The 143,308-nt window shown below is 39.8% G+C and overlaps 6 protein-coding genes across 8 annotated transcripts; 3 read left to right on the top strand and 3 right to left on the bottom strand.

Moving 5' to 3' along the window:
• The first annotated feature begins 6,718 nt into the window (after positions 1-6,718).
• On the top strand, positions 6,719-19,238 carry slc39a13 (solute carrier family 39 member 13). Its single transcript, XM_029498813.1, is given in 12 exon segments — positions 6,719-6,916; positions 8,085-8,220; positions 8,223-8,246; positions 8,249-8,476; positions 9,802-9,909; positions 10,333-10,475; positions 11,991-12,110; positions 13,027-13,116; positions 15,912-15,962; positions 16,102-16,234; positions 16,330-16,429; positions 17,112-19,238. Coding segments are annotated over 11 exon segments (1,122 nt in total). The 5' UTR covers positions 6,719-6,916; positions 8,085-8,171; the 3' UTR covers positions 17,188-19,238.
• An 843-nt stretch (positions 19,239-20,081) lies between these two features.
• Positions 20,082-25,683, top strand: tmem276b (transmembrane protein 276b). The gene is made up of 4 exons (XM_029497945.1): positions 20,082-20,481; positions 22,940-23,053; positions 24,384-24,521; positions 24,761-25,683. Exons 1-4 carry the CDS (start codon positions 20,082-20,084, stop codon positions 25,006-25,008), a joined length of 900 nt encoding a protein of 299 aa, XP_029353805.1. The 3' UTR covers positions 25,009-25,683.
• An 803-nt stretch (positions 25,684-26,486) lies between these two features.
• gas2b (growth arrest-specific 2b) lies at positions 26,487-43,760 on the bottom strand. Of its 2 annotated transcripts, none has more exons than XM_029497943.1 (8): positions 43,626-43,760; positions 38,739-38,985; positions 37,752-37,861; positions 36,963-37,104; positions 35,864-35,927; positions 34,803-35,316; positions 34,595-34,702; positions 26,487-29,880 (listed from the first exon to the last, which is right to left on the bottom strand). In XM_029497943.1, the coding sequence occupies exons 2-8, from the start codon at positions 38,959-38,961 to the stop codon at positions 29,674-29,676; spliced, it is 1,368 nt and encodes a 455-aa protein (XP_029353803.1). In that variant the 5' UTR covers positions 38,962-38,985; positions 43,626-43,760; the 3' UTR covers positions 26,487-29,673. The 2 variants fall into 2 exon arrangements, with proteins under 2 accessions (XP_029353803.1, XP_029353804.1); XM_029497944.1 differs by having other exon boundaries at positions 38,739-38,981.
• Positions 43,761-59,597: 15,837 nt separating this feature from the next.
• Positions 59,598-71,308, bottom strand: slc17a6b (solute carrier family 17 member 6b). The gene is made up of 12 exons (XM_029498401.1): positions 71,235-71,308; positions 69,454-69,709; positions 68,401-68,519; positions 66,597-66,711; positions 65,239-65,326; positions 65,033-65,119; positions 64,410-64,552; positions 64,109-64,258; positions 63,257-63,389; positions 62,804-62,914; positions 60,612-60,739; positions 59,598-59,939 (listed from the first exon to the last, which is right to left on the bottom strand). The coding sequence occupies exons 1-12, from the start codon at positions 71,306-71,308 to the stop codon at positions 59,598-59,600; spliced, it is 1,746 nt and encodes a 581-aa protein (XP_029354261.1).
• Positions 71,309-73,248: 1,940 nt separating this feature from the next.
• ano5b (anoctamin 5b) lies at positions 73,249-94,909 on the bottom strand. Of its 2 annotated transcripts, XM_029498316.1 has the most exons (21): positions 94,601-94,909; positions 88,275-88,319; positions 84,965-85,029; positions 83,097-83,204; positions 81,867-81,935; positions 81,250-81,534; positions 81,000-81,119; positions 80,411-80,526; positions 80,149-80,283; positions 79,432-79,537; positions 79,032-79,092; positions 78,411-78,562; positions 78,228-78,302; positions 77,882-78,107; positions 77,575-77,753; positions 77,359-77,456; positions 76,709-76,839; positions 76,348-76,553; positions 75,912-76,096; positions 75,609-75,714; positions 73,249-75,503 (listed from the first exon to the last, which is right to left on the bottom strand). In XM_029498316.1, the coding sequence occupies exons 1-21, from the start codon at positions 94,674-94,676 to the stop codon at positions 75,279-75,281; spliced, it is 2,769 nt and encodes a 922-aa protein (XP_029354176.1). In that variant the 5' UTR covers positions 94,677-94,909; the 3' UTR covers positions 73,249-75,278. The 2 variants fall into 2 exon arrangements, with proteins under 2 accessions (XP_029354176.1, XP_029354177.1); XM_029498317.1 differs by lacking the exon at positions 88,275-88,319.
• A 3,591-nt stretch (positions 94,910-98,500) lies between these two features.
• Positions 98,501-142,653, top strand: igdcc3 (immunoglobulin superfamily, DCC subclass, member 3). The gene is made up of 14 exons (XM_029498812.1): positions 98,501-98,567; positions 103,284-103,589; positions 124,356-124,500; positions 124,615-124,745; positions 125,031-125,168; positions 127,561-127,719; positions 131,337-131,502; positions 139,033-139,280; positions 140,212-140,376; positions 140,646-140,834; positions 141,319-141,423; positions 141,653-141,788; positions 141,931-142,141; positions 142,528-142,653. The coding sequence occupies exons 1-14, from the start codon at positions 98,501-98,503 to the stop codon at positions 142,651-142,653; spliced, it is 2,292 nt and encodes a 763-aa protein (XP_029354672.1).
• The last annotated feature ends 655 nt before the right edge of the window (positions 142,654-143,308 follow it).

Raw genomic sequence — 143,308 nt, 5'->3', positions numbered from 1 at the left:
AAAGGTGCTTTAAAAATGCAGGCTTTCTATATATCTGTGAATTAACAGGGGAACTAAAAACTTCCTTAAATCTACCAATTTAGGTTGGAACCATAAGGCTTCTTCTTCTTCTTCTTCTTCTTCTTCTTCTTCTTCTTCTTCTTTATTAAAATAAGAAGGTGACAAACTCTTCCTAGTAAACAAGTTTCAGGCTGTCAATCCATTGTGAACTCTCACTGCTAAGGAGTTAAACTCATTCAGTCTCATCTTAGCTCTTGAGTCTTTGGCCTCCACTAAACTTAACTTAACTTAACCTTTTCCTTTTCTATATATATATATATATATATATATATAAACATATATATTCTTTTATTACAGTATGTTAATCATTAAGACAGAATGCCAGACTCAGTAATTAACCACTTTGTATCAACATTGCATATCCATGTAGACACAATTTTTGTGTTTTATCTTTATTTTTGCAAACACATCATGAGAAGTAATAGAGGTTGCATATGAATATACAAGAGATTTTGAAATGTTGTGGCACTTTCCTGTGGCAGCATTGCAAAATTAAAAATTACAGTAATAAAAATACAATTGATAAATAGATGGTTTTTATCTCACAAATTTGTTCACATTTAGTTGGCGGAGTGTAACTTGAGAGTGCAGTTACACTGTTTTTGAAAAGCGAAGCATGGGTTTGAGTGCCACTAACTGATATTTTTGTCAACTTTTGTCAAGATACAAATTTAGTATCATAGTCACACGACTGTTACAGAGTTACAGTGGCACCTCTCATTCACAGTGTCCCCCTGGACATTTTGGGCCTGCTGTGTGGAGGTGTCAGTGTTCTCATCACTTTGTCTGCATGTGCTTATTTTGAGAGGCTACTGATAATCTGTGTGCTGGCTATAAAATTGCACTATTTTGGTGCAGCCACAGTTTGCTTAACAATTCAAAATATGTATACTAGAGTGAAATATATCTATTATTAACTGTAGTCTGTCCCTTCAACTTTTAGCAAGGACGGTGAGAGTCATTCACATGACTTTGTGCAATCAGCAATTCTCTCTAGGATCGTATTAACCTAAGAAACAGGTGTCACCATTTGGATCAGTTTTTCGGATAAGCCCCCCAAAAAATTCATCATGTCCAACTTGCATCATGCGCAAAGTCTGCATAAAAGCAAGAGAATACAACAGAATATTTCAGTTCTGTGGGTGGACAGTCCACAAAGAAAGGCTATGTTTCCTAACTGATAGTTACCAGTGGTTTCAGTAGCCATAATGCGTTTCACAATGACATGGAACGACTGCTTGACATGCGTGCAAGGGAACATCCAGCCCTCTCACTTCTTATTCCCGATTCCTCATTTTCTCTGGACTTTACAAGATTCAACTATCAGACTGGGCTGTGGGTATTACTAGACATAGGTGAATCACAAGGCACATAGACAAAAATCACACACAGACAAACGTCGACAGACGAGAGACAATAGCAGTGGAAAAGGTTTCACCAAGCTGTTACAGTGCAGTGGGATGCCTAATCTGTTGTTTTAATCTGATTTTTAGAATTTGGAAGGTCTTAATTTTAGCTACAAGAAAAAATTTGTAAATTCACCAATTTACACCCATATAAGGCTTTGGGCCTCTATCCCACTAAACATCTAAGTTCCTCTTTCTTAAAGTATTGCTCAAGTCAGACAAGGATGACTCAGTGCGGATATTAATCATGTTTCTTTTTTTTTTTTTTCATTATCTTCACATCTCACCGTGCTAAGCCTGCTGGTCAGCGGGTCTATTTTTAAAAACCTGAGAACTTAAACACTGACCCTTCTGTTAGATTCTATGTCTGTGACTTCTTTCATTACAAACAATGTCCCATACTGCACATAGTCAGGTTGACAATAATCTGCTTTTGATAGTTCATCATCAACGTTTTGTAAACTGAAGAGACTGAAGACATAGATTGTTCATTACCATGGTGGCCACAATTCTCCAAGTATGTACGGCTCCCCCCTATTCTGGTGTGTGTCAGGGAATGAATGTATGGGTAAATCCAGCAATCAAGATGGACATTATAACAGGCATTTTAACCATTTACACCCTATAGCTATGTCTTTTGAAAAATATTTTAGCCCTGTATACGCAGAAAAAAATCACAGACATGAAATGTCACAGCAGGAGATTAAATGCTGTTATAGTATTAGTTTTTTTTATGTTTGTTTTGTTTTGTTTTGTTTTGTTTCTTGGCTGTTGCCAGGGCAAGTATAAAGCTATCATTTATGGAATAAAGTCCTGTCACGTACACCACCTGGTGGTCAGGCAGTTTATCAAGGCAATTTGCTGCACCATTGGACCATACAACTTTTCTAGAGATGGTTTAATAACTTTAATAGATATATTACTGTGTACTATTCACTGTTTAAGATTAAATTTAGTTTGAAAGGTTGTTTTAGAGCTGAGAAAGAGTATTCAGATCTAATTTAATAAAATTAGTCATATCTGCAAAATATACTCATTCCACTTACTCTAATATATGGCATTACTGGATTGTTGATAATGATGCCATGCCATGCCAAATAATTAGGTTGGTATGGCATGGCATCAGTATAATTGGTTGTAAAGGTATGAAACAAAAGTATAGGAATGAACAGAAATACAGAACACCACAGTAACTAAAATAATCCCTCCGCTGTCACTGTCAGTGTGTTCAACAAAATAATAGCTAATTGCTATACCAAGGGCCTGCGCTTGGAATGGGTGAAGGTTTTACAGGGTCTGGAATGCATTTAATAAAGGACCCCACATCTTCTGAAATTTCCCACTTGATTGTTGAAGTGAGCATGTGATTCTCTCTAGTTTTAAGCAGGACCTAATGTCTTCTACCCATGCATGGGTGGGGGGAGTAAGACTGAGCAAGACTGCTCGTCGAGCTGGTGTTAACACTTCCTCCCCTTTCATAACCCTAAGTAAAGATATCAAGGGATCTGGTTCTGGTCTGATATTTAAGACCTGAGAAAGCGTGTGAAAGACTTCCCTCCAATATTTTTCAGGCTTGAGCATGAGCAGTACATATTAATTAGCGAGACTTCAGCAACTTTGCATTTGACACAGTTTGGGCTGATTTCAGAGTTCCGGGAGGCTAGTTTCGCTTTTGAAATATGAGACCTGTGAACCACCTTGAACTAGATTAAGCAGTGACGTGCCCACAGGGAAGTTGAATTAACCAGTTTAAATATGGAAGGCCAAGTGTCTTCTGACAAGTCCTCCTCCCAAGCTGGTCTGAGCTTATCCATAGGGGCACGCCTGAGATAGCAACATGGCATATAAAGCACAGATTCACTTTTTTTAAAATGAATTCTGAGAAAGGACTGTATCTACAATGGACAAGTCTGTTGGTATTGGAGAGCTGGATAGCTGTGATAGAACAAAATGCCTTGTCTGAAGATACCGGTAGAAGTGTGAATTGTAGAGACCAAATTTTTCTTTTAACTGATCAAATGCAGCCTAACTGTTGTCCATGAACAGATCTTTAAGCCTTTGATGCACAACATGACTGAGTTTTTTGTGATATATCTTCGCAATAAATTATTTTCATTATTCAGCATTCCAGGTATTCCTCAATTAACTTGTTTTTTAATCATAATATAATCTTCTTTTATTTTTTCCTATCTTACCTTTTTGATATAAACCGTTTTTGTAACACTACTCTTCTAATGCACAACATAAGTACATTACTTGCCAGAAAGGGAAACTTCATGAATACAATTACCTTGCTAGCTCGTTTTTTTATATTATTTCTGTATAAGGAAAATCTAATATAATAAATGCAATGTAATGCAACAGATTATGGTGTTAGAGCATAATTGTTAATTCCGTGATTTGTAAATTTACAATCGTTTTTCCCTTCCATAGATTGAATCATCACAATGGACAACTTCTTCACCAGTGTCCCTCTGGCTGAGAAGCTTGAGAAGAACCTAACCATTGTGGGGGCTCTTTGCCAGAAGAAGGAGAACATACCACCTATCGTGAAGCCATCCAAATCACGGGAGGTTCATAGCTCCAAATTCAGATTCAATGGCAATATGACCATGGTGAGCTATGTGCAGAAGAAGGGAAAGCCTGTTGTCCTCATGAGTACCATGCATGGTGACAAAGCAGTGGATGACAGCAGACACAAGAAGAAACCAGAAGTAATCTGGACACATTGGATCACACTGGTTGGATCTGGTTAGCACCTACTCATGTACGCGGGGAACACGGAGGTGGCCAGTGATGCTCTGGCACAGTATACTAGATGTTGCCACCCTCAATGCCTCCACCAACCTCACTGCACAACACCCTGATTACATGAATGGTCTGAACAATGCACACTATTCATCAAGGAGTTGTGAGGGAATGGAGGGCACACCCAAACTCCAAAAGGGGGACGAGCAAGAGGTGTATAATTTGCTTCCAAAGACAGGTCTGGTCCACTGGGAACACCAGCTGATTACTTTTCTGTGTGCAAGGAGCACAAACATGTGGTGGTCATTTGTGAGGCATGTAAGAATTGACATGACAGTTTGTGGTCTAGTAATGTGATCAGTTGTGTTTTCTCTTATTTGGTCACATTCACCAGTTTATAATAGTTACACTACTCATACAGTTGGGTTCAATCGTCATGTTATCTGTTATCAGAGGTATGTGTATGTGCGATAAAATGAGAAATAAAGATGTTTCAAACAGAAAAGGAATGATTGTTTGGCCCGAACCACAACTAAAGTGATTATGATTTTTTTTTTATTGAATTACATTATTTTTCATTTTCAAATTGCCAATATGGGGGTGAATTTTACTACTCCAAGGCCTCTGCAGCCTTTTAGAAGTGCAGAGCTACAAACTCTCAATCTACAAACAATCTCTCAAAGCAATCAATATACTAAATGATGCAAAAGGCTCCGACAGGTAAACTCTGGTGTCCCATTGAGTCAAACGTTACACAGATGAGGCATTGCATTTTGTACATTTCACTAAGCACTGTAACTTTGTTCTTATTGGCTTGCATGAGTGTAAGTATAAAGCAGCATGAAATGGAAATATTGTTGCTCTCTGTTACACCACTGCCTGATTTTTATCAAATCCAAATATCTCCTCTGGGTTGATGAATTTATTCTCCATCTAAACTGATCCAAGGTTTCTGTTTATACAGGAGAGAAAAAATTCATGGTGTAAAATGTCCCAACAATATTTAAGGTGCAATCCCTGTCAATATCTTTGTTTTAAACTATACTATTTTTAGCTAATGTTCGGCGGTAAATGATGGGAATCTGTCACTGAAAAAAATGTGACAATACTTTAATTTTACAACTCTCTTCCTCTTTATGAGGATTTTTTGGCTCAGCCTTCTTCATGACAGGCTTATAAATATCCCACTAAAGCATAATTCCAAGAAGATAATAGTAACATTGCACCTTTGATGAGAAGCTTATTTAAAAATGGACATGGATGGTTCCCAGAACTGAGACTGAAATGACAGCACAACTTTAAGTGTTTACCTCCTGCAAGTTATGGCAAATTAGCAATGTGCCTAAGAATGAGTATCATGCTTGTAGATTTCAGCATCTTCTGGTATCCTAACACAGCCTACAATCACATATACATTACCGGTCAAATGTTTGGACACACTTTCCTATTTATTTGAATGAGAAATTGTGCCCAAACTTTTGACTGGTAGTGTACATCATGATATTTTGTTGAAACTTATTGATGACAACAACGTAGTGTAATCGCACTCTTGTGGACAATATTGATGGCATTCGTCTCTATTTTTTTTTTTTTTTTATTTTTTTTTTATACTGATTATTTGAAATACATCTGGCACGTTGCTATTCTACATTTGATGTCAAATGTACTTTTATGTTTGTGGTTTCATGTGAGAGCGAGAGAGAAGGATAGATAGAGAAAATATCTTATGACTGATTAGATACGTTTTGCAAGGTGTAGAAACATTTCAAAGATGAACAAAAGAATTGGTAGGGACCTGAGCAACTGTGTAACATAAAATGGTCTTAATACTAAGGTGATATTTAAATGGTTCCTTTTTAATAAGTTTACCCTTTTGTTATTTTGTTTTGGTCAAAGGCATCCAACAGTCAAGTGAAACAGTGATACGGATCTGAAAAAAAGTCTAAATTGCAAATATTATTTAATCGATTATAATCAGAACCAGTTAATCTTCTGATATTTTGTGCTTGAATAGTCGTTTATTTGATCAGCTTTCTAATTGGATACCCGCAAATGCCATTTCCGTTCATTGCTAATGAATCCACAAGTAGTTGTAGCTGCAAAGAAAAAGGTGCTATTCACGAAACATGCAAGCACTAAATGAAACAAAATAACATAATACTTGCTCCACTAAACTACATGAAAGTACTTCCATATTGAACTACTTCACTAAATTACTCAAAACTATCTTAAACTACTTCCCAAATCCACACTAAACTGCATTAAACTATTCTAAACTACACGAAACTACACTGACCTGCATCCACTGTTACCTGATAATGGAACCAGTGCGTTTGGTGTTGTAAAGTAACTCTGTTATGCTTTTAAAAAACGATTTCATTTGATAACTCATGTTTGACTGAAATGAGAACCACGTCCCAGACCGGTGTTTGTGCTGTGTGGATCCCACTTTGGGACGGCGGCTGCAGGAACTTCCTGAAATCTCAGCCGGGGCGGGATCCGGACCCTCCTCTGCGGGTCTGGGTTTCCCTTCCCAGGATCCTGATACGTGGCTGTTTAGGGGGGGAAGCCCCGGTGACCAACCGTCGGTCAGCCCAGTCTGCCCTCGGCTGCTCGGAGCGAGGAGAAAACCCAAGCCTGCCTTCACGAAGTCGGCCTGGATGGCAGGGACACACTGGTGCAAAGACAGTGGAATCCACCAGGTATTTACGATAAAACCATCCACACGGACAGTCGGCATCCATGTTGTTTCTGTCAACCGTCTGCGCAACCGTGTGGTTAGCACGAGCTCCCGGTAGCTACTGTAACGGCTGACCGTTAGATTGAGATCGAACGGGTCGCCTGCTCAAGCTAATCAGCCTGCGTACGTTAGCCTGCTAACTTTTACTGTTTGACTGAGAGTTAGCGACTGCTGCAGCTCCTGGACCATACCCGGAAAACAAACAAACAAACAAACAAACAAACAAAAGCAACAACTCTGTTTTCAGCGTGCAGTGGCATCACGCCTCGGTGTTCTCACTTTTCTCTCTCTCCCCCTGTGTGCTTCGTATCGCAACGCAAATGCTGCGAGTTAAACTGGTGATCTGCTAACTTCCAGTTAGGAAACCGAGCTGTAGGTCCAGTTCAGTGTGTCATATAATACATGTTTCAACCTTTTTTTCCTGCCAAAGGCTGAACCAGTTTCAGATACTTGGACGCCACGTTAACTTTTAACTGTGCCAAGAAGAAGCAGCTGCTGTTTAGACTGCAGAGGTCGGACCTAAGAATCCAAAAATTTAGACTACAAATAAATCAGTTCAGAAAACAAAATACATCCTCAATAGTTGTGCCAGAGTTTTTCTTCTGGTAATTGGAGTTAGACTAGTTAGTGTTTAGTTAAAGGTAGACACCAGTGTCTAATCTGAATCCCTTTTATGTATTCAGTGCGATATCTTACATGTTGAGAGATTTCTCCTGTAAACTTCACACTGCTGCCGTTAACTGTTTGATCGTGTGGTCATCCAATATTTCACAAAATAAGCACAAAAGCACAAAATTGAGCATTTTGCAATTCCTCAGATTAATGTATAACAGAAGCAGTGAATTAGTGTAGCCAACTGTGTGCAAAGGAGCTAAAACTATATCCACCTTGAGCAGCTACAACAGTAAAATTCAGCTTATGAAATTATGTATAATTATGAATCAAGGGGTCAGTTTACTACCTCCACTTGACACAATCCTACTATAACACAGCACAGATGAACGACAACCATTTGGATCTGGTTTCTGTTTTTAAAGTATCAGAGTACTTAGGTTGGTTGGTTGTAGAATAATAAATATGAGCTGCAGTCCTAATCTCATGTTCATTTAATTTTTTTGTTCATCATTGAGATCATTGAGAGGAGAGGCCTGTCTGTCTGAAAGTGTGCTCCTCTCACATCATCACTGGTTTCAAGTTCTCTTTGGACCCTGGAACAGATGAAAGGTGGAAACTGTAGGATGCCCAGCTGGGCTGTCGCTGCTCTGTTCAAGTTACCCTGCTGATGGTAACCTCCAGAAGATGACACAAACAGCTATGGCTCAAGCAACAGCTACAGCAACAGGACCAGGACCTAGCTTGACCAGTGACTTCCCAGGCCTCCAGGCAGTATTAGACCTCTTAGCCAATGAGCATGCTCATGTGTGGCTCCTGTCCCTGGTGGGTTCTGTTGCTGTAGGGCTCAGCGGGATCTTCCCCCTGCTTGTCATTCCCATTAAGGCTGGAGCAGCCCTCAAAACAGAAGGTATGAGACGGTAATGCAGAACCTGAACGTCATTTTCAACAGTTGTTTCCCTTACAGATAAGAAAGATGTCACCCACTGAACACTGCTCTTTCTTGAGTACAAACTAGACACTACAGAAGCACGAATCAAAAATTAGACCCTCCAACTGCACCAGGGCTAGCTGTTTAGCATTCTGTCTTCAGGAGTAGAAAAGGACAGAGAGAAATTGAAGCAAGACGCTAAAAGAATTTCAGATCTATTTTGCATTCCACTCCTGGAGATAGCTCATTTCAAGCAAAGAAAGTTGCTTGTTTGATGTGGAACTCAAATATTTCCTTTTCACTGGTCTGTAAATAGCCAAATATGTTACCATTAGATATCTATCAATAGCAAAACCAGCAAATAGTGCCTGATTTAAATTTTTCAATAATAAACAACTCATTGTAATAAGTCAAACAGTCCAAGTGATATTAGTGATGGTGTCCAGTACTTGGAATGCATACATGCAACCAAAGCATAATTGATGGAGTCTATAAAGGTAAATTAAAAGCCGAACAAAAATGTTGAACGCAGAGTAGGTTAGAGTGCAGCTCTCCACACCTGCTTAACAAGAGACACAGACTCTAGTGGGCTCACCAAATAGTACTCCCATTTCTTTGTCAGCAGAACCTTAAATATGCTTTTGACCTTCCTGGAAACAAACTTTAATGGTGACTCCATACACTTCATTGCATTCGTCCCTGTAGAACTGGATAGATATGCCCCAAAGTATAAATTAGAAAAACCTTTCTTAAATTTCTCACTTGAGCTGTAACTAAAGAAACTATGTGAATAATTTGAATACTCTGGAGTACCTTGAGCCACAAAATTGAGAATTGCATTGCTTACTTGTAACATTTAAATAATTATTATGAAGGTACATTGTTCCTCTAGCACAACTTCTGAGCTTTAGCTATCAGGGCTAAGTGACTGTAGGTCAGCCTGAGGCCTGAAGCCTCTGAAGTGGCCCCACCCACAGGAACGTGGCATTCTAGATGTATTTTTGGATTTCATGTGCAGTTCTCACCAGAGGTTAGCCATTACAAAGGAATATCCACAAAAATCCCCCAATAAATCGGTGGTATACGTGAGTATTCACTGTGTTTGCCTATTTTTACCTTAAAGTACTTAAGCACATTTATGTTGATCAAGTACTATTTTTTGATAAAATAATTGAGTGATCAGTAGAAAAGGCCCCACAAAAAAAATGGAATGAATGCATCATGACATTAATAAATACTTACTCATTCATCAGACTGTGTAGTCATAGCTGTCTTGTCTCGTCACTCTTTCTGTGTTTTCTCAGCTGGATGCCAGAAGTTGAAGCAGCTCTTGAGCTTTGCTATTGGTGGTCTGCTTGGTGATGTATTTCTTCACCTCCTTCCTGAAGCTTGGGCACTGTCTGACACTTCAGGTAAGTTTCCTTTGCACCAATGCCATCACCACTTTTCCATCTGAAGATTATCATTTCCTTGAACTATTCATCCAGTCTAAGATTGAAAATAATGGCAATGAACAATAAGAGTGACTAATGATATGTCTGGTATTGTAATATACTATTACAGACCAATGTAATGTCAATTTCTGAAGTAACACCTTTTGACAGTATTTGTTTTGGTAAAATGGCCATTAATCAATCAACAAGTCAGCCTGTAATATAGTGTAAAGCAAATTAAACATTAGTTTTGTTAAAACAATGTTTCATATGATTCTTGTCTTTAAACAATATTGTTTTTAGAAGTGCTACTCACATTTGTTTGTACTTGAATAATGCTATTGCTGAATTGTCTTTCACTGTATGCCTCATTCTTATGTACAATCTCTCTTCTCCCCATAGCTGGTAAACAAAACCACTATAAGACCCAAGGTTTGTGGGTAATAGTTGGCCTGTTGGCCTTCCTTCTCTTAGAGAAGATCTTTCCAGATCAAGATAGCCATGAGGATCCAACTTCAAAATCAGACCTGAATTGTAACTCTGCTGTAAGTGGACAATATCCTCACTGCTCACAGGCATGTCAGTACAAGCCATCACATATATTTTAAAAATCCTTTAGACAGAGCCATTTGATGCTTGGTCTGCATATTTCTGTAAATGCTATTGCTGCTTTGGTCGCCTACCATAGCATCAGATGACTGACTGCATGACTGGATTATCTGTGATTGCCTCTAACAGGGAGGATGTTAAGCTTAGTTTCACATTTTGGGGAATGTGCTTATTGGCTTTCTTGTAAATATAAAGGTTGATACTATTCTTATGTGTTGCTCTCAAGAACCAGTCTTGCACATAAGCCCTTGTAAAATCACAATCTTTGTTTTAATACATAGAGATTTGTATGATTTTCATGTAAAGAGGATATTTATCAATGAGCAGCGTAAACCCTGTACGAGATTGTGCCTAATGTGCACTCTGAAATACTGCTGTTGTTCATTATTTGATTTGTGTGTTCACAAAAATCAAAAGAGGTGCCTGATTTAAAAAAAAAAAAAAAAAAAAAAAAAAGAATGCATATGACATTCCTTTGTAAACTGTGGATGTCTGTTTGTAAAGGCAGGTTCACCCCGCATCCGTCTTTTGTAATGCTACTGAAGGAGAATATTAGAATGCATGGCCCAACTCCTCTACTCATGTCTATTTATAGTGATTGGGTGAAGCAGCTGCTTTAGCCATTTCACTGTCCACAGGAGAGCACTTATAGCGCTTATAAACAGGGACAGTGTGACAGTGTCTTTGAGAGATGGAGAAGTATTTTGTAAGAATTTTCTTTTAAGATACTGAGTGTTTAGAGTAATCTAAAGATGCAGGGACTTTAACCAATGATTTTTATTTATTTATTATTCTGCTCACTGTTTCCGATGCATGCATCATATGCGCCAAAGGTTCAAATGCATCATTTAAAAAGAATACAATTTCTCATTACATACAGGTGATAGGATGTTCTGTGCTGCCAATTTAGGCCCAATCTTTTCTACAGCAGGATTGATAAACTTCTCACTCTTCAATCACAGACATGGAGCAAATGCTTTTTATGGCCAGAGGCCAGCAAGCTATTTTCCTCTCACTTAATTTAACTGTTGTTTTAAATTGCAACATTGGTGCTTTCTGACTAAGCAAAGAAGGAAGTTGGCTGTTCTCGGAAAAAAGAGGCTGTAGCCTGAGATCAATCTTTGTTATTTTTGAAAGATACACGTTGAACATTAAAAAGGCATTAATTGTCATCTGCCTTTCTTATCACTGTATATTAAGGAAGTTATTAAAATAATCAGGCTTTTTCCTACTGTTCTGCTGCTCATGGGTGAGCCCATTGGCATTCATGAAATGACAGTGAAGTGCTTGTTTGCTGCATGCAACATAAAAGTTCTTACAAGTTGTTGGTAGATAATTGACAGTAGACACTAGTATTTTTTTTTTATTAAGGAACAGTTAAAAATGTATGAAACAGTGTACACATGGGGACTGCTCATTTTGGCCTAATATTCCTTCCTTTTTCTTCACAGACACAGTCTATTTCATTTTTTAGTGAAAAGGCAGTGGCATCACTCAGAAATGGCCACCATGCTGAGTCATGGAAATCCTCCAAGCAACAGAGTCTGCAGAAAAGATCAGAGAAAATCAAGGTAAAGCTGACAAGAACATTTCCCACTTAACAAAAAAGGCAGGAAATTAGAAACTCAACTTGGGTTAAATTGTTGATATTAGTTCCTTATGTAAGAGGGGAATTTTTTTTCATTTAAAATTTTCTGTCCTCAAAACTGTCATGTTATTTTTCATTGTCACTGTGAAAAAATGTTAAATTAACATAACTACTCACTTTGAATAGTGAACCCAAGCACAACAGTCTCTTTATTTCTTAAGTAGTTTACAATTGATTTATGAAATTGGTTGTGTGATGTGGGACATCACAAATTATTAGGATGTGTAATTCAACAATATCTGACATAATTCACTGTGAGCCAGGATAGTTTTGCATTGGTTAACACTGTCGTCTCACAGCAAGAAGGCCTTTTGGTTTCAATTCCTGGCCTTGACTTCCTTCTGCAGTTCAAACACACACACGTTAGGTTAAGTTGTGATCCTAAATTTATTTGTGGGTGTGAGTGTGTCAGGTTGTTTGTCTCTGTATATCATTCCTGGGCTAGAATGCCTCCAGCTGGCAGGCTTGCTGGCTGGATGGATAGCATATCACAGGGAAAGGAAAAACATAACTACCCAGAAATTCATGGTACATCACCAAAAGCTACTTTGTGTTAAGTGATCATGTGTTTCCTTTTTTTTTCTTAAACTGGACTGAGATTTGGAGTTTCCTGAGGGAACATACTATATTACTATATACTATTTATTTTTATAAACTTGGTACAGAATTAAAGTAACTTTAGGTGAAACAATATTTATTCTGTATTTAACTTTATAACCTATATATGTTTACCTTCTCTGTATTAGAAGTACAACTATTTCATGCTGACCACAGTTCTCGTAGATCTGACTTGAGATGGTTCATGTGAAAAAGTTGCATTATGTTTTGTGTTGTCACAGATAAGTGGGTATTTAAACCTATTGGCCAACTGCATTGACAATTTCACTCATGGACTGGCAGTAGCAGGGAGTTTCCTGATCAGTAAAAAGGTAAGAGGCTGTGATACCTTTTAAAAACAAAAATAATAAAGATCAGTTCCATTGGAATGCCTACTGAAAAACTGGGAAATGCAAAAAATACTTTTTTCTTTTTTTTTCCACAAATGAATAAGAATGCTCTGAATCTTTTATCTTGTGCCTACTTTTGAAATGCATTGGATGTAGTTTATTGACTGTGTTTACATTACAAAGTGTACATGAGAAATCACCAGTTTAACAAACTGTGTGACAATGTGATTACATTCACAATTAGTTCTCACCATGCATATTAATATAAATGTTCTAGGATTTCATAAACTATAATAACAGGTGAAATATCCCTCATGGTTAGGGTTAGACTACTCCACATGCAGTAATGAACTGGTAATAACAGCTAAAAAATGTTGCGCACAGACTGACTTTAGCCTTGGCAAAATCACCATGGCTATATATGATTATATGAATTATAAATAAGGTAACTGAATGGAAATCCTGCATGTGCAAATGCAGATTTACTTTGTGGAAATTTAAAAAGAGGAGTCATCTGAATATTTTGAAGTATTACATTTCTTATTGTTAATTTTAACTGCTGTTGCCTTTTCAGTCTTGTCAGGAGCAAGAAATTATAAAGTTACATAAAGAACATTGGCATTACTTTCTGCCACTCGAAATAGCTCTTGGCAAGTAAGTTGCTGAAGGTTGTTGCTGAGCTATCAATGCTTTACTAGACTGGTAACTAGGTGTTACTGATACTGTGGGCTATGTAGCAGTAGCGAAACTTAAAAATAACTGTTAGAAACGGTAGATCTGCAACATGGTCAAAGAATAGTGTAATGACACTACTGGTGTTAAAATTTGTTCCATGTGTCCTTTGCCTTCATGATTGTTTGTTTATTTATTTATTTAGCTGCTAGCACAAATTTTATTGGAAAGGGAAGATTTTATTTGGGGGGAAAAGGAAAAGTATCTTCCACTGCCACCACCAAAAGAGGTCATATTGCTTTACTTTCTTTGGCGGGTATCGATGGCCCTCCCCAGGTAACGTGGAAGGTGAAACAAAAGCAGGTAATGGAAAACTCTAGCCATCTGAAGACTAAGAATGTTATTATCAGAGGAGGCAAATAAGGGGAGAAACCAGGTTAAAGCATGAGTGAACCTCAGATGGGGCATTGAGCGTCACAATTATGGGGATAGAAATAAGGCTCAGCTGTGGCTGAATTTATGGATTGTTTACTGTCTGTTTCCACATCTATGTGGATACCCACTAGTTTCTCTAGGTTTCCTCCACAGCTAATCTGACTACGGAGAGAGCTCTATGGTTCATTTCTGCTACACATGTAATGTGTATTTTTTTACTGCCACTTTCATGAAAGCAAAGGACAAAAATATATCTGGGGAGTTTGGACATATAACTCCCTTGTGAGTGCAGTGTTTGGCAGTGTATAATGCATGCCTCCCTGGCAGAGTGGTAAACCTGTTTTATCAGCATTGCCACTCTGTGGGCATTCATTACAGGATACAACAGCTTCCAGTATGAAACATGTTCTTATTATATTATGTTTCAGCTTGTTCAACAAGAATAGACTTCAGAATGCAGTTACATGGGTTTTGTGTCACCTCAGTAGTTAAGGTACATTTGTAGCTGTGGGAATGAGAGTCCAGCTGGAGAGACATAAGGCTAGCAGCATGAACTATGGATCAATGTGCCAGAGAGGAAGTTAACTAGATGTCTCAAACATACACATACAACACATCTCACCAGTCTTTTCTGTTCATGCTCATGGACATTTATCGCAATGCGATTTTTGCCACAGTGAAATGCTGTATGAAAATGATCTGTGCCCACACAGTGTTGTTTAAACATGAATAAATCCTAGTTCAAGGTTTTTAATTGTGAATGGCTGATGTACATAATTTTAATTTGTTAGTATATAGCACTGAAGGATTCCAGGGTCATGTTTAATATTAAATTTCCTCTCAAGGGTAAATGAATATGGTCATTAACCCCTATTGCCTCAATCAAAAACAAATTTATTTTGAAGAATATTTATTTAAATACTGATTTGAACATTTAATTTTTTTTGTCTGAATTGGATTTGGTTTTTTACTTTTATTTTTTTTTTCTCCCATATCCCCTTGCTTCTTGCACTCATTTGTTGTTTCACTAGACATCAGAATGCATTTAGTTTTTACTCCATCTGAATTTAACAGACTTTAAAATTCTTAAAACTGTATACAAATATAAATTCTAATGAAGCGTGGTTATTACTCATCAGTCTTTAGTGAGAGAAGGTTAAGAAAATTAAGTGAAAAGAGGTCATGGAACTCCAATTGCTGGTTAACACAGCACAAACCTCTGCGCATGCTAAAATCATTTTTTAATTTTCCTGTTTTTATTGATGATGTAAAAACTAAGAAATAAGAACTGCTGCAGGTGTTGTATTAATGCATTTCCACTTAATAATCAGCACACTACATAATTTACCCATGATTGCCTAAACGTTTACATACAGCTGCACATTATGAAACAAGGTTGTCTAACTAAATCCTGTTTAAGCCTTATGTTGAGTGACCAATGACTGAAATCCAATAGCCTTGCACCTACATGTGATGTACACATATCTATGCCCCTTCCTTTTATCTTTTATATTTTCCATGTTTGTGCTGTAAATTGCAAGCTAAGCAGATTCAGCTTAGCGCTCAGCTTGACTGCTCCCCAGCTCCAAGTCACATTTTCCCTTTGATACTACATGTCACATTTCTTTACCAAACAAGAAAAAGCAGCATTAATGAGATTTTTCTTGCAGGTTGGATTCCTCACCACATTTGCTATCTTGCTCCATGAAATCCCCCATGAGGTGAGATGACAGAATGAAATATTGGTTAAAATCAACAACATAATTTCTAAACACAGAGGTTCACGGTTTACTTGAAGAATTTGTATAAACATGTTGTGTTGAGCCATTCCTTTGACAAGAGAAATGTCTTCATCTGCAGGTGGGAGACTTTGCCATTCTGCTGAGAGCCGGGTTTGACCGATGGAGTGCGGCTCGCATGCAGCTTTCTACAGCGCTGGTTGGCATCTTGGGAGCTTGCTTTGCTCTGTGCACTCAGTCTCCAAAAGGCACAGGTAAGACATAAGAACCAGTGTATAGATACATGTAAAATTAAACATATTGTTGAGACCAGCCAGAGTGAGTCCTAAGTCTTTTGTACCATTTATAGAAAATGCAACTGCCTGGATATTGCCTTTTACTTCTGGGGGCTTTCTCTACATAGCCCTGGTGAATGTGGTCCCTGACCTGCTACATGAGGCCAGTTTAAGGTATGTGAGATATTTTCAAATAATAAATAATTGAAAGGTTCCATGTGTATTTGCTCTTTAAGTTATGCTTGCACAGCAGGTCAACATTTAGAGCAGAGGTTTATATTTTTACTTCAAGTCTAGCCTCAAACAATTGGTTGCGGGCTGGGCTATTCAAGAGGTCTGAACAACAACAAAGATGGACACTTACAATCTGGATGGGCCAATGAGCAATAGAGTGTAATTCATTTTGCCACTTCAACATCTGGCTAACCAGGTTAGCACATCTGCAAGTGTGATAGGTCAGTGTTGGGAGATGTCTGGCAGACTAAATTTACATGTAGGTTAACGAACGCTTCTCACTAGCTTTCTTCTTGAAGAAGTAAATCAAAAGGTAACATTTGGGTGTTTTATCAGTTCAAAAAAAGGTTTTTTACAAGAGAAACATAGAAGGTTAAAAAGACAGAGACTTATTTTCTTTTAAAAAGCTTGCATTTGTCTGACTGACAATAGAAAAATTTAAACCAGTAGCAGAATGTGTCTAATATATATGGTAACTGTGTGAAAAGACACAGTTGCCATAAACTTGATACATATCATCTGATATACACAAGTTCTGAACAGGCTCATGGAACATTTCTTTAATGTCCTTGAATATGTGACCTTTATTTTATTGTGTGGCTTTTTCTGTTTCGTTTTCCAGGCAGTCTGTGTTGCAGATCCTGCTCATCTTCTGTGGTGTTGCTGTCATGGCTGTCCTTTCTGCCATTGTTGACTGAGCATGGAGCCCTTACCTAACACTAAAACACTCAGCACCTGCTCTACAGGAACTTTTACATCTGAAAACCCCCATTCTTAGAAGCTCCACAAAGAGATCACATTTCTACCATCATGACCATCCTCTTCCACTAAAACGTGTCTGACAAAGGAATGGCACTTTATGGACTGGTAGGAATACCTTGTTGATTTGCTGACTTGTAATGTAATGACTGGTTTGGAAGGACACTTCAAAATGTGCCAGACTTAAATACCAAGGGAATTCAGAGGATTTGTATGGATATCTGTTACCAAATATTTTTTTATTGTTGATCAGACAATCATGTTGTTTTGCACAAATATTTACAGAGGTACACCTGACATACCTGCTTAAAAGAACAGATTTTATTGGACCTTTTATAAGGACCTCTCCCTTTAAGATGTATTTAACCCTAAATTGTTTAAACGTGTATTTGTTAATGTTTTGCATATTCAATTCTTGATGTAGATGCTGCATATTTATTGAAAAGATAAACAAAAAGAGATGCACCACAACCACCACTCCATAATCATTTCTTGCTATGAAGTGCTACACTATTGTCTCTCCTACACCTCTGCTGCTGGTTGTATCTCCCTCACGCATCACAATCTACACCATTTCTGCACATGTTGGTGTTCAAATAAATATTTGGGATAAAGTCAAAATTAATTGAAGAAAAAGATGAGCGCAGTTTACACTTGTTTCTAAGACTTCATGGGGCAGATAACTCTTAAGCATGCAAGATTGTTCATATCTTTATGTTTACTTAGCTTTATGTTGACTCACCTCTTAGTAAACGTTTCCACTCCCAAAGAAATAAACTTTAAATTTATATATAATCTGTATTTTGATAGTTTATGTTTCTTTGTTAATCTGTTTGTTTTCACTTTAGGGCAAAAATATCACACATGCGATCAGACAAATAGTATACATTTATAAGCATTACATAGATTTCAGGGAGATCCGAATATTCTGGTATTGGCGGTAGCGCTAAGTTAAGGTCCTGAGGCAGCCCGGTGTGGTTATTTCACCTTGCTGCAAAGAACTGACCATCATGAGTGCAGTTCTACTGCAAAGATGCTATGCCTGAAATGTCATATGGGAAAGGAGGGAGGGGGTATTGACTGGGTGTTTTCACACTTGTCCAATTTCAACACAGTCTGTTTGGCCAGCGTTTGTTGCCATAATGACTCAGTCGTAGGTTGCCTTCCTTCGCCATCAGCCTGTGAGGAGCCCATTGTTTGTCCGAGCTTTCCTCAGTCACAGCACATAAGGACAACAAACAACCACTAAGTGCACTGTAGTGGAAAATGTTCAGCAGTAAATACTGCCAACACAACTGACAAATCCTTTACTGGTGTTTGAATATGATTCCATAACGTCAGAGTTTAAGTATTTAATTCCTGGAGTCTGGATTTAATACAATTTATGTTCTGCTTGACAACTATAACATTGCTGAAAGTGAAGACCTCAGTAGTTTTGTGTTTATAAATTCAGCTATACCAACCTTCAGTTAATATGCAGTAAGGAGTTTAAGTCTGGCTGCTGACAAAATCCTGAGCTACTTTTTGAATGAATTGATCTCCTATGCTGAAGCCAACATCAGGACAAAATTACGTCATTCCCAAACTGAATGTTCCCAGCATGATCCAAGCTTTGTAAGTCCAACATTGATGAAAAGACTCACTGTAACATAAGAAATCAGCATCCATACGCCTGCCAACAGAATTGGTATCATTCAGTCTCATCTGAATATGGAGCTATTAACAAGAACAAAAAAAAAAAAAAAAAAAACTTCTTCCATTATTCAATGTAGCATTCAATTCCGTTTGCATGTATTGACATAAATATAATGAAGTACAAAGCAGGTTTTACAAAGTTTAGAATATAAAACTGTCTATGGTATCTTGCACCTTAAATTCACCACCTACGGTGTATTATCTTGATTTTGTTTGTTTGTTTGTTTGCTTCCTTGTTTTGCTGCATTTTGAGCTGCTGTCAGCTCAGTTATTAAATATTTTTACCTTGAGTCCACTATTGGTCACACACATTTTTATTGTTGTCATTCTCACCTTTCAGCTGTCATTTTGTATGTTTGTCTTTGATCTTCTTTTTTTTTTCTATTCTGTAGCACTCTAGAGAAAGAAGAAGAGAAGAACTTTTTATTTTAATGAATAGTTAGCACGAGTAAATTACATTTTATATTCAAGCACATTGAGATATTAAAACATTGAGTTTTAGAATACAAATTAGTCCAAGTTTACTTTCATCTCACGGTCACCAGGTTAAATGGCTGAGTCATAAAATCCACAACTCCCCTACACTAAGACTGACAATTTCCAGCCACCAAAACCCCCACACTGACAGCTGCTGCTTCACTTCATTCATTACCTCTCGCTTGTGTTTTACGTTTACCAAATCCAAAAGTTGGCCATTCATGCGTGAACCGCCCCCCCGAACACAAAGATACAGACACACACACACACACACACACACCACAACACGCTCCTGTCTGCTCCCCATCCCGCAACATCAACAACCTGGAGGAGAGAGCGCGCAACTACATCCTTCTTCCTCCCCTCCTCCTCCTCCTCCTCCTCCTCCTCCTCTCGGCGTTGGTCGCCATCCATCCTCTCTCCTCCGGTACCATAACAGATGGTGGGAACAACATTGCATCCACCGGGTATGAAACAACAATAGACCGCCACATCCAGTTGACACGGCCCTGGCCTTGCACCATCATGCTCCGAGGGCAGGACTGCGTGAGGCTGTGAACGCCGTCGTGATTTATTTCACGCGGTTCCAGCACCAGCACCGCGGCAGCCACGGGGGAGGAACCTTCCTGCGACTGTCTGGGCTCTCCATCGAGTGGGGAAGATGGCCGCTATGAAAATATTAACCAGCACGGGGCTCTTCTTGGCTTTCTGTGCGCTGGGGCTGCTCGCCATGGCCATTTGCACCGACTATTGGTACGAGACCGACGCGAGGAGACATCGGGAGAGGTGTAAAAACTATGCCAACAAGCGAAACGATCCGGGCTACATCTACATTTCCAACCACAACCTCCCCCTCCAGATGCCTCCCAAGACCCCGGAGAGGAAAGCTAGCGGCCCGGAGGCTGCTCCGGTGCTCGTCAGGGAGAAGCGGCACTTTCTGGCCGCGGCGTCGTCCATAGAGTCTCACTGCAGCCGGCAGTTTAACTCCACCATCTCCGGACTGTGGAGGAAGTGTCACCGGGAGGGCTTCGACCTGGAGACCGAGGACCTTATTTACAAAGGTAAACACGGGCGGTCCGGAGGCTGCGCTAGGCCGTGATGCTCGGCGATGAGCTCACGCCCAGCCTGACACAAACAGGGGATCATCTGGAGGCCCTGTGTTTGTGTCTGACGTTATAAAGCCACGCTTTGAGTCCCTGTGTGCTTTTCTACCCAGGCTGAATGTCGTTGTCCATGGTGCTGAATGAATCTCCCCTTCTGAGATAATGGCCTGTCTAGTTTTGCTCCTTGTGTTTTCTGAACGCTTGCATCTGTAGGTGATTTCAACACCACGTTGAAAAGGTTAATGTCACACAACAGGAGCTCATGATGCAGGAGAAAGCTGAATTTGTCAAACAGAAAATACCACACAGTGGCCATAAGAAGCTCAGGCCTTGGGCCTTACTCATTGATGCTATATTTAGTCTACAACAAGGTCCTAAAGCTGAGCAGATTCCCAGTGAGGAGGCTCTCACTCCATGGGAAACACCCGTGTCACAAATTGTTGTTTGGATCACAGCTTTTATAGTTAACACATATTTTCATTCATCCATACACTGTACGGCACATTGCTAATATTGTCCTCTTCTGAGCATCATCTGTCAGCTACACCAACGATTCATCTCCACCTTAAAATAATCATCAATTCCTGTCAAGATTATCAATTGAAATCAGCAAATCTGCAAAGAAAATGACACCATGTTCAAGCCTTTATCGCACCTTACAGTCTGCTTCATGAAAATCCGTCTCATCTCATATGTATATTGTTCTCGTTCAGCTGACTGTATCTGTCAGCCTGATTGGAGTGGACTACGACAGCAGCACTTCACTCCACTGTAAACTACCAGCATGAAGCTTATTGGCATTGTCTCCAAAATGTGGTTTTCCAGTCCTGTGGTGCTGAAGATAAACTTCCCTGTCTCTTCCTTGTGTCAGACATTATGTCTACACCTTGTACTGCTCAGATTAGATTTGAACTTTTGTTAGAAGAGTTTGTTACCAGCAGCTTTGCGTTATTTAAAATATTTGTTCCTCCAGAACTGAAGACTATATGTAACTTACTAAGCTAATACTTAAGAGCATATTCTTAAGTTAACCACTAATATTACTGTTGATATCTTAGCGACATGATATCAGATTATTTATGAAGGTTATTGGGTTGCCAGCCAACTATGTAAAAAAACAACAAGAACTAAAATATAAAATACCATTTTCAATCTGACACTGTCACTTTCACAATAATGGCGAATATATATTATAGAGTGACTGTGCATAAGTAATATCAGATGGAATGTTACACGTTAAAGTGATCGTGCCATTTAAATCACACAAATAATTTCACATCATAATAGCTCTTGTTCTCAGAGCTGTGACAGAGAGTATGTAAATGTCAGTAAGCTCACCAGTTTGAAACACAGTGTAGAAACAGTGAGATCAGATGTTAAAAAGTCTCACTGCACTTGTAGGCAAACAAATACACACCTCTCAAGTGATACAATTTACAAAACTACGTTCAGACTCAGACAGAATGGAAAATAAAAGCAAACGTAAAATGCTGCAAAGTGTTTAAGAAGTGAAAGTGTCTCATTAGGGGAACGCAATCTGTTGAAAGTTATTTTCTCATATGCTTCAAATTGTGAACTTTGATGGTACGCGGGCTTCGAGGTGTCTGATGTTTGTCTAATCATGATTACAGTCTGTGATCACAGCATTGTGACAAAATCGTTCTCTGTTCAGGTAATTCTGCCAATGAGGGACATATCCATGAGTGTTTATTTTTGTTTGTCCATGGCTAACCCATTTAGAAGTATATATTGAGCTGAAGTGACTGACTTGTCAACTGAAAGAAAAATGAAATTGCAACCATTTTGGTAATTAATACATTTATTCGAGCTTCCATCACACTTGAATGCCAAACCTTTAATTCAGTCTTGGTGTTAGCATTTTGCCAGTTCGCTCCATTTTTCTTGAAACTAAAATTTCCCAAACACAAGCAGTAAAACTGTAGCATTTAAAGATCTGTGTGTGTGAAGCTCGTGCTCTGATATAATCATTGCTCATAGAATTAGACCAAACCATTTATCCTGGTTCATATATATCTCAGTTTTCCTTAAATTATCTTATCATTGCAGTTGTGGTAGGACAATGGTCTAAAATTATGAAATCTAAATACAGCAAAGCTCTGAGCAGAGTTTACTGCACTGTAAGTAAATATGAAAAGACTCAATTTGGATAAGAACAATTAAGTTCCTATATGGAGCTTTAGGTAGAATAATCTATATTCCTTTCCTAATCCTTCCTTAATAACCTTGTAGGAGTGGTTTAGAACATGAATTTAATCAGGCAAAACAAGTTTATTTTTAAAATAAATATGAATCTTTTCCATCCCATAAATATATAAAGATATAAAGAGAAAATCTCAGTTTTTTGAAGAATATGTGAGTTTAAGTTATAATTGTCTCCTTCATTGTTCTTTGCCAGGAATCATTCAAAGATGTACTCCAGTCAAGTATCACTACTCTTCGTCCATCCTCCCACGAAATTTACCTATCAACATCACAAAGACCATACGACAGGATGAGTGGCATGCACTCCGTAAGTCTGAAAGTTTCTGTCTTTTTGGTGTTCTTTGGACTTTTTGGTTTAGTTATGGAGGTTTAATTCTTAGCCGCTTTTGTTTATTCACATTTACTTTTCCGCAGTCTTCCCTCTCGGCCTAATGTATTCAATGAACTGACTGAAAAAAGGGGAAGAATGGAAACAGGAAAGAAATACAAGATAGAGGTCCCTAAGGCTGTAGTATTTCAAGTCTCCACTGCTAAAACTCTATCCTCCATATGAGCTTGTTTGCATTTAGCAGTTCAGTTGAGTATATGTATAAGTTTGTATGTGTCAAGGCAGAATTAGGGCCCTATTTTGTTTTATTTGTATGCTTTATATAGGTCATATTGTGCACATAATCTCTTCTATAAACCCGCCCTTTTTTTCTTTTTTTTTTAGATATTTTCCCTGTGTCATAATCATTCACTTTCAGTCCAGTGTCCATTCAGTTTGTCTGTTACCATAACAACATCTTTCTGCTCGTTATCTGTCAACTTCTGATTTATTACTATAGGAAGATTGTTCTACTTTTTAGATGCAGCTTCCCTTCATTCCTGAATATATCACTGATGTTTAAGAGCCTCTCCTCCCTATCTGGAGCCATGAACAGAGGTTATCAGGCCATCATACTCTTAGGGAGCAATTGGCTTTCAAATGGATTCATCCATCAAATTTCTTCTTAAATAATTCAGATAGGCTTATATTATTTATTTGATATCCTTGTTCAAAGAGAAAGACCAAGAGTGCTGGTCAACTTTGCAGTGAATATTTCCACCAGTGACTGGATAATGCCTGATTATTTATTTGGGTGCAACTAGAGCTTTTCTTTCAAGCACATATTCATATTTTTGTTCTAATTTACATTAGCTTCTACAGTTCTCTTTGTAAAACTTAGTGAACCACGAGAAAATACCAGATGCATGAAATTAATTGTTAAGCTCATTGGCTCTCAGGCAAATTTTTCACTTAAGCTTTTGCATAACAGTATAACGAGAACACGCATACTGCAGCTATCTCTTAAAGATAACATCAGGCTGTTGGTTGGTTGTGATATCAAATTTTTCATATTATTATGGATAATAATTCTCATTTTTAAGATGTATGCCTCGACAAATCTAATTTTGTGTAGTAGAATGAATGATGAGTGAGACTCTAGCTGGTGAAAAATTGGCAGTAGTTTGCGGTCAATGGATTACAGCTTTATTAAATGTAGTTTTCCCCTCAGTTTTTTTTATTTTTTTATTTTTATGAGTAATCACCAGTTTCATTTTTCAGCAGCTGTAGCTTACAGTCCTCTTGGTGACGTTTTCTCTTCTCCCTGCAGATCTAAGACGAATGACGGCTGGATTTGTGGGCATGGCTGTGTCCATCATTCTCTTTGGCTGGATCATTGGAGTGCTGGGATGCTGCCAGCAGCATGACCTCATGCAATATGTAGCTGGACTACTCTTTCTCATGGGAGGTACTGTGAGAGCACATATGCTCGCATCCATACACAAGCACAGGCAAATGCCAAATTTATTCCATTCCTGTATTTATTTGTTGACAGCTGAGCGCGTCTTCAGGTTATCATGCGATAGTAGATCAATGCTGTGCTGTAACATGATTCCTGTCCTGCATTAAGATGCTCAGAGCCTGTCAGAACTCAGTAATCAGATTAGAGACATTTTAAATCGCTGCTTGTCTTTTCTGCTCACACAGGAACATGCTGCATCATCTCCTTGTGCACATGTGTGGCAGGAATCAACTTTGAGCTATCCCGCTATCCTCGCTACATGTACGGCCTCCCTGAGGACATTAGCCATGGCTATGGCTGGTCCATGTTTTGTGCCTGGGGGGGTCTTGGTCTCACGTTGCTGGCTGGCTTCCTCTGCACCTTGGCCCCATCCCTGAGCACGCCCACTCGCACAGCGACCCACAAGCCGAGGCAAGAGAACGGAACCGTGTGACAGGACTGAGGTGCCGAGCAGCGATTGACCCACCGAAAGCACAAACCACACCCTTCCAGTCTTGATGTGCAACTCTGAAACAGTTTTTGTCTGATCACCATCACTCACCACCTATGACATCGTCATCTCCCCTCAGTGTTTTAAGTGTGCCTAAATTGAGTTGAGTGACAGAGGGAGCAAAGGAACGACAAACTTCACACCACACATAATCTCGGAAATCGCAGAGGGACCTCCGGGAACAGCAAGAGTAACACCTACGTAACATATGACTGAGGCACGGCCCTCATGGCTAAAATATTTTTTGGTCAACATTTCTGAAAGGCTGACTTCATGGTGATTTGAAGACGACTATTTTCTCTGAGGAAAATTTGTCTTAAAATGGTGCTCTCTTAAGTACATAAAGCCACAAACAACAGCAGCAGACGCACAGATGCAAACACACACAAACACGCAAATACACACACACACACACACACACGCACACACGCCAGCTTTTCTACACATGCTCAATTACCCCGGATGAATCAAGAGAGATCCTCCAAAAGGAACAAACATACAAATATCAGGCATCTTGTCAGCATTCCTCTTCCAGTCAAGTGATCTGTGCTGTGTTATTGTTTGTAATGTAAAAAAAAAAAAAAAAACACACAAAAAAAAAAAAAAACATTCAAATGTCAGATGACAGCCCATTGCTTATCTTTAGTGTAGCACACTTACAGATATAAAACATGAGTCCCGGGGGTAGAACGTCTGCAGCCTCTGCAGAGCAGTAGATGGATATACATTTGTGGTCAGTGCGATAAAAACACAGAAGTAAATTTACATTGAAAAGCAAAACATTTGATGCTTCTTTAAAGATTCTATGTGTAAACATGCATTTCTATGTAGATCCAGAACATTTGTTTGTGTGAAGTAGATTTTGAATAAGAGTGACTGTTTTCTGTTTGATTAAAGGTGATGCTGACTGAAAGTGTGAAGAAGATGGATAGTGACAGAATTGCGCAGGGAGAGTGAATCCATTATGTATTTGGCAACATGAAAGTATTTTTTGGGATAAAATGAAATGAAATGATAAGCAGAAGAAATTGTGAAGTCACAGTAACTGCTGAGCTGTGACTTAAAGCTGCTGTGCTGTTACAGCTCTGGCAGACCCAGTTGTTTGCCGACAGCTGAATCATAACCTGACGAGCAAAACAAGAAGCCAAGCTGTGGAGGAAATATCCGATAACTCCATTGTTTACCCTTAATATTGGTTAGTTGTGTTGTGCAATGCTGAATACAGGCATGTTAAGCAATTTTACAAGAAAAAAAAGCAACTTCAGTGATCAAACTAAAACTGAAAGCACAAGCTGCATTCTTGGTCCTTATCAACAATGATAGTCTAAAGGCTAAGGTGTAAACACTGGCTAAAATAAAACATTTGTTCCTTTTTTACTTACATATAGTTTAGATAGTACAATCAGTGACGCCTATCGAGGCACATTTCATGACATTTATTTGCGGCCAGCACATAATACAGTTTACACACTTTTATATTATTACAGCACAACAAATTAGACTTGCAAATCTTAGCCCATGACAATGTGTGACTAATGACTGAATTATCACCTGCCACTAAAAATATGATATTCCAGTTGCCTGTACTTTTATTGTTGAATAGTTGGACTGAGAAAATCGAAAAGTGTTTCAGAAAACTCACTGTCCCACAACAATATGTATATACTCTGAAAGCAAACCAAAAGGTCAAAATTAAGTAATAAATCCATTCTTGTTGACCAGTGGACCATATTTCATATCATCTCAGTTTATTTTCTTGTGTACTTATGTACAAAATGATACACTATATATTGTGTAGTGTGTGATAGGAAGATGGGAATTTTTCATTTCTTTTCTTACTTTTGCAATCTCATTGTTGCATTAAAAGTTCATCCAAATCTCATATTGAAAAAAGCACAAATAGTGATTTAGAGACATATGTTAAAAGCTGGATTCCAAATACGCTGTATGTTCATTTTGTGTTTCAGTTGTGGTACATTCACGAGAGAAATATTAACAAAATTGAATTTTCTCGAAGTGTCAAGTACTCCTACTAAAACGGCTTCATTCTACTGTCAGCAAACATTTTTCTTTTAGAGTGGATCAACAGCTAGAGTTTCAAAAAATCACAAAGTAGGCTAATTTGTAAAAAATAAAGTAATACATTTTGAAAAGAAAATAAATAAATAAATTGGAAATGCCACTTCACATTAGCAGACTAATGTGTGGTAGACACCTTTAACTGTGTGTCAGTATCAATAAATGAGTTTTGTGTATTAAGGAGAACAAATGAGGTGGGACCTCAAATTTTAGGTCATACTCACATTATGATGCTAACAACTTACAGAATACAGTTTTTTCTCCCTCCTCCCTTAATGCTAAATGCGGGACATGAGTCATCGGATATTCAATCAGCTATGCCAATGTCAAAGGAAAAAAAAGGGTGTTATAATGTGTTGGCAACACTGTGCGTGATGTTCAGTCCTTTCATATCACCATTAACCTCCTCTTGAGGTCACAACTTTCCTGAATTAAAAAAATTTAACTGAGGCATGATTGAAAAATGTATCTTCAGTGTCCTGTTGAATCTTTGCACTTTGCTGGGTCTCATGAAAGTCTGTGAGCCTGAAGCTTGAGCCGGTGGGGTTGTACAGTCAGTGTTTGCAAGGACACATACAGCAGCAATTTGACGATCAGAGCATGTAATACGCACTCTGTTGTATGAGTCTGGGTTTATAACATGTTCTGAGTTTAGGGTCAGTTGGACCAGGCTCTTATTGTGAAAATATTTATGCCAGAAACAAGGACGTGCCATAAATATAAAAATAATTATATCTATGGACATTCCTGGGCCAATGTATTTTCTGACATGTTGTGACTCACAGAATGCGATGCTGTTTGGTGTTTTGGTTTTATAAGGCCTGAAGTTCACACCCAGACTGATGCACAGTAATTTAAGTATTACTGTAAGCAGTAAAGTGTAACTTATGTGTTGCCAGTTTAATGTGTTGTTAGGACTTGAAGCACAACTGCACACCAAACTTTTTTTCTCTCTCTCTCTGGACTTTTCCATTTCTGATGTGCCACTGTTGCAAATGTGCGGGATTTGTGTTAAAAGCCAAAAAAAGAAGAAGAAGAAGAAGAAAAAAATGTAAGCACATTTTCCCGCCCTCTTATCTCAACTTGTAAACTTTAAAGTACACAAACAATATCTGTAATTCCAAACTAAGATTTTGTCATCCATAGGACTGTGCTTCAATACAGAAGAACTTTAGAGAACGGATGAGGTCAGCACAGTGTAACTGCATTTGAAATTGATGTAAAATCCCTCTCATGTGGCAACTTCCTGTGTTTCATGAGAAAAGTACTCTGTGCAATGAAAGACACCCTGTGAATATGCCGCCGTTAAGCGTGGCACTTGTTTCAGTAGCACAGCTATTATTTTCTAAAAGTCATTTATACTGTCTCAATCCACTGCAGATGTTTTGTGGGGACTAAAAAGACATTACAGTCTTGCATGAGCTCATTACAGCTAGTTTCTTTCAATATATTGATAACTTGTGTTCATTTTTAATTAATTTATTTTAATGAAATAAAATATGTGATTACTAAGTTGCTGTGACTTTCAGAGTTTGCATTTGTTAGCATATTCTGCTGCCAAAGCTGCACACTTTTTGAAGAAATCTCATGATCCTTGTTTTTTTTTTTTTGAATGAAAATGTCGTACCTGATTCTTCTTCTGGCTAATTGTGTCTGTGGGGTTGCGATGCATTGAAGTTTAAACTGAAAAAAGAAAGAGATGTTTGCCATCGAGAGGGGAGACATGATCTTAACCATATTGTCCAAGAGACAAGCACAGAGGCGAGGACTGGCCCTTTGTCACTGAGGACATGGTGCCATCTAGAGGGAGGACTTGATGCTTGGTGCCTTCACCTGTTTAAATTCCCTGACAAAGCCTGGAATTTGCCAGTATAGACAATCATGAATTATTACATACAAACTATGAACACAAAATGCTACATGCTGTAAATTACAGTTTATTTAAAAAGGTTTGCATGCAGTGAATTCCAGAAAAATAAATGGATACATTAAAAGTCATTAAACATAGACCTTGACTGCTCTTCAGACTGTTCCTGGAACCAGTCCATCCAAAATATAACACTTCAAGATGCAAGATCTAACTTCAGTACCAGTAAAAGCTGTATGTTTACGCACCACACTACAACAACAAAAGTCACAGCCTAATCTCTCGCAAACGAAGATGAGGCATACAGATTATTCAGTCACATTCGACCAACAGTCAAAACCCAAAGAATATTCTGTCTGTGATGTTTATGTCAAAGTAAAGCAGCTGACCTCATATAGAAGAAGCAGATTTGACATTATCTTAAAAAACAACAAACATATCTCTCTATTATTTCATTTCTCTATTCCACAAATCTCTGCACAGCAATGTAGCTTCAATGGCGAGTTGTTAATCTGTAGCGATAATAATCAGGTAAGGGCGGCTTATTTACAACTCTGAAATACAAAAAGAAAAGAAAAAAAAAACTAAACAAAAGAGAACTATATATTAAAAATCATTGACCTGGTACAGTTTGGCCTGGTGAAAAAAGAAAAAGTGTGAGTCTACTTCTTGCCACGATAATGGGTGCCAACCACCATGTAGCTGTCAGGTGAGATGTTCAGACTGGGTGGCTTTGCTTTGTACCTACAGAGCCTGACCTCAGATCTGCCGGCTGGTCCTCCTCTGCAGGGGTCGTGTTTGAGCAGGTAACTTAAAAAGGTCTCCCAGCCTCCACCCACCCGCACCATCACGTGACGCTCATTCAGCATCTGCAAAAGTAACACCAGACATCCCATCAAGGCATTCATAGGAAATAAAGTGTGCATATATTAACAGGTTGTATTATTGAAAGCATGTTTGTGAATTCTGTATTACATGACAGCGAGCCACACAAACACACACACACCTAATATACTAATATTATAATGCTTTAGCCATGAAATGCAAATGCTATTCCATTTGCATTGCTTTGCATTTCTTTGTCACAATCTAATTAAGCCCAATGAAACAACGCGTCATGGCACACGTCAGCTGAGCTCACGCGCAAGACTAATCCACCTATAGCCATGCAAACACACGCACACAGTGACGCACAAAAGGCATACCCACATTTATCTGCAACACAAACCACCCAATAAGCAGTATTTAATATAAAATATACAGCCAGTCTGTATTTTATTAATAGTATTTGCACACAGGTCAGCTGAATCTGAATCAACATGGTTAACAGACAGACGTCCCTAAAGCTGAAAACCAACTGCTGCCATGGCAACTACTGCCACATTATAAAGCCTGTGAAAAAATGAAAGGAAAAATTGAGATGAGTTGAGCGCAGAGCCTCAACTCCCAGGAGACATTAACATTCCCGGGAGGTCTTGCAAAGCCACCCATTGTCCTGTCAGCAGCAGCCCACCCCCACTTGCCTTATCACCAATAAACCCTTCATTACAGAGCCATTAAGAAAGTGATAATACAATCAGATCTCCACTTCTTATGTAGGGTGGTGTGTGTCACGTGTACATAGGGAGAAAAATCGATGTTACAAGCACAGGCACACGCAGGCGACACAGGCGGCTTGAAAGGAAACTCCAGACATGGTGCGTCTCAGCTGTCATCCTGCAGATTAAATTGTTGAGGTTGACAGGGGTCAAGTCTGACATGCTGAATAAACCACTCTGCTGTCAAACGTCACTCTTCCAACTGCGATTCACTCTCAGAAATTCAGCCATCGTCTCAAGTTTTTTTCCCCCAAGTCTTTACATTTGATATGGTTTTCAGTTAATATTCTCTCTCTTTTTTTTAAGCGTTTTTAAGCTTTCATTCGACATTCATGTAACCTGCCTATGGAACTGTTTTTATTCATTTTATGTGCCGATGTGTTATGGCTCTTTCTCTAAGTCAGGTTTATTTTACATAATCAAGTAAAATCACAATGCAAACATGCTTGACTTTTAATGGATGATTATTATATTTCTACAGCTGAAATCTACTGCATCAATACACTGTTAAAGGAGCAATGTATCTTTAACAACTAATACACTAAACTGATGATTTAGCACAATGGGCACACAGTCTGTAATATTCTACACAAGCCCTCTTTGTCAGGCAGACGCCTTTATTCCTGCCTGCCCCTGCCCCCCGCCCCCCGCAGGTCTGAATACAAAGGGTGCCACATCTGCAGCCCATAAGCTCTTGTCTAGATTCCCCTGTGTCCGCCCTGGCAGCGCCATTGATTCTCTCTCTCCATGCTGCTGAAAGATGCATGAGTTTAGTCAGGAAAGACGAGATGTTGAAAGACAGGCCGGTAGGAGGCAGGCTTTAGCCACATCCGTTTCTTTACAGTGCTGCTGTTTGTTTTTTTATGTGGTCAGTCCTTTGTAAATTTGCAGACAATAAAAAAACTGATTGAAACGTTGATCTTACAATTTCTATTTTTCTTTCCATTTCTTCGTCATTTCTAAATGGTTTCTCTCGATTTTCTTTTTCTCGCCTCAAATCATAGTTCAACGCGCTACAGTGCTACCGATGTTGCAGATTTTAAGGCCCTTTCAGGACCCTTTTTTTAAATACATTCGGATAAATGCAAATGATGGGCTGGGTGATGTTCCTGTAGGTTTTGCACAAGTACATGGCACCAAGAGGATTGACCTTTACAATCTGATGACATTTCCTTTCATGCCACTGCAAGGTTCACTTTTTTTTTCAAGTACGAGTGTCATTGTTGTGGAAAATAACCCATAACCCTAACCCGACTCATCCACAGGAGCAAGAAAATGAAGAATATTGAGCTCTGCTTTACCATCGGAAAAGATGCTTGAGTTTCCCATCAGCTGAACTGTAATATTGTTGGTGAAGATTCCAGTTTCACAGCTAAATAACAGCAAAACTAAAACAACCTATTTAGCGTCAGTGGTTCAGCGATATTTTAGGTGAAAATGTTTTAAGAAAAAAAAGGCACCTCTATCTGTATCATAGAACTGTATCAAAGAGCAATTTTCTTGCTTTTGTTTATTCGCAATTACTTCACAGAGGTCTTTCCAGACCTTTTTTTCTTGTGATTATGCATGAATGTATAAATGATTGCTGTGCCAGAATATTTGCAATATTACACAACACTATTGTTGGCTCAGATGGGTCACCTACAGAACAAGAACCTGTAGCTTCTATAGAGTCAATGTCTTGTTCAAGGACACTTCCATAAGAAGGATGATGAAGGGGTCTTCTGTTAATAGGCTGAGCACGAGATAAACATCTATACTATCCTCCTTTCTTTCTCTCTGCCGTCTGCCTGATCTTCAAAACAAGATGTTTTAATTTCGTTTAAATTTAAGACTGTACAGTAAGCAATCAAAAAGCTGATGTGGGATGATATCAAGTGTTTGAATGTCTTTTCCTTCCATTGACATGGTCACACTGCATCTCTGCTTCAAAGCTGGAGGAGAGCCTAATTGGGTGCAGAGAAGAAAGAAAAGCCTTCCTCTTTTTTAACACCGAAGAATGGCGGAGCACTCCAAGGCTGGCGTGATTGAATAGTCTCCATAGGGAATAGGGAGGGGGGAGTGGTAGGGTAGAAAGTTTATATGTGAGGAGGGGCCGTCATGCTCAGCCGCTCATTAACAAGCTGTCTGATTAAACCCCTCGCTAATGACTTTGTCTTAGTAATCAATACTATCTGCTCTTTAAAAAGGTCTGTACACATTCACTGCTCTCTGAGGAGCAGCACAGGGGTTATCACGCTGTATGGTAATTGAGGTTTTTTGCTGTGATTCCCTGCCTTCGTGTGGGCAGCTGTGAGCTTCCAGGTAATAGATGGAGTCAAGGTTGATGGGCTGCAATGCTCTATTCACACAGCCGGCGTGTGTTTTGCTTGTCAGCAGTGAGAGAAACGGAAAGCGGAGCAGTGTGTGCAGAGTCTACAAAATAATAATCAGAGGTGGCTGATGGACGCAGACTGTTGATAAGATGTTGTATTTGTAAGGCTACATGGAGAAGGTGAGGACAAAAGATCAACAGTTCAGATGTAAAAAAAATTCTTTTTCTTTTGAGACATGAAATTTTCTTCACTTGAATGTGAACCAACCCTACAGAAAAAAAACCTAAAAACATTTGGTTATAACATCATGATTTCTTGAGGTTTCTTTGATGTGGTGTTTGAACACATGCTCCTGTTCTGCTGACATGTCTGCAGCGCAGAAACAGGTGTTCACTGACTTGAGGGGGAGTGTTCCTTTCCGAATGGGGACTAAAAATGTGTTGTCGGATTGTAAGCCAGTCAAAATGCAGATGGAACCTTTTAGCAAGCGAACTGCTTCTGACAGTATTGATTTACCTGTTTAGAAAGTGTGGACTTTCATTGTGTGCATTTTCAATGATATTAACAAAGCTTTAAATAGGCATCGACCACTGACACCGGATTTAGACACCAAAGCTCTGATAACTTTGTTTAATATAAAAGATATTCACTTCAACATCAAGTCATGTCGTCGGTGAGAGTTTAACATTAACTGTTACACTATTACCAACGCCAAAGTGTTTTTGTTTTACTTTTATTTGTATTTATATGGACTGATGTTTGCATGCAGACGGTTCAGTGAAACCTTTCCATTCCAACTCTTTCTCACATCGGTGGTCTTGGATTTGTGAGTGAGCTTCCATTTAAAGCACACTCCATGGTCATATCTTCACAAATCATCCTGACAGAGATGTTTTTCTTTTCATCCAGGTTTGAGCTCTTGGCTCAAGGTGTATGCACTTAAAATCATTGTCAGCCCAGTCCTATCCAGTCCATTGGTTGCCAAGCAACTCTGCCTCCCAGAAGGCCATTCCTCAAGCCTTTGTACCGACGCACACGGGTGAGGCACGACTCAGGGAGCCTGAGAGGCACTGATGTCTCCATCCTAAATGACTGCAAATCAGTTGCTCTGACATGATGCACTTGTTGCTGATTCAGCTGATGATTAATGAATTTGGGACCTTCACACCTCAAATCTCATTATATGTCGCACAATCAATGATGCATCGATTTGTAATAGTGTCTAAGTATCAAGTTACAATTTTACAGGTAACGTTTTAAAGTAATGTTTTTAATTTTATCTAAGTTATCTACTAGCTTTCATCTATTCATTTTAACATTTTACATTAGACATCTGAAATTATCATTTGACTTATAAAACAGCAAATCAGCAGTGTTAACATCAAATTAATGGAGGAAGCAGGTGTGAACCATCAGTGTCTTCTAATGAGAAAATACAAGCGACAGCTAATTAGTTTTACCTCTTAAATTTTAGATTAAATTATGTTCGAGATTAAGTGATTTCTCAAGTGTACAAAGCACTTAGTTTTTGCTCTTCGCATAAAGTCGTGGTAAGCAGGTGGGCGAGTGGGGAGACAAAGTCCACGACTGTGATCTGCATTCAAAGTGCCTAAATGTAACTGTAGACACTATAATTGAAATGGTACATTTCTTAGCGTAAATGCACTTACTCGTATATACAGAACTTTATCCCCAACTCTGTAGCTGCCTTTGGGTTGCTTCTCCACAAGAAACCTGGTGGGACAGCTGCATGGGGGGTTTTCAATAATGTTTCTTACCTGTAAAGACGGAGAGGAGAGAGCAAGCAAAAAAACATTCAGTGCACACTCTTAACGCCTGTAAAGTGAAATATGCTTAGTTTTGCTCTAAGAGGCTTACAATATCATCCAAAATGTTGTTGGTGCTTGTGCTTCTCCGGTTTGTGCATTTGCTTGAGGATCGAGGAGTTGGACTGTGGCTGTTAACTATGATGGGGGAGACTTTGGCGGTAGATACCGGGGTTTGGCCTGGTGAAGCAGATGTGTTCAAGGTGCAGGCTGAAGGAAACAAAGGCGTTTGTGTTGAGGCTACAGTTGTAGAAGGGTTCGAGGCTGAGATGGACGACTGTGGAGTGGATAAACATGTGGGTACTGGGTTTGTTGTGGCTGATGGAAGATCAGAGGCGATGCAGCCAGCGAGGGGTTCAGACGGAGGGGTCGTGCTTGAAGTGAGGGGTGCAGGTGGTGGAGGAGGGGGAGTGGGGGCAGAGAGCAGGGATGACTGTGATGGTGAATACAGTGATGTAGGAGGAAAAAAGGAAAAGAGCAGAGGCGATGATGGAGATAAGCAGCCCACCTCCTCCCTCTCTATTTCTCTCTCCAACTTCACCAACCCCGGAGGTTCCACTCCATACCTGAGAGAGAGGTTTGATATAAATATACCAACAAATATATGAATAAATCTTCAACCAAAAATGCTTTGACAAGAGTACTTAAAAGTATCCTGGTATGTAAAGAGTTCATGGTGAGTCATGGATAGACTTCAAATTGGAATCCAAAGGTTGCCGCTACACTAGTTATTTTATTTTAAAAATGTTTGAGACAGATAAAAGTAACTGAAAATGTCAGAAGAAACAAATTCACGTTTCTTTTTTTTTTTGTTTGTTTTTTTGATGAAGCTAAGACAAAGGAATCCTTGAAACACGTCATTTAGCCAGTGGCAGCACTGAATGCAAACCCAACCAAATATCTGCTTTTATGGAGTTAGTAATTCCAAATTACTGGGCATGAACACATTTGGAGTACGATGGCTAACATCAGTCAGAAGTCACCTGAGTTCATCTGTACAAAGTTGTGGGGGGCATTAGAGGCACATATAAAAAGGAATGGACCCCATTTGAGAAGTGCCGTTTTACTGTTGGTTCAGGTTTTGAAGATTACAGTGAGATTTGTTTTAGTTACCTGGCTGCTATCCGTCCCAGCTCCAACAGGCACAGGCATACTTCTCGAGGCTGCTTGTGGAGAACTTCACACAGCACATGCATAAAGTGCACACAAAGGTGGTGGGGGGCAAAAAAAAAAAGGTTACACATCTGAAAGGGTAGATGCTGCCAGAGATGAACTTCTGCCTGTGCTGAAAGAAAATAGGAACTCCACTGAACAGACAGAGCACGTTTCAGGAAACACTCTCTATCGTGCATCTCTGTCTTTGAAGCAAAACGGGAATTCCTGTGGGCTCTGGATGTGCAGCTGAGGGCATGAGGGTATGAAAGCCTCTCCTGCCTCCAGTATTTATAAGAAGGGGGACTGTGCTGTCAGTCTGGAGAAGAAAGTCTGAGGTCATTTGTTATTGTGACAATTGCTTGAGAGTAAAACTATGTGCAACTACATATCTGTCCACAACATTCACGTATCACTGATGGGTTTTTATTTTCAGTGATCTGCATTAAATGTTCATCAGTACATACTGGCTGCAGCAAGTAAACCAATGAGAGCAAAGAAAAAGGATATAATTTGTGCCATGGTGTCACTGAGGCAGTAAAGTGAGGCCTGAGGTCTAAGTACAGTACGTTTACTCTCCCTGTCACTCAATTAGTCCAGTGAAGTAGATTTACTGCCTGCAAGGAGGGCTTTCTTTGGTGGGGATTAACCTGCACATTAACATTCTCACGCATCTGCTGCCATGCATGGACATGCCCAGGTGAGAAATGTGTTTGATTATATGGACCCTTTTCTACTTTCAAATCAGGGAAAAGTTATTTAAATTACACATTGCAGAGACTTTTTAAATCGCCAATAATACCTACTAATTGGAAACATCACTTCAAAGAAACTCCTGGTCCCAGCAAATAAATATTAACATTTTTGTCAAATGATACAGAATGTAATATACGTGGCAAAAGAGACAGTCAGTGCTGAGTCCATTATGTTTCTTTAGATACAGACAGTGGGTCTCTTATTTCTACCTCATGACATGATTCACAAAGCTTTTACCAGTGAGAGGGGAAAAGTGCACTCCTTAAATCCACAATGTTAAATGCAAGCTCCCATCTGAACTCACCCAAATCTTCTGACTCAAAAAGGTATGCCTCATCAACGCCAATCTTTCGACACCAGTACAGGAAGTTGGCTGTGTTGTCTCGGGCGAAAAATGATCCAGAAGTTGCATCAGCTCGCCAGTGGATCACTCTTCTTATAAACAGCTGTAAATATTCATCAACACTGTTTGTTTGTTTTTGCAGTAACACGCAAATGGGTTACTATTGGTTCAAATCTAATGCCAAATAATATATCTGTCATGTATTATAACAGCAACGATTAAATATCAAAACAATGACAGAGACATCTTCCTCCCTCATGCCAAGTCTTTTTTTTTTTTTCTTTCTCTTATATTCAGGATGAAAAGGATCTTGTAAAAACAAAGTGTACTGTAGCAAGGTGAGGCTTAGTAATAGGAAACATGAACAGGCATAGACATTTAGTGAATCCACTTCTAGACATGGCCACTGCCAATATCAGGCGTGACTTGGTTGTGCAGTCTAAAGTTGAGTCAGTTCTTTGGGCTGAAGCTGTCACAGCCTCAGACATTACTGCATTTTGTTGATGCAACGTTCAGCCCTGATCCTGCAGTTCACTGATTCTTGACAACGGAGCAGAAACAACTCCTGCAAAATTTATGGTTAAGCTATGAAGATAAGTAGATATCTAAATCCGGCATTGTGAATGTGTTTTTGATGGTTATTCCTCCAAAAAGAAATAAACAATAGACCTGAAAGGCATGATTGGCACAGGTCTCCTCCTCTGTGTTCGTGCATGTGAACAGCTACATCTTTTTGTATTGTTGCAGCACCTTGCCGTTGTTCCCATTGATCATCTTCTCCTGGAGCAGTTTTGCCAGCTGGCAGAGGAGAACACCATTATCCAATCTCTCCATCAGACTGTCTGCTGTGAGGTCCACGCCTGAGGAGGATACACACACATGCACACTCAATCGCATACACTAATAGTAGCAATAATGAAACCAGATATACTAAACACAAGGTGGAATTAAAAGTCTAATGTTTTTATTTCCATCCATTGTGTAGTTTTCACGAAGCAGGACTCAACAAATATGAGCTAATTTCAAAATAATCTGCTGCCAATTAGACAGTTTTTAATTTACGTGGGTGAGTCTGTATATATTTTTCATGAGGTGCCTGAAATTAAGGTAAAAGATGTCTAAATTCCTGCATATGTATATGACATGATCCATATGGAGTGCTAGCCACATATTTTCAACACCATCCTGTTGCATACAACACTTTTCCGTTCATTGATTTCTAAAATACCAAAATGTTGCCACAGGAATGCTTTTCCTGAGAAAAACTTTAATGTATCAAACAACAACGATCAGGTTTCAACTTCATACACTGAAATTAAAATCAGAATAACTTTTCTGCTAGAAAAAAAATCACTGTTCACTTGCTGACAAGCTTTTAGCTCCATGTGTCTTCTTTGTAGATTCTGCATCAGTCAGAAACTCATCATGTTGGCGCCTTGTCAGAAGAGCTCTAACAGGTTGTGGCATGTGTACACGTTTTATGTTTTCCCTCACAATGCAGGCAACTGGGAGAAAACATCCTGTTCCTTGTAGCCCAAGCCCCACATCCCTTAATGAAAAGTTATTTCAAGGATTTAGGATAATAAGTAGGTTAATGTGTCTCTGCAGCATTTTCAAACCTCTTTTTTTTCCCCCTAAGTGAACGCCCATGTTCAAATCAAAAATGGTGAAGCCTTGTTGTCTGGGTTTGACTGTGTATGTTGCAGTTAGACAGACATGAAGGATAAGTTGTCTCACCCATCATGGTGTTGAGCCAGAAGGCCAGGTCTTCTTTCATAGGCAGCAGGCTGGCATCATGACGGCAAGGCAGCCACTGGTTGTACTCTTGTGGACTGGTGAGGCCGGGTCCAGAGTGCCTGTACTTTTGGCTTAGGGGACTGTTCATCCCTAAACCAGTGAGGTGTCTGGGGCTCAGAGGACTCTCAAGGCTGGTGTTTATCACTCCCACATCACTGTCCATGTTTCAGCTCCAACTGGTCTCTGGCTTTGGTAGAAATAAAACGCTTTATTAATTGATAATGCTGTAAGGTTTTCATTCTTTTATACTTTTTATAGTGCAGTCTGAGTCTGAGAGATCAGAAGGGTCGTTCTGTTTTTCATGCCTATATTCGACAATTTCATTATTTCTAATCTGGCTAATTACCTAATTTATCAGATAGGGCCCTTTTGCTTTAGATATATCTGAACTTGGTGCTCTGAGGACACATTTAAACATCTGACATTATAAACAACAAATGAAAGAACCTAAAAATGTGGTGCTTGCCACAAAGAATAACAAATAGTTTCAAATAGTAAAAGTATGTGAGAGCAAAAAGAAGAGAAAATGATGTTAATGGAGGATGGATTCATAAAATAAAAATGTACAATTTGTTATTTAAATCCTATTTGCATAACAAATTATTTTTTTTTTTATATTCTGACATTGTGCAAATGTAATGAGCTAACATGCTAACATGGTGCTAACTAATCAGCAGCAAATCAGACTATTAAACTGTGGGCTTCTTATTGTACAATTCCTTCTTTCTTTTTCAGATGTCAGTGTTGTTTTAAAACAGATTTGACGTCGATGTGAAGCGATAAATAATTAAAACTAAATGGTTTTTGGGGATTATAATGGGTGTGGCTGGCATGAAAACATAGAGCCTTTCTGCGCATGTATATAAAAGCAACAGTGCGTGCTGAAATCTATTTTTCACACTGGCTCCCATGCATGGACATTTTACTCAGAAACAGACGATTCATAGAATCATTAATCAAAGGGATTAAACTGACTGGCTTCATAAGTCATACCAGCTACAGCCCTGAGCAAAGCCCCTGTGTGTTGCTGCATGGCTCATTTGTCCTGTTCCCAGTGCAGCCTCCATCATAAGGCTCAGTCCCATCCAGAGACACGGCACAACTGCCAGTAATATTCACTGTTAATCAGCCAGCATTAAGATAACAACGCATGCACTGGGCCACTGAATCTGCAGGGGAATGTAATTTACATTATACACAGATATTTAGTTTGTGCCAAGTGAGTGATTTTAGAGTGTAGTCATAAAGTTAAAACAACCAGAGAGTGTTCAGACCAAAAACAGCCCAATGATAAACAACACAAAGTTACAACTCCGCAGTCATGTTGAGGTTAACAATATGCAATAAATCTGGTTTGTTGTCTTTTTAATGCTTTGTGGTGGTCATCAAGAAGTAAACAGCTGAAATACAGGATTCACATGGCGAAGTTATCCAGCTGGAATGTGTGGCTGTGCCTCACTGGATGAAGCCGTGTTGAAGTAAATGTTGAGCCATGCTCAACTTTCTGCTGGTCAGACGTGATTTTTGCTGCAACCTAATGGCCTCATTAAGATGAATCTGAGAGCTGCGTGTTTTTGCGTGCGTCTCCTGCAGAGAAGTCAAGACATGATTGTCAATAGACTACAAATGTCTCTATGTTATTTCATGACAATTTGCTATGCAGTTGTGTCTTTGATGGCCTGGCAGACAAAGCCAGTGATTTTGCCATTCTAAAGCAATGCTACAATTGGAGCTGCTAAAAATCCTATCTCTAACAAAGACAATCTTTAGAAGGGTAGCCAAGAAAAGCACCTGGAGGACAGATGGTGGGGAGCCAGAGAGCCATCACAACTAGGCATCTGAGCTTAGTCACAGTTAAGTACATCTATATTTTTGCATGAATGTACCTGCAGCTCAGATTTTCAGATCATCATTCCAAGTTAAAGTGTTTGTTGTAAAGTTTCCTGTTATTAGCACAAAGTCAATGATACAATCTCTTTCACTTTGATTAAAGAGGAAGTGGGGCACAGGTGTATCTGAAATGTGTGTCAGTGAATCCTTGGCTCAGGTTGTATCAGATAAATGAGAAGATATTGTAGACATGAGGATCTAACTAGACACGGGGGAAAGAATATTTTGCAAACAAATCATGCAGACATGGAGCAGAGACAAGGAATAAGAAGGGGCGTCTTGCCAAATTTGAGGCTGGTTTACAGGTTGACCAGCAGGGCATGAGAGCGCGGGCCTCTAACAAAACATCCAGGTGCAATATTCACACCTTTGCTACAGGACTGCTCTGCTGGGAAGGGAGGGCAAAGGTCACCCACTGGCTTGGCTCTCAGACACTAGCCGCCTTTATATTGCTGTAGAGCTGAGGGTGCATGTATGTAAGCACACACTGGTGCACAAGCACATGCACACCCATACAGGCCCATGCATGTATTGCTTTCTCTATTCCACCTCATTTACTTTGTGCAACCTTTAATGTTCCATAGTAGTATTCTCCAGAGTGGTTTTTCCCAGTATTTAATAGTGTTTTGGCAATAAAGCGAACTGACAAGTCTAACTAGCTGTTAAAATGTGAAAAGTTAAATTACACACCGCTCTGCCTGAAAATGTGTTTAAAATAAAGGATCTAAGCTGCAGCATTGGCTTAAATACCTGAACATGTACTCTGTGTACATACGATGACAGGGTGATTAATGATCTAGTGCCTTCAGCACAGCTCTGACACCGTAGTCTCCTCAGAATGAAACCAAAGCCAGTTTCTGGTAAACAACTAACTTCACAACTAGTTAACAAAATTCTGCTTCCCACCATGACATGCACAAATCTCCCCTTTCGTCGAAAACTGAAGTTACAAATCTGTCACTGCAAGAATTGTCTCTATATCATGGAAAATATTTTTGTTGCAATAAATCAATTCCAGTGCAATTTTTTTTCTGCTGCTACTGTAACCTGCAGGCTTGTATTCTGCTTTTGTGTGCAAAGTCTGTTCAACATCTACTCCATCTCTCAACTGTTTGAAAATCAATACTATTCATAAAACTTCAAGATGAATAACTTCAGGGGTGGTCCAACAGCAATGCTGGCACCAGTAGCTATCTCCATCAGTGAGCTGCTGTCTCAAGAGTAAGTTTAGAGATTGTAACAGCTTAAAAATGTAATGTAAAACTAGAGAATGACTATTTTTTGAATTATTATTTAATTGACACAACTGCACATTCGGGGTATAAGTTTCAGCTTTAGTGGTGCTCTCACCTTCTGCTGCCGCTAGACTAAATAAACCTCGTGTCAACACAGGATGGAGAGTGCCTGCTTCTGTTTATGTACCCTGAACAGTGGAGACCTCCAGTTCCCAAGATCCAATGAAACATAATAAAATACAATTTTGGACCCAAGATGTAAAAAAACATGCAGCTCAGAACAGTTGGTTCATTGAGTGAATTCTCGGGGAGGCTTTTGCCACTGAAGCTATGGCATGTTGGAGAACTAATTTCAGTCTTCTGAGAACTCATGCAATTATTCATTTTAAAACTCTCATTGAGATTTGAATTTCTTTTGAGCAACTGTTGTGAGAAAGGTAGCTTGCTTTTTTCCATTCATTCATCTTCAACAGCTTATCTGTTTCCAGATCGTGGGGGGTGCTGGAGCCAATCCCAGCTCACACAGGGCAAGGGGCGGGGTACACCCTGGACAGGTCACCAGTCCATCACAGGGCCAACACACAGAGACCAACAACCACTCACACTCACACTCACACCTACGGACAATTTAGAGTCAACAGTTAACCCAAACATGATGTCTTTGGATGGTGGGAGGAAACCGGAGTAGCTTGCTTTTTGTTTGCGTTTAAAAATAAAGATAATAACCAGAGAATAAGAAAAAACAGAAACCCAATGCTTGTAGCTTTGTGTTGAACAGTTTGAGTACAGCTTGTTAAAGAGTTAACAGAACTGTTAAATCATGGTCACTGACCAACTTTCATTAGCAAAATAAAAAGCTATTGATGAAACAATTAAATAATTCTATTATTGAGAAATAGTAATGGAGAGTACAATTACTCAGGTTCTCACATGCACTGAAACAATAAAATATTTAACTGCAAGACTATAACTGGATCAGTGTCATATAATGTTGACACCCTGGGATGAGGACAAATGCAGACCAAAAAACAAACAAACAAACAAAAAAAAACCACACACACAAACAAACCCAACAACAATAACAACAACAACAATCAAAACAAACCAAGAACCACAATTACTCAGGTTCTTCACTCAAAATATATTTTTGGTTTACATCATTTGAAAGTTTCATATATTGATGTGTGTGTGATCATAGAATATTTATTTCATGCCTATAGCTTAATTTATGAGTCACATTATAAAACACTATGCTGTATATTAAACTACAGCCAATATGGAAAATGTTTAAACAGAATTTGTAAAAGGTAAGCCTTGATTAGAGATTCAAAAACACAGGATTAGATGTTAGATGTTAGATGAGGAGAAATGCTCTCTACTAATCTCATGAATGAATCAATGTAAGAAAAGAATACTTAATAGGCCCGTGAGAAAATGCATTCTTCTGCATGAGTAACTTTTTCTTTTTGTCTAGTTTTGTTACCAGCATTGAATTCAATTCACAATTCAACTACTTACTTTTATTTCAGTTAAAATTTGAATGTGGTATTTGTGCTATCTTTTACTTAAATGGGTATTTTTTTTTTACACCACGGATGGATGAGATTTTCCTTCGTACAGAGACTTTTTGCCAACATCAGCACCAAACTTTATAAAAAACAAAATAAAAAAAAACTTAATTTTATCCTGTAAATGTACTTACAGGAAGCCAACGGGATTCTCCAAGAGACTGACTCTTTCCTAAAAGTTTGTTGAAAGTCTGTTCTCGGCCGTGTGTGTCCGCTCATCCAGATGCGCTCTTCGCGGACAGCCAGATGTTGAGCGCCCTCGGGATCAGCACGTGACTGCAGCACCCAGTGACAGAGGCCGCCGCTTTTAACATAAACTGTCCTGAACACGCCTGCAAGTTTGTGGTGTCATCTTACAGACAAGTCAGACTGAAAGACATAATCCCCGCAGGTCGGTCAGGGCCCCCACCTGATGGTTGAAAAGGTCTTATAAGCACACATCTATCAAATTCTGTTTCAAATACACCAATCAGACCGTAAAAAAACTATACAATTTTCTTATGATAAAATTATAGAAAACAATGTTAAAACAAACTATATGAAGGGGTCAATCTTTGATGACATTATTTAAGTATTATAAGTTGTACATTAACTTCCCCCTGAGCAAATGTGTGCAATGTGCTTGAAATCACCCATGTGTTTATACGGACATATAAACTTTTTTTTGCTTCATACACGTTTATTTACCTTTTTAATTTCCACTGTATTTTGTGACGTAACATTTCGCTGTCGTTTCCTCTCGTAGTCATGGTAACGCCCCGACCAGCGTCGTAAAGCTGGAGCAGCTGTGATGGAAGTCGGAAAGTGCGCACAGGCCAACATTCCTGACCTTCGTGCTTTAAAAAGAGACCGTGTGATGGAGATAGCAGTACCTGCTTCTGAAACGGTTCCTAGGGTCATCTGCCAATTAGCCATTAATGATACAATCCACATTTGGCGGCCATCATTGCAATCACCAAGAATATTCTTTGTGTCTTTGTTTAATTGTGCTGGCTACGTGCACCCGCACATCCTCCATTCTGTGGTGAAAGCCAAAGGAAGGAGCAGGGAGCCATTAGCATGCAGCTAACGTTAGGCGAAAGTTAGCACATTCAAACCGAGCCCGGAGAGCAAATGGCTGATATGTGGACAGGAGTGATGCCAGCCCCTCTGTATTGGGCTTCACATGACAATATTTACAACTTGGAAATGTTTTGAACCCCCTCGTCGACTAAAGGATGATAAATAAGGCGCACTGGATGGACGACGGACTTAAAGATTGTTTGACAGGTAAGGGGAACCGCCATGTTGCTTGTCAGTTTCGAGTTGCACTTCAGAGCTTGCCATTGTTGCTATCATGAGCATGGGGCATTTTTGTGGCTGAGTGGTTAGTTCACAACATGTGGAAATACTGGGCCAAGAGCAGAAAGTTGCTGGTTGGACTTCAACCTGTCAGACTATTTACTCCATGTCTGCACCCCAGTCTTTTTCACTTAAAGCCAACGCATGGCTTAAACATTAACAGTCATCAGTGGTCAGCTGGCTTTTTGGCTTATCTTTCCAGCTAGCATAGCAAACATTTGCTTATGGCTAGCCAGCTAGCTGTAACCTAACTGTACGCTGTTGCTCCTCTTCCTCACTTTACCTCTAGTCAATAGTTGGTTGTCTCTGCAAAGCAGATAATACACTTTGTGTGTGTGTGTGTGTGTGTGTGTGTGTGTGTGGACTGCAGTCCCAGAGGTGACTGCTGGTTTATTTGCAGCCCTCTCCCAAGAGATGAGTCCCTCATGCCATATCTATCTATCAACCCTCCACTTGTCCTTCACAAGTAAACCATCCGGCTGCCCTCCTGCACATTTGCACTGATTAGGGTTCAACCAATCTATGCTATTCTGCATACTCATGTGTGCAAGTTGATGCATTAGTCTCATTTCATGCTGCATGCATATATGATTAAATAGCCAGATATTATCACAAGGCAGAGTGTTTTAATTGCACTGAAATGTAAACCACAACAAGCCAATTTTAATGTTGTGTTTTTTCCTGAGAAACTTCTGAGACAACTGACGAACTACCTTTGAGCAGGTATACTACAGACAACATACTGACAGGATTTTAAGACCTGACTCTGGGCCCTGGTGATGGGCTCACTCGTATTTAGGGAATGCCCACATGCATGTGTGGTTTCACTTGCCAGCTCATGTTGGGTCACCTCATGAAGAATTCACGCATCCTGCCAAAAATGTGCTGACCTGTTCTTTCATTCCATCACTATGTACCCCAGCTTTGACACCTCCACCTATCTGGACTTCCATCTCTCCAGAGATCTGCACAGAAACCCTCTGGACTCTCATAATCCTGAGTGAGGTGACAGGAAAAGCACAGAATCCTTCACTCCGCCAGTTCCTACCAGCACCACCTGCTTCCCTTCCTCTGTCCATCCTTCTGCTTCTTGTCTGTCCTTTGCTCCCCCCATATTCACCAGTGTAGCACCCTCCCTGCCACACAAATGTTATTTCACTCAATAAAGATCGACAAACTAGCTTGCATGAGAGACTTCTGGTCACACACACTGAAATAATAAAAAATTTAGCAGCAAGACTATAAGTGCAGCAATCTCATAAAAAGTTGACACACCCGGTGGTGTTAAACAATGAGGACAAATGCAGACAAAAAAAAGAGAAAGACCTCTTAAACCTTTTTAATAATGACTCAGAAGCTCCCGCAGGGTTATTAAATTGTCTGCCAGCATCTGGAATACAGTGTGTGGTAAAAGGAAGCCAGATAACATAGTCAAGTCAACTAGTTTGTTCATTTCATTTTTTAAACCATTAAAAATAATAAGGATGGTAGTAATCTATGGTTAATAAACTCTGTGAAGACTTTAACCAGCAGTGTTGTCTCTAATTCCAAAGCCTTGCACAGGTCATTCTCCTGTGCTGCTGCTATCCAAAACCTATTAAAACCTCTGTTAGTGAGCCACACTGTTGTCGTGATTTCTGCATCATTACCCTGGACATAGGAACTGCAGTTAAATGCATTCTTATACAATGATCAGCTGTCATAAATACTTGCCATTTCACTACATCTGTAGCTTAAGATAGCCATAACTTGTCATTTTGAAGAGGTTATGTGATTATTTCTTGGTTAACAGTCAGTGCCAAAGCCAGCAAAGATAACAGTCTGCAATAGACATTCTTTTTAACCTTTCAGCTGGGCCACACTAGGTGTTTCTCTGGTTTTCAGGGATTTCATAATGAATGAACAGCCACTGAATTGGTCATTTTAACTGTCTTTCTTAACATAAGTGCATTGGTATATTTCTGCTCCTCGCATTTCCCCAAAGGTAGACATTTTTTTGCTAAATTCAGCCACAGTCATGGTTTCAGTAAATCCTTCCTAGTTGTATTTTAATATTCAGCCTCGACGTGGATCAGTAACCTCATGACAGATGGCATTTCAGGTTGCCAAGACGACTGAACCCTAATCCGCCTTCTGCTTGTCCCCACAGCACTGGTTTTGGTGGGGTGGGGGTGATGTCAGTAATTTAGCACAGGGCCCCATGTGCTGTGTCCCACTCAAATTGGTCCCCAGGGTCAAGAGGACCTGAGGCTCATCAGATGGAGACACGGTTATTAGAGACTTACAAGTGTTTTATCATTCTGTCAGATAAAAACAGATTTCATCTTTAACTGGAATGAGCTGTGTTTATGTAAATTAATATATTTTGTGCTTCATTCATGAACAGAAAAAAGATCTGGCGTTTGTTCAATTTTCAAAAACTTTCTAGTCTGGCTTCCTATTTCGTTGCATTTGATATATTGAAACATCACTTCTATTTGAAACAATGAACATATCATATATGACCACCATTTCATATGGAACCATGCTTAACAAGCATTAAAATATATAATTAATGAAGGAACTCTGAGAACCAATAACTTTTTAACATAAACATTTTAATTGTTGTTGTTATTCATTAGTTAAATGCCACCAGCAAGTCTTTCACGATGCTCTATGTCACATAAAATGTTTTTCCAACAAAACCAGTTCCTTTAAATTTGTATGAAAACTCGTTTACTGTGCCGTCATCACATTTTTGTCATTGCATGCTTAATTACTGCAAATCTTTCCAACAAAGTATTAAAACTGCTTCATTGCCACTGTGTATCTGTGGGTTTATAGCTACAAGGCATTCATATAAATGACCAAATAAATTATATGTCTACCAATCCTGCACCTGACATATGAAGGCTGGTTTCTTTAATTCAGGCTTGCAGGAGAGGGGGTCGCTAGCTGCAGGGCAAAGCTTTGCTTTAATTAAACTACCTGCCACACCGAGGGACTAAATAAGGAGCCAGTCTGGAACCACTGACAGAAAATTACTGTACTTCCCTATAAGGTCTGCAAAAGGAAAGTGGATCTAAAAACACTTGAAAATATATTTTCTTTTATGTGTTCATAATTTTTTTTAAATATCTTTTCTACACTACATAACATAAGCAAAATGCAATATCCTGCTATAGTATCATAGTTATATGGACTTTTATCTAATGACCACCAGAGGGCAGCATAGTTACTTAATCACATACACTTCAGCCCAGACAAAAAAGGAGCCATCTTTACTTTTAATAGGGGAGCAGCCATGTATATATATATTGTATAATGATTTCATTAATCTGCTTGAAAATAAAAAGGGAAATCCCATCTAACATTGGAGATTGTAGATTCCTTTCTTCTGCAAACAACTAATGTCGATCTCTGTGATTGGAATCATGAATAGCCTATCTATATTAAATGCTTTTCAGTTAATTTCAATACCTGTATACCCATGCAGCTCTATGGTTGCCCCAAAAAAAGCTTAATACACTTCAAAACCTTCAGCTTGTTGGGGAGAGGGCTCAGCTCTTCGGGTGACTGCCTCGCTGTCATTCGTTTCTCTGTCACTGGGATTCCAATCACAGAGATTTTAACAAGATTACTGGGAGCGAGTGGAAGCAATGGAGTACCAGTGTAATGTAATTATCAAGTGATGGAGTGCTTGAAACGTCTGTTAATGCTTGCGAGTCGCTTAACCCCTGTCAACATGTGAAGGATCACAGCCTCGCTCCCTGTGTGATGATGAGCAAAGATTGAGCTGCATATATGAGCATAACCATGGGTTAATATTTTCATATAATCAATTTTTCATTTTCTGAAGTGCACAACACACAGGTTCATATTTGCCTTGCATTTAACTATCTTTGGCTATATGTCTGTAAGTAGGTGAAACTCAATTGCAGCAGAGCCAGTAATAGAAAACAAAGAAATATAAATGCACTCGTTTAGAAAAGCATGAAAAAGAGCCTTGAGTCCACACACATGCAGACATACTCTGCAGGCTCACTCTTTCAGCCTCAACCTCATGGTCCTAGAGTCTCTCCTGACAACCACATTTCTCTCTTTTGCCACTTCCTTTTAACACAAGTATTCTAGTCTCCATAGCAACTCATCTCAGTTTTAGAAACATGGACAAACGGCCCATGAAAAAAATGACATACACAAATAACACAAGTAGGTACACATTAATCAACAGAACATGTGCACAACAAAAGAGATAGACACAAAAGTGTCACTCCCTCATATGTGCCCTTCACTACTGAGAGGATAAAAAGATAGGATGGTGTTTTAGATTTTTATAAGCTGATTCAGAGCTGTTGAGAAACCTTGGTTTGTATTTTCTCTTTATTTCCTGAGTCACAGTGGGATATAATGTCAGTGTCAGAGATATTTGTTCGTCGTACTGACATCACGCAAGTCTGGAAATGCTGTGTCACATGGATTGTTCAGCATCCCTCATATAAGATGAGTCTAATTAAAGACAAAATATTTAATATTTAATTTTACCAAATAATTTCCTCTTGTTTGTGCTCACCATTCAACTTTGCCAGTTCACATGTTTAGTGAGGCTATATGGTGCCACACAACCAGCAGAAGCTGAAGCACTGTGTTTACTTCAAACCATTCTCCCTCCTTTTCAAAACATTTATTTGTGTTGATGTGCATGTGTGTGCAACAGAGAGTTGGGTAAGTGGTTTAAAACCTTCAACTCTATGTCAAAGAGCTGATTTTCGATTTGAGCAGAAGGGAGATCGACTGACAGGTGGACAGAGAGCAAGGGAATGAACAAAAATCTTGCCCCTCTGTGGAGCAGAAGATTGACAGATTTACTGTGTGTGTGTGCACACGCTCCTTGTATAGTGGTGGTCAGGGCAGTGTGACGGGTACACCATTAAAATCAGCTTGTTTGTTTAGTCAGGAGCGTAGGTGCAGAGTTGAGCCTGAAAGTAAGTGTTTGATGCATTGATCATGGCAGCTCACCGACTATCTGCACAACCAACGCCAAATCTGCTGGAGTTGGCCATCTTTGAGAGTTTATCACCAGCCAATGGTTGCCTGGCAGGTTGCAACGTTTGTATGCTTGTACGTGAAGAAGAAAAACTTTTCACAGATGGGCAGAGTCCAACCAGTGTGTGACTCATGCTCATATCATTCAGATGTGGCATCTCTGCAGTGTCTGAGTCACCATGCAGTACTGACAGAGTGAGGAAGAGCATGAGGGAGGGACAGAGAGCCAAAGGAAGATGGCAGATAACAAAGGAGGCAGAGATGATGAAAAAAAGATCATTGCATTATCTTATCCTTTTCATCAGACTCTTTTCTGCAGCCTACGCTCACTTCACTTTTGTCTTGTCAAAAGCATAACCTGGACTGATATTGTGTCAACCTAGAGCTCAGAGGAGGCTTTCCAAGGCTTTAAATTTTAACACAATATGGCTTAAATGATATTGCACACATTTGTCTCATAGTCAATAATATCTAATACCACAGCTAGTGTTTCTTTGGAATTTTTTTATGTATATTTCCCTTTTTTTTTTTTTTTTTGTTTGAAAGTTGGGCATATGACGAATGTCAGTAAGACCAACACATTTTTTTTATCATAATTCTGTCTACGTTTATTTACTAAAAATAATAAAATGTAGCCCTCTTGGTGGTCTTGATATAAAACTAATGGTAGTTTTAACTTTAGCTGAAATATCAAACTGCCCATTTACCATCATCTTTCCAACGCAAATGTCAGAGGCAGCATCGCCTGTGGGCTTTATCCTATTTTTTTATTGTCTGTCCTTTTTCTCCCACACACTGGTCCCAAGGTGTCTGCTCTCACAGGCTTAGCTCTTAAAGGCACCATGCGTCAATATTTTATAACTGCGCTGACATTAAGTAAAATCCATTCGACAAATGTAAATGTGTGCTGTTAAATTCTCATTAAATCCATGTGCAGGAAGTGGATAACAATGAGTGAAATAATTTTGTTTGGATTAGGTGATCTCTTTTCTTTACTTTTCAGTTGAGGAGAAAGTGCATGGGTACGCTGTTGTGGGTGGAGAGCAATTTCCTGCAATTGCAAGGCAATTTCAAAGTCTAATGGGTAAATTGCAGGATGTGAAGAGGGGTTTGGTATTGTGCCATTCATACCAGCCATTACAATAAATGATTTAGCATGAGATAATAAAAGGCTTGTTTTTAAGTTTAGATTTGATAAAGCCATCCTTTTTTTGTCCCTATCACTGCAGTTTTAGAAAATAAATGAATCATAGTCAGCTCTTGTGGGCAAGAATTTAAACTGAGACATGTCTCTAAGCACGGAACAAAAAGGCAGACGATGATAGCATCAGTCTTGTTTATCACTCCTCTTCGAGACCTCTCTATCAGATGTGTCACATCATTGTGTCTAATGAAATCAGATGGACAAGTATCAGTGGCTGCACAAAATCAATAAAGCATCAAAGGAAGTAGGCGGGAAAAGGGATGTAACCATGTCTAGGTTTTCCAATGAATTAATATCAATTACAGATTGTGAATGCAGTCACAGTATAACACAACATTGCTTGTACCAAGTTATTATATGCTTCCTCCAACACCATTAGACACAAAAGCCCTCCCCCATCTCTCACCTTTTTAATGAGATTTGCAGTGTGTGTGTCACCCCACTGTGAAGCCATCGGTACAGGCGAGAGGACAAAAGGAGGCCTGATGCTTGAGTTTTGGGAAGCACCCCCCTCCTCCCCTCCTAACTAGATACATACATACATTCACACACTGGCACACACACATCTACTGCTAGCTCCCATCTGGTGAGAGAGCATTAAGAGAAAAGCCCGAATAAAGAACCACTGGCACACATCTCCACACAGGTTCAGGCCCTTCAGCTGCATTAATTGACAGGAAGAAGGCCCCCCCATGCTCCCAATATTTTAATCCTCACCATCTCTTGTACTGCACGCTGTGCTCAGTCCTTATCAGCAAAAAAAAAAAGCAACAAGTAATTTTTGTATTTGTAAATGAAAAAATTAAACAAATATATAAATGCTATCTGAAATCCTGACATGTTCTTCTCTCCCAACATTAAAATGTGTGGTTTCCACTGAATAATGGTGCTAATAGTGATAGAATCGCCAGTGTCCTTGACATATTTTAGGCAAACCTTGTGTTTAAGATTAAGGAAGAAAGTTTTCTTTTAATTTCTTTTGTTATCAACCGTTACCTCCTATCTAAAAGACAAAGACTAATAGAAGAATATTATGTCTGTCACCATGTGCTTGTGAACAAACTATCTGCAGCTCTTTGCTTTTAGCATGCACATGACAATCTTGCATCCTAATCTGGGTGTCTGCATGTGTGTGTGCGTGTTGAACAAGGACTGATGGAGGAGAGTTTCTGCCTCGCCCCAGAGGCTCCCCCTTATGACGCCTATGACGCACTTCCTGACAAGGTGGCTGCCTATGCTGAGGTGGGGGGGCTTGGTGGTGGGTGCAGCTGAATATATACCAGCTGTGCTTATAGTGCCGAAGGCTGGCCTGTGCAACCCATCATGCTTCCTGACTCGTGCAGGAGGAGGATCCTGCTGCTGTTTTCCAAGCCAATCGGCGCTGATCCAGAGCCTGTTGTGAGGGGGGAGGAGGTGGGTGTTACGCAGCAATCATACAGAAGTATGAGATATAAAACTCAGAAGATAATTTAAGGTAAAATGAGTACAATGATGTTTTGCTCTGTTCGTTCTGCATTGTGCATATCTATGTAAAGCTAAGCGAACGCACTCGAACACACTGTGTTTCAGTCGTTGGTGATCACTGTGGACAGCGCACGTGTGGATGTGTGTGACACTGGAAAAAGGTGTAAGTTTAAACTATGTATTCACACCAAAACGAGGCAAATGCTCAGTGAGGATACTGCAGCGTAGATGCCTCGGTGCACTTTGGCGGTAATATACTGTCATAAATTTGTTTAAACCTGAACTAATGTCCATGTGTTCATCTTGACCTTAAATCAATATCCTATCTAAACACATACATTCTCATCATCTAGTGACCAGCTCAGAGGTGCTGGAGGCACATTGTGCAAATGAGGGTCTTATTTATGAGTCACATAGGATCTCAGGGGCCCCAGCGCAATATGAGCACAGCCCCCCCGCCCCGATTCATTAAAAAGTAATTTTGGCATGTACTTCCACTCCCCTCAACCCTCCTCCTCTCAGCTCCTCTGGGGCTGTGGCAGCACCTGCCCCCACCCACATATGATGAGCCATTTTAAATGCTGAACATATGTGTACGCATTCTCTTAATTTAGCATCCATGCTGTCAAACACAGATGTATACGCTGATTGAATGCGTGAGTGTTTACATTTTCCCACTTTTCTGTGGGGAGAAGCAGTTGCAAGTTTTGGATAATTGGTGGGGTGATGGTCACAAAGGTTTATGGGTCACCTCCCTCACTTGCACAGAGACGGGATCACAGTTCTGGCTGGTTGACTGTGAGAAAATGCTATTTAGGGGTGACTGGTGACACGTTTATTGAGCCTGTCAAATTAACAAAAGCACTGACACACAAACAGATGAAGATGAAGGAGATGGAGCATGTTTTTCAAGTCACCTGATCTAGAAGTTGTGCATCAATCAAACAGTGATCTCTGTGTTTTAAGTCAGTGGCCCTGTTAAATTAGTACTCATTGATTATTGCACTTTTAAAATCATCTGATTATTTTAAATGCCTGCAAAATTTTTCCTCAAATTTTCTCAGGTTGGGATTTTTTACACAAATCTTGAATTTACTGAAGTGTGTGTGTGTGTCCGCACACGTGTCCTTGTGAAGGTTTCTGAATGACATGTGTGTTATTCTTATACAAGGTCACGATTGATGTTTTCCAGTTCCAGGTGCAAACTATTCCTTATTCCCATTTAATTACAGGTAGGATCTTGCTCATTTTACAAAATCCACTGTAGTGTGACTATAAGGCTAAAACCCTCTGAGATGAAGGTCTAAAAGCCAACCTGTAATTTCGGCAGCTGCTTCCCTGCTGAGTGTTGATGATAAGGAAGATTGGTGCATTCCGAACAGTTTGCAATCATGCCAAAAAATGATAGAGACTAAAAACTTCCGGACATTATGTGTTATGACAGCAAAGTCATGGACTTGAGCAGCTTTACTCTATGCCAAGTCTGCGCATCGTCAGCTGAAGATGTATTATACATGCTAAAATATATCTTTTCCAAAAAAGAAAACTTTCAGAATGATTCATGAAATAAAAAAAAATTCATTTATCTCCACTGTTTCATTTGGGTGGTATCTCTCCTGATGTGTCACACCGGCTTTGTTGGTGGAAGTAGGGGCTGGCTCTTAAATCGAAGTAACACCTCCAAATAGCTCAGTAAGTGCTCCTCCTCCCTCTCATCTCCATTAGGAGGTTAGAGCGGTCAATAGGTCCAGCTGAACACTGGGGACTGACCCCATTGATTTCACAGACAGGGGAGGTGGGCAGCCTTTAACTCTGCACTTCCAATGGCCTTGGTGGAACAGCTAAAACTCACTGTGCTGACAGCCAGACTGTAACGATATTACTATATACATGGGCCTCATTTTTTTAGGTAAGCTAAAACAACAACAAGAAGGCAAACTGATCCAAAACGATGTATGGTGGTGATTTGGAAGTCTCATGGCCACATACCAATATGAATTATAATGATTACATCCTGCCTATAAGTAGCATATGAATCCTGTCAGGTTCACTGCAAAGTGTTTAGCCAGATCTCTAGCCTCCAATGCAGAAATGCAAACAGGAATGTAAACTTGTCGTTGAATTTGTACCTCTGAAATTTTGCAAAACCAAGTAATTTTTTGATGGGCATTTATTCAGTTTTGATTATTCTGATTATTTTGATCAGATTTATCACAGGGCAAATTCACAGATGTTCTGACTTTTCCTTCTTCAATGTGTTTACATTGTTCACTGTCATACAGTCCTTTTAACTTTTCACCAAGTACTAATGAGCTTAGTACCTTATGTTGGGCCATATGGTCATCAGAGGTCCGAAATATTCAGGGCAGCGTCGCTGAGAACATTGCAGGTACCTTTTCTATTATTAAATCCAGTAAGTAAATCAACACAACGGTCCCAAATGGAAAACTGTATAACGAGTTTAGAATGTTTACGTAGCTTTAAGCAATATAAATATGTATATCACACATCGGCGTCCCTCCACCTTCAAGGAGAACCCACCCTGAAACTGTCACCCACTTGGCGCTTTAACATCTCATTACTAAAGGATCCAGAATTTGACTTGTTAATAAGGAAGGAATGGAAAAACTCTTTGGAAACTAATGACTCTCCAAATGTGTCTCCATCTCTGATCTGGGAAGCTGGGAAGGCTGTGATCAGAGGCAAAATTAGATCTTATTCCTCTTCCAAGAAAAAACAGGAACAACCGGCTGAAAAAACATTTGAGGATAAGATTAAAAACCAACAGAACAATATGCAACAAGACCGAACGAACAAATGCAAATTTACAAACCCCCCCCAAAAAAAGTTTATACTTCAACAGCTTAGATACCAAAATTTTGTCAATAACAATTATCCAAATTGTTTGCAAATCAACTCCAACGGAAAAAATAAAAGTCTCTTATAACTGTACATTGGGACTCAAACGGAAAATATACTCAATCACCTCAGGAACTCAATTTCAGTCTTTAACAGTTTTTACCAAAGCCTATGCTCAACAACAAACAACCCAAACCTAGAAGACATACTGGCCTTTCACAAAAATCCAAATCTGCCTCAACTGACTGTAGAACAGAGAAACTTCTTGGAGACACCACTGACAATTAATGAACTATTAACTGCATTAGAAAATTTAGATTCTGTTATATGTATATGTATATATCTGATGGGGTTAGATTGTCATGAAACTACAGAGAATTACTACTGAAATATGCTGCTCACCTTAATATGACAGAACCTCATGCTGGGCTTCAGCTCTTTGTTTTGTGTGAATACTGGAATGTACATTAACCAATAATTAACCAAGACCAGACGCCAAATGAAGGGCAATGTTGCTACACAACTGATGATATGTAAATAGGCAACTATTTGAGAATACACTGTTGGTACAGTCAGACATGCTTCATATATGGATCTCTTTAGTACAAATACACAGTACACACAAAGATTAGTTTACCTTCTTTTTTATATCAAAAAAGGATATATGTTTTTCATACATCAACAAACCTCTCAATTTACACAGCCACAGAAGCCATAGAATCACACTTCAGAGGCACAAAAACAAGAAACTTCAACTACTTCCGGTTGCACATTTTTGAAAATGTGGAACCGCTTGGTTAGGTTTTGTCCTTGATTTTAAAGAATTGAATGTCAATGTAATAAGGGTTGTACAGAAGAGGGAGAGGGTACATATACATAAACAGGGCAATTGGGGGGGGGGGGGGGGTCCAGCCAGTTAATGATCAACATGTATTAAACAGAAACAAGAGGAAAGGAAACACAGAAAGAGGGAAAGACAACAGCACAAACTCCAAGTGGACAATAACCAAACTGAAAACATAAACATGAAGAAGACGAGTATCCGTCTGTCAGACAGGAGCTCGTTTTATCATTCTCATCTGGTGAGCAGCCCTGTCACAAACTCCTTGCACTATCTTGATGTCAAAGATGTTTGTGTAGGACTCTATTACTATATTTTCATACATACAGTACATTGCTCTGCTTTTTTTTTCTTTAAGTGATTATTTTCTACATTTTTTACCACATAAACACAACTTTTCAACAAATGCATAAAAATCAGTAACATAATGACTGTTCATGATGTTTGACCAGAACTGTTACTATGGATTTATTGCTTTGTACACTGAGTAATGTTTGGTGTCATCTGCGCAATGGAGGGGTCTGAAACTTTGCTGCTGATGCGCTGTAAGTATGTGACTTCCAGCTAAAACCCCGCTCTGTTCCTCACCTTTGGTTAACTGTGCAAAGGAATTGAAGCATCAGTAACAGTTTGTGAGATAAGTCTGAAAAGGTTGAAAGGAAACCAAAAGGACACACTACAAATTTCACTTTGTTTCATGCATAAATACACAGCCACGCACATCTACATTGTCAAGTGCTGACTTTAGGTCTCCACAGACAGTGAAAAACCCAACAAAAATTGGCCCCTTCAGACCTCATTGGTCAGTCTGAGTACAGAATGAAGACATAACAGATCTTGGCGACGTGGGGTATTTGTTTGATGTTAGTACTCACAAGCCTGAAACACTTTTCATTAGGTAGGCCTACAGACAGTTGGTAACATTATACAGTTAGTCAAAAATGTCTTTTGTCACTTTCATTCTGTAATGGAAATGGACAAATGGCAGTTTGCATACATATACATTTGAGATTTCTTACTTTATTGTCTATAAAACTGAAAATAGCAGCCTCTATGTGAAGTATACATATATTTATAACATAATTTTACTGAATCAGTTTTGTCGCCGTTAGTTAAACTTCATCAAACTAAACCAACTAAGTCCTGATGAAACAGACAGTCTCTTTAAAAATGCTTGTAGGAGTTATAGAGAAATATTTAATTTACTGGGGCTTTAGGGTGAAATTTATTCAACTATCACTTTTATTATTTAAATATCCATTACACATCGGTTTAAGTTATGTGAAATAACTTACTTAAACATAATTAGAGTTGGTGCTCATATATAATAAGACTCATTCTTTTTGGCTCATCTATACTCAGTCTATTGCACAAACTCTTTATAAGGTCTCATATGACTATGAATCTCTTATCTAATAATGTCTACATATAATCAATAAACTGTTAAAACATCTCTGCACTTATAGTTATTTCTATGAAGGACAAAAAATGATACACATATAAATAATTATGCCAAAAATGCAGAAATCAATAATTAAATGGATGCAAAATAAATGCATTTTGGTTGTAAAAAATTAGTCTTTCTTTTTATTAACGTAAGGACTGAGGCAGTCTGTTCTACCACAGTCTATAGCCATCTTGATAACAGCGGTGTAACTGATTGGATTGACCTACTGCTATGGCCATGACCTGACTGGTATGCAGGAGCTTTGCCTCTTGTCTTTGCTACGAACTACTTAGCTCAACTGATTGTGTAATAAAGTTGCATCACACTAGCAGTCAAAAGTTTGGAAACACTTTCTCAGTGAAAGGAATAGGAAAGTGTGTCTGAACTTTTGACTGGTAGTGTGTATAGCGCCAAATCTTAACATATATTATCTCAAGGCACTTTACAGAGTAACGTTACAGTATTATCAAGAGAAACTTTTCAGTTTCCTTTCTGAGCAGCACTTGGTGACAATAGGGAGAAAAACTTTGTCTTAACAGGAAGAAACCTCCAATATCCCTGAACAAGGTAACAGGAGGTGAAATAGTGAAGCGGACTGCTATGTTGACAAAAAATATGATTATAGTAAGAATTTTTCTTTCTTTTTTTTTTTTAAAGTAACAATAATGGAGACGTGTTGATTTCATTCCACCTAGTATTACCCAGTTTCAGCGCTTCATCTGTTTGCTTCTCCTTATCTATATTTTTGTGCCTCTTTACTGGTGACATTCAGAGCAGAGAAAATTTGTCTTCAGGTTGTCTACGTGCCCGTCCTATTCTTGTCGATACAGCATCTCCATAACACCTTGAGGAAACGTCTTAACCTTTACCACAATTCATTTTGACTCAAGGAAAAATACACCAAAAAATATAGAATGAAATTATTAAAAATTAAAGAAATGGCATTTTTAATGACCAATTTCAAATTGTTTAATTATTTATTTCTGCAAGTATTTATTTGTATATCTTTAATGTAATTTTCTTGTCCTTCATATATCTTTATCATATAATTTTCTGTAAGACAAATCTTCCAACAGCGCATTGGTGTAACTAGGCTTTTGGTGGCTTAATAGTGAAGTATAACGATGAGAATGGCTTTACTCCTGCACTATACTGCTGGGATGTGGTGGGTTGCAAACGCTAAACAAACACACTCTAAACGGCAGAGGTACAAAATGGATAACACGTAGCAAAGTGTAAACAAACGGTCACCACAAGTTGTTACGCCACTCTCAAACCAAATCTCTACAGCAGGTCACTTACAAGTTAAGGACTTAAGTTTACACACACAAGAAGCTTTGGATAAGAAAACACAAATTATCATTGTGCATTAAGAGGTCACACTACTTTGAGTGCATTCAAGAGAGATGCAGTACAGTCTATATCAACAGTGTCTAACTTCTGTTTACAATGCTGTGGAGTGACATATTCATACACTGTAATGGCTGGCTTGTAGGACATCGTACTGTAACAGTTAATTTGATAAATAAGGGGACTGCTCTGATTTGGCAGCATCTATGTAACCCTACAGGCTTCAGTGTGGTCACAAAGCCTTGGCTGATGGGATGAAAATGTTTACGTCTACACACAATTGCACTCGAAATAAATATATCTATTATAAATATGCATAATAATACGTTTACAGACTGCCAAATTGATATGTGATAAATCTCTATTAATCAATCTTTAAATTTCTTATATATTATATTTTAGTCATTTTACAGTAAGTTAATCACTTTTTGATCTTTTTTTCCCTAAATTTGTGCAAACAATATAACGATGAATTACTTTTTTTTTTAATCTTTCTCATTTGCTGATATTTTTCATGACTAAACTGAAGCACACAGGAAAATAAGTCTACTTAGGTTAGTGAATGTGTGTTTGGTCTAGGAGTATCCCTCATCCTGCCTGTATCCGTATCCTCCTCCCTGTGCTTCTTCTTGGACGTACTCCTCCGTCTTCTCCCAGCCAGCAGCCCAGCCACCATTCACCTGTGTGGTCGCGCCGTACTTCTTAGCTGGAGGTCCAAAAGCTGCGTAACTTTCAGTAATGTCGCCCGTCTCCTCTGCCAGCTCATCTTCATCAATGAAGCCACACTTTTCCTCACTGGTCAGCTCCGGATCAGCCCAAGGCTGTTTTTCTCCCGAGGCAAAGATCCCATAAAACACCACGCCCCCATAATGAACCAGGGAGGCAATCAGGAATACGTACTGCCACTCCTCTCGAGTCTGACAAGGAGAGGAAATCATAGAAAAACCAACTATTTTCCTTTTATGATAAAGCAAAGAAAAAAACTTGTCTACAACCTGCACTTTACACAACAAGCAGTTTAAAAGTGGTACAAACTGCACACAATACCACAACTGAGTGTAAAATAAGATGACTTTAACAAATGGAAAGTTTCATTCCACTAAATAAGAGTAGAGACTATTTTTCAAGGCATTAGATGAATCCATAGTTCAGTTAGAGTTGGATAAATGAATAATACCTGCATATAATTCTTATTTTTCCAACTGCACTAATATAATGTGTCAAGCATAAACTACTGATTGAGTTAGTGCTTCTTGTCCCAAAATTGAGCCTGCATTACCTGTTAAAACTGTTAAAATGCCTCTTCAATCTAATTCAACATGGAGGGTGTGTCTATTGACCAGAAAGTGCTGCTTAAAATGAAGTTCATGAATACATGAATCTTTGGCCTTCATTACTAGCGTAAAGAATGATTGATTTAATAAGTGGTATACAACACCTTTCCTGCATTTTCATAGTTATGAAGTTAAGTATTTGTAAGCAGTTATGCTTTATATTAGAAACGATTGTGCATACATTATCTGTACTTCACAGATCTTATTGCTCATACATGAAATGAGTATCATTGCAGAATTCAGAAGGATCCTTACCTTGTTCTTCGTCATAGCACCAACTATCAGAGGGCACACCATCCCAGACAGGGTGCCCACACCATTAGAAATGCCCATAAGGATACTAGCATATCGTGGAGCAATATCCAGGTGATTGACGTTAAAACCTAGCACAGTAAAAAAGGAGTGAAATTAAATTGTTTATTAAATTTACCATTTTAAATCTGACAACTCCAGGAAACCAGGTGTAAATATCTTTGCGTTAAATAAACAAACAAACAAAAAAAAAGAGAGAGACACTTATTATTATTATTATTATTGTATAATGTATTATTGCGGATGAAAGCAGAACAAGTGGTGACCATTGTGTTGGAGAAATAGGCAGCAACTCGGCAAACCTTCTCCTCCTCCCCCACCTTCACTGGCTGAATGAATAAGTGTCCTCGATGAGCTGCTGGCTGCCCAGCAAATCCCCCAGGACATCTGCTACTGAATTATTAAACACTCCAGGAGAAAGCTCAAGAACAACAGGCAAGAAACTGATTTTGCTCTCAGTCACAGACGTCTGCATGCTCTGTAGCCAAGCATAACCATAAAAGATGTGTTGAATGTGTGGCAACAGCGAGCTGAAAGATTCTTTGTGCTGCCACGTAAAACTGTGCAAATCTTCAATCTGATGATTAAATGAAGACTTCAGTGATAAGCTAATTCTGTGCGATCTTATGGCTGCTGTTATTTAAATTAATATTACATACAGAACATGTCAGCATGATCACAAAATCAAATAACAGCAAAATACACTGCGACTACTGACATGAACAAAACTACATGATTCCAAATCCCCACTATTGTGGCTGGCTCCCAAGGAGCCAACAGTTTTAAGAGGTCAAGTGTTCACCTCTAATACAGGCTCCTTGTTTGTAAGAACACAATCATTTTTGGTGGATGTTCAAAAATTTGGAAAGTTTGTACTTTTGGGCTGAAGAGGAATGAGAACAAAGCCAGAAATTACCAAGAGAGCAAGAAATAATACATGAATTATCATTGATGTTGACAAAGAACTACAATGACAGAGCTTTACTGAGCATAAAGAGTGAGAGCACAGGCGAAACTGGTAGCTCGACACAATCCTCCCCCAACCAGGAAGTTTTCCAGCATATACTACCCCATAACACCACTTCCCTTTCCTTTTGTTTCTTTGGTCTGGTTTGTTTTGTTTTTTTCGTTTTTTGTTTTTTAGGCTGAGGTTGTTCCTGCCAGTTGATAGTCCTTAGAGTGCATACATTCTGCCCATGTTTATATATTAATAGGATCAATCTTTTCATTTCAGCAAGAATACAAAAGAGCATGTCCAAATATTCTTTTCCACTCTTTGGAATTTAAATACCTTTCCTGAATAGTTAGTGATTATATATTTTCAGAACCATCCTGATAAAGAATAATAGCTTTTTTTTTTGTAAAGAGGATTCTACACACTCAAATGTATCCAATTTAAATGTGGGTTATTAAGGATGGGAAAACTATACAAATACACATCACATTAAATCCAGTAAAAGTGCTCAACAAACATATAATTTCAGTTGTAGCACATATCGAACTCAAGGCCTGTGAGCCACATACAGCCCAGGATGCAATTATATCTGGCCTGCGAGATTATTTCATTTGTCAAATATTTAATGGCCCTGTGGTATGAGGTGTTTGTAACATTGATACTACAAATCATAAAATGCAGCACAATAGCAGCTGTGAAGAACAGTAGGCTACCTGCGAGAATCCTCATTCCTGCTTCCCTGACGACACACCAGTTATGCATCCGTGGATGTTTACAATTAAGGTTTCAGGCTTTCAAAACAGGTGGGTGGCACAGTATACATTTATTGGCATTGCAAGTAAAACCATGTGTCTTGTTTCTGGAGAGAATGTGGCTGTAATTTAAGAATTAAAAAATTACAATTATTACTTATGTTTGCACTACATGTAGACAACAAAATAGTAATAACTTATTATATTGGATAAAATTTTGTAATCTGTCTGTTTCAATTCATATTTATATTCGAAGCATGGTTAGTTTTAGTCTGTTCAATAAATGTCCCTCCTGTTTAGCCCGCAACCTAAAACTTTGGCCGCTTGTGTGATTGAGTTTGACCTCCCTGAGCTATAGTATATAATATCCTCTATTATACTTTAATTACTTTGCAACTGAGCTAAAAGTGTGTTTTACTTGCACTAACCTGATATAGCAAATCCACTGAAGCCCACTGCCAACACCAGGAAAGAGATGGCCACCCCTTTGCTGTGGGAATATCCTACCACCAGCAGCAACGTGGCCTCCATGCCGAATCCTAACAGAGAGAGACAGCAGGTCATATGCACAGCAACACAAAGCCCGTAGGCTGTTGGCCATCGCAGTGCCTATTGAATTACGCCTGGTTCGTTGTCTGCACTCAATTAAATAAGTGACCAATACAAAATCAATGCACAGTCACAATGAGAAACTCAACTCATGAACATGAATTGAACAGATGGATTTTTACCAAAAACACAAACACAATCATCTCTTCGATCCATCTGGCAGTGAAGGGCAACGGCAAAAAGAACAGATCTAACACCATGACAAAAATACCCTGGTACATTGCAGAGAGGGTGTGGAAAGGGATATTTCATTCTCAGTTCAGACTTCTCACCTCCGCAGTTCATCATTTTCCTGACAGTGGTAGTTGTCACAATGTTCCTACTGCGCAGATAGTCGGCCAGTTGGCCGCCAATGGGCACAATGATGGTCATCACCAAATGGGGAAGGGCAGATAGTATACCGACCTAAAACAACATACAGACACTGAATAAGCTTCAGCGCACATAAACACATCACAAACTATAAATAAATAAATAGACTTATTTATTGTTTACAATTTAATCTTTTTTTTTTTTTCTTTTCCTTATTTTTAGAGGCCCAAACAATCATTTTTAATTAGCTTCTTCCTATGTGGACACAAAATAATCTGTTTTAGTAAGAACAAGACTTAAAATTAGATCCTTCCTGATTTTGTATCACTCACTTTTACTCTGAATTACATTTAAATCAGAGACTGTAAATGTATCTATTCATTCACCTCCTGGCAATTCACAAAATAATTTAGTCTTTAGTGAATTACCATTAATGAGTATGTCATCACTGACAAGTGTAACTGTCTATTGTACAGTTTTAATTGTTTGAAGGTGTGATGCATTGGAGCATTGTGGCATTGTGGTTAATGATGTTGCCCCACTACAAGAAGGTCATGGGTTCGGTTCCCAGCCTGGAGCCTTTCTGTGTGGAGTCTGCATGTGCCTGCCTGGGTTTCCTCCCACCATCCAAAGACATCATGTTTGGGTTAATTGGTGACTCTGAATTGTCTGTAGGTCTGAGTGTGAGTGGTTGTTGGTCTCTGTGTGTTTGCCCTGTGATGGACTGGTGACCTGTCCAGGGTGACAGGATTCAGTGTACATGTTGTGCTCCCTGTCTATCTCTCATTACCTGACTTGCAACATAAATTCACCTTGCTTATCTCAAAGCCAAAGACTTCTTCAAAATATGCAGGTTGGCTGATCAGCAGTAGGTAAAAAGTCCAGCTCCTGCAGAAGTTGGCCACAATGATTGCATAGACAGGCATAGAGGTGAAGAACTTCCTCCAGGGGGTCTTGAATTTCTGGATGAGAACATCACAAAGGGTAAGATGTTAAACTAAAGCTAATGTTAGTGTTACTTGGGATTGTGTTGGTAACAAACAACTGAGAAACAGGCTCTGAATATATTTATGGGCTCCTATAAGTTTGTCTGTCTGGAGGCTATGCTCTCACCTCAGAAGGACCCATAAGCTTGGCACTCTCTCCTATGCTCTCCTCAATGTAGCAGCGCTCCTCATCAGTGATTGACGGATGTTCAGCAGGACTCTCATAAGATACAAGGATCCAGAACATATACCAAAAGATGCCGAAGCAACCTGCAAAAAAACAGGCATATTACTTGTCAGAAGTTAAGATGTTTGTGGACAGAAGCATTGCAGTTCATTTTGACCTCATCACTGAACTCACACTGTGAATGGTAGCCTGATCTTTCCAAAATGCCTGAGACAATATAACCCAGACAGGAAAGATAGCCATCAATCCAGAAATAAAGATCAGGGATTATTTATTGTCACACCAAAACACTGGGGGGTGGGGTGGGGGGGGATCAATAGACAGCCTGCCTGCATAAATCCATTTGACTTTCACCAGACTCTCACACTATCGAACTCTTAAGGTTTTACCCAAGCTAAAAAAAAAAAACGCTCTAAACACAAACTATTAAAACCTGCAGAATAAATGTGCTTACAGAAGACGTACTTTTTGCTGAATTGCTACAACAATTATATCTCTTCTCCCATTCCCATGTATCAGACACACACACATATCACATGCAAGCCCTCATCAATCAATCTTACCATAGACATAGAACACCGAGGACCAGCCTGAATACTGAACCAGAATCCCAGCCAGAGGCATCGCTATCACAGCTCCAGCATAAGAGCCTGGAAGACAGTGAGATGACGAAGTCGAAGCTTGGAAATACTAACTTCTTAACAACTATAGTCACTTGTGACACATCAATTCTGTATCCACTTTATTAAGACCGGCAAGTAGCACTTACCACAGAATGATATGGTGGCCAGACGACTCCTCTCCAGTGGAGGAGCCCACCTACTCCAGATGCCATGACAAGCTGGGTAGGTTACTCCCTAAACATCACAGAGGAACACACAACACAAATTCAACAAAATAAGAAACATGCAAAAAAGGATAGCACAACAAAAACCATGTTCTTTGACTTGCTATTTCAAGTGCTAAGCTTTCTGGATAGGAATGTGTGTTTACAAAAATATAGCTGTTTCTGCAACTAACAAATTATTAGCCAAATCTATGTAATTTACAACCAACACAGTAATGCCCCAGCAAATGAAAGTCTCAAAATATGTATTAGAACTAATAAAAATTTCCATTTTCACCAGTGTAATTAACATGAGCAAGCTGAGCAAAGAAGACCACATGAGCTGTTGATTGAGGAGAGCAGCCCTGCAGCTATTAAGGGTTCATCAGTCACTAATTTGAACAAACCGTGCTGATGTTAAATGCGATCTGCATGTGTAGTCTCAGGAGAACAGCATAATGCCGCCACTTTATGATGGATGAAATATTAGATCATAAAATTTGCTTACTTTTATTCATTCTCCACAAGGTTGAAAATAACCAAATTTTTTCCCCAATTAAAATCTGCTAATTGAAGCTAACATGCTTAAATAATGTTTTAGTTGATGCTAAACCTCAAGTGATGAATCCATTATTTACCTTATCTTGACAAAACATGTAATACATTTTGTTCCATAACAATCAACTAGCTTGACATTGCTTTGTCTTAAAAAACAACCTTTTAAATAACGCCCATCACTTTGCATTTCATTGTCTCTTTTATATTTGCAAAGCTAAGAACCGTAGTCCCAGCATATTTTTCTATAAAATTGATTTCATCAGCATGCAAAGATCCATTATAGAGCGGGTGTCACATTCCACAACGCAAGCAAAGGATTGACGTGCTTTTGCATATCAGTGTTTTTCTTTTCATCAGTCTGTATACAAGCGTTTTGTTGTTGCAATATTTGGGATACAATGTGTGACAGTAAAAAATGAGCTACATTATCCCACAAACACTCAGCTATAGTAGACTGGATCAATACGGCTCATCTCGTGTTTCTGGCGCCTGAATATCCGGTACAGTATTCCCTCTTGTTTTCTTGTGGAGTAAAATGTGCAGGAAGCCCTTTGTATAGCATTTCACTGCAAATCTCCAGCTATTCATTGCTATAACAACAGGAAGTTGCATCAGACATTGCAACCTTTATGTTCTTCTAGAGGTAGGAATGGATTCACTGCTGATACTTCATTAACTATGATTTTATAGAAGGAAAGAATGATTAAAAAATCCCAGGCTTTGGTATGTCAACAGTCTCTTACCTCCACCAACCCTTGTAATATCCTGACAAAAATGACACACCCATAATGGACTCGTGCAGCCGAGGGAATGAACATGTTGAGAGTCGAGGTTAGGACAATGGCTGCACCAAATACCCTGAAAATGATAAAAGCATGTTAAATACAGAATTAACTGCGCCCCTTATAATCAACTGAACTGTATGTGTAATTTAGCCTACATAGCTTTGCTTTGATAGCAAGGAACAGTGTGTGGAACATCATATTAGATTGAATTTACTCAATTAAAAAAAAAAAGAAAATATTGTTGGCTCAAGGTTTTGTGACACACTGGAAACTGGAGCAAACTGTATTGGTAGTAGTGGTAACTAAGCATGTGGTATGTAACTAACTGGAATGAGCTTATACTTTTTACTAGACTAGCTTTATTTGTTTTGTTTTATTATTATTATTCTTTTGTAGATTTACAGTACTATAAGAACATATATTCAAAAAATGCATTTAGTTGTTTTTTTTTTTTAAATTATCATTGATTGCAATACCTGGCTGAAGCAAAGTTTTATATCAAGTAGGCTGGCTGAAATTAGCCCCATTATTTGAGGTTTTTTGCACAATCAAAGTTGTCTTTACATTAATGATTCAATAATCGACTTAATATTCATAATTGGAAATGATAATTTTCACCAAAAACAATACTTATATTAATTTGACATCGAAATAAAGGAACGCATAACCTTTACTTATTGCCTCTTTTTGCATTAAGGTCAATTTCATTTATTTATTATGGCTTTTATCAATTATTTAAGAAAAAGGGATCAATGTTTTAAGGAGCCATTCATTTAGCCATGAATTAGCATAAAAGAAAGAAAATCCAGCCAAAAAGCAGGTGCATGGAGAGGGCATTAATATCCATAAACAGCTATTTCTCATTTCTGTCACGTGTCTTCTGTCCCTTTCATCGGCACGCTTTGGGGCCCGCCCCTAATCCGGCTCACCCCGCTGTTGGGCACGAGACCAATTGATTTGACTGCGTCCTCCTGTCAATCAACGGGACGAGGAGGCGGGACTACATAGTGGCAATGATACTGTATTATTAACGAAAGCTTATGAATGAATGTAACAGCGTGGCCAAGCTTGAGGCCTTTACGCCCTTTTTAGTAAAACCAGTTGTTCCATTTATGCAGAGCAAAGTATAGCCGTGTTAGTCTTTCCTATATATCAGCGGCCATCCCAAAGATGTGCGCCGTTGCATTATTATATTTCCCGGTGTGCGTGTTGGGCTGCACCGTAATTACAGTGAGTCGCAGTGCTCACATGAATGAAAGCCTTTGGCGACAAGGCCCGGGCTGGTCTCCATGGCCCGGGAGAGGCCCCCGGGGAGCTCATTAACAGGTGGCAGGAGGCCCTGACACCGGGAGCCGGGAAGCTGCAGTCCCGGTCCCCCCCGGCAACACTTCGCAAAGCTCACTGTCTGCCTCAAGCATGCAACCAGCCAGCAACATGGGACTGGCTAATGCACATTATTCCGTATTTGTTTTTCTATCTTGTCTTTGCTTTGTTGGATTCCTCTTATTATCAGCTGTTGTTATTATTGTACTGAATGAATATATTCCAGTGCCCATACGTTCATTTTTGTTTCCTATACAGTTGAAATGAAAATTACAAAAGAAAGAGGAAGGCATAAAATCTAATCAAGGGTTGTGATTCGCCCAATAGTTCAATAAAATTGTTTACTGGGCCTAAAATGATGAAACATTACAGTGCTTCATCCGGTTAAATGGAAAGGGTTGCGTTGTGTTTATGGTGATTCTCGGTAAGTGCCGCCTACCTGTTTGCTGCCAGCCTGGAGCAGATGTACCCCCCCGGGATTTGTGTCACGATGTAGCCCCAGAAAAAAGATCCGTGAATCATTCCCACCGTCTCTGGATCCCAGTTGAACTTGGCTTTCTGTTAGATACAAGGGAAATAACACATAAAAAAACAAAAAACATATGACAATGATTTTCCTTTGGCTGAGAGCGGTGAGAGGTGAATGAAAAAAACAAACAAAAAAAAAAAATAAAATAAATAAACATGATAGTGCGATGGGACTGATCTGAAGACAGGCCTGCTTATTAAAGGCCTGATCAGATGACATTGATCTGATCATGATTCATCTCTTCTGCCAAAGAAAAACTTACAAGCTCTGAAACGTGAACACCTTCATTTTGGGTAACTTTAGGGTAATTTGTAGTGAAACCCCAAAATAAAGGCTGTACGCTTGACAGAAACCGCCTACATGTATAATTAAATAATAAAAATCATAATTATTATTATGAATTCCCTTAATAGAAGATAATTTTAAAGGGTCTTCTTTACCCTCATATGTGCCACTATGCAAGGATATGTTTCCAGTTTTATAATCGATCGTTGTTGTTGTTTTTTTGTTGGTTTTTTTTTTTTTTTTTGCAGAATTTTCCATTTAACGCCAAAATACAATTATGCATTTGATATGAAATCCTTTTATGGCCCAATTACATGACATCCTTACAAACAAAGAATATAGGCCTATTATAAAGGCTATCTCATACTATATATAATAAATCATAATCATCTGGTGCATGAACGATTTGGATATGCTTTAAAATGCACGGTATTGTTTGGGTAAAAGAAAAGAAAAAGAAAATCCATAAAATATGCATTGAAATGTCACGATTATTAGTTCGGAAAAATGTAGTGGCCTAATGTGGCAGCAGGCCTGAACATATTCTGTTTAAAATCGGGAGAAATTGGTGTCCCCCTGTCCCCCAGTCTTTTTCTCGAGGAAATTAGACTGGGATGTCTCGGCTCTTGGGACACGCTGTCCTCCTGGTCTCTATGCCGGGGACACTTGATGCCACACCTCTTTGATGATGGTCTTGCCGTTCTGGTGGATGGTGCTGTTGTTGACCATGCCCACTATGGCCACGCCCAGGTTACACCGGATACCGAAGGAGATGCAGAAGCCCAGGCCGCTCATGATGGCGATGATGTATCGGCGGGGCAGACCGAAGCATTTGCAGTCGCACAGCGGGGGTTTCTTCTCCGCGGCCTCCCGGGGCCGTCCATCCTCAGTCAGCTCGATCACCTCTCCGCTTTTCTGTTTCCTCTCTGCAACCCTGCAAGCAGCCAGGTGAGGACAAAACTCTCTGCTCAGCCCCCAAGTCAAATAACATCACATGAGAAGACAACGCTCAAAAAACAAATACACACTTCTAAGCCTGGTGATACATATTATGAAGGAGGCCCGTTTTTTCATTTCAACTCTGTATGAATATTTTATGACGGTCTTGGATCTTGGATGGTTTGTGGCTGTTAGGGTTAGACTGGTTATGGATGCTTTTTTTGCAGAATGAAATCCCAGAACTGAGCTGGGAGCGAGGCCTCTACACCTGTTCTCTCTCACACACCAACAAACATCACATGCATCAAGTCAGATGATTAAACGAGACACACGCGAGGAATAAAACCAGTCAAGTTCATTTATTTGCGTTCGTATATCAGCAGTGAAACAAACACGGCCAGTGGAGCTGAAAGAGGCAGCCTGTGTCTGACGGTACCGCATTGCAGCAGCCCGCTCTCTCTTCACACTAATTAGCATTCACGGTACCGAGCAGCAGCTCCAGCCCCCAGACACACTTCTGTGTGGGCATCCCTCAAAGATGTACCTTTTTAAGACCCCGCTCCCCCTCCCTCCTCCACAAGGAAAGCTTTTTATTTTATTTTATTTTTTTTTTATGCAGGGTGCAAAATCATGAAAAACGAATCCTCAGAACCCCTCTGCCCTCCAACCACTGAGACATTTCGAATCTGATTTGAAAGGGACGAAAAACAAAACAAAACCATCGAATAAAAAGCAAATAGATACAGTAGTGGCAGTGAGATCAAAGGCCTCAGTACCCAGAAAATACATTTTTCTGAGCGCCTCATGAAACCAAAAATTCTCAATAAAGCTCGAATAAATCTGAATTAGTTTTACTTAATCCCTCTTGAAGATTTCGATAGATTAAACGCAGGGAATATATATATATATATATATATATATATATATATGTGTGTGTGTGTGTGTGTGCGTGTAAAAAATGGAACATGAATTCGTCAGGGCATAATCTAAATATAGCCAGATCTTTCCCCTTTTGTTCATTCAGCTGAAGATGCAGAAGCTACCAGGATGTCGACATAAAAGAAAAGTCATATAAATCATTACCAATAAAATGAAGAAAATGGTGTTTTTGAATTATTATGGGACAAAGACTGGAAAGAATTGTCGTCATTCTTCCGTCACTGGTCTATAAAGATAATATGAAATGTATCATAAATTATGAATAAGCCCCAAACATGAATCCTGTTTGTTAATGAGATTCACCTCTGGGCCCTACATCAGGATGGACTGGCCGCGTGCAAAGTGTCATCTAGTGGCATGTAGGTTCAGCCAAACCCACAACCGTCACGACAGACACACACACACACACACGATTGCATAATTTTCCTATCACTTGTAGAGGCGTAACCATGGACCCATATAAGTTGTAAATCAGTTTATCGGGCCCACACCTCACTGTGACTCGACTCTAGTTTAAATCCATCATTCAAATAATCCAATTTTAGGATCAGTCAAGCTTAAAAAAAAGCCCCTGTCCTTACCTGTACATATGACCCAGGGTCTTCCCCGCAAATTCCTTCACCCCCGCCACAGCTCTCGTCTTCACTGACTCCATATCCAGTTTCTGTGTTTAGGCCTTTTTTTCTTTTCAATATAATTTTACTGCTTAATCGTCATGTTATGGCGCGGGATGGCCGACTGCAGCAGCCACAAGGAAAACAACAAACCAAGTTATGACAAATCTGAGCCCAGGGAGGCGACGATCCAGCAAACCTGACTAATTTTCACGGTAAGAGCGCCGCAGCAAAAACAGCTTGGTTGTAGCCTACACAGCGGGAATCAAACGAGCTGTGCACCTTCATCCACCACCAGCTCGTCCCCTGCCCAGAGTACAGGAACTGCGACAAGTGCCATCACGACCACAACGAAAAGGAGCGAAACTGACTGTCAGCGTCGTCGACCGATCCGGATCACTGTCCGACAATAAAAAATAAAAAATAAAAAAGAGAGAGATTGGATGAATGGATAGAGAGATAAAAAAAAAAAAAGATCTCTGGGTTTAGGAAGCAGAAGCGGGTGTTTGAAGTAGCTGGAATAAATGAAAGAGGGAGTGAGGCTGGATCGTGTGTTCTGTGGTGAGCGCAGGTTGATCTGACGTCGTGTTCAGCACCGAGGTCAGCGACAGCAGCTCCGCTCCAACATCTGGTCAGCTGCTGAGCGCCAAACAAGGCCAGAGTCAGAACACGACATGCAGGTGTGCACACATCAGCCTGGCACTGTCAGTCATTTCAGACAGTCTTGGTGGAGGACAGAAAAAGAGGGAAACATGGTGTTCAATCTGTCGCTTTTTCACAAGCTAAATGATAGCTCTATTGCGGCAGTTTAATTTTTATTTTTGCGTTTATAAACAGTTTATGAAAACTCAAAAAGAAACTAACAAAAAAAAAAAAAAAAACCCCAAAGAAACAAACAACAACAACAACAACAACAAAAAAAAAAACCCCGACAGTAACCTCTTATAAGAAAGCTGCAGCTCTCCTGAGGGCGGTGCTATGGAAACCAAATGAGCAGGAGTGCCCCCCCCCCCCCTCCGTCATTTATCCTCTTCTCACCAAAAACCCATCAATAATTTAAAGGTTTCCCCGATTTTCATCCCCCGGACGACCACATCCTCCTACAGAGGAATGAACACAGTTTCTGAGTCAATTAGTTTAACATGTTGATGAGATAAAGTCGTGGTTCCCGCCCTCTGCAGAACCATTCAGCTAAATTACAAAAATACTAAAGCATGAAGGTTTAATAATTGCCAATTGCTACACCTACTACTGATAATAACCTAAAGTTAATAATAATCATTATAATGATACTAATCGATGATCATTATCACTTTTGTGATAACTCGTAGATGTGTGAATAAAGAATAAAAGAAATTAGAACAGCAGTAAAAAAAAAAAAAAAAAAAAACAAACATGTCATTTGTGGTTATTGGCCGCCACCTGGTGGTTGTGTGCTTCTCAACCAGACAAAGTTCACAAACATAATTATACCGAGTTTTCTGTTTATTTGACTGGTTATTGTAAGACCACTGTTGGTCTGTTGTAATTCATTTATTTTAATCTTGAGTTTGCTTAGTTTTAAAACTTTCCTTCAACGTGAAGATGCATTTTGTTTCTTCTAACTGCACTCTGATTTTTGACCTTAAAACATTTCCACATCTTTTTTCTGAAGTGGCACATTTTCCCTGCACTATAATTTAATATGATGCTCATCAGAGGCAATTTAACACATCACAACCAGATTGGAAGCGGTTGGTGTTTCAACACTCAATTTTCAGAAGTCTGTTTATTGAAGTAGGAGACTAGATTTCTCCCCCAGAGACAAAAATGTTTCCATTTTCAATATTGTGATTTATCAGAAATGTATTTAAATTGCATTGGACACTCACTCACTCACTTACAGAGCATAACCATTGAACTTTTATCCCTGTTAGATGTTTTTCAATCTGGTGCTTTTATGGGTCATGTACAAAGAAAACTCATACTAAATATGGCTGTTTCTTCATTTATTGTGAATATTATGTTTTACATTTCTTGACAATGAGCTACAGCAAACTTAGATACGTAACAGCTATTCCTGCACATCAAACAGGACAAGTCAATTAACAACAAATTATATGAAACAAGTTTTGACTTCAGATAGGAAATTCTGTCATTACAAAATCATACAAACGCGAGTAAAAACAGACATTTAAGGCATTTGTTTGCTTTGTTTGTTTGGAAATACATTATGCATCTTGCAGGATCATGCCCACATCTGCACACTGTGTCACCAAGTGATGCTTGAAAAACACTGGAGGATGTTTAATCCTGAGACTGGAGTAGGCCAGGCCTTCTTTGACTGTCACATATTATTTGCTGTTAGCTGGAATCACAATTGCATCAGCTACAGTGCCAACCACAAAGAAGTGTGAATACGAAGAAAGAGAAATCCACATGCATGTTAAGGCTTAAGCAGATAAAAGCCATATAGTATATGATGAAACACTAATCTATCACAGAAATATCATCAGACCTGCTTCCCACAGAACATGCAGAGGACTGATAAATGTCTGGTCCCTTGGTAAAGTTGTAATTAATAACATAAAATCTACTCCAATAGATTTCTGACCTAACACTGCTCAGTGGTCCTAATGAGGTGGTGAATAGCAAAAAAACTGATTAAAAAAAAATGACAACAAAGGATTATTAAGTAACTCTAAACACAAATGCTTCAAGCTACAGAGCAGAAACAGATCAATAAATTAATGGCTCTACAACCCATTTAACTAGATAACATATTTTTCATATCTACAGCAACACTTAGTGTCCAACTAAAAAGTATGAGCAAGGCACTAAATGTCATTAAGTATTTATTCTTTTCACTGAAGTCTTCACTCACATGTATACCAAGCCAAAAGAACTTCTCTTTTCTGCACATCTCTGAAACAAGGGTTACAGATGAGACAGGAATAACTGAGAACAAAAATATGGGCCATGTACTATCCCCGTGTAACACAAGGAGGAGTAAAGCCGACACATGATCAGCCTGATATCGTCCACACAAACTGATTGTGTTGAAACAGAAGATCTGTTCTTGCGGTCTTCCAACATTTCTTTCATGTAATCTCCTTTAGCCGAAGCTTTACAATTGGTCCCAGCGCAAGATGGAAATACATTTGAAGGATGAGACACAATGAGCCTACAGCTTCTGTCTTACCACACTACTGTTACAACCCTCCAACCCTAAATGTTGCAATATAATGGAGGTATTTGGTTTTCTAATGCACAGTTTTTCAAAGGTTTGTTTTTTGTTTTTTGTTTTTTTAAATAAAGGACATCCAGAAAACAAAACTGAGAATCTTCTAGCCAAGCTACAGATTAGTGGACCCAAACATTATGTAGCAAACAATTATATAAACCATTTAAATACAAAAACAAACTGTAACAAATAAGAACTCCCATTTCAATTCTCTTCTATATAAATGGGTTTCAGAGCTGATGTATTTAAGCATACACAACTTTGTTTAGGGGCGTTTTACATTCATAGGTAACTTATGTGAACAAACAATCCCATTTATACAGTTTCACAAGAAACACATCGTCTAAACTCTAAAGGTCAGTCCTTCATTTTGTATTTTCTGTAGAGGAAAGACATGCAGACATCCAGCTATAATATGTTCAACCCCACATACTTAACACATATGGATTCATTTTGGAGATTTTGAGTATGTTATCAAATGAATGATTAAAACTGGATTTTTTTTATTTATTTTTTTTTCTCTTTGCTGCTATTCTCAATCCTAATACCTTCAAGCAATTTTTTAAGTATGGAAGCAAAGTGAAATGTTGTATTACATGTTTGAATGATCCTTTTTGTGATGGCTCGATGCAGATGAAGAAATATCTCTTGACATGGCAGCCGATTTAAAAAGGAGAGAACAACGTTATTATCCCAGAGACAAAAGCCCTTACATGTAGATGTTTACATCAAGGTATTAAACTCCCATCCCATTTTTAACTTGGTTAGTTAGAGGAGTTCAGCTGGGGTCACAGGCACTCAGACAACACTTCATGCCTGTCCATCATCAAAGACACCTCTGACTGTGGCTCTGTGATGAAACTTGCACTCAGCTGAAGTTTGAGCTTCTCCACCTCGTAGTTATGCATGTACTCTTGAATCAGGTAACGTTCCCGCTTAACCCGTGCCTTCACATCTGATGGGATGTCTGGGATCATCCAGGCCACGAAGAACTTCACAACAAACACCACATGCTGCGAAAGAGGGAGGATGATCACAGGACACAGAATTGAAACATTTTCTTAGTTTTGAGCAATTATTCCAACAATGTATAGTAGATAGAAACCGTGTTGTCTTACTTCCATGATAATAATGAAGGCCAACTTAGCTGCCAGGATATGCCAGAACTGCATGGTGTGGGTGTACCTCTTCTGGTGGTCTGGAGGGTAACGATAGTCACGGTATCTACAAATAACAAGAAGAAGAGCAGCATTATAAAAGGACTGTAGAGCATTATAATGTAAAGAGAAAATATAAGAATGTACTGGCACACAGCAGTGATGCTACAGTATAGAGTTTCAAAGCTGACCTAAATAAGATGAAAACCCCTTATGTAATTCAAATTCTTGAATTACAAGTTTCATTATTATAGTTACACACACCTGCAAGTTTCTGTGACGTTAGCAAGCCAGTTGTTGGGTTCCTCGGGCATGTTGTTCTCAGGTATTTGTCTGATGCTGTATATTGACAGGCTGTTGTTGATGTAGCCTTCCATGCTAGAATTACCGTAGGTATACAGGTAGACCATACGGGGAATCATGTCAGAGGTGAACGCCATGATAAAAGCCTGGAATGAATGTAAACACACAAGGCTGTCAATGCAATGTCTGACTGTGAAATAGCACCTCTGCATGGTTAGTGTGATTGTTAAAGTTAAATTTTACATTTTATTCAGGTCACCGTAAAAAAAGCAGCATTTCAATTTATAAGCCAAACATTTAGTTTTGTATATGAAAATGTAGAAGTGAATAAAAAGTTGGACAACAAATTAAACTCAGTGTCAACAGTATTTTACATTTACTGACCAACAAAACTCACATTGGTAACAACTGATAAAATGGCCACTGCGTTGAGAATCTCCTGCCACGCTCCAATGTTTCGGGCCTTGGACGCCACAGGTCGTCTGAATTGGGTGGTGAACTTCCAGGCATCCACCCTGATTTCGAGTATGTTGTTGAATAGAGCCAGGAGGGGAGCCAAAGGGAAAGAAGCTACAAATAGAGTGATGAAGCCAAACTGGATCACTGAAATGACAGAACGGGAGAACAATAAGAGCGATTGAGTGACGAAAAGGAAAAGGCAGTGGTAGAAAATCAGGGGAATGTGTGGACATCCCATTAGTCTGTAAAAATATGTAAACTATAATTTTAAATAGAGCCAAAGCTGTGATGTATCTCACCCATCTCCAAGTATTCATAGAATAGGCCCAGTTGGCTGAAGTTCTGCAGGACATAGTCCTGCTCCCAGCGACTGTAATGGTTTTCAGGATTGTGCCGCCCCTTTCTGCTACTCCACCAGTTACGTATCAACCTAGCAAGAAACCCATGAGGAATAACCATAGGTTAATGTGGATTAATTAGCTTTGGGTAAAATCAGACTTTGTGTGCCAAGTTGGCGAGAGATGTGGTGGGAATCTGGAAACAATCAGACAGACCCAAGGATCTGCTGTGTTGATTCTTTAATTCAGAAAGAAAAAGCTTTCTGTGGAAAGGGTCAGCTGCACTCCTGTTGTTGGGGTGACTCAACAGCTACAGACACAGTTCTTATAGGTTATCACTCAAACAGGTGTAGGAAATGGGAGTGGGACACAAGGAAGGCCTTGAGACGGTGGCTGCTCTATGAAGTCTAAACATGAGTCTAAAAGTCTTGGAACAGTGACCTCATTATGTAGTCTAAAACAAGTCTAAACTGTTACTCTACAAATCTCTGATACGTAGAGTAACAGTTTTTCAACGCCAAATAAAACTAAATGCGTGCTGCACAGAATGTCTTTATTTCATAGGAACAAGTAATATTGATACTTGGAGGACAAACATTTGATGGACTCACGGCAGCAGAGCTTCCTGAATGTTTCCCCACACTTGTTTCCCAGCCATGACAATCACCAGCTGTGTGGTCAGCTCGATCAGACAGCCTCCCGGGTCACACTAGGATAGCAACAGTCAATCATATCACTTTCTACTAGTAGCCCTCAGATTATGAGGCTGCCTTCATATGTTGAACAATGTAGAAACCCTGTGTTTGTAGGCCAGAAAAAGAAATCACCTCCTCATTCCTCAGTTTGGTCAAATGGCCAAACATGTATGAGTAGTCACCAGGATAACCCACAAATTTGCCTTTGAAGAAGGCCACATAGAAGCACGAGGAGTAGTAGTTGACAAACTGGAACATAAACATCTTCATGGTCAACCTGTTTTCGTATTCAAGATGAGTCTTTGGGATTTCTGCAAGCAAACATTGGAGAGGATGAAGAAAAAAATTGATGAACTTGACTCTGTTGCACACTTGCCAGTGTTAAACTCAATTATTCAGTTTTCTTAGATCATGTGAATGTGAAATAAAAGCTCCTTACCCATATCAGTGATCCAAATGGCTACTCTCTCATAAAAGAAGTTGAGGATCATGATGATGACAAAGTTGATACAGGACGCAGTAACAGATGTTGCCAACTGAGGAGTGATGATTCTGCCCACGAACTGGATCTTTCTCATTGGGTCTTTGATTATACTTGCAAAGGCAGCATACACGGCCAGCCTGTACGCTATGACCCCAATAATGCAGGCCACTATCAGAGAAATCTGCAGAAAGCACATCCACATGTAAAGCCTGTTGACAGTATGAGACTGTTCATGGAAATTAGGTATCGTTCTTCTAGCACACACACTAAAAAATCACAAGTGAGGTGAACATCTAGTTACCCAGAATACAACAGTGGCTGAAGAGAGGCAGAAGCGAGCACACTTGCTGGTGATTGGGAGATAGGGCTCCATTTCCTGAGAGATATGTCACTTTTATTATTATGTTATTATTTTTGGATGACCATTTTTCAATCACATATTTTTCATGTTCATCGTCAAGGTTCAAAGCAGAACCTCAAGCACCTGAGTGATCTTGTTGAGTCTCCTGTTGGTGCATCTGATCTCGAATTCTGGTCTGATTTGAAGCTGCTGCTGCTCCTCTTCAAAATCCACCAGGTCCCACTCGTATTCTAGCCGTGCCTGGCGCCGCTTCCAAAACTCCAGAAACAGAGTTACTGTTGATTGGAGGAAATTAAGCAAAAAAAAAAAAAAAGTTAATTTATTTGGTAGTGAACACAGATTTTCTTTTTTTTTGTGGAACGAAATGTCAGTCCATGTGCAAGCATGTGTGTTGTTGTTGTTGTTGTTTTTTGGCATTTTTATGGCTCAAATCCAATTGTAGCTTTTGCACCAACTTTTTTTAAAACCTTATTTTAAGTGCAATGACTTTCAGCTGTTTATCATTTCTTCGCTGCTGTGCATTAACCAGTTTGCAGACACTCTTGGCCTGCACTCTCCTGAGAAAGGCATCCAATAGCTTGAACATAAAAACATAATTGTGCTGGCAAGTTTTCTGACCTGGCAATATGTTTAAGGGGGATGGTGCATTGGTGTGAAAAGGCTTTAACTGAGAAAATCTGTTTTACAGTAGGAGGGGGTATACTGGATCTCAATTCAGTATGGGCCACGCACACTGACACTTACCCCAAATCCCCATAAATATGGCAAAGAACACCGTCCCTTCATTATCAAACAGATGGGATTGCTGGAAGAGAGAATATGGAAAAGGATACATTTCTTAAGAGTAGAGGAAGTGACACGCTGGAAATAAAAACTGTGACATACTGCCTATTTTGTAGATACCATCTAGAGTATTAACTGTATTTGTAGGATTAAATGCCACTAAACAAAACATTTCAACCACCATAACAGATGAAAGATCTGAATTAATTAAAGAGAGCATTGCATTTATATTTTTTTTCATTTGCCTGCAGACAATTGAAAAACCTGTGCGTGGAGTCAGGCACGTGAATTGTAACTTTAGTATATAAAGATATGTGTTGAATCTTCTAGTAACATATTAAATGTTAATGAATCGTTTTACCCAAGATGAGAGACAAGTAGAGTTGAGCCTCCAGAAAGGGCACTTTTTATCACAAAGTGGACACATAACAATACTGCCCCCTTTATTGGGATCACATATTTCTTTGCTGAAAGGAAAAACAAAACAAAACACAAAAAATGAACATAGGTAAACATAATCAGCGGTAAGCACAGTGGCATTCATTCAAGAGGGGCTGTTAAATTTAATGATGGTCATCATAGATTGCATTATAGATTTGCAGTGTCAGAGTCAGGCTGTCAAGCTACACTAGTTTTTTGGTCACTTAATGTGCTTTGCTCCCTTAATTTGAATTTGATGATGTCTCCACACAAAACTGGCCCAAAAAAAGAAAAAGCCTCCCCAGTTTGGTTTGGAAGAGCATGACTGGCCTGCACAGATTCCAGACCTCAACCTCATTAAAGACATTTTTGGAGGAACTGGAATGCAGAATACGAGCCAGGTGTTATTACCCAACATCATTTGCCTGACTTAGCTAGCGATCATGTTGATGAATGTGAGTAGATGTCTGCAGTCAGGCATTTTAAGCCTAGGGAAGACTAAGGTAGTGTTACCACACCACATGAAAGCCCCTGACTTTGGGATAGTATTGGAGTATAATCACATATATATAATATGATTAAAACACATATACATGTGGATCCACATACCTTTGGCTATGGGGATATTGGCTCCCTGGTGCCCTCTGGTCGTACTAACCTTGATATGTTGTCGTCATAGCTGAGCACTCCATAGGTAAAACATATAAGCCCCATGACGGCTGCAAAGAACAGCATCTCAGTGTAGAAGCCCAGCCAGGCAAAGTAGATCCCAATCTTTTCTCCATAGTACTTCCTGTTGGCAAAAAACCCTGTTAAACGAATGTCTAAGAAGCAAACCTTCAGATTCAATCATTGCACATCAGAATCACTTAAAACTTGAGAAGACAGACTCTGAGGGCATCCAGATGTTGTTCTTTCACCTGATGAGGTTCAGAGGCTGCTCTTTGTAAAAGGAGAGGAACCTGGCCCAATGCTTGTACAAGCTGTAGCGCTCACTCTCGCACTCTGCATTTCTTGCCCTTTTCCAGTATTGACACTGAGAAGAAAACAAACATTGGAATGTGAGCTGTAAAAGTGAAAATGTTTGGAAAAAAAAAAAAGAAAAAGAAATTCTTGGCAAGAAAGTCAATGAGTTTGCTTCCAAAAAATGCCTATTAGTCCTTGCTTAACACCATCATTGTAAAAGCTCCACATGGGAAGGACAAAGTATGACCTGCATACAGACAAAGACATAATGGAAAAGAAGTGACTGTAATAATAATAAAGGTAGAATTAAGAATTGAATGTATTCCATTCTAATTCTATTCAATGTGTTTAACCCCGCCCCCCTGCTTAAAATATAAGCAGCATTTCAGCGTGGTACGTGAACCAAGAAGCTGCTTTTTCTAATAGCTCCGGTATTGGGTCTGTATGATATCCTAAAGCCTGGAAGAAGAAAAGGCTGTTAGCCCGAGTGAATCAACCTTTATAGTTTGACAGCTACATATTTTTTCTTCCACGCGGTCTTACATCGTGAAGTGGGAAGGCAGCCGTGTAGGTCCCATTGCTGAGTAATCGCTTGATTCCCACTTTTTCTTTGTCTTTCTGATCCTCTTTGTAGTAATGACATCGGGCCAGGATGTAGAACACCTTACACAGAGGAAGGGATTTAAAAAGGCATTAAGGGATTTGGCTTTGTCTGAACTATTTAACTATATGCATTTTTTGGACCAGTGGTCATGTAAAAAGTCAGTTCTAATTTGAGAGAATAAATACTCACAATCCTGTTTCTTGTAGATGGTGGGAAGAACGTATCCTTGTTAGTGATGAGGAAGAAGTCAGTCTTAGTCTTGTCAAAAGGGTAGGTGAAATAGTCAGGTTGTGGGTGCATTATGTGTTCTGGCAGACGGAAAGGATGTGAAAGCCACTCCAGTGGGACATCTTTGGCATGGGGGATATCACTCCCCTTGAAGGGAACTTTGATCTTTAAGACATCAGCATAGGTGGCCAGTACATCCCATGGGGCATGGATCTTCAAGAAATAAGTCTTCTTGTCTTTGGAGTCCTGCGCATAAAGAGATTGTGAATGTTGGTTAAGAGGGCAGCACGGCAGCATAGTGGTTAGCACTGTGGCCCCACAACAAAAAGGTTGTTGGTTCCTGTTCCCGGCCTGGAGCCTTTCTGTGCAGACTTTGCTGGTCCTCCATGCCTGCATGGGTTTTTCCACACACATGCATGTTAGCTTAATTCCCTCCAGTTAAGAATCTTCATTCAAGATGCTTATGGAAGACAGCGTGTCTAAAGCTGAGCTATCCCTTTAACACGTTTTTTGTTGCATATGTACCTCAGAGAAGTAGCCACTAGATGGTGCAGGCAGTCTGGGGTTGAATAACTTACTGTTTTATCCTCTGTCTCAAGCTCCAGTCCCGCTTTCTCAAGGTTGGCTTCAAACTCCTTCCTCCTTTCCTGTGGACAGAGACACACAACAACCATAGGAGTTCTGTTTTACTTACATTCGTGACAGAAATGTAATAAAGCCCCATTCTGAGGCTCCTGGACCAAAAACCTTTTGGCTGGCATTTTGCTGTTAATTCTGTCAGACTGATTGTTTGACATCACAAATGCTGCCAGGGAGATCTGTACAAAGTTGCATGGCAACTGGTCCAAAATGGGGCAGGAAGGGGTTGGGGGATAGTAGGCAACAGACTTTCACTGATTGCAAAGAAAGAACTCCAACACTCATTTTAAATGTATTTAAAGAGGCTACACTGATGCAACACAAACCTTAAAACAACAGAGCAGGGAACTTAACCTAAAACTTTTCAACTCAAAAATTTGATTTATTGTCGCTTCTGCTTGAAGTCTAACTCAACGGCTTTTCAAACTCTTAGTTCATAAATACTTATAGCATGTTAATCATGCTGTAAATGTCAAACCAATAATGGATTTTGGGGCAGACATCTGGACCACTGGAGTGGTCTCACTTCCAAAATTAGAGATGACCTGACAGCAAAAGACTTGAGATTTTGATGGTAATGCATATCGTAATGCAAACGTGACAAGTTTGAGTTTATTGTTGACTCAGAATTGTGTCTGTTAGATAAGGAGAAAGTTTTATTATCATTTTACTTATTCATTTAGTTTTTCTGTTGAAACTCACTGAATTCTCCCTGAAGCTGTGTGACGAATGACTTAATCATGTAATTCTAAAAATATGGACTATAGTCACTTTAACAATGTGTTTAAAATATGTTCACAGCTGCGTAATTATAACTCCAAGTAGCAGCTGAGTGCGGCAGCAGGAAACTCAACAGGCACAAAAAGTGGTCGTATAACCGGCTGAGACCTGTATATATCCATGCGTCCTATTTATGTCTGCCAGCTGATTTTACTCTTACAAAAAGTCAAATGCTGTATTTCAATTTCATTTGCGTCAGCTCGTAACTGTCATCTGTCCACATGGAAAATATGTCCTTTGAGTCATTCATCTCGCTTCCTCTTTGTAGTACCATGTATTCCTGTTCTGGACGGAAATGGTGTAATAGCATGTGTGCCTGATCTAAAATGCTGAGCAATCAAGCAACATGTGACTTGCCCTGCTGAGTGACATAAACATGTTACACTCACCTGTTTCTTTTCTCCATCTTTGTCCTCTACATAAGACAACACAAAGTCTACCCTTCGTACTCCATCCCTGAAGAACACAGTGTCTTTGTTTGGCTGTAGCTTGTCTGTCTGACAGAAAAACAACAAGCATCAAAAGCATTTTTAGGTTTCTCACTTAGTGGGAAGCCTAAGCAAACAAAAAGATACACTACTTGATCAAGTGATCCTGAAAAACTAAACCATCAGGGTCTGGAAGACAAACATAATGACACAGACAGTATTGCACATAGAGCACAGGAGAACACTGAGCTCCAATTTTAGAAATAAATATACACTTCATATAAAAAGTGGATTAATATTAACCACTGCACCGAGTGTAAACTCATTCAGAAAAATTGTGTGTTTCAGTATTTCAGGGGGACTTTCTTCTTCAGAAAAAAGCTCAGAGTGAGCCAATAATGACCACAGAAAACCACAGAGCAACATAAAATTCTAGATGCCAGAATCACAGCCTGTCATTACACATAAATAGCGCTGGAGGAGGACTGGATGCTACAGATTCTATACAAAGTTTTGAATTTTAGGCGTTGTCTTAACTAACAACTATTAACTAACTTGTCTTAACGTTTTGCTGTTCACAGCAGTGATGGCTTCATATAAAAATTTAACTTTTGTCGACACACTCTCTAGAAATGACTAAATTCTAAAAATGGATACCAGCTCAAGTGGTCACAACATGACATACAATTATGTGGAAATGTAAGTCAGTCAGTACAGAGCAGCATGACCTTTAATCAACTTGTAAGATATTGCTGTAAACCTTCAATCCACATCTTGGATTTTATAACATTGACAGGATTATGTCCTAATTCAAACAACTTCTACATTTTTTAGTGCCAAAATTATGTCTTTATCTTACCTTATCTTTGTTCAACTATGTTAAAGCTATGATTAGAATATTCAATTTAATATACCAGAACGTACTGACATACAATGCACTAGATCGTATAGTTAGGTGTATTTATTCATATTAATACAGGCATTATTTTAACATTGGTTCAATAATGGTCTGCTGATATGTCTCTACTTTTTTGTCATTTGAAGGTGACTGCTATAAATTCAGCCATAATAAAAATGCATAATGACAACACAGTATCTCAGATACCCAGATCATAATGCACTCATGCATCTTTTGGATTATTATGTGATGGGAACACTGCTGGTTACAGTTATTTAATCCTATTCTGGTTTAATGAATCAGCTCCATCCTGTCACCAAATCCAGAAGTCATAAATCACAGAGACATAATATAATCAGTATTATGAATAAAGATGGATGAAACATCAGCCTGCCCAACCTAACACACTGACTGAGCTACAGTCAGTCTCTCAGTTTCTTTCTCACTGTGAGACGAATGCAGCTCGTCTTGTGACTCGTAAACCAACAAAGGATCAGCAAATGAGTCGACCAAAATCACACAAATGTAAATAATAACAGGAAATATCTGGTGGCTGGAAAGAAAATAACACTGGCTTTGTAAATAGTGTGACTGTCACATTAACTATTGCTGAAAATGACACGTACCTTGCATGCACCAGATAAAATCAAATCTATGGTTAGAGGTATAGTTTTAGCATTTTAGGAAGTATGCTCCTCTGCCATACTGCTCTTACTGTATGTCAGTAATTAAAGAAATTAAACCAAAGCAACCACTAATTAAAATAGGTAGATCTCTTTCATTTTTATTTCTTTTTTTTTTTTTTTTACCTACATACAGAGCCAGGTTAGCCGTTTCCTCCGCCTTCTTGCCTTTATGCTAACTAAATCAACTGCTGACTGTGCAAATAGACTGACTACAGAACATGTTAAAGAGTATCATCTAAACTTACTTCTGTGTCTCCAGGCAGTGTCCCTATTTCCGGTAGTGAACTAAAACCATTCCCACTGTTTTCATCTGAAAAAGAAAAACAACAATCAAATATATATACCGTAGAAGCAAAAACAGCCGGTATTCAGAGTCGATCATTTGTATGGACAGGTAAGTTTCATACAGGGGTAGTAATAGTGTGGAGAGTTGCACCACTCAGAATGTATGTCTTCAATATGTAATTATTGCGTGAATAAACAACACAATCATTGTTGATACATCTACTGTGTTTATGTGAGTACCTATATAGTATTATGTTATAGTTCATAATGTCACTTTGTTTGCTGCTTATCAGGGAGTCCAATTAAACTATTTTAATAAGTTAATTGCGAACTACAAATGTTTGTGTTCATTTTGTTATATATATTCCCATAGATAGTGTCGTTTTAAAGGAATAGTTCAGGGATTGTGGTCATGTTTTATTTAAGCCCAGTCAGATGGCAGATATCAGCTGACTGGAGAAAAGCCCATGATTAGTGGTAACAGAGTGTGAGAGATTTTATTCAAGAAGTTTCCCTTAAATACAATTTATTAACAGCTCCAAAGAAAAAATGCTAATTCTAACCTAAAAATAGACAGAATTCGAACAATCCCTTTAACAATGGAGCAGGTACACAACCCAACACACAGGATTTGTGCTCTACAAGATAATATTCAGGTTTGTGCCAATCCACACTGTCCCTTTAAGAACAATGACTGTACAAGCAGCTCAGACAAACTCAGTTTAATAAGGACCTCATAAAAACGCTCGTGTCTTGCCAACGCAAACTCTTAACAGACAGCAAGCTGGAAAAGAGGGGTTAAAGACACAAAGGCAGTGACACACAAACACACATACACACACACACACTCCTCTTCATCTAAAATCCAATGACACACCACATTCCAGCAGTGCCTCTCTCTCCTGCGTGGCAGACTCTGGCAGAGGAAATGTGCTCATATAGCACGGCTCTGCCTGCAGCCTCGTCCTCCTATTATTTCCTTAGTGGTGGGAAAGCTGCACTGCCGGTATGGGGGAGGCTGGAGCATGAGTGAGGGATGAGGAAGAGGAGGGACTTGGGCCGAGGCTGGCTTCTACACCACAAATCCAACCTCCCCCCAAGATGACACACATTCAACACACAAAGGAGATATGGATCTTCAGCCTGCTTCATCTGAAGCCCAGACTCACACTTCTGATTAGACACACAGATCTGACACAGAGCAGTGTGAGCCAATGACAGAGGGACTTTGTGTGTCTCTGTGTGGACTAACTAAGAAGGAATGCAACTCTGGCTTATCATTTGGACCACGGGAATCCCTGAAGTATAAAATGGCAAATGGCAGTTTTTTTCCACGGGGCTCGTGGGAAGCTCGATTGAGTGTGCAGCTGATTTTTCCTTCTTTATTTTTCTTTTCTTTTTTTGTCTTACTTGTTTGGTCTTACTCCAAATGCACACAGCCCGTTATCAACTTCTAGCTAAAGCAAGCAAAAGCAATGGGGCAGCAGTGTGTTGCATTTACTTCCACAGAGAGACAAACAAGTGAATATGGGTATTGAATTAAATCTGTACTCAGTGACTGACACAAAAAGGCAAACATGTTCATTCAAGAGAAATAATTACTGCTCATGAAATCTCACATTTATGTAAGATAACCATGGCAACAGCAGCAAAAAAGAATGCAAATAAACTAAATGACAACTCATTTGAAAGTAAAGCTCGTGCACCACATTTTCCAATACACTTTCTACCCCTGCAACCTAATTTTACTTCAGCTGATATCTATTTACATATTTACAGTAGCTGAGATATTTTGCTGTGAACACATCTCGAGCAGAATGGAAGGTCATAAAAAAATATGCAAATAACCTTGAATCATGTGTAAATCAAAGTGACCCTTTGAGCCACCAACTGGTGCCCCAAATGGGCGACTGCTTCAGAGCAATGCTCCTTGACCTGGTAAATCCATAAGCTCTAATTTATAAATAGCAGTAGTGAGATAAACAGAGCACAAGTCGTAAACATCTTGTGAATAAGTGATGACTTAAAACAAATGCGCTGATTAAGAGAATTGTTAAACGGCTTTCACTCGACTGGTAAACCTCAGTGTTTAGTGTAACTACCCCCCACAACAGCCCAAAGCCAGAGCGTTGGGTCTAATACCATAATGCCATTAATGTGGTAGCTGCCGCCCCCCTGCCGAGAAGGTTAATTTCAGACATAAAACTCTCACAGCTCAAGCTCAGAGAGAAATATCTGTCCATGTTACCAAAACAACATTTGCTGTGATGAAGGCCAGTGCGGAGTAATAAGAATTATGCCCGAATGCTTCTCCCTCACTCTGAATAATTAAAGAAAAAGGAATAACCATGCATCATTGGTCTGCAGTATATCACAATAAGAGGATTATATCGATTCGATGTGTTGCTCACACAGAGATGGAAAAAAACCCAAAAGCCGTACCTTCTCTCAATGTGAGCAAAAATGCCGTTGCACAGTGGGGTTTAAAAATTATCCAGAGCAACTTGGAAGTGTGCATTCCTTATGATGGTGACTACCTCTGGAAAGAAACTCCACCTCTACTTTCTGAAAAATCCAACACATAGCCCCTGATGAGTTGCATATTTAGTTTCATTTTGCATGCCAGTATGAGTAACTGTCATGAGAGGGCCCCTCTTCACTACAGCTTCCAGTTTGAGTCATCAAAACAAGTGCATCATCCAGCAACTAGTAGTTTTCTATGAGACAAGCACAAGCACCATACATTATATATATATTTCAACTAAACTAGATATATAAACTAATCATTTGTTTCTGGCACTTAATGGACTTAGAAGTTACAAAAATTAAATATTTATTGCCACTTTACTTTCTGCTCAACTAAATATCTTAAAGCCTATAAATATTAAGGAGATAACTATCACAGTCACATATGATTGAGAAATGTATCTTATATACTGTAGATGCATAAATGTTTGATCAATATTGAAATGTTACAATGTACACATACCTCACTACATTACATGAATGCATGCATCAATGCTGATATGACATTGCAGACTGACATGCAGGACACAGCGGGATGAACCGCCATAAGCCTGGCTCTGATATGACAAGAAGCTGAGATAGAGGCTAAAGGATCAGACACACAGAGGCCTGGGTTTGATTAGCAGACAAACCACTGAGTAGCAGATAATTAACAGCCTAAACAGAAACCAGCAAAGAGCGAACAGGTTGATGAGGAAAGGATGGACAGACAGGCATCACATAAAGCCTCTGATCTGCCCGTACCTGAGTGCAGGTTTATCCTGAATGCAGTCAGCACTGCAGGACCATCTTAAAAGAGACACACAGACACAGGTTAGTAGGTGGGTAACGTTGAGCTGTGGGTCAGGAGAAGTAAACATGCTTAAATGTTAAATGCTGCAACATTCTCAGCCTATCAGACAAACCTGTTTCGTAAAAGTTTCCACCTGAAATTTGACACAAACACAGCTGGTAGTGTGCTGTGTTGATTCAGTGAAACATTATTTTCTAGTATGACTCAAGCAGGCTCTGTGGGTGTATTTCTGATAAAAGAACCACTACAACCTGTAGTGTAGCTCTTCCACTCTGCTGGCACCAACTTTATTTGGTTGAAAACATTTCAGATCGCTGTTTTGCTTTACACATCGACAAATGCTTTCTATTTATCCAGAAACATTATCACAGCATTAACCCTCTAGAGGGAAGTGGTACAAATGTTGCACAGATTGCTCTACAACTTCCCTCTAGGCAGGAGGGTTCTGAAAACCAGATTAAAAACCTGGCTGACTATACATCTACATATGAATGATATATTGATGTGATCACTGTTAGTACAGTGGTATAATTGTGAGGAATCACACTGTGAGTCACCCACAATACAGTGTCAGAGAGCTCGTGTGCTTGTTGTCCTTATTTGGTGGAATATGAAATTTCATAACAAAACACTTGAGTGAGTGAAGAGGCTTGTAAATGTCTAGCAGGCAGGACGTGCACAGTTTAACCACAACATCCTGAGCTTGTAGAGGCTTACATCTTCTATGACAAGATGTCTCTTGTATCTCTCTTACCATGTTTCCTGTCTTCACAGAAATTATAATATGGATGAAAGTGCTTAAAAACAAAAAAAAAAATGAATAAAGATTTAAGGTGCTGATCTTGGAAACAATAGTTGATATATAACACTCTCACCTCAAAGTTTGTTTAATCAGCATTAAAAGTCTTTCAAATGCGTCACAACCTCCTCATCTGCAAATGGGGTTCGTTCACTTGTCATGGAATTGCGCATGTCAAGCACTTTAAAGACTCACGAGTCTTGTAGACCACCACTTTCAACTCTTCTGATGAGAATCATACCCCGCCCTGACCCTAACACATGTTTTTTGAATGTGAGTTTGTGTTGTATTCCCTCTATGTAGTTTCCTTCCTAATCATCAGGCTACTGTTATCTCAAACAAGAGATTTCCTGACAATTCCCAGAAAGCTCGATGAGTCTAAAAATACCCCAAGCAGATGAGGTCATGTGTAGGATATGGGGGAAAATATATTGTCCTCATAAAAGCCACATTTGAATGAAGACGTCAGTTGCAATGCTTGTCTGAGGACAAACATTTCAAAGGATTATTGCTCAACACAGAAGAAAACTCAGACAGCACTGTGCTTCTTTTCATGAACTAGCTTTTAAATGGCTTTTATATGATTTATACAAGATGGGAACCAGATATATATTTGTTTCCATTGCTTTATTTAATTAGATTAGGCAACATTTACCAAGATGCACTGTATGATGCCTCCAGATACAGTTTTCCATATGCAGCACTGAAATGAAGTATTAATGAAGGCCCAAAGAAAGTGTTTGTTTTCCTCCATCTCAGTGTTTCATGCCTATGTGCCCAAAGAAAGCAAAACCCGGAGACTCGAGTCAGAAGTGTTGCATGATATAAAATGCCATATCTTCATCCTTAAATCCAATCTGACATTCAAGTCTATATCTTACATAACCAGCAAGGTGTTTTGGGCGGTCAGAGTTGTTCTTGGCCTTTGAGCACCAAAATGTAATCAGTCTAACATTATTTCTGCTGGCGACAGAAGACAGAAGCCAGAAACTCAGTATACAATATGTCTTCTCCAGCTGTGTTCTCGTTCGTTCAGCAGATATCTTGATTTCCTACCATGTCTTATTCAGTATCATGGCTTCCATCAAGGGGGGTAATGAAATTACAAGGCCTGTTGCCACAGCAACTGTATGGCTCTGTTTCACCTCTGACTGAAAGATCACTTCACTGATGACCAACAGTGCTCTACACTGCAGAAAGCTGAGTAAAACCCCGTAATTTGAGCAATGTTTATTGCTCTTAAATGAGAGTCATGCCATAATTATTCCATGAGCGTCACAGATAGATCCAGATATCATTCATGACGTCCGATTAATCAATGTTTGGGCAGCTGCGAACAAAAGAATAGAAACACACAGAGCAAGCTGAAGACAGACCCTTCCTGCTCTCTCCCTAGTTCCTCTTTGTAGCTTTATAGCTGAAGGTCTGCCCTGATAAGAGTTTGAGCAAAGCTTCGGCCTAAGAAAAGGAGTCTATCAACCCACAGCTCACCCCAGATAAGCCGGCACGAGGGTTTATTAACCCTTCACTGGTTAACACAATAAACACTATACAATAACAAATTAAAAGGTCTGTGAGTTAATTATATTCATTCAACTCAGATGCCACAGAAAAAGTCATCTATGCTTCTCACGTCCCCTGACGGTGCAGAATTATTAACACTACTGGGACATTTCATCTAGCTGCTGAGTAGGCAACACGCTACGGAGCAAATTATCTGTTGGTTGTTGGTTATTTGAACTGACCGAACTATACATTCTATTATGCTTGGTTACATTACAGTGCAGGGAATGCCCTTACTGGATCTCCCAGGAGGATCATTCTTTTTGTCTGCTTCTGCTTTTCATGCTGTGTATTATCATGCATTACTGTGTATCTCTGCCAAAAAAACCACATTGCCTTGTGACCTTTTTGCCACACAGTTTCTACAGACGTCTGTTATCCAACTCAGGAAGCTCTCAGTATAATATACATTTACCACGGCACAACTGAGGAGCTTCAGTCTCTGAGATTGGAAAGTGATGCTTACTTTTGTAGATGTGTACACAACTGTTAGGGCATGGAAACAGTGTTTAGCCATTACTGGTGAAAATAGAGGTGTAGAGATTCATTCATTGCAAACAAGAATTTTTTAAGTGAGCCTCTCTTTATGGAAGACAAATTAGTCTTTACTGCAGGAAGAAGCCTCTTCTTTCTTCCATGTTCAATTTACTTTTCATTGAACTGTTGTTGGCAGCACGGTGGCATATTGGTTTCGCTGTTGCCCAACAAACCCAGAGCCCCATTCCTGCCCTCGCTCACACCATGATTACCCACGAGAACTCCCCGGTGATGCTTACAGTTTTGGGTTACCACCACAAGAAACTAACTTTTCACTTGCCATCCTGTCCTACTACCCCAATAGTATTGAGGCACCCCTGTCTTATGAAACATACATTGATTGGCTGGTAAAATCCTGGGTTGGAGCTCTCTCTGTCATTCTGTCTGCCACAAGTCTGCCCAGCCTGCTGGAGTTCAAGCCGCTCCATCCATAAATTTGTCCAAACTCAACCCTGAATACCACGAACTCCGGGAGATTTTAGAAAGGATCGTGCTCACTCTCTCTCCCTCCAACCTCCTACCTGGAGCACCTCTCCTCTCAAGTAGACTGTACAAGCTTTCACGCCCCGAGAGGGAGGCTATGGAAAAAGATATTACTGAGTGTCTAGCTGCTGGGATAATTCGGCCTTCTACCTTTCCCCTTGGTGCTGGTTTCTTTTTTGTGGGAAAGAAAGATGCTACCCTACGCCCCTGCATTTTTTCTGTGGGTTAAACAAGATTACTGTTAAAAATAAGTAGACTCTCGCTGATCAATTCCGGCTCTTGAGAGAACACCAAGGTCTTTTCCAAGTTAGACTTCCTACTACTACTACCTACCTGCCTACCATTTGTTTCAGATTTAGGAAGGCGACAAATGAAAAACTGCATTTAACACGACACTAGGGTATTTCGAATATGTCATAATAAGTCATGTCGTACCAATGCTGGGACTACTGTAAGGTTGCCTAACAAGTCACTAGTCTCACATCTGTGACTGTGAAGTTCTGCTGGTCTCCTGAGGCACACAAAGCTTTTTTATAGCTGAAACAACTGTTTTCTTCCACACCCTTGCTACTGCAGTTGGACCCCAGCAAGCAGTTCATTGTGGAAGTCGATGTTTCTGATGCTGGGGTTGGGGCAGTGCTGCTGCAGAATGTTAGTCCCGAGAACCATTTTGCCTTTTTCTCTCTTTGTTTATCCCCCACAGAACACAATTACAACGTGAGTAACCGTGAGCTGCTACCAGTCAAATAGGTACTGGAGGAATGGAGATACTGGCTGGAGGGGGCTGAGAAACTCCTTTGTGGTCTGGACCAACAACAAAACCCTGGCTTACATTCAAACTGCCAAGAACTTGAACTGCCATGAGGCCAGGTGGGCATTATTCTTCAGCTGTTTCAACTTCACTCTCACCTACCAATCAGCAACCAATCAACGTCAAACCCGATGCCCTCTCTCGCCAGTACTCCTCCGAGTACTACAGCTCTACTCCTTCATCCATCCACCCATGGGGCTCTTGTGGGGGATCGAGAAGGTTCTGAGGAATTCACAGCTAACAGCCAGACCTAGTTAATGTACCAGCTAACCATCTATATCCATCCCTGATTCTGTTCACTCCCAGGTGCTGCAGTGGAATCATGTCATCCTGGCTTCAAACATAACTTAGATCTGCTCAAGCAGTACTTCTGGTAGCCCAATACTGACCAGGATACATGGGAGTTTGTGGCCACCTGCGCTCACAGCAAGGCCCCCATCACCATCGACTTTGTTACTGCCTGCCAAGGTAACACTGTGGTTTTCACCAATATGGATGTATTTCTAAATCCGCCCATTTCGTGGCACTTTCTAAACTGACCGTTGGTTAGGGAACTACTGAACTTTAAGTTGATCACGTGGTACGTATACATGGAATTCCTTTGGAAATTGTATCTGATCGGCAGAGGCTACCACCAGCTGTCATCACGATCTCACCCACAAGCTAACAGCCAAACTGAGAGAACCCTGCCACCTGGAGCTATCACCTCATGTGGGTTGAGAATGCCCACAATTCCCTCATCAGCTCAGCAACAAGGGTTCCCCCATTTCCCGCCTCACTTGCTCCCCATCCAGGTGGTTAAACTTGCTGTACCTACCATCCAGGACCACATTCAGTGCTGCAGGAAGGTCTGGAGGTCAGGAGGCTACCCAACGCTCTGCCAACCATCACAGGAACCCAGCCCTCCCTTCCAACCAGGTCAGTTGGTGTTGTTTCCACTAAGGACATTCCTTTTTTCATTGAATCTCAAAAGCTCTCACCGGTCCACTCCAAGTAATTATTGATCCTTCTGCTGTTAAACTAGCTCTGCCTGAAAATATGAGATGGGGTGGGATCCATCCCACTTTCATGTCTCTCAACTCAAGCTGGTTTCTGTCAGTCCTCTGTGCCCGCCTTCCCAATCTAATGTGTGGTCAGAAAATAAGCCATATAAAAAGAATTCTAGCTAAAAGTAACCTCAAATGCTGCCTAATAGACTTAACTGTCCGACACCTTGGGTCAAATGTTAAGAAGATGCTGCACCTTCCTCTGTTTGGCAGTTACTGTACTGTACATTGTGTGACATGCCACAGTAATGTCATCTCCACAACCTGTTATACTGACGGACCACAGCCCACTGCAGTGGCTATGAACTCTCTGTGCGGTTCATTATTCAGTGTTGTTGGAGATTTTTCTACATGGAAACAGCACAAACTAATTTCATTCCCTCTTGCTAATATCTGATAGCAGGTCTACTGTCTGGGCTGTGAACCTGAAGATGACGGACATGCTTTCTAAAACCGCAGCCTGACAGTGGTTTGCTGTTTGTCAAGCACTTAGTGAAGCCAATGACAATGTCTGAGTACTTAAACCAGGATTCTCCAGAACTATCTTGGTTTAAATGTTTCACCCCTTCAGTCTCCAGTCAATAAGGACTCACTATAAAACACACATACAGTACAGAGTACCTTGTGTGTCAACTTCCACTAGTACCTGATTTTGTTCAGAAAAACAAACATATAGGTCAGAACAAACTCATGACCTACGTGTGTTTTGTTTGTTTTTTAGACGGAGCGATTCAGAACAACGCTGGGTTAGATTGGGAAGTTACTGCGTTTATATTATAATAGTTCATCATTTGCTGTGATAGACATATATTCATAGACATATAGACATATATTCTTGAATTTATAAGAAAGATATTCTTCAAAAGTTGTATTTTGTCAGATTCATGCTTATTATGAACATGATTGTATCATTTGCCAGAGCAGCTAGCAGCATTAGTAGTGAATATACCAGTAAGGACCTAACATATAGACCTCATCACAACCTCCTCCTGTTAAAGGATAATTAGATCAACATAAAAAAATAAATAAATAAAATACCTCCATTCAGTGGATCCGCGGTGCTTTGCAGCTCGATCAAAGTTTCATCCTTCGCCTTTCCTGTAATTCGCCTCATAGCGGATTGCGGTGTTTTTATACAGGCATCACCTTCTTAGGAAAGTGGGGAGGGCAGTGAATAGCGCTGTGATCCCGACCGGTCCCTTAAGGCTCCTCCACGCAGTCATCAGCCGATCACACACCTTCAGTCAGTGACTTCGATCCTGATCAATAAAAAGCAGCTCGATCATATTTATATAATGACAGATCCTCAATGAAACTGTGCCCCTCCGGGCTCCCCAGTGCTGTCGAGTAGACCAGGCGCTCATAAAGGGGAGTGGCAGGGGCTTTTTGTGTCGGCGAAACTGTGTGTGTGTGTGTGTGTGTGTGTGTGTGTGTGTGTGTGTGTGTGTGTGTGTGTGTGTGTGTGTGTGTGTGTGTGTGAGCGGCAGAGAGATGGCAGGGATGAACAGTCTATTTGAACTACACTATCCAGAAAAGAATTGCACAGTAGAAGGACAACAACCTTTTCTCTGACTATACAGTTCAGGCTTAATAGATGATTTTAAAGACAAATAGATGTCTTTTTAAAATGTGCACCATAGTTACATGCAGATCTCATTTAAACTTTTGCTGGTGCTTTGTTTTTATTAGTTATTAGGACCACATTATTAATAACTGCATGGGTTATTTGCCTTGGTTGGAAATATAGGGACATTTCCAGTCAATGATTTATAAGCCACTAATACAGACATTGTAAGGTCTGTGTTAATAGTGGTTGGTGCATTAGCCCATGGAGAATATGGCGGGCACAGATAACTGCATCGCAAACTGCAACCTAAAAAACATCAAGATCAATGAGCATTATTGGCCTCAAAGTCTTGGCTGGGTTATTGTCAGAGATGCAGTGTTGTTGTATGCAATTGTCGTTAATCTTATTGTATCCAATTCGGGCCCATCAAACTGAAACTCTTCAAATTCTTCAAACTTTAATTACAAAAAAGTAGAATATGACAGAAGGTCCTTTTAAAATCTCCATTATCACCATCATCATCAGATTAATGTCTCTCATTACAGCTTTGGGATTGCACAGAGCAGCACAACAACTCACAAACCAAACTGTCCCATTACCAGAAGCAGCGGTTAATGGGCTGACCAGCCTTTCAGGTTAGAAATATGCGATTTAGCAGATTAAAGAAATATTAATGATGGCCTTAATTGCTGTAAACTGTCCTCCACCAGAATAACACCTGCTGTGTTCTGATACTGGAGCCTTTCTTATTACTTAATGGATGTCTGGGTCACAAATCCCAAGCTCCCTGAGTAATAAGCCAGTAGTGAAGACTATTAAAAAACAAGGTTAAATCCCTTCTTTACTGTCCAGCCTCACTGTCAGGGGTATACTCAGATGCTTTATTTCAGTAGAGATGCCACTCATATTTATAGAAAAGTATTAATGCACTTCTAAAGCGGAAATACTCTTAATGAAGAAAAAAGGCTCCTGTGAGTGACAATACTATTAACTTAGCTAAGACATAATTACACTGTTATAAGCAATGCACCAGTGTCAAGGGATTTGTTTTAGAAGAATTCCCAAGTTATTATGATTTCAAGGCCGAAATTGGGTCTTGTGAGGGCATGATGACCTCGAGCTTTGACAGCGAATATCTTGTCAGTTTAACTATAAGTCATTAATTTTCTCATGGCAAGCCCTTTGGAAAACAATTTGTATATATTATGAAGTTTATGGGTTATATGAAATGAAAGTCTGAATATATGCCATATCTTCTGGACTTTTTTTTGCCCCATGCACTAAAAAAAAAAAAAAAAAACTGTCTCACAAATACATATGGTAAGTCTGTCTTTGATGAAGAGTTATCTAAAGCACAACACCTGGTTCTGACTAAAGTTCCTGCAACAATTATGTAATCTATTTAATTTGCCTTCCTGGAAACTGTATGTGCCATGGGAAACCCGAGAAATATGTTTGGGCCACTAGGAAGAGCTAGAGTGCAGCTGACCTGGGACAGCTTTGCTGTAACTGAGTGCTGCAGGTTTGTCTTGTTCATTCGTCTTTACACTTCACTCATGGGTGGGTTAAAGGGCGATGGGCCACTGGGAACAGAACAAAATCTTTGATATTACGTTTTATTTGACTTGTGTGTCCATGTATTTATTTATCATCCCATTGTACCCGTTTTGCATCTGTTAGCGTTCAACAATCATCTACATACTAATTTTGCATGTTTTTGTTGCTGTTTGGTTAACTTTGACCAAAACCCTCCTGCGGGTGTTCAGGGTAAAGGCCCAGTTGTGTCCTGCTGGACTGTAGCCCTGTTCAGTAATCCATGCACATTTTCACTGACAACAGGGTACAAAGGATATCTTTAAATGGCAGCAGTACAAACTGTACTGTCCCTTATCATTGTTGTTGCTTTCTGGTTTCATCACTTATTTTGTCAACATAATGAATGTAACCAGTCACGACGACATAAGACTGTTTAGAGTCAGCAGACTGACTGTTGTGATGAAGGCTGAGAAAGTTATTTGATTCATCACTCAGAGTTTTTGATCATGACTGAAGGTTTATGAAAAGAAAAAGATCATTGTTTTCTGGTTCTGGTTTCTCATCATTTAGTATTTACGCCCCCTTTTTTAATTAATGTCGTTAAATTAGCCTGAGTATAGAGGACTCCTCCCGAGTTTATCATTAAGCACATTTGTGAATCCATCCGTTTCGGTTTTCTATTCGTTTACAATCTAATATCTCATTTACTGCGTTGGTCAATGAGCACTGTAATAACCTTTTTTTTTGTTCTTGTTGAGAACCGACATGCATGTCTTTCCACTAGGGGAAGCCCGAGTACAGCGAAATCACTCCTGCATTGATGTAACTCGCTATCCTCCTTGTTTATTTATTAAATCAGGTTCACGCGTGTCGAACCAACGAAGTTTAAATAAAACACATCCATCTCAATGAATTTCATTTATTTTTGGTATAATTATTAACATTGTAAAATTAAAGCGACAGCTGTCTTTTCTTGGACGATACAGTGTCTGTCCGTTTTCGGGTGTAATTTGTTTCATCACAGGCCTTTTATTTAGTTTACAAATGTGCAACCAGTGACAGAGGAAATATTTGACTTTTTCCCAATAGCTGCACATGTTGTGGCCACAGTCTGTTCATTTATCTCATTATAGTCCCAAATCATCATTCACCATCAGAGCACGATGTTATCAAACATTATCCATTATTATGGCATACATTCAATATAGTGGTTCTCATTTACATCTATTTTATTTGTTATTGCGATTGAGACTGATATTGGTGGCATTGCAACATCAGTAGAGGCGTTCCTGGTAAATACACGGCTGTTGTATTTGTTGTATTCACATGCAAAAATCATGCAGCTCGCAGTGCAGGTTTCTCATGCGTTGGGAGCGAAGCAGTCAGCCGTCGGCTCTTTTGTTCCCAGAGCAGATTCAGCTTCTGTGGGTTTAATTGTGTGTGCACGTGTTTGTGTTTGTGGATGTGGATGTGTGTGTGTGTGTGTGTGTGTGAGAGAGAGAGAGAGAGAGAGAGAGAGGGGAGGGGCTGTCTCTGAGAGGATACAGCAGAGTGAGTGAGGACGGGAGGGAGACAGAGAGCTGGATGCTGACAGATTCTTGATAGATGGTTAAAATGGCAAAAAGCTTGTTCGACCCCATCGAGCTCTCCAAGTGCAGCACTGTAGGTCTGGACATGTAGTAGCCGAAGCTGGATATCGGTGTGTGTATGTGTATGTTTGTTGTTGTTTTTGTTTTTTTCTTTTTTCCCTTCTTCTTCTTCTTCTTCTTTTTCCTACCTATTCACCTCCACGTTGTTCTCTGCAAAGTGCTGGAATATCTCCTAGAAGTGTTTAAATGGCAGCCAGAAGGCGCCGCCGCCTTGTCCCGGTCTTTTTGGGAATCCTGCTGAACGCTTTAATCGGTGAGTACCGTTTCCTTCCGACCGGACCGGTGAGTGTTGTTGCAGGAAGCCCGGCCGCTGTCAGGCTGCTGTTCTCCGAGTCCTGCTGCATGCTGCGAGCGGCGATAAGTGCCTTCCTGCCCCCTAACCCTGAACTTGGCCCCCTCTCCGCTGTGTGTCCGGGGCTGGAGCATGGCGCACTGCGGCATTTATACCTGCGGGACTGTAACTTACCTACAGATTCCGAGCCATGCCAATGCGGGCTACTGAAACTTTTCATTTAGTGCGTTCTGCAACAGTTGAGATATTTATTCGTGTTGCTTAATATGCGCAACGTGCTCACATCCAGATGGCTTTGGAGCTCCTGCAGCACAGCAGCAGTACGCGGCAGGCACGTGCGGAGGAGTCCGCAAAGTTTCTCAGTTGTTTTCGTTTGTGTAGCTGTCGGAACACAACCGGACACACGAGCCGTCTGCATGACTGTAAGGGGTTCAGTGGGTGCATGCAGAAAGTCACACTTCGTTTCACTGCACTGGGTCTAAGTTGTGCAGAAAGCGCTCCACGGTGGCGGAGGGCTGGTCTCTGAAGTGGTTTTCCGGTTCCCCTGAAAAGTGCCCTTTGCTCAGGTGGGTCAGGTACAGCATCAGGGCAGCCTGTCTGATGGTGTGGTAGGGATTCGCATTGTGTCAGGATCAAGACGTTTTAATATTCAGGGAATTTCAGTGAAGCATCAATCTGCTGTTGTGAAATGTACTTTTGCTTTTATTATTTCAACGGAATCAACAATTCCAGTTGTGTGACCTTTCCTTCTAATTGTAAAAAGTGATATGCTTTCAAAAGTATATGCAGCTTTATTTCATATGACAGGGACTTTTAAAAGTGCTGGAGTTCCTGCAGCACACCACCCCATGGCTGGGTGAAATGACAGTGATTATTGCTCTGAGGATGGATTAAAAGGCTGTGTTTATTGCCTGCTGGGGAGAGTATTTGTACATATTAAATGTCAAGACTGTCCCTCTCCTGCTTCGCCTTTTCAGCCCATTGTTCATTATGATGGACAGTTTCTCTCTCTCTACGTGAGGCCCCTTGATTCAAAAGCGAGAGAAAGTATTGAATATTTGCAAAGCATACCACACAGGGTCACACAAAGGCCCCCACTGGAATCATAAAGACTAATACACAGTGGCTTATAACACGTCCAGTCGCAGGGCTGGGAACCGAAACTTCAGAAACATGGCTCTGTGATCGATGGAAGTCCAATTCACCCATCACATTAAAGAAATAAAGCTTTTTTTAAGCGCTTCTCTCACTCAGATATAAGATTCAGTTTGAATATCGACACATTTTATGACATTTTATGACAACAAGCAGAGTTAATATTGATGACAGAAGTATATCTGTTTTAGATCTCTTACATATCCAAGAACTCAAACTCTAAGGTCAAATGCAACGTTCAAAAGATGCCTTCATAAGAGAATCTAGATTTATAAAAAGACTATGAATTTGAAGTCGAAGCATTAATGAGAAAAATGTTCAGGCTTAATTTATTTACTGTTCACATTTCATCTTATTAACGATTTATTTTAATCTGAATTTATTTCATTTATCATGAAGGGGATTATGATTTTGACGGTTACAAAAACACACTAGAGATGAAATCCTTGAGGCAAGACAATACAATATGTTGACAGTAGAATAAATGACCAAGAGAGGTTAATTGTGCGCCAGCTGCCCTACATTTATTATGACAACATATGGACATTTTCTCAGCATTCTCCTGTTGCATTTTACCACCGTACCATCTCCATGCACTCCATCTAAGGACATAGCTCTTTCTCTAAAACATTTAAATGATTGCTCTTTTTTCTGTCTGTTGCTGTTAACTATCCCACCTTGAATGTGAAATGGTTGCATGCATCAATTTCTTCAAAATTGGCATCGTGCTTACAGTTTCGTGAGGATAAATCCAAAATAAGATACGTTGTATGTATTTTCCTGAACAATGACTGTACGGTCAAAGAGTTATAACAGTCTGATACTAAGAAAGGACGGATATTTTAGAGCATGCAATTTATCAGAAAAATAATGTGCTATGAAAATAATCCTTTGTTGCAGCCTAAGGCTATAGTAAATCTAAGCCATAACACAGCATTATTTTTCATAGGCTGTCAATTGACATGATGCACAGCAGTCACTGTGCAGCGAGCTATTATTTGCTGCCTGTGAGAAACCTTTGGAGTGTGTCTCATAAGCTCAATTAGCTCTGGAACTAGACTTGTGCCTGCTAACAGCATCTGCCTGTCAATTGCAGGTGTGAGAGCCTCTCTGTACTGTTGGAGCAGTAAAACTTTGTGCCAGCCACACTTAACAGCGAACAGTAAGCCAGCGCATGAGCCACATTTAGCCAACACTTGTCTCTGGTCTCACTTAGTAATCCCACATGCCAGAGTCTCTTTCCTCAGCGCTGAAACACCATTAGACTGTTTGTGTCGCCTTATCAGACCATGAAAATCCAGGCTGTGTGAATTTGTGTCCGTGGACATGTTTGTCTGCAGACAGCTGGATTCTCGCGGCCAGTTTCTACAGCAATTTTGTCAGGCTCTGCAGCTTCTTTTGTTCCCTTATCTCATTTTTTTCCACTGGATCTGTCTTATGATTCAGTGCTGTGGTCAAAAGGATTTTCTCTGACCTTTCTCACATTGCTGTTTGTAACCCTCTAACCACCGAGAGCATGCTTTATTCATTAGGAAAGCTGCAGTCCAAGAACCTTCACGTTGTTCCAGCTAATGGAAGAAAGTGATTAATTGAAGTCACAAGGAAGTATATATTACATCAATAAAGCTGTTTAATCAACTCCAAATCAATGAGATTGTAACACACTGAATGCTGAACCATCATTATCCTGTTTGCTGAAAGGCTTGATAAGTCTAATGTGATTTAAAACCTGAAAATGAAAACCCTCCAATATCTTTCAGTCGATCTCCATGAGGGGAGGTTGAAGGTTGAAGAGCCCTTTCATGTGCTTTAAATACTCATATATGTCCAGAAGGAATTTGTGCAGTAGATAATGCCTCTCTCAGAATTATCCATGAGCTCATCAAAACACGATGTGACTGACTGGATGGGTGACCGCAGGTGTTTTCTGTGCTTATTTTCCTCTGCTGGCTGCTTCTGATTGAAAACGTGATCTTTGACGGACCAAACTGTGCCCAGCATCAGTTTGGAAGACCAGTAGCCATGGCAGCACGGCCCCTGCCTGCCAGCTAAGGGTTAAATATTTCTCCAACACCACCCCCTTGTTTTTCACAAGTGGTAGCACTGATGTCTCTTTGGTCCCATGGCCATTTTACTTACAGTGCTTGGTGAGAGAAAAAAAAAGTGTGTGTGCGGGGGGGGGGGGGGGGGTACATAAAATAAGGATATAAACTAAGGAGACAGGAAAGGGAAATGTTTCTTATATTATACACCAAATAATATAAGAAGTGTGTCAATGAATTCCTTATCTGCACCTCAGGGGAAGTATTGCTTAGCTGGAATCTGAGGGATGAAACTGAAGGTTCCCTGTTTTGACCCTTGTGCTTTGCCCCCCTCTAATGCCTTTCACTAGCCCCCTCCCACCAGATTCCAGGGCCTGGGGCAGAGACTGGTAGTGTTTAGTCCATCAGCAGCTGAAACATGATACCAAGAGAGCTTGCTAAGCTCCTATTTTATAGTAGCTAGTCAGGTCAGGCTGTTTACATCATTTGTTTATTGTTCTTTCACTCTTCCCTCTTTACCTCAAGAAGCCACAAATGAAGAAAATGTGATCTGCTTACGCCATCACCGAGTAGTAAACATCACTATCAGCAAATCTAACTCATCTGGAGAAATGTTTGGAGTTGATGGTTGGAAAAGAACAAACGAACAGAGCCATCATATTGAGATAGTGACTGCCACTAGTTGAAACATCCAATACACACAAGACCATCCATATGTGTGCTTGTGATATGACAAAATCCATACACCAGGTGCATTAAGTAGCATAAAGCCTGCAAACTCAGTGACTGAAGGTAGCTCAGTCTGAGTTGTTTATTTATGAGGTATAAGACACAGTAAGGTGATTTCAGCCAGAAGACATTGAACACATTCTTACTTTATTTGCAAAGTAGCTTTGACAGAAAATGGATATTAGAGTAGAGCTTCAATAGCAAGACAGAAAATTACAATTCACATTTGAGACGGCTTTTCTGCTCCAGAAGAATTAGTTGCATTTGTGATTAATTCCAACATGATGAAATGGGTCATATATATATATATATATATATATATATATTTGTGAGTGTGTTTGAGCACTTGTGGCAAAATGTGCATGTGCTACTCAGCCTCAGAAAAGGCAACAGAACTACAAAACAAGCAGGCAATGTGTGTTTACTGTGCATTGAAAGGTGCTGTGGTGTGGAAAATTGGCAATAATTACTGCACTCATTGGTGTCATGCTAATAGCACTGGAAATAAATAAACACAGAGGAACGACTGTTAATATTTTGTTTATCACAGGCTAACGCGTAGATTTTCAGGTTCAAGTGATTCGTCAGATTTCCAGCAATAAGATGACTTTACACTTATTACGCCACTTATGGGGAAATGATAATAAACAACTGTATGGTAAAGGGTTAAATTGTTGTTGTTTTTTTGGCATACAGCTAAGACTGAACATTCATGCTCAAATCCAGTTATCATATATGTGTGTGTCTTCAGGTGTGACATGCGAAGCGGAGCTGTCCTTCACCCTGGAGCCCAACGACATCATCGCTGTACAGGAGCAGCCCCTCATGCTCCACTGCCAGGTGGACGGCATCCCTCCAATTACAACTCAGTGGAGGCATAATGGCCAACTTTTAACTCAGGACCAGCATCACACCACCTTCACCAATGGCTCACTGCTGATCAGTCACTTCCTGAAGACCAAATCTGATGGTTCATCTGATGAGGGTGACTATGAGTGCATAGCCCAGAATTCCTTTGGGCTGGTGGTCAGCCGTAAGGCGCGCATTCAAGCAGCCAGTAAGTCCCCGCTTACGTGTTTTGCTTGTGTAGTTCACATTTTCAACATCAACCTGATCACTACAAACTTTTACATTTGTGCATTTTTTGCCCCCAAAATTTAATGTTAGCCATTTGATGCTTTATGTAACACAACTGACATGATTGGCCACGAGGCTGCTCTTTATTTTGTAGTTATTAGCTGCCTTCTTGAGATACAAATATAATCATTTTTCTGGGCCAGATAGTGTTTTCTGCAAATTAAGAAATCGTTATTAAACAATGCAGCTGTGACTCAAGCAGAAACTGCAACCGCATCCACTTACTTAAGTTTGATTAAATTGTGTTCTCTACAAATGTAAACATTGTAATTGAAATAGCGCCTTAAGTAATCACATTTTAGGCCAGTTCCAGTCGTCGGGGTATTGCTGTGCATATAAATGCACTTAATATGCCTGGCTATGCAGTGATTTGAATATTTTAATATCATTCTTTGAGTGTAATGAACTTTCTGATGCTCATCTACAGTGCTGCTTAGAAATTGAAGCCTTTGAGTTTAACATTAACAAGTGCTCATGCTGGGAGTCTCCAAGCTGCTTTGTGAGAGTGCAATAAGCTCGAAGCGACCTGGCAGCCCGCTCCCTGTTAGAGGCAAGATACATTTTCTCTGATTCAAATACCAATTCTCTTCTTTGACATTTTTTAAATCAACATGAAGTACCCAGCGTTGTTTCCGTGGCTCATTTTGAACAATTTTATCATATCATACTGAGATTGTCAGACTCTTTTTTCCCATACACTTACAGCGCATGTCTCAACTTAGTTTAAATCAAAGACATCAAGACATTCTTATGTGGACACGCTGAGAAGTTGCTGCAGGGACTTTAGTGATTCTGTACTGTTCCACACTGTGCTGAGTTAAAACTTTTTGAAGGCTCTGTTATGTATATTCTGTAACACAGAGATGGACAAAGGCCTGCAGAAGCCTGTTGATTCCTGTGCTGTGTGTAGACAGCATACTGCTGTGCTGTTGTGGCCAATACAGCCATGCTACTCAGTGGGATAGGAAGGTTAGCATGGACGTCTCACTGGCCGAAGGGAAAAGTCACTTTCTCAGTGCCTGGCTCTGTCACACACTTGCAACTTTTTAAGGCCTCACGGAAGGGTTCTTCTTTTCAAAGGTCGCTCTAGATGCAAATTTTGCACATTTTTTATTCTGCATAAAAAGAAAGCCATCAATATGGTCCTGCACATTTTTATTTCACACAGTTACTTTGGTATAGTGGTAAATACCAGGAAAATTGAAGCTGCAAGCAACTATGAACACCTCCTCACGTGTGTGCAACTCAGCGCCCCCAGGAGTTGGCCTCACCCAACTGGGTCAAAACTGAAAACGTTTCATCAGTGACATGCATGCAACATTTTGTGAGTCTCCACTACATGGTGCTGGACAGTACTTACTGGGGCTCTGGTTTTATCGGCCATACGTTAAATTTGTGTACCGATTTTTGTTCGTCTATTTTAATTTGGTGCAAGGGGTGTGACCTTTGTTAATTTCAAGGTGGCACCATAGAGCCATTTTCAGGCGTGCATTTTTTTCAACCCATAAAATGTCAAATTTTCCACCAGTCCTGACAGGCTGACGAAATTTCATGACTTTTGGGGTATGTTAAAAAAAAAAAAAAAGACACATTTTCAGGGACCACAAATAATAAGGGCCTTCGCATTGTCGAGTGTTTCGTCTCCATTGACATGTAAGCATGTACAAGGAAAACAATGACACTATCCTAATGATTTGTACTAGAGCAATACACAGCACATTTTTTAACCTTGAACATGTTCCTGTTACTTACTTGAGTCTTGGCTTTTTGCTTTCTTCACATCTATAATTAATAATCAGTCTGATTATTAATCAGACTGATAGAACAGAAGTAAAAAAAAATTGTGGTAATAGATGAAAAGTTTGGTTTTATCTTTATCCTTTTTAAATCCAGATTATATCTTTGTGTAATCATGAAAAATATAGCATTACCTGAGTTTAGAGCAGTCATCCATCAAAAATGTAATTTGGATGTAATCTTAGTGAATGAACCTGACCTTGGCTGTGCTGCTGTCCTGGTTCTTCAAGTTCAAAAACATTGCTGGTGGAAATATTCTGGATTGCCTGGGCTTTGATCTCCTGCAGACCTTTTCCTGCTTTTGCTTTTTGACTTGGATTGATTAGGGCAAAAGTCCCATTCTGACCCCTGACCTCTGACCTTTCAGGGTGTGTTGAGGTGTCCTTTGATAAGATGCTGAATAAGTAATGATTCAGCAGAAATTCCCCGCTGGAGTCCCAATTTCGTTAACATGAAAATGAATAAGGGATTCAAATGGTAAAAACATCACATTTTAATATCCTAGAAACTTTTATTGATTTGAAGTATAAAAAAATGCTATGCCCAATTCTTTTCCAATTCTAATCATTGGAGGCTCTTTTTGTTGTCATTTGTTGTAGTTGACTTGCTGGGAATTTGCACTCAACCTGTTCACCAACAGCCATCACAGCTTTCCTAACTATATAATTTCTGTTGGGCTGTCCTAAGAAGGCTTTATATATGACATATAATATATTCTAAAAGGGTCTGGACAATTGCTGGTCCATTTCATCATCTCCCGGCTCACCACCTCAGCTTTTCCCGGGGCATAAATTATTTTGCATTTTCATTTTGTTTTTGAAGAAAAATGGCTTCAACAAGTAAATGAGCTCCTTACAAAGGTCAGTGACTAGTGTTTGTTTCTTTTTCTGTTCCAAGTGTTTGTTAATGTTGATGTTTTCTTTGTGTATTTGGGGTAATTTGCTGTGTTATAGACTCTCTTACAACAGAGCTCTGACTTGTACCACTGTGATGCAATGGGTGGTGTGATTACTGAAGCCTCTTTATAGCCCTCCCAGTGGATAAAGCCTCCATCTTAGCCTCTACACTACCTCCCTCCATAAATTTCACTTTTTATTTGCTTGACAACCATTTATGTGAGCTCAATGTCGGGGGCTGGTGTAGGATGGACTCCCCGTTGCCCCTCTAAATCGGCAGTTGGTCAAGGAAACACTTTTTTCCTCCAAAATGTTATCTCTTTGGTGGGCAGTTTCTCTCTCTTTCCTCTGTTTCTCCAGGACCTCCTCATTAGCTTAGGTTCAGGAAGCTTTTCATCATTTGGATGAATGACAAGCCTGGTACAGTGGGCCCAGCCAGGGATCCTGCCCCTCCCCCCACGACAAACCCGCGTCACCAGGCAACACACCACAAAAGCCCCCTGTTACAAAATAGCTTTTAGGATCAATTGAAATGACTTGCTTTTGTCTGTTTGTCAGGATTTAATTAGAAAGAATTGAAGCTTTTCCTGAAAATAATTTAAAATAATGTAATTGACCTCAGGGACTATTTCCAAAGATTTGCAGGGAACAGGCAAAGTCATGTCCAACACAAGGAGGATGAAACTATAAATAAATAAAATGTAACAAATGAAAGTACAATAACTGTGCAATATAATTTTTATTTATTTTATAGACTCCTGCTTTAGTGTTAGTGAGGAGCCTCTTAGAAGATGATTTCCATCTTTTTCAATTGTAAAATCGTCATGGTGAATTGTACTGCCATTACAATGGTGGACTTCTGAATGAGACTTTAATGAAAAAGGAGAACCCAGGGGGCCATAAAGGATGAAATGGGAGAGGAGAGAGGATGCCTGTAAAACTGTCTCAGTTCATACCCATGCTTCTCATTTGGAGTTGTAAATGTAAATAGGTGTAAAGTCAACCAGGCATAGTCAAATGTTCAGCTGTGGCAGAAGATGCAAAGTTGCAACATGTTACTTTTCAAAGCTGTATGGATGACTTGCCACTAGCAGCCACTCAGCCTCAGACAGCAGTTAGTGAGTGTGATTTATGTGGAGCTCATGTTAGTTTACACAAGAGTGTTTGTATGTGTGCATGCATGTGTGTTTGGAGGGTCGGCTGTGGCTCTCCATCACCCTCTGACCTTCCTGTCTCCACCCCTTTCATGGCCTCCTACTTGGCTGAATGCTGAAGCTCCATCCCTGCATCTCCTTGTAGCTCCCTTTGTCTGCAGGCCAAACCCCGCCCTCACTTCGTCCACTCTTACCCTTGTTCCTCTCTGCTCACTTGCCACGAAGCAAGTCATCTTTCTGTCATAGATTAGCCGACTAAATGCGATTCAAGCCTGATTTAAACTTGAAGCCTCTTAATCTTCTCCTTTAATCGATTGAAAAAAAAAAAAAGGTTTCATGCAAAACATCCACTGTATGTTTGATATTTGTGTGCTATCAACAGAGGAGCTGTCATCTTACGCCCTGAAGCAAATGTAATTCATCCATGCTGATATCATTGCTTACACTGACATTCCACTAGTGCACATGATCATGGCTTATAAGTGCACTGATACGTCCTCCGGGCAGGTATGTGTGCTGATGTTAAACCAAAGGGTTCCTCCCTGCTGTGTGGTCATTGCCCCTCCATCTGTCTGCCAATGTGTCAGAAAGATCGAGGAAAAAAGGGCCTTTCTTCAGTCTTTCTGTTCTTCTGTTCTGACGAAGCCGTCTGAAGGGAAGAGACCTCTGGCCTCTGCTGTGTAATTACACTAGAAATGGGTTTATTACTGTACACCTGCAGACTCAGATCTTTTAGCCTGATTATGCATGCTCGATTTAAACTGATTTAGAGTCAGCAACAATGAAAAGGTTTCATTACTTTTTTCTTCTTTTTTTTTTTTTTCGACAGCAGCTTCTCAGCATTGCTTTAGAAAATGTTCTTGTCCTGTACTTTGTGTGGTTACATATGAACAAAGGCAAGAGTAAACATGCCAGTCTTACTCCTATCCTCCTGTCCTCTACTTTTTGTCTACAGTTCTTTTTTTTTTTTGTTTTGTTTTGTTTGTTTGTTTTTTTCAGGAAGCTGAATAAATGGCAATACGGAATGTCCCTAGTGACAGGGCCACTACGTCTCTCCTATTTCAGAAGACAGAATGTTTTTGACCTTGAAGCTGTAAAAAAAGAGAAATGAGATCCCACAGTATTGCCTTCGTTCATTACATTCAGTATGTCCTACTAAAATTTGGTTTAGGTATGCAAAATTGCAAATATTGTGTGGTTTTGAATAAAAAGGGCTTGCACCCTCACCTGCTTTGCAGAATTATATAAATTTCATTGCCTTTCTGCTGAATGTGTCAAGTGAATGGCTATAGAGGCTATAGAAAATCAAGAACACGCTATTGTTCCACAATCTTGACTTCAGCAATGCAAAGAGCACAGACATACATAGAAAGCCAGCACAATGTTCTGTCAGAGGGAAGCTGCTTCACAATTTGAGTGATGAGCTACTGTGTGCAGCAGAATGCTTACCCCATGCTCTAAAAATAAATGCTTGTGTAAACAACATTGCTAGAGCCACTAAGCAGAGGAAGATATATCGACAAGTGGTGAAACAGCTTGGGGATAGAAACACTGAACTTTGCTTAATCCTCCAGGAACATTGTTTCCGTATTTGACATGGTTTTCATCCAATTACCCCACAGTGATAGAATAACATATGGAATTGAATTATATGTTTTTTTGTTTGGTGCTGTGAAAACCGGATTTGGTCTTGGAGGAAAAAAAGCGGGCCATGCACTTCGATGTACACATTGTAAACACACACGCAGGAGCAAAATAAGTTAAGTTCATGACTACAGTTGATGAAGAGCTCCCATAAATGAATTTTAGATTTGTTAAACCTACAGGATCACAAACCAGAAAAGATTAGGATGCAACAGGATTGGTCACAGGTGGAAGCAAGGAAATAAAAACCTTTAAAAATCCCAAATCAAGAATCAGAAAAATTTCCACAGTTTTTGCTGAAATTGAAAAAAATAAAGTTTGATCCCTGACATTTTTTTTTTATTTAGATAAACTTTTAATATTGGGCTAAATGTATCTTTTAATCATTGTAAAAAGGGCTGAAATATAATATGTAATATATGAAATAGATGAAGAAATAATTGAAACAGTAACAGACCCAGTTTTTAATCCCACAGAGAAACATAGTTGGCTTCGGTATTGAAGGACTGAATGACTGAAATGACCACTGTTGCCTTGTACACTGCGGTGAAAACTATATAGTTGGCTTGTTGAAAATGCATAATCAGGCTGTGGCCATGTGATCACACGATGCTGCTGGCTCTGCCCGCTGAGACAGATTTTGAAGCAGCTGATCTCACCAGCTGTGTACACTGCTGTCTTGATTATTCCAACACAGATAATATCTTTTTACTTCGCTGAGGTCTCAACACCAAGCTAATAGGCCAGTTGAGTTGAATTTTAGTCAAAGTGAAGGTCGCTTCTAACCGTGTGGGTAAGAGGGATTGTATTGTTTAAAGTTTGTGTCGTATGTGTGCGTACATGTGACTGGATCTGTGCCTAAATGTTGGACAAAGAGGGACTGTTAACGAAGCCTGTATTGATGTCTCTAGGCCACCGTAGCTATTCTCAAATAAACAAATGAAAAAGGGGCCTAAGATTCCTTCTGCCTGCTTTTAAGGCTCACGGGAGGAATTCCTAAGTAATAGAGGTGAAAGGTGAAAGGTGAAAGGTGAGAGCAGAGGTTGGATGACGCGGGCCAAGCTTTTAAACTCTGCAGTCTGGCTCTGCAATCTAGGATTGATCTGTTTTGATCTTGAGAAATCTGCTATTAGCCTTCGCCAAGGGTTTTGTCCATACCAATGAATCCTGTGTTTTCATGCCAGCGTGTGTGTCTTTTCATCACCTGTGTTTGAATTGTTGTCCCAAGTAAAGACAACAGTGGTTTAGTTTGGTTAACACTTATTGTGTTGTGTTCAACTTTGTCAATAGATGGTTCTCCTAAGGCCAAAGGCGTGACAATATGCGGGTTTGTGAGTGTGTATGTTGGTGTTCTGTTATTCTGGGCTTCACCAGGGGGCTTGAGTAGTTCTTGATACTGCCCCATCACCACGCTTCACTTCCCTTAACAGAGCCTTTATAGTCAGAATGTGCAGTTAAAAGTCTTTACGGGGTCTGCACCATTCACCAATAAAAACACCAAAACTCCCTTTTCCTGTGTTCTCCTTTGGCAGACAAAGACAGAAGGAAGGCAGAGCCAATGGTGGCTTTTAGTTAGTATTGTTAGTTTGGAGATAATGGCAAACGTAGTTGTGTTATATAATGTTATCATCCCCTTAGTTGTTCACATATGTACACCCACACACACACAGGGCCCCTCAGTCCTGTTTTCCACTTTGTTTTAGCAGGTATCAGGAAACCTTACCGTGTTGGTCAATAAGCAGAAGAGTGGGAGACAAAGGCCAGTCAGTGATGGGAAAGCAGCAGCTCTGTGTGTTTGTGTTTGTGTGTGTTGGGGTACCTCTTGGAGCAGAGCAGCACCTATTGTTAGTTGTGAAACGCTGGGCAGTGGAGTGGCTGGGAACAGGCAGAGGCTGTGGAGATGTGCAGCCTCTGGTGGCTCTGCTTTGTGATGGTGGCCCGAGTGTTTGTTCTCCTGACCTACTCAGCTAGCTGAGCCCCCCCTTTTGTCGCTACTGACTCTGGGTGGGTGTGTTTTCCCTTGTGCCCTCCCCCCTTCTCCATCCTGTGTTTCAGCTCTGACTTAGAAATACAGAGGTCAGAGGTCATGAGGGGCTGGACGGTTGAGAGGGGGGTTTATCTGGGAAACGGTGACCTTTTTGTGTGCACTAGGGCAGAATACCCCTCCCCTTCTTTTTAATTCCCCTCCCATTACTTTTCCCCTCCTCCAACGCTTAGCCTCCTGCTCATTCCCCAATGGGGACCCATCCCCCTGTCTGATAGCCCTGGGGCAGTAGCAGTGACCTTGGCTTTGGCTGTGAAATAAGGTGGCCCAAACCTGCCACAGACTGCAGCTCTAACGTGCCCTTTCTCAATCAAACAGCACAGCAGCCTGGAAAAGGAAGAGCAAAGGGCTACATTTCCCTTCCCCCAGTCAGGGCATTTGTTTGGCTCTATCACACGTGAGAAGAAGAGTCATATTTGCACAAAAATACAATTCTTTACCTCTGCCATTGCTGTTGTTTGTAACAATACATGGCTTGATGACTGATTGAATTTGGACCTGGCTTGAGAAAATGCGACTTCCACTTTCTTCAGACAATTATAAGGATTAGCCTCTGCTGTTAATTGACCACCACACTAATTGCACACAACATGTCTTAAATCTCCCCCTCACAGTGGACTTTTGAGGTCAGCACAGTGAAAATTATTTTTCTCTTTTGATGGAGGCTAACTAGTGTTTTTATTCAGGGAATGATAAGGGAGAGTGGAAATGGTACAGTGAGAGAATGTGGTAGGAAGTGATTGAACCGTTTTATCCTTTGAGTGTGAATGTGTGTATACATTGTAATTGTCTTTTCTCTGAAATTCTGAGTTGTTGTTTTTTTTTTTTTTTTTAAAGAAAAGCAAACAAAACAAAGCAAAACACCATGAAGTCATTGGGATATTTACTCTCTTCTCTTCATCACATGGGAACCATGCTGCAGAAGTGTGTGGGGTTAAAAGACTATCAAGCTCCAGTGTGTGCAGAGTTGGCCACTGGGGATAAAATGATTCCACAGGAACCAATTAGAGAAGGTTTTAGGCGGCACAGGATAAAATATATTTGGTGTGGCCTGTTTGCAATGTTTATAGTTTGTTAGCCTGTATCACTTCCTAAAATATGACCCTGATATAGTTTATATTACCATTAAAAATGAGAAAATATTACAGGAGTGAATTCCAGAAGCAAAAACTTGTTGAGGTTGGTTTCCCATCAGCACACTGAGACAAAAAGACACATTTTAATATTTTAAAGGACCTCATGTTGTTTTGGATTTTAAGGAAAAACAGCAATGAAATGAATCAACTCTTTTCATAATCAGCATTTCAATCCCATTTCTCATTCCAGCTCTTTCTCATGGCGTGGTAAATCAGCAGTCTGTCCTAAGCAGGCAGTTGATTGAAGTTGTGAGAGGGAGTGAGTGAAAACGACTGAGCATGTGCTGGTGGTCTCAAATGATCTCTGGGCCCCTCTGGCTCTGGAGGCTGGACCTTCAACCAGGAAGGAACATTCCATTCCAATGCGGCACTGTTACCCCTTGACCTCAATAGCTTTGTTTCAAGGGCAGTTTTTGATAGGCAGCAGGATGCAGAGCAAAATGGTGGTCAGGCTTAGCATGAAGAAGCATGTCTCTGCTGTTACAACATGCCGGAAAACTGGTCCCCTGACCCCGCACTCGTAATTCATCTCTGCATCATGCACATTACCTCGTCTTAACATCAAATAAATGCACCGACGTGGACACATGCTCACTCAGGATCATGGTCAGCAACTGTACGTTACTGGACCTGCTGCCTGTAAAAAGCAGACTCTAGTGTGTCTTCTTTCAAAATACGCATGTGGTACTGAGGTCTTTTTTCTGCCTTGAAAGCAGGATTTAACATTTAATTTAACTCCCCCCTCAAGTAACATGACAACTTTTATGCTCCAACCTAAGAGATGATTCAATTCGCCTTCACTTATTGGCTGCTCAGCCATGTTATAACCATATAAAGAATTTGTGTCATACATTCAAATGTCTAATATCTCTCATATCTATGAACATATCAACTTTGTTTTAGTTTTTTTACAGAAGTCTTTTTGAGTCATAGAGTCATACAGTAAGCATAGTAATTTTAACATGGACTACTCCAGCTCTTTGGTATGAAAAGACGAAACGTGACACTTCATCGTGCCATCTTCATTTGCCAGATTAGGCAGTGTGAGTGGGGAGTTTTAGAGGGGTAGCTAGCTGATGGCAGGCTGGAGGAGACTGTGATGTATGCCTGTGTCTGACAGATCATAGTAGTGCTCCTCCCATCCACTGCGGGGAATAGGCAAGATGAGAGCAAGCCAGTCAAGACAGACGGCACCAGAGGCTGATTGTGTGCTCTTTGTCAACCTCTGTGCTTCGAGGACTTTTCTGTACGTCATCTCTAATAGCACAATGCAAGGACATTGATATTTCTAAATCCAACCCGTTTGCTTGTTCGAGTATGAAGATTTTGTGTGTGTGTTATGTTTTCTGGATGTGATGGGAACTGAATTGTTTGGGGGCATACATCAAACAAATCATGCAAGCGGAAAATATCACCGATATTTTATAAATGAACAGATCATCTGAGGGTAAAGTCATCAGTTTGATCCATGGAGAAAATAATGGTTATTTGCAGATCTGAGTTTGCTAAATGTAAACAAATCCAACAGTAAATAAAAATGAATGCTTTGAGCTGCTTTAAATCAATCATTATTGTTAATTCAGAATAAATTATACAAATTCAATTTATAGTGAGGAATTAGTACAAAGACAGATTCTATTCTTTATTCCATTGTTAATAAAACCTTCAGATTCTTCTCTCAATTTATGTAAATCCAGCTCTGCTCCTTTTTTGCCCACAACCTGAAAATGGTATTTCATTATCTGATAGAACAGATATTGCAGCAAATGTACTATCTGCAGAGCCTTTGCTTGCACACACACCGTAGGTAAAGGCAGAGACAAGGGGTTTTCATTTCTCACCCGCTGTCTTGTAACACTAAATGGTTATGACAGGGCCTGCACTTGCTTCTCCTCTCTCTCCTGTCTCTGCTCCTCTTCCTCTGTACTTATTTTTCCTTGTGAATTAGTGTGATCTAGACTCCTTGCAGTAGGCATAGCAGAGATATTGCACTTGCATACAAAGGGAGTTGGGGGTTACTGACTCAATATTAGCATGAATTCATCAGGATTAGGCAGTTTTGAGGCATGGGGTTGTGGTTAGATCGGGGGGGTTGGGGGGTTGGGATGGGGCAGCAATATCCTTGGCAACTGCAGTCAGCTGGTTGCGTGAAAGGAGTTGCCTGTTGTCTCAACATGAACATGTGGTGGTGACAATGTCTTGACATCACAAAATGGGGTGAGAGCAATTTTCCATACATTAACGAATGCTGCTCTCTTTGTCATTATATTAAATGCTCAATGCTTTTCATACTCTGCCACTTAAGTGTTTAGCACGTCTATTTACAAGTCGACAAAGGTTCATCTGTGCTGCTGATTCCTCCTTGTGATTGACAGAAGTATCTCCTAACTAATTTGGTGTTGATGATTAATGTTACAGCTTTTGTCCTTCACGAATTCATGGGATTTTGTGAACAATGGAACTATATAAAATTGGTCTTCATATGGTTTTCTCACTGTAGACTGAATTTATCAATTTATCAAATGGTCAAGGATTAAAAATGTATGTAGAGTTTAAGCAGCACAAAAGATAAAATTTTGTTGACAGTTTATGAGGAATCAGGCCTTTTGCTACTTCTTTTCTGTAGCTTCTGATAAGTTCAATATGAACAAAGGCCCGGACTTGGGACCTTTGCTCATACAAGACAATGATTTACAGAATGAAGATCCACTCGATTTTTTTTATGTTCTTTCCTTGCTCATCTGTCCATTCATTGTGTTTTTGACATAATTGCCAGCTCGTCCTATGCTATGTTATAGACCCATTGCCCCCCATGAACGCATCTCTGTTTGCCACACACGTGATGGCACTGTGTTGCCTGGGATTGTGATTAATGGCCGCAATTCAGCCTGAAAAATTCCCTTGAGTGGATGCCAGTTGGCTTACACAGAGAAGAAACTCATTACTGCTGTCAGTTGAGCTGATGGAGCCGCGGAGGGTGAGAGTGTGTCCGTGTCTGTCTGTGTGTGTGTGCGTGCGTGTGTGTGTGTGTGTGTGTGTGTGTGTGTGTGTGTGTGTGTGTGTGTGTGCTTGTGTGCGTCCATGGGAGCGAGAGAAACTCATTCTCGTGCATATCTGTGTGTGCATGGTTTTCTGTCCACCTTTGCCATTTATAAGCCATCACACATGAATAAGTGTGCCCATGTGTTTTAAGTTGAGAGTAAAAGTGACAGCTTGTCCCAGGGCTTGTATCCAAGTAACATGGATACTTTCTCAGAGATGAATGAGCCTGATTCCTCCAGCTTCCTGCATGTATGGACACTCCAATATCAGCTTTTTTAATGGATAACTTGTGCCCTCCCTGACACTTTATGGATGGACGGAACATTTTCTTGTGCTACATGCTGTATGTTTGGAACATATGGTCTCTTGTTTGTCTGTTACTACCCAATCACCTCATCTCTGCTAGGACAAATATGGACAGTACTGAGGAGTTGACTCCTACCTATTAGTTCTATTTCACAGGCTATTCTTGTTAAATCAATGGAAAGGTTTTCATTTTACACATCGTTATTACCTTCATTTGAAAGATAATGTGCCAGGGAAACTGAAGAAATAAGATACGGGGAAAACAAACAAGCAAACAAACAAAAAAAAAAAAAAAGCTGAAAAGAAAATGTCAGAGGATAAAGCAGTCTAATATAAGAATTGATCTGCATAATATGGATAATGATGTAGCTGCATGACATTGAGAGATTGTTTTCTACAATTATTGACATCAAAAATAGCTGCTAAATATGTGACAGCGCCTGTTAAATATTTTTTATTCAACCTGGCTCATTGGGGCAAGCCATAGAAGGAAGAAAAGATCTGTACACATATGTATATACAGTACATTGTTATTTCTCATTGCAAGAATCTGAGAGAGGGTAGAAGATGTTTCTATAATCTTCTATTTCTTCCACAAATCCTGGTAAAATACCTAAAAAAATAATAAAATGCTATCAGTTAATGCTGTATGCCATCAATCATTTTGAACACAAACAGAAGTCAAATAGCCAAAGCCCCTTAGTCCTGGGATTTGTTGATTTCCTGCGTCCAGTTGTCAGTCTGCTCCATTGATGGATTTGCTTATATGAATTTTTGACAGCATTGCATTTTAGGAGGCTGCGACGGGAGGACTTGGAAGTCAGACGGAACACTTACACATATGAATGCCCAATGGGAACCACACAGCTGAGGCCCTGTGGACCTCCTACTTAAAAATACCAGGGGCTACTGTGTGTGTGATAGAGTGACGAGGGGGTAAGATTTACACAGCCATTTCAGCCGTTTGGGGAGCCTGGTTTTCAGGATGCTGTGAGATGCATTTGAGCGCATTGGCCAGTCCCGCCCTGCATCTTTCAGATGTCTCGGGGGAGTGCCAGATGTGGGGTCATCCATCTACCTCTGGTTTAGACCATCCCCCTTAAACTCACTGTCAGATCCGTATGCAATATTGTATGCTACGGTGTCAGAAAGGAACAGATAAACACACACAAAGATACATACACACACTAAAGAATGGTATATTACTTTACAACAGCAATGTGTGACTAAGAAAAAGCAGCACAAAGGAAAGACTTTTCTGGAAATTTTCGTCCTGGACTCCTCAAAGTGGCCTCCCAGCTCAACAGTTGTCCTCTAATGAGGGGGAAGTAATGAGCATTTGACTGAGGAGAATTGTGATGCCAAATGTCTGTCCAGGTTGTTATTCAGAATGCTGCTGTCTGCGGGCCTCGCTTATTTCTGACTTCACAAAACAAGAGGCGGAGACGAGACGAAGAAGAATGTAATGTGATTTCCATTTGAATATAAATGTTATGTTACCACAGATGTCTCTGACGGTTTTGAAATATTTCAGACTCTAGGACATCATGAACAGGATCAAAGAAGGTGTAGGTTTTTGCTTTCCGCATGGAGAGTGTACTGAATGAGCTGAATTACAGACTGCACGTAATTCATGGGGGTATAAACTCGCAGGATGATGGGAGAGGCATCTCATTTTAATTCTCAAGTAGGTAGTTGCATGCTGAGGTATTGGCGATATTAATTAGTTATGTGGCCTCTGGGCTAGTGGAAAATGGCATTGTGTTGGGAGAGCCTCTTCCCAGCTGCAATCAAGTGTGAAAAAGAAGAGTGTCAACATCTTTTTAAGGTGCAATACTCTCGGTACTAAAAGCTAGAATGACGGCTTTGAAAAAAAGAAACGTGATCTTGGAAAAGGAGGAGGTGTAAATTATTTCATCCTGTCTTGATGCCCTGTGAATATGTAAAAAATGCATGTGTGTTCAAATTAGTGACTTTCTCCCTCTACAGCCAAATACATTTGAGTGCAGACCCTTAAGGAAAGCTTATAGCGCCCTGAAATACTCAGGGGGAAAGAATTTCATTATTCTCAGCTACCTACCAAGTTAAAGAGGAGGGAAAAAAGCAGGAAATCAGCAACCCATGGAGGCCAAATCCCGACCCACTTTAAGTTAGTTTCTGCTCTGCAAGCTTTCAGTTCTCTTTGTCTTTTGCCATAGGAGTTTTCTTTCATCATCTTTTTTTGAAAAGCTGAATTATTTTCCTGTTCATCCTCTGAGTTTAATATTACAGCTGTTACAGCTCTGGAGAGAGAACCCTTGCTTAGGGTTAACAACAACAGCTCCCATCAGTCTTGTTGATGTTCTCAAATTCTGTCAAATACAGAAATTACCTGAAGATACAAACAAAATTTCAGTATCATTCTTCAGCTCTTTTGAAAGAAACACTCCACACAAAAAAGAAAACCCTTTCCTGGCAGAAGATAGAAAAAAAAGTAGCTAGCTCAACAAGGGGATCTCTCTGGGGCCATCCCTTGTGTAATGTCCTTAATAAGGTGGTAATGTGGCAGACGGACAAACAAAGGAGGGGGTTAAGTTAAGAGGAGATTCTGAATTCTTGAGTAGAGGAGTCCAGGCTCCAGTAATGGGAGAGTACTTCTTTGTCTCAGTATTTCTTTTCTTTTCTTTTCTTTTTTTTTTTTCAACCAGAGCAGAAGTAGAATTTCATCCCCAGTGTCCAACCAGGCAGCAGAAATAGAAAACTGTAGGCTGCATATTGATTTAAGAGAAGTATTGTTTTCTTAAACCAAATAAGTTACAGTTATCAGGCAATAGCTGCACACAGTACAAAGATAAAAAAAAAATAATAATAATCTTAAACCTTTGCCCTCTTCTTCTACCAGCCAGTCTGCATCTAACTTTTAGATCACCGGGATGGAAAAGACTGAGAGTGAGCACAGGCTGAAAGCTGAACATGAGATGTTAGATGGTGTTCAGATGGGATGTGTGGGCATAAAAATAAAGTGTGGGCCACCTGGATGTTGAAGAGAAAGACATCCTCGCTCTAGAGTAAACTAGATTAAGTGACAGGCACCGTGGAAAACATACACCAGAGTAAGTCTCTGTGAAGTCTTTGAGCCCATTTGAGCCGTCTGTCTGATTATCATGAGAGATTGTTTGAAGTTGTTTAATGAGTATGCAGTTGTATGCCCAGTTAGTCCTTAAATGATACAAAAGCCCCGCTCTTTTTGTTCTCTCACATCAAATCCCTTCTTTGTTACTTGTGAAACTCATGCACGCACAAACAAATTTATTTAACACTTATTTTTTTTTTTATTAAAAAAAGGAAATGGTATCAACAAGTTGGACACAGTAACGATTCATTTTCGAGTCACATTCTACTTTTTGTGCCACAGATTTGTTATTATAACCCTCCTTTTTTCTTGCCCTCCACCAGCTCTCTTGCTCTCTCCTTTCTCTCTCACTTGCCTCTAATCTTACATCAGCCATGACTGGGAATCATTTAAATAATCCCTTAATTTTGAGCATCTGCTGTCCTTTAATGGGTCTCTCTTTAATTAGGGTCTGCATGTTGAAGTGAGTATGGGAGGCTTAGTGCAGAGATTTGGGGCAGGCCAGGAAAGCAGCGATTGGGAGTCTGGGGGTGCTGCAGTGGGAGGATGGTGGGGTGTGGTGATGAAGGGGGGTGTGATCGAAGCACAGGCTGAGAGCAAGACACCGGGGGAGGCCCAGGCTTTGTCCCTGGGTTTGGAGAGGTTGGGAGGAGGGAGGAGGAGAGTATCATCATACTGTCTTTGTTCAACTAAAAGCTCCTATTTTCTTACTTGTACCATTCTGTTACCGAGTTAACTTTGTATTTATGCTGATATACGTTTCAATGTCTAAATATGTTTTTTCACATTATTCGCAATGGCCACCTTGAAGGGCAGTATATTAATGTTTGCCCCAGAGCCTTTACAGTAACAGTACAGCATGTAAGATGAATGTGAGTCATTTTTTTCTCAGAACATTCAGTCAACAATCAGTCATTTGAATTGTTGATGGAGTGATCACTTAAGGTCTAATTCTGGACAATTTGACCTGAAAACGCTTTCAAAACGGGTTCCACTTATTTGTTCCTTGATTTTCATCAACATCAGATCGAGACTGATTATTTGAGGTAAATGTAATTGTAAAACGGGTTTCCATGTCTGTGGACACACTGCATGTCTTTTGGAAATTCCTTTGGGTTAATCAAAACGTAAACGTTAAGCATTTTCTTGCCACTGATAACTATTGTAGCATTGCTGCTCCCACCGCCTCCCGCTGGGAGCCTTGAAAGCAGCCATCAATCTTACTGTATTTAACTTGCTCACAAGGTCCAGAATATTGATCAACCCACCAGACACGGACAGTCACATCACTGGAAAGTCGAATGCAAACCAGCTCGGAGCATGAGCAGAAGCGATTGTAAAACTCCAGTCAAGGCCATTTTGTTATTTGAGAAGAGAAATGTACTTATCTAAGAAAATTTGTAATGTTAAGCTGTGAATATTGAAAGTGAAATTACCAGTGACAGCTGTTATAAAAGCTGTCAAGTCGTGAAAAAATACGGTGCTAATTGAAGTGGACAGAATGTATTTCTTTATATACAGCAGAAGCACATATTTAGCTGTGCTGGCATCATGCCGACTGTTGTTTGTTCACCCTTGTGGGTCTGTTACCAAAATATCCCTGTGGGTAAAGAAACAATACGGATCATTTGCAAGACACAACCAATAAGAAAAAATGTTTCTGAGATCATACTGAATACATTGCGTCACAGTTTGGAAAGTTTTTAATCAACTGAGACCAAGATGTGCAGCTCAACGGAAGATTTTGCTCATGCAAATAGTGCAGCAGAAGGAAAACGAGTCCGTTTCAGAGGAAGCGAGAGTTTAGCACACGCAGCCCTTCATTTTGTAGGGGATAAGCATCAAGCACCACGTACCGGCTGATCGATCACAGAAGTGCCCAGGTCTGGATGCAACACAGGGTGCTGAAGGAGAGGGCGGGCTTGTGGGGGGGGGTTACTAGGGAAGGCAGCCAATAAAATATCACATCTGCATTAAAATGCCATCTCTTGGGTCCCAACGCAGTGGCTGCTATTTCAGGGATGCTTGTTTAAAGGCTGTTGAAGTGTGGACTCTCCATTATTTATGTGCTTCATCTCTATTTTACTGGTTTACCACCGTGGGGGTGGATTGGGCACAGCCGTCATCACCTTGCTCAAGCAACAACTTCTTAGTGATGAGAGGACTCGGCACAGCGGTGGAGGGGGGCAAATGGTTGAAGTGTGCGGTGGAGAGTTTGGAGAGGGCTTGGAGCAAAGTGTGGATGTGAATAAGGGTGATGACATTATAGCATAGATATCTGTCCCATAGTTGGCAGAATTGCATCTGATATATCAATGAATAATTCTTAGCACAAACAAAAAAAAAAAAAAAGAAAGAAATTCATGTGACCACAGGTCTGTGTGAAAAGAAAAAAGTGTTTCATCAGATTGACAGATTTGGCCACCACAGCAGGAGCTGTCAAATAAAACAGCACATTTTGGGATTTTAATCACCTTGTTAATTATCCTCTGTGGAGTTTTTATGTCTCTGTGTCTAACTGAGCATTAAAGAAATGGGCCATTACTTGGAAGCTATTAGGCAAATAATAATTAATTGAGGGGTCATTCAGAGAAAATACCCATTTAATCTACATTTCTCCATTAGACACATTGTCTCACATGGGAAAGGCAGAAAATCCACTTGCTTAAATTTCTGTTTGCCATCAGCGTTAAACTGAAGGATGGGGAAATTCTGCAATATTGACTGCTCTTTTAGCTTCTCATCGGCCAAAAAATCCAATAATCAGTGTTAGTACATCTGTGCTCGCATTTATATTTCATCCTTTGTGTGGTTTCAGAGGGGAACAGGATGGGAAATGATGGGAAATGACCTTTCAAGTGACCTTTTACATGTAATAATTTAATTTGGGTCTGTTTCACACTCACGTAGAAAAGGACACAGCCGGGCAGTATTACTTAGTTGTTTGTTAGTATTAGACAACCAGAGTTTTGACAAAACCTGATTTACAGCTGTGGTACAGTATCTGTCTAAATCACCACGCTTCACATTTCCTGCCTGTGACCTCGATACGTATTACTCCCTCACTCATTCTTCTTTTGTGCTTGTCACAGAGGAACCATGAAGCATATGTTCAAAAGGCAGTCTCCTTCCTGTGCACTTGTGTATGGATTTCTTTCTAGTGTGCACCCCAACCATTCTCTCCCTTATTGCAGCAATTAGGCCTGCTCCATTTAATGTAGCAGCGTCATGCTGGCAGTGGACTGTCTTTAATCATGTGTGAGTGTCTGTCAACACCCAGCAGAAGAGTGAAAAGCAATAGCGTAATAGGCCTGTTGGTGCTGGGTGTTGGGATGAGCACGAGCGCCTCAGTGTCTTGTGTATGTCAGTCTCTTTCTACAGTGGTGAGGCCGATCAATACAGTTGTGTATTTCTGTAGAGGCAGCTCTTCGACTTTGTTTATATATGTATATGCTCTAGCTGCACTCTTTCACTTTGTATTGACTCTGCAACCTCTCCAACAATAGCTATACACAGTGCACTTTGCAAATGGCTGTTTACCTTTGCACCGGACACAAATAGTTAACATGTTTACTTTCTTCTGTATGTGCTCATCACTGTCTGCGCTCTTATGTTTGTTTTTTTGTTTATTTTTTAAAAACCCAATTGTGTCTGATTGATTGACTGTGTCGATAGCAGCAAGGGTGCGGGCCTCTCAGAGAAACCATGTTTTATGTATGAGGGCCAAGGGTGGGGCCCGTTAAAGGACTGGTGTCGGCAGACACACGTCAGTGGACACCATGATTACTTGGCAAAGATGTACAAAAAATCAGCTGTAGCCACTGGCCCTCTTGTTCTCCTTCAGTACAACACAATCAGCCATGCTTATGTGTGCATGTACCCTAATTTGTTAATCCATTCTCAAGTAGTGAGTTGAGTTGTAGTGGACTTGTGTTGTTTTCTGAAGGATTTCTGGCTATTTTCCTACATTTCACCTTTCTGCGTCAGCAGTGGCAGTCCCTTCAGGGCATGAATTCAATGCTGCCCTAACCTCAGCACATTATTTTGATGCTTCTGACAAGTGTTTTACAGCTTTAGTATGTTTAAATGAAAGAGAGGAATGCTTTATGAGTTGAAGTTCACTGTGGTAAAAGAAAACAATTTTAATGTAATTTTAAGAACATGTAAATGGTTGTATATGACCTTCAATAGCTGTTTGGTGATGACATATTATAAGTGGACAAAAACTAATAACCAGCAAATAGAAAATAACAAGGCAAGTTTCAGGCATCATTTAGCCTCCTTAGTAATGCTTCTAACTGCTTGCTCATCCTGTAAGTAATGAATTAATGCGATCTACAGGTTGGGAAGAGTGGGAGGGTATGAAATAATAAAGAGTCTGTCCCTCTTGTTATGCTAACAGTGTTCAGATAAGTCCCCTTCGTCCAAGTTAATTATGGTTGACATTTAAATGAGTACTCTTGTGTTGAAGAAGGTGGGAGAACTGTGGAAGCAGAGGGCCTCTCTCTAATTGAGTTTGTTGCTGGCTCCAGCTTCGATGCCGCCTTTGTTCTACGGGGAGTAGATATGTGAGATGCAGCTAAATGAGGCTCTCTGTGGGGATATTGATATTGGTTTTGCTATATGGCGATGTATGTGTGTCTTTGGTGTCCTTGTCGTTGTTAGCATGAATTAAAAAAAAAAAAAAAAAAAAACGGGCCTGGCCTATATACTAAATGTTAACATATGGCAGGAAATCCATATGCTGGCGCTGCACACGTGTACATAGAAATCACCTGCAGCAACCGATAATTTACAACTAATGTATATGTCCTCTATTTTTTCTTAAATATAAATGTAACCTTTGAATGGTTTTTATGTGATCTCACAGCTTTAAGCTTTTCAAAGTAAATGCAGGACTGGAGGCAACAATGCATCAGTCAGAGAAAACTAATGAAAGAGGAGCTGAAAGGGGTCTTAACTGTGTTAATGGCAAAGCAGGATCAGACTTTTAGATCCCACTGCCTATTGTTAGTATGCGTGTCCCTTGTGGTTTTATTTGTAAGGAATATATATGAATATACACCTCTTTAGCCTTGAAATGTTATGATCCTCATAACATTCAGTCATAATATCTGTATGTCATTCTCTCTGTTAAGTGTTGTGAAAGAGAACATTGTTGTTTGTAATCTTGACCACATTACTTGTCATGATGAACTCAGTATTGGTTTCATTCCCTCTCATTTATAAACTTGGCAGTGTGGTGAGTAAAAGAGGAGTGTGCACTACATTTTGAGCACTTTTGGAAAACCCTTCTTGCGTCCATATGAACAAAATGCACTACACCATTACAAGCGCTTAGTCTTTTCTTTTCGTTACTCAGCCTTCACCCACTGTAAACCATCATCCCTGATAGTTAATATGACATTGGCTCATCACAGTGGTGCATTTTAAGTGATTTTATCCCCTTACCATTCGTCCCAGATAACGTAACCTTATTTACTAATTTATTTACTGTTTGTAGTTCTCTGATGTAATGATGTTGCCTGATGATCCCCCGCTCCATCTCTCCACAGCCATGGCAGACTTCCATGTCCAACCAGAGTCCGTACATGCTGAGGAGTCCGGTGTGGCGAGATTTCAGTGCCAGATCCATGGTCTGCCAGAGCCTGTCATCAGCTGGGAAAAAGACAGCCGTCCAGTAGACACCAAGGATGAGAGGTTGGCCCAAACTGCAGCATAAGCTCATTAGAAATGGCAGCACTTTGTAGGTAATTTACCGGCTCTAATTGTATTTATGTCCTTCTGTCTGATACCTTGTTTTTCCCCCCACAGATACACTTTGCTGCCCACAGGTGTCCTGCAGATTACTGGGTTGCAACAGGAGGACAGCGGAAGGTTTTGCTGTGTGGCCCATAACAGTGCAGGAGTAAAACACAGCACTGAAGCTCTTCTCACTGTTTCAGGTCGCTATATTGAAACAATTCACATCAATGCTTTATTCTATGTCACATTGATGCAATGCAGACTTACTGTAGATTAACTTTTCAGTCTTTGCTGTATGCTGATCTTTTGCTTTCTCTGTCACTGCTTCAACATGACCTCTCCGTTTTCCTCTAAACCTATTGTTCTTCTGTATGAACTAAGAGATACAACATATTGAGCGAATGCACTCTAAAGAAATCCAATTAAAGGATACCATTCATCGTGCTCATTCCCATCTTACTCTACACTCTCTGTTTTCCTTCCAGGCTCTCAGTCATCTGTTTACAAGGAGCCTATGATCCTGGTCGGACCAGAAAACCTCACCCTCACTGTTCACCAAACTGCTATCTTGGAGTGCGTTGCTACCGGTTACCCTCGGCCCATCGTATCTTGGAGCAGACTAGGTGAGAAAATTTCTTAATCAGGTCAAAGTCCAGGCTGCAGAAGGTGAATGCACAGTACCGGTTTGTGTAGTTAGATTTCATTGAAATTTTCAGCATGTGTGTGCAGAGCGGTGTGTCACAAAGATCACACTGTGCATTCATACAGAGAGGAAGTTTTGAGTGAGCTGTATTCGCTTTGTGTGCTCGTACTTTTGGATGTTCTTTTAAGCACTACTTCCATCTCCCGTGTTGTGTAACACACACATGTGTAGAATACACTTGATACACTACAGCTTCTATTGTATATACATGAGGCAATGGGATTCAACATTAGGGCCCTAGGGCTAAACATTATGTTCGACTCGGTGTTGATAAATGCGTGCTTCATCTGCTCATGAAGTCGAACCTCCTTTTCGAAGCACTGGAGAGCCTTTGAGTAATTGCAAGGAGATGCTGAAACAGATGCGATTAGTTTCTTCTTCCCATCACATGCATTTTTTTCTACACTATCATTCAAAGTCTGTTGTGACAAATTTTTCAATCTGGTATCTGTTTTCTTTACCTATTATCCAATCTGATTTGCTGTTCTGAATGTAAATTGCTCCCCCTCCCAAACAGTTGGGGCTAATCAGATTGGCGGTATTGCCTTACACAATATCACTAGAATGAAATGCTAACACGATGGGATTTGTATGTATTAGATTAAGCCAGGGGAGGCTGGGATAAGATGCTTAATGAATCTGATAGTTTCACATCAGTCACTTCGTAATGCTAGAGTTTGTTTGGTGCTATTCATTGCAAAGCTCTACAGTTTGCAAGCGTGTTCTCCTTCTTTTCTGACACTAATCTAATTAGTGCTTGACAGAGAAAAACTGATGGAGATGGAAAGAGAAAGAGGGAGAGAAAGGAAAGAAATATCGCGATTAAAGGCAAGAACTGCTTTTGTTGAGACAAAAAGCTTGTTACTTCTCAGTCCAGTGACTCTGGTAGTGATAATAGAAAATGCAGAAAGAGCAATAAAACATGTCATCGTGACAGATGCCAACAAAACCCTCTTGGTAAGCAATTTTGAGTGATCTTTTTCAGTTCAATAATATGTCATGATTAATCACAATATTATGCTCTCCATTTCCATAAGATTAGATCTTGTCTTTCTATAAGGTTTCTCACTTGTCAAAGTTTGGATTCGGTTCATTGGCTTCTTATTAAGTTTGTAACCGACTGTGAGTTTCTTATGATCAGTTGTAATGGATTCAATGGCTGCTTTGAGAATGAAAACGTATGGGTCTTTCCTTTGTTATTGTTTTTGTAATCTTATTGAAAGTGTCAGACAAGTGAATATATGAGATTAAAGGGAATGGTAAAACTGTTTTTGTTTACGCTGCAGATTTTATTGACCGTCACATGCAGTCCTGCTTGTTAGTAATCTAATAAATATTAAATCACAGGCCATGAGTTAAACATTGCCTTAACTTATTTGCATTAAAGCTATGAACGTGCACCTAAAAATACACTGCTGACTTGTGACCATATGGTTTGTCTCTGGCTGTAGTTCTTGCCTCTGCATGTGTCCACTGTGTTGTCCATCTCTCTGCCCCCCCCCCCCCCCGCCTGGCTTTTTCACACATCAAATCTGGGCCGTACAGGCTTGCAGGGTGTAGATGGAAGTTGAAGATAATATTAGAGACGGACTAAAGTCATTGTTGGGGTTGAGACTCAAAATTGGGAGCACGGGAAAATGTGAGCTTATCATGTAAGTTCAGCTAGAGCTAGAGAGGAGGCAACTACGGATTGTGTGAGTAGATAGGAGATTAGAAACTGCAGTTTGTATTCCCCCGATCACAGCTGAACCTCCTTTGTGTAACTTTTCAAAAGGAAATGTGCCTTCGTCCAAAGCATTTTCAGATATTTCATTGGATGGTTTAAAAATAATAATAAGTGTCAGCTTTAACGAACTGACCATCCATTAGAGCAGCTGCATATAGTTTTACACAATCTATGTCCCACTCCCAATAAAGATAACTAAGAATGCACACCGGCACACATCAGTAAACAGAAACCCAGTGGCCTTTCTCTGCTTACTGCCTTTGCGTTAGTTGTTTTGGCATCATCATCACAAGACAAATAAAATTATGATGCATTTCACTGTGAAGGCTGCATCCTTGACCTCTGGAGGGGCTAGAAATAGCACTGTCTTTGTCAGCCAGTGGCCAATAAAATGCAGTATATTCATTTAGTAATTTTTGCTGGTAATATAACCCCACTTTTATCTTTACAGTTGCAAACACATCCCCATTCTCCCATGAAACAAACATATACATGTTCAAAGCTTGTCCTTTTTCACAGTTTTACTATCTAAAATTGTCCCATCTATCCTTCTCAACTCCCTGTTCCCTCTATTTCCCCTGACCAGACGGCCGCCCCATCGGTGTGGAGGGAATCCAGGTACTCGGCACAGGGAATCTGATGATCTCAGATGTTGGTGTGCAGCACTCAGGGGTCTATGTGTGTGCTGCTAACAAACCAGGGACCCGTGTTCGCAGGACTGCTCAGGGACGTCTGGTGGTCCAAGGTGAGTTCTGGATAAAAGGCCTGTGCCATTTCAAAACATTAGGTAGGAGGAGGTTGTGGAGGAAAAGGTGAAAGCGCACAGCTGTGCTCCAGTGATAAGGTAAAGCTTGTCAGTTCTGTGGGTGGACTTCTGTCTCGACAACCCGTGTACCATGCAAAAACTTCCCCAGCATCCTACCACCCTACTGTTGGAGTGCACAACCCAGCTGTAGGCAACTCTGTGTGTAGTTGTTTCTGCCACTAAATGACTCTAGTGCCTGATGTGGGTGGAATGTAAATGATTATTATGGTGCATATCTGTCAGACATACCATCATACCAAGGTTGTGCTTGATTTTAATCCACAGTATGTTATACCATTGTTGATTGATTTTTTTGTCTGCCTGGCAGCAGCAAGTCCAACTAGCCAATCATAGTTCACAATGCAAAATGCAAATGCAAATCCCCAGCAATGACTTACAGGTGGAGATTGAAATTTAAAAGATCATATAAATTAATTAACACTGTCTTTTAACCTTTCATATTGACCATCATCAGTAAAGAACAGAACAAATCGACAACATTCAACAACAGCTACCAATGGCAATTTTACTGCCCATTTGACATGGATAAGACAAACCGTGGAAAGCACATAGCACAACAAAGACAGTCTTTAGTTTGGAGGAACATACCATCAAAGCTGTCATCTACTACAAAATCGTGAATATTCTTTCCTTTTAAAATAGATGTTTAAGCAATTCTCTTACTGCATCCTGCAGAGACAAATCGGAGAAGATATATGAAAAGTGTGCAAGTTTTCCTCCTAGCTGAAAAATGTGTGTTTTAAGACTTAAAAGATACACAAATGAACCTTTTTCTAAACTACACTGCACTGTTTTGTGTCAGCACTGTAAAGCAAGCAGTTTCCAATTTTCTCTTTCATGCCCACAGGTCCCAATTTTTTTTGGAAGAGATTCAAATATCTTTTTAAGCTATAGAGTGTACACTCCCCCTCTCTGGTGACACACATCCAACAATGGTTACAATGAATACAATATCCTCACCAATTTTTCTTGGATCTAACCATGCAACCTTGCTAGGGTTTAGCTGTAATGAGAAGTTCACTTTCAAAACAAGGCAAGTGGGATTGAAAAGCATCTTGGCTACACACACTTGGCTTTGGCGTATGTTAGACATAAAAGTTAAAGACATTTTCATATTGGTACTCTGGTTTGGCTAAAGCAAAAATAAATAACAATAAATGCAGTAATGTTAGTTATTTAAATATAAGTTAAATAGAATAATAATAAAAAATAAAAATATAAATCAAATGCATAGTTAATGGCTGTAAAATGCAACACTGATGCAGTTTCTCAGGCTCAAAGAGGTAAATGGGTTTGACCAATGGGGTGTTGTCAGGTGTGGGCGGCCATGCGCATCAATTGTCACCGGGCTGGAAAAAGCTAACATCTTCCTCTCTCACATATTGATCAGATGCACCATACTTTGCTTCAGTCCATCACAGTATTGATCTTGATCGATATTTCATTTTATCTGCATGTCAACTCTGAGACAGGACCCTACCCTAGGAGGAACAAACGTCATAGATGTTAATTATGTGTCAATGTCTTTGGGTGTTTTAAATCGATTTGTGGAAACGGTGTAGTGTTAATTCCAAATGAATTTATCTTGGGCCAATGTTAATAAAGGAATAATACACGTTAATTTCACCACATGTCCCTGAAAGCCTGGCTATTAGTCTGGTATAAATAAGCCAGTTGACGTCTTTATGAATATAAAAGGGTGTCAAAGGCTTTCAAGTCAGAAAAGTCAAGAGGTCAGAAATTTTAAATTACTGTAGACAAGTGTACTTACAAAATCATCGTATAATGCCCAAATGCTCTGATACAGTTAGTCAATAGGTTAATTTCCCTTCTTTGAGGTAAAAAAAAAAAAAAATAAAATGAGAAACAAAGCCTGACGGAGGAGTCATGATGTGTGAACCAAATGGGAAAAACAAGAGGAAGATGGATGGATGGATGGTGCTCATGATCTAACCCACACCCTTATGGGAAAAAATCAATATCTTCCAGAGCTCCCTCTGACCTTCACCTTTTAGACAACAGGCAGAGCGAAAGAGGGAGTAAAGCAGAGAAAGAGGACGAGATAAATGAAAGCACCATCACAAGCTGTCACCAGCTTCCTTTCAACTGCCTGAGGTCCCTTTAGCTTTTCCAGTGGGAGAATGGAAACACTTACATGGAATAATGTAGACAACAAACAAGAAGGAGGCCAACACATGTTGTAAAAAATCAAGAATTGTGTCGTTCATTACACATGCATATGAACATGCATACTGCAGATTGTTTGAGATGGTCACGTGTGCATTGGATACCAAATTCATAAAAATCCTCTGCTCAAAATGTTCCCCAGCAAAATTTTGTCATGTTAACAAGTAACTAAAAAGTACTGGCATTTTCTTCCCAGCTAATTTAAAATTAAGGTGGCACCAGGTTTACTTCAAACTATTCACAGAATTGATTTGATTAATTTCATATTCCCTCATTCCTCTGGCCAATGGTTGGCTCTGAAACCTCCTTGTGTATTCTTTAGCTATGTTTTCAGACAAACAAACACTTATGACATGTGTCAGCTTGCATGTCTTTTTTGTGCGCCCAAATTGGGACAGTAAAGTGAATCACTTGATTCTTGACATCATATTTCAAGCCTCCTAATCAATATCACAATTAATACCGGCATCATGACTTTGGTCTATTTATTTGATTTTACATTGTGATGAGCAAGAATTGATATTTGAGCATCAATCCGCACATTGATCCATGTTTCTCTACTCTCAGTGGAATTAGATGTTTGGCTGTCATTGTTTTGTGTTTTGTTGTTAGTTTGTTTTGTATGCATTTCTGTTACAAACACCGGTCTCAATAAATAATGATAAATAAAATGAGTTGAGGTTTCCAGCTCCAGATGACTGAGATATTTATAATCCCCATACAATTATTTCTGAGTTAAGATGGGCATCAATAATTCAGGTTATGAAATCACTGACAAGTGCTGAGACAATGCCTGCAGGGGAGATGATACATTACCTTTGTCTGTCACTTGAAATTAAAGCACCGACCCCAAAATCGAACTTTAGCGGCTGTAACATAATTTATCTCAGAGAATAAATGAATAAGCTATTACCACTAATTGACCATAGTTTAAATCCTATACCATAGGAAGAAACACAATACGGTATCCTATTACTTGCAAAATGTTCTTTCGTTGATTAAGACAATAGTTATATCTGCTCTCCTCCTTCCATGTTTCTAAGTTCTAGCTCACATTTATTTAGTATATTGTACTTACATTGATATGATAGCTGTTATAATAATAATCTATAATAATTTGCTAAACACATCCAATACTTTACCTTTTGTCAGTATAATACAGTGAATCAGTAAAGGAGTAACTGATGGCCTTTCATATTTGTCTTTGTCTATCTTCATCAAGCTCCTTCACTTTTTCTTTTTGTTTTCATTAGCATCATTTTTCTCCCTTCTTCATCCTACTCTAATCACCCAGACACTTTATAACTAAGCTGTGTTAACTGCCTCCTTAATCCTGCCTCTTCCTCCAGCTCCGGCAGAGTTTGTGCAACCCCCACAGTCCATTGCTCGTCCTGTTGGCACCACTGCCATCTTCACCTGCCATGCTCAGGGTGAGCCCGAGCCCCAGCTCACTTGGCTGAAGAACGGGCAGATTCTGGAGCCCAGGGGGCACGTCAAACTCAGGAACAACAACAGGTAAAGCAACAAACAAACAAACGAACTCACATTCACGTATAAACAAGGATCATACAGATTCATGAGGGCAATGAGGTTGAGCAAACCATATCAGTGATTAACTGTCATAATAATGGATTCTTCAAGATAGCCTTTTTTCTGACACTGAAATTTCTTATTATCATTCAGCAATCAAGAGGTCAGTTTGTGACCATTGTGATTTTCGTTCCACCAAGAATTTGCTTTGCTGTCTTTTTATCTGATGCAACAAATGATTTTTCATATTTATATTCGAGATGAGAATTTTAAAAGAAAGGGATACAAATAGCTTTTGGGGAGCCGTGTGTAACTATCCAGCTGATAATGTGTGAAAGTGACTAATGACTAATGAGGAAATTAATTCATCATTACCATATAAAACATAATAACTTTGGTGACTCCAAAGCAGATGTCAATGGTAAGTAAATGATTATTTTAAATTATTAATAACAACTAATTATAAGCCAAGTCAACTAAATCTAAGTATGGTTCAGTTTTTTCTTGATTCTCTTCACAGTGTTGGCAACCCTCCTGTTTAACCTCTGACTAATGACTAAAGAGTGCACTGAGACGTAGTTCAGTAACCGTTAACTTGCTCAGCCAGCAGTCTAACAGGAAGAAAGATGTCTTTTACAAATTAAATAGACTCTACTAATATAGATGGATTAAAGAAATAAATCTTTCTAGATGTCATTGGAGTTCCTCTCTCAGATTGGCTAATTAATTATTTATTATTAATATTTACAGATTTTCATTTAACAATCTCGAGCTCACCTCCTGGATGCAAGCCTTGTGTGCCTTTTTCCACCAGCAATTAATTAAACAAAGTATTAAATATGAGACACAAATGAACCTTATGGACACTGGTGGAATTTAATTTGGTTAACAATTTAAAGCTCAGCTGTGTATGTTAGTATTTAGTCTGTTGTGTAAGAGGCATATGGTACATAAACCTTTTCTGGGTTTGGTTGGCAGAAAGTGGCCTATTCATTTCAATCAATCCAAAATTTCTATCTAAAAGCCCAGCTCTCTTTCACAAACAGTCTACACTACATTCACTGTATCCTCACAAAGTAGTACCACACTTGCAGAAGTATTATGGCTGTCATTATCAATAACAACTTCCTTGATCAGATCATTGGTATCATCGCACGTCCGATATCTCTGTGTGTCTGTTGCTTCCAAAACTGCAGCTGCTAGAATCATGCCTGCCAAGACATGAGCCTCAATTTATTTGAGCCTTTGTGTATGTGAGCAGCATATTGACTGGAAGTTGGATACTTTCCCATGGCAGTCCCCAGGAATGTCACGGGGAAACTGAGCAACCAGCTCAGCTAGTTAGCATTTCCAGCACCTCACACTATAAAGACTGCATGTGGCAGGATTATCGTCTGAGTTTAGATTTAATTTAGAAGTGTGACCTTTTGCATGAATGGCTTTGTTTATGACATGGTTTAATTAAACAGTTGCAGAATACAAGTGCATAATAACTCAGAGAATTATTTATATGCCCTTCATTTGTTCACCTTCTCAATTGTATGTGTGAATACTAACTGTATTAATTGAAAACGTGTTTTTGAGTCATTTCTATTTTTCATTGCTGCACACAGAGATACGTTTTTCCTGTTGACCTTGGCAGTCGACCATTCATGGATGTTCTTACTATTCATAAGAGAGAAATATGAAGTGAATATATTAAATATGCGCCAAAAAAATCAATACTTGCTCTCTGTAGCATTCAGTGAAGTGAGTAGACACCTCCATTGCTCACATACACTGCTCAACTCCCACTTGCCACTACCAGTCTCTATCAGAAAGAGAGATGGAGCGAGGCACCAACAAAGAAAAAAAAAAAAAAAGGGAAGAAAAATAATGAGGTGCTAAACTTGGATGAAGAGAAAAAAGGGAGAAAACCGGGCAAAAGAGAAATGATTATTCGGTGGGAAGAACGAATGAGGATAAAGAAAGATGGAGCAGGTAGTCAAAGCATCGCGGCATCTTCACTTGCCACCATTAGTGTATGACCTGCTGTAATATGGAACTCATGCATCACAAACCACACTCTGTGATTGGGTAAAGGGGAAGGCTTCATCTGGAGATCTACCATTAGCTAATTAGCTCATAAACTCAGCTAGTTGACCAGGAAATGCGGTCAGCTATTTAGAGAACCTTTAGAGAGCAGACCATCTTGATGTGCATTAAGAGTTGAGCAGTGGAGCTGAGTAGAGAGAAGACATCACAGTTTTTAGTGTAAAATTGCAGAGCACTAAATGTAAACAGCACTCTTACCCAATATTACTGTCAATATAACTGTCTCTTCAGCAAAATGTGTAAATGGAATGGTATAAATCCTTTAAAAATAGCCTTTAAAAGTCATTTAACAAAATTACTGGTAATTCATTTTCTTCGCACGTGTGAGTGGACGATTAATGGACAAATCGTTTATGCTGTTTTCCAATGTAGTAAAATGTCAACACCAGAGACGAGAATGTGTGTCCTGCCTTCATTCAAACGATCGGTGAGGGTAGTTTCAGGTCACCACCGCAAAAGATAAACATAAACTTGAAGCAAAGAATGCATCAATTTTCCCAACATTTAAAATTACAGAATATAACTTTATTGTTTAAATATTTTAATTACCTATTCGGACATGGAGAGGATTTTCAGTCTAGCAATGATGTGGACATATTCCCTTTTTTGTGAGCACATCTCATTTTTCCAAAGTTAGGGATTGGAGTTTACCGCTCCCAATCAGGATGGAAATGCTCTTTTAGTTCAACTACCACACGTCTCAATAGTTAGGATAGAAAGTACCTGCATTAGTTAGGACAACAATCACAATTCTTAGTAATTCATAATAAAGTGTGTTGACTGCCTATTCCAAAGTGAAACACGAGTGATGGTATGCAAATTGTACGCACGGTAATGATATCAGTTCCAGGCAACATAATAATTCAGTTCTTTTTTGTATTAACCCTAGCCCGAACCCTAACCCTAATGCATTTTATCATAGGAAGCAACATAGTCAGTAGAGAAATATTAATTAATGTTTATCTTGGGTATGATTGTGTGTGTCTTTGTACAAATTTACACATTAGCAGAGGTTTCCCCCCTCAAACATCTCTCAAGATGGTGACCTTCAAGAGCAAATCAGACAAGGGAAGGAAGGAAATCGATCGTACATTTCATTCACGCACATGCATGCACACACATTAATCAGAAAGCAAGTGAGCCTGTATGTGTACAAATAACCTGTGGTGCAACCCATCATTCGTTTTGTGCAGACGCATAATCAAACATGAAAATTCCCAACTATGTTGCCCTTAACTCTGCATCTGCGCCCACAATTTGCACATACAGACAAGAAGTCCAGTGCAAGAAGCAATGATGCCAGAGAACACACCTGCGCACACATACGCACACATACGCACACACTCCAAAAAATTACTGCTATCCAATTCATTATCAGTCTCTGCTGACCAGGCTCCGGTAAAACATGCCATCGTGGCCATTCGAACGCTAAGAGCTATTCCTAATTAAGGATGAGGAGTCCCTGAAGATGGGGAGTGTGATCTTCCAAGATATGCAAGTTGCGCATCATACATGTATCATTGCGCAATGATACATGAGGCTGAAGGATGAAGGCCTGTTTGTCGTAAAAGTGAAGATGATGATGAGTAAAATGTTTTCACTTTTCTCTAAATTACTTAGAAAACTATTGTAAAAAGGACCTATTTTCCCTGCAACTAATGGCCAACATCAGATCGGATCAGGGATTCGCACAAAACTGGACATTTTGTAGCAGAATCCTTTCAAAGGCTCTTTTTTTCTCCTTTCTTCTTTTTTCTGCTGTCTTTCACCAAGACCTGCCTTTCTTGTTTGCGGCCCCTCTCTGTGCCCCACGTCCCCCTTCCTGCCCCCATTACAGAGAGCTGGTGCCTGGGCATTGGCCTTAAACTCTGACCCTGCCTGTAATCAGTCATATCCCTGGGCCCTTCCCTCCTCTCAGGCCACAGACAGCTCATTGCTCCTCCTCCCCTTTCCCACCTCTTCCTCCTGTTCTCTCTTTTGTCTCCATATTTTTTCCCTTTCCCTCTTGCTGGATCTAGAATGGCCATAGCGGCTTTTGACGCAGTGCTGCTCAGAGACAACGGAGAGTAAACACAGCTTCAGCAGCTGAACAACAGACCCAAGCCCCCGCTGTCAGCCACTCCCCATATCCATCAGTCTGTGAAATGACCTTGAACTGATGAGTCAGATCAGCTTTAGAGCTCATTTAAGGCAAGCAAACAGCCCAAATTCAGACCTCCCAAAAGCCCTTCTTTTTCTCTCACTCAGATTTTCCATCTTTCTCTTTCTCTTACACATTTTATGAATCTTTGTTTGCCTTTTTCTTCTGTTGTATATCAACGTCACTCACTCACTCATTTTCTAAAGCTTATCCGTTTCCAGATCGTGGGGGCTGCTGGAGCCAATGCCAGATAACACTGGGTGAGGGTGCGGTACCGCAAGAGAACATGCAAACTCTGCACAGAAAGGTCCCAGGCTAAATTCCTAGACTGAACTGTCTAATTGTAAAAATCTTAAGACTAAATGTTTAAGGCTAAAAGAGAGGTCCTTTTGCAGAGCATGTCATTTTTTTAATCCACAAGAGAATTTTTCATATTAATCTTTTTAGAAAGATGGTGGCCCTGTAAATGGGTTGTATAAACGTAGTGCTCTACGTTAATTCTTTTCTATTAAATAAAATTAGATGGTTTCACAGACCATCAAGGATTTTGCTTCATAAATATAAAGTTTGCTTAAGGCAATTGTGATTCAACTAAAACCAGTTCTTCTTCACGTCTCAGGCTCCATTAGGTCTTTCCCGAGAAATACCCTGGTATAGGAACAAATGTGAGCTGCAGCTGCAGGAAGTCTAAATGAACACCTACTTCAGCAGAAACAGGCTGTTCCTCATTTTCCAAATGATTCCCCGAACATTAACTCTGTAAATATGATGCCAAAGCAAAACAAAAAGAACCATTTTAGATGAAGTCATAGCCAAACAGACTTAAATCATTTTTATCTCACATTCTGGGGGAAAAAATAAAACCAAATTGCTGCAGTCAGAAATAATGTGTGATAATGCCGCAAGGTATGACGCAAATATGCATGTAAATATGTATACAAGCATCTGAAGCACTTTAGGCATCCTTCAGGTTTCCATCCTGGAAGTTAGAAAGGAAGTTTCGACAGCAGGCGTGGAATTTCATAAGTTATACATCAGCATCATTGGCCTGTGTGCATGTGAGTTGGCATGTGTATTGTATGCTTGTGCGTTCATGCATGTGTATGTGAATATGCCTGCTTGTGGTTGCTACCGTGCCTCAAGAAACAAGCAGCATCTTGTGGAATTTCTCTACCTTTTCCTCAAGGCCCAACGAGGCCCAGTGACATTGAGTAGCGTGGTCCCCGGGAGGCGTCTTTGCTGTTTCTGTGGCATCTGGTCATGCTCTCTGTCTGCGAACACTCCATCTATTTCTGATATGAAAGGCTGTCAGAAAAGTGATGGTTGAGTAGCAAGCTGAGGGCTGGCGACTGCTGCCACCTCTGAGGTCAGAGGTGGGATTGACTTAGAAAAGGTGGAGTACAAAGGCCCTCTTTGACCTGATAACTATCCCGATTGAATCCACCTGGAAGGCCGGAAAGAATAATGAGTCTTCCACCTCCCCGCCTAGTCTGACCCAATTTAGAGATGTACAGTAATTGTGTCCCAGCACATCAATTTTGAAAAGGAAATGAAATGATTCACTCCTCCGTACTGCCCGCTGACCTAGAAGAGCATTGCCTTGTCTTTACAAATCCATCATTACAAACCTTGTTGAGGCTCTGATGAGGTCAGTGTTGTCCGCCAGGAGCTGAAATGCCACTTTCCTCATGTCCAATTTCACAGATCCAGAAGGTGTCCAGTTGCAGACCATGTTAACTGCACAAAGCTAACATGTTGTTCTTTCAATTAATTTCATGCTTCTCCTCACAGGATCATTGCAGCATTTAATAAATCCTGTTTTAATACACTCAGGAGCCAATCTGTCAGTCAAAGAGGGACAACAATCTGCTCAACAGGTTTTTACAGACTATCAAGATGATGCAGGATATATTGAACTCCTGGAATCAATAATACTATTTTAAAAGGTGAAGCACAGCGTGAGAAGCAGAAGCCAGATAGTTGTCTTCCCCTGTTCTTGAAGTGCCATGACCCAAGGCCGCACCAGCTTTCACACAGAAAATAAATAAAGCTAAAAATCAAGTCCTTCCATATTTCAAAGGTATTCGTTATATGTGTTTTGTCAGTTTTCCACATTGCACCTTGAATATGGAAGAAATAGCCTTGGCATGAAGAATTACTTTGTGCCACAGGACCTCATTTCCATAGTATGTTAAATGTTTTATTTTTTCTCTTGCCGTAGGACAAACACAATGAGAAAAGTGGATTATATATTCTCATCTAATAACACCTACTTAGCATTCACACACATACACATACATGCAATGCCCTCCCTATCTTGCCTCTATAGCTGAATAGAGGCAAGATTGGAGGGAAAATGTAGAAGCGGAAAAAGAAAAATGGGGACAAAGAGTAAAAATATAGAGTGAAAGCAGTGAGAGAAATGATTGCTTGGTGTAGGAGGTTGTGTGTATGCAAATGTATGGAAGTGTTTTACTAATACAGGCAAATTACATTTTTGATACACTGAACAGATTTATCAACTCACATGGGAGTTGAAGTAAAAGGCAAATGAGTTTGAAAATATGCACTTTGCATGAGCAACGACTGCACATACAGAGCAGTGCTGCTGTCTGCAGTATTTGGTGTTATTTCTCTCACTAACTGAAACACACAGCTGAACTTTGCACCTTACGATCCTCACATTAATCTTTGAATCCATTCATGTTCGAGTCCAGGCCTGAAGGATGAAGTGGACACAGTTATTGCATTTATTCAAGAACAGAAAGAAAGAAAGTATTTAATTTTAGTAAAACAACTATGTGCTTTTGTACATTGTACTTTTACAGTTTCTGATGGTTGCAGATAATCTGTAAAAGATTTTTTTTTTTTTTTAATAGAGATGACTGTAGAGCGTCAGTATGTCTCTTCCCAAGCAATGCAATGGAATATGAGGATTTACAGTAAACTTAGCACTTTAATTATTTTTTGGTTCTTTTGATTGGCTTCTTGCGATTCTGGTCTATTTTATATAATTTACTACAACTCACGAACACACATATCAAGTAAAAGTGATTTCAAAAGGTGGTTTTGCATTTCTGCAATCAGCGATACAGCAAGATACATTTAAACATTCACCTGAGATCGATAATCTCAGGTTAAACAGGTTACAGTTACAGTTTTTTTACCTGCAGGTGTTGTGTGATGGAGATCAGGCAAAGTGTGAAACTATTTTCATCATTCTTATTATTGGATGGCAAAAAAATCATCTTCTTCCCTTTCCTCTGTCTTCTTGCTCATAGCACACTCACAATCTACGGCATTAGCCAGGAGGATGAAGCTATTTACCAGTGTATCGCTGAGAACAGCGCTGGCTCCACACAAGCTAGTGCGCGCCTTACGGTTCTCTGGGCTGATGGTCTACCAGGTGTTCCGAATCATGTGCAAGCTGAGGCCCTCTCACCCACCACCATCCAGGTGTCCTGGAGGGAGCCTGATCAGAACACTCAGGACATCATAGGCTATGTCCTCCACATCCGCAGGACCTCAGGTAGGAGATGGCTCAAGTAACAAAAACATAAGGGTTTAAAATAAGTAATAAACAAAGCATTACCACAGGAAATCAGCATCAAGGGTCACTTTGGATGAGATGAAGCTATAGAGAGATAAATAAAACCTTTTACAGAAAGTTGGGGGAGCAGAGTGAGTGATTTGAAGCAATGATAATAATAATAATAATAAATACATTGTACAAGTTATGGCTGCAGCTAAATATTCATGTATTCAATTTGAAAATATTTTGCACCTAACTATAAAGCACCATTTTTTTTTTTACTATTCTGCATTTAAAAATGGGACTGATGAAAAGAGACAGCAGCGGGCAGCCTGAATCTCAAAAGCAATTTGCCAGAGCAACATTTTTGAAATCTGCATTCATCTCATGTGCTCAGTGTGTGTTTCTTTCACACCATGGGTAAGTACATGGGTGTGCATGCATGTGTGTGTGTGTGTGTGTGCGGTGAGAGTCACATAGCGCCAGCTGCTGTTCTCCTCAGCAGTTCTATCGGATGGATAATTAAGGGCCCCAGGGGCCAACCAGTGAGATTCACTGTAATTACCTTTCCAAGATTGCATGGCCCAGTTGATGAAGGGCTGAAGGTATATAGCAGTTATGGCTGAATGTCTCTGGATTAAGGAACAATAAACAGCTTTAACACATCTTCTGTAACTCCCACTTTTACTCCCGCTGTCCTTACACCAACCCTGCGATTCAGCCCACTATCATCATTCAGCCTCCCAGGGCCAAACTGGATTAGCTCTCTCCGAACAGAGTTGCTTTGATAGCACCAGTAAAATGGGCAATAACCATAAAATGATGACACAAACAGATTGTATCTATTGTTTCTTCTCTTGATCTTATTTCTCATCACTTTAATGTCTGTTTTTATCCCATCCCCGCTTTCCCAATCATTCGGTATCAGACCCAGTGGAGATGGAGTATGAGGAGGCCGTCAGTAAAGTGACACTGCAGCAGATCATCAGGGACCTGGAGCCCTCCACCAGTTACACCTTCTACGTCAAGGCCTATACATCCCACGGGGCTAGCAAATCATCAGAGAGTGTCACTGAGAGAACTCATGGGGAGGGTGAGTAGGAAGCAGAACATTTACCCACTAACAATATCTTTTACCAATAACAAACACGCTGAGAAAAGATCTGCATGTTTGGCTGACATTTAATAGAAGCAAGAGCAAACATTTGAGAACATCAATATAAAGTAGATAAGTGTGAATGTGAAATTGTTGTGAAGCATGATACATTTTAATTTGCTACATTTTGCATTACAGATTAAATTAAAATATATATATCATATTTTTTTGTGCCGCTTTGGTTGACAGTTTATATTATGTTGCAGTGCCAGCACCTCCTTCCCTCTACACCAAGGTGGTGAACAGCAGTGTGGTGCAAGCCATGTGGGAGCCTTCTTCCAAGATGGGCCAACATCAAGGCTTCAGGCTGTATTACAGAAGAGCCCACATCCCGCTCTTTACTGGTCCTTTCAACTTCCCCCGCAATGTCACCCAGTACAACATCACTCAGCTGGGTGAGATTTATACCATTAATATTTGTATTTATTTATTAATCAACTGAACTGTTTTCATTTTCTTAGAACTCATTGTGATCGTAACAAACGAAATTCTGTCTTTTCCTGGGCCAATAAGCAGCAGTTTATAATTTCTTTATACTATAAAAAACTATAAAACTATAAAATTATAAAAACTATAAAAAAAAAAAAAAAAAAGTACTTCTAAAAAAAAAATATTTATGGAGTTTCTCACATGTCATTTTAGTATGGAAAATTATTAATCTTACTACTAGTATAATATATTGGCAAAATTAGGGTTACTTCCATTGATTAACACATTTGGCAAAATGGGTTTTTTCTAAAATACATTATATCAGCAATTTTATCCAGTCAGAAAACTTTGCCCTCCTGATATTGCTCATCCTTTTTTATGTTATTTATCTTTTAGAGATTTTTAGTGAATATTACCTGAAAATATCTTTATGTTTTTGTTTTTTTCCAGATCCTGCGCTGGTCTATGAGATAAGGCTCCTTGCTTACAACCAACATGGGGATGGGAATGCCACTGTTCGATTTGTTTCACTTCGAGAGGCTGTGGAGAAATCTGGTGATTTTCAGACACGGCCACACACAGTCACACTTTGTCACACATAACTCCATCAAAGTTGAATACGGTGTAGATGTCCTTTGTATGAGTCCTCTTCTGTTCCTGCAAAGTCAAACTGAGCGGTTTACCTCAGACAGACAGTCTACGAATCTCCTGTACGGCCCAAGCACACTTCATGACGTACCCTGGATTATGTGAACTGACTGTCATGTGTGCTGTATCTCCTCAGTACTGGACACCCCGTGTGACTGTGTCAAAGATGAACAAAGCAAAACATCCGCTACAGGCATTATAATTGGCATTCACATTGGAGTCACCTGCATCATCTTCTGTGTACTTTTCCTCGTCTTCAGTTATCGCGGCAGGTCAGTGAGTAAATCATTAGTGGCACCAAGTGGAACCGATAGAAACAAACCTGCTAATAATTGTTTTGAGGGTTTAGTGTCAGTCCATAATGTTCATGCAGCTGACAAGTGTTTTATGTGTGTGTGTTGGTGTAATCCCCAGGTTAATGATCTGTAAGACAGTTCAGGCCACCCCCCAGGCAGGGCAGAGCACAGTGCTCGAATCCTCATCCTCTTCCCAGGGGGCCTCTGGGCTGAACGGGGCTGCCAGGAGAGAGATGGAGGTCAATGGCAGTGTGGTGGGGAATAAAGGGGTCGACAGCAACGAGCTCGAGAGACTATTCACTCAGCCCAACGTGCAAGACACATGTATGGTGAGTCCAGAGAACCAAAAACGATGTGACCCTGTTTAAGAATGGCTGCCACCACTTGCAAGAGAACAAAGCCAGACTGGAATTACTTTTTGAATTTATTCGAATAATTTTGTGCAACAGCAAAAATAGACAAACCAGACAGTAGCAGACTATGTTTCAATGCAGCACAGTTAAATGGGATGCAGACATTTTCAGGGGAGCAGTAAGCTGTAAACTGAAGCTCTTTGATGCTCTTTTTAATGTTTTTATACTTAACATATATGACAGCGTGATAAAGAAATTAAAGATGCAAGGATAATTTAAGCAGGAATAAACTATGCTAAAATTAATCCATACATAAATAAAAACACAGTCTGTTTTTATTTAATATCTGCTTGTGTTCTCAGTCTGACTCCTACATCCTGAACGAAACCCAGCTGTCTACAATACCACTGGATGAGTTTGTGGTAGAGCGGGACACTGAGACACAGTTCCAGGATCCTCCTGCAGCAGGTCACCATGACCAAGGCTAATCATGTATGAAGGCTAATTCACATGGCACTGCTCACAGTGTCCATTAAGACATTTCTCTCACTCAGGTTGACAAATCTTTCCTTTCAGAAGAATTTTTTCCTTTTGTGCAAAGATTTTTTTATTGGTAACTTAAGAAGTTCTAGAGGATCTAGGACTGTGTATCAGAGTGTATGGCCTGGGTTTAGGGTGCTCTCCTCAGATGGACGGCTGCAGCTAGTCCGACAGGCCAGTTAAATGTTCTTTATTTTGAGTGAAGGGCTGTCACTTTTTCTTAAAAAATCAAAAAAAATGCCAGGCTTAAAAATTTGAACACATTTTTATCCAAAGTCATTTGGACATGAATTGGCCTTTTCTGAGCTCCTCTAATGGATGGATCAGTGCAACACTGACAGGTCAACAGGGCAGCAGTACATCTGGCTAACGCTGAATCTTTCAAGCAACAAAGTGAATTATTATGAAAAATCTGTTTTGATTTGAAATAGCTGATTGAGATATTTAATATTTCCTACATTGAAAAAGTGACAGCCCTAGTCATGTTTATTTCTGGTGTTTATTTTCTGTTGGTAGGCAGAATGTAGGCAGAATGTCCTTGCTATATATATATATATATATATATATATATATATATAGTTTTTTTTGTCAAAGTGGTTATTG

Source organism: Echeneis naucrates, chromosome 3 (genome assembly GCF_900963305.1).
Source record: "Echeneis naucrates chromosome 3, fEcheNa1.1, whole genome shotgun sequence".
NCBI classification, from domain to species: domain Eukaryota; kingdom Metazoa; phylum Chordata; class Actinopteri; order Carangiformes; family Echeneidae; genus Echeneis; species Echeneis naucrates.
The sequence above is the reverse complement of the archived record's forward strand: the minus strand, read 5'-3'. Positions and strand labels throughout refer to the sequence as shown.

Excerpts from the sequence above, each read along its gene's own strand:
- tmem276b (XM_029497945.1), top strand. The coding sequence starts at position 20,082 with ATGGCCGCTATGAAAATATTAACCAGCACGGGGCTCTTCTTGGCTTTC. Across the intron at positions 20,482-22,939 it reads CGAGGACCTTATTTACAAAG|GAATCATTCAAAGATGTACT; the intron begins GTAAACACGGGC and ends GTTCTTTGCCAG. Across the intron at positions 24,522-24,760 it reads ACTACTCTTTCTCATGGGAG|GAACATGCTGCATCATCTCC; the intron begins GTACTGTGAGAG and ends CTGCTCACACAG.
- gas2b (XM_029497943.1), bottom strand. The coding sequence starts at position 38,961 with ATGGACAGTGATGTGGGAGTGATAAACACCAGCCTTGAGAGTCCTCTG. Across the intron at positions 37,105-37,751 it reads TCAATGGGAACAACGGCAAG|CTGTTTATAAGAAGAGTGAT; the intron begins GTGCTGCAACAA and ends GAATATTTACAG. Across the intron at positions 29,881-34,594 it reads ATAAAGTTCTGTATATACGA|ATGCTGAATGAGCGTCACGT; the intron begins GTAAGTGCATTT and ends TTACTTTTGCAG.
- slc17a6b (XM_029498401.1), bottom strand. The coding sequence starts at position 71,308 with ATGGAGTCAGTGAAGACGAGAGCTGTGGCGGGGGTGAAGGAATTTGCG. Across the intron at positions 68,520-69,453 it reads GCAAGACCATCATCAAAGAG|AAAGCCAAGTTCAACTGGGA; the intron begins GTGTGGCATCAA and ends TGTATCTAACAG. Across the intron at positions 66,712-68,400 it reads TCCAGGCTGGCAGCAAACAG|GGTATTTGGTGCAGCCATTG; the intron begins GTAGGCGGCACT and ends TATCATTTTCAG.
- ano5b (XM_029498316.1), bottom strand. The coding sequence starts at position 94,676 with ATGAGGCGAATTACAGGAAAGGCGAAGGATGAAACTTTGATCGAGCTG. Across the intron at positions 88,320-94,600 it reads CGCGGATCCACTGAATGGAG|ATGGTCCTGCAGTGCTGACT; the intron begins GTATTTTATTTA and ends GTCTCTTTTAAG. Across the intron at positions 77,457-77,574 it reads CCAAACTGAGGAATGAGGAG|TGTGACCCGGGAGGCTGTCT; the intron begins GTGATTTCTTTT and ends TTGCTATCCTAG.
- igdcc3 (XM_029498812.1), top strand. The coding sequence starts at position 98,501 with ATGGCAGCCAGAAGGCGCCGCCGCCTTGTCCCGGTCTTTTTGGGAATC. Across the intron at positions 131,503-139,032 it reads AAACTCAGGAACAACAACAG|CACACTCACAATCTACGGCA; the intron begins GTAAAGCAACAA and ends TCTTGCTCATAG. Across the intron at positions 142,142-142,527 it reads ACGTGCAAGACACATGTATG|TCTGACTCCTACATCCTGAA; the intron begins GTGAGTCCAGAG and ends TTGTGTTCTCAG.